Source organism: Trachypithecus francoisi, unplaced genomic scaffold (assembly GCF_009764315.1).
Source record: "Trachypithecus francoisi isolate TF-2019V2 unplaced genomic scaffold, Tfra_2.0 Lachesis_group17, whole genome shotgun sequence".
NCBI classification, from domain to species: Eukaryota; Metazoa; Chordata; class Mammalia; order Primates; family Cercopithecidae; genus Trachypithecus; species Trachypithecus francoisi.
Window position 1 is genome coordinate 96,395,188 of NW_022681462.1, and position 144,179 is coordinate 96,539,366.

Sequence of the window (144,179 nt, forward strand, 5' to 3'; positions counted from 1 at the left end):
GATCTGCAGTCGTATAAGGAGGTGAAATTTTGTCTAAAGATTTGGAGTCAGCAGAAAAGAATGCCAGTGAGGCTTGTGGGCCTGACCTCCTCCAGGCTCCTAAGGAAGTTCATTTAAAACAAAGTTCGAGTTCAGACTTCAGTTCCCCCTCATCTGAGGTCTATGAGGCAGCAGATTTGTTTGAGGGGGGAGTCCAATGACCCCCGCTTTGGATTCGATTGATTTGCTAGAGTGGCTCACAGAACTCAGGGAAACACTCTATAAAGGATATTACAAAGGAGGCAGATGAAGACATGCATAGGGCGAGGTATAGGAAACGGGGAGTGGAGCTTCCATGCCCTCCCCAGCTGCCACCCTCCAGGGACTTCCAGGTGTTCAGCTGTCCTGAAGCTCTCTGAACCCAATGCTCTTGGGTTTTCATGGAAGCTTCGCCACATCAGCATTCCTTCCTCCAGAATATAGGGCGGGACCTTCTCTCCAGTTTCTGATAAACCACTCAGGGACATATGCTATTGTTAGCAGTGGAGCTTGGCACCAAAGTATGTTAGCGGCGGTGAATCCTATGGGTCTGTAGCAACCTCCGTTCTTGCCTCCTAAGAAGAAAGAATTTGACTGAGGAACATAAGGCAGAAGGAGAGACTGAGGCAAGTTTTAGGGCAGGAGTGAAAGTTTAATCATAAAGCCTTAGAGCAGGAACAAAAGGAAGGAAAGTGTACTTGGAAGAGGCCCAGGCGGGTGACTTGAGACATCAAGTGCAGGGTTTGGCCTTTGACTTGGAGTTTTATATGGGGTTTTATATGTGGACTCGTGTGCCTTCTCCCCTGATTCTTCTCTTGAAGTGAGCTGCCCGCATGCACAGTGGACTGCCAGGACTTGGGAGGGGCCGCATGTGCAGTGTTTACTGGAGTTGTACGCATGCTTACTTGAGGCGTTCTCCCCTTACCAATGTCCCTAGCGGGCATTCTTCCCTTACAATGTCCCTAGAAGGTCATATATCAGTTAAACGCTGCCATTTTGCCTCTTAGTGCTCATGCTCAAGCCCACTTACCCAGCTCCTGAGATCTTATCAGAAGGCTGATCACCAGCTTCAGGTTTTTCTGTCTATTGAGAGACTGCCTTTCCTTGGTGCTGGCTGCAACCAATTATTCTTTCAGAGGGAGAGCTTAATAACTCCCTGACCATCACCTAATATTTGCAGGACATTCCTGGTGGGAGTCGGGGGAGCTCTCTCCCGCCCTGCTCATGTCCGACCAGCTACTTACTGTAACATTTAGATGTTATCTTTAGTTTCCATAGGGGAATCAAATATCTCTGACTATAACTTCCTTGCTTATTATTTTAAGCTACTATTACCTTCTTGCTTATCAAGCTATTTATAGGGAAAACTCTAACTTTTTCCTCCACTCTCACACCACCAAAACAACCATCGTCAACACAGAAGACTTCTGTGACGAAATGTGTGGGAGTTTTCCCCGCTCACCAAGCAGCAGATACCAACTGGGTGTCCTCCAATTCAGTCCCCATACTCTCTACCTGGAGATAGTGTCAGATCCCACAGGTTGGGCTCAGTCCCCAAGACTAACCCCCAACACAGAAACCAGTTGCAGGTGTGGGTCTTCCGAACTTGTTTCTCATCGACTGGCTTCAGGTTGAGGTGCCCACAACCCCCTCTTTGGATTCGATTGATTTGCTAGAGTAGCTCACAGAACTCAGGGAAACACACCATAAAGGATATTACAACGGAGACAGATGAAGACATACATAGGGCGAGGTATAGGAAACGGGGTGTGGAGCTTCCATGCCCTCCCCAGCTGCCACCCTCCAGGGACTTCCAGGTGTTCAGCTGTCCTGAAGTTCTCTGAACCCACTGCTCTTGAGTTGTTTTTTTTGTTGTTTTTTGTTTTTTGGGTTTTTTTTTTGAGACAGAGTCTCGCTCTGTCGCCCAGGCTGGAGTGCAGTGGCCGGATCTCAGCTCACTGCAAGCTCCGCCTCCCGGGTTCACGCCATTCTCCTGCCTCAGCCTCCGGAGTAGCTGGGACTACAGGCGCCCGCCACCTCGCCCGCCTTGTTTTCTGTATTTTTAGTAGAGACGGGGTTTCACCGTGTTAGCCAGGATGGTCTCGATCTCCTGACTTCGTGATCCACCCGTCTCGGCCTCCCAAAGTGCTGGGATTACAGGCTTGAGCCACCGCGCCCGGCCTGCTCTTGAGTTTTTATGGAAGCTTCGTCACATCAGCATTCCTTTCTCCAGAATATAGGGGCGGGACCTTCTCTATAGAGGGTCTTAAGACCCACAATTAGAAAGGTAGGGGATGATTAGAGTCCTGCCTTTGTACAGGTGAAAGGAATGCAGGAGAAAGCCAGAGAGATTCTGTTTCCTAAGGCCTAACAGCCAGCATTATAATAAAAGACTGTAACAACAGCCATGGGAGTTATGAACCAGGAACCATGGACAAAACCCAACATATATCATAACTCCACAAGTTACTTATTTGTTTCTCAAGGCTAGCTAGGCTTCTGAAATCATCCTTGAAGGAACTTAAGATTTTCCTTTATTTTCAAGCTTGGGGCAGTGGGGAAGGGGTGCACAGGCCCCTAAGAGGGGGTTCTTGCTCCATCTGCTAGGTTCTTCCTTTCCATATTCACAGCTACTTCTGGAATCAGAGGTCAATGGGACCTCTGGATCTGAAGAACTATGAAGCCTGAGGCAGATTCCCCAGTTGATGTCCAGTCTGCATATTAGATCATCTTCCTATGGCAACATTTTCACGGTCTCCTTTCCTCTCTAGAAATGTTCTGGCTCCACTTTCCCTCAGGTTACTCAACTTGATTTTCTAAGCTAGGTTCAGTACATTCTCTTCCTACTCAACTCCAGACCTCAACTCATGGTCACAAACCTGGGAAACTAACCAACATAACCTTGAACAAATATTTAACATCTTTGAGCTAAAGTTCTTACCCCCATAAAGTGAAGATGCTAAATATGATGACCTTATATTCTTGCTGAATCATTAGGATTCATCGTAGAAATCAGCAGCTAAGCTAAGACATAGATCCAATTGACAATCTGATCACCAGTAGTGCATCTGAATATATTGTTTTGGATATTTTGTTTTTACTAACTTTTTTGAAAGTGGAAAATTTTAAATACACATACAAGTAGAGAGAATGGTGTAATTAATGTACTAACTCCACCACCACTTCCATTTTTTCTTCGATTATTTGAAAGTAAATACCAAGCCATATCACCTATAATAATTAAATGTGTATAATTAAGATACAAGATCTTTTAAAAACATAACCACAATACTGTCATCACACCTAAAAATATTTACTTAATATTATCAATTATCCAATACTGCCTAACTCTCGGGGTATTTTTATTGCTACATTGAATGGAAATCTGCTTTGACAATAATGTGCCACCTGCACTGAAACAGATCTATGCCACACCAGAAAACTCAGTTAATTCTTCCACTTAGAGTGTAAATATCAATGTTTTAGAGTCTGTAGTCTTTCAACATCCCACTGCTAAAAAAGCAAAGGCCCCAGAGTTTCAAAGAAGCTGTATGATTCCCAGAATAACCCATTTAAAAGGGTTCCATGGCTATCTTTTGTTTGGTTTGTTGGTTCCTTTTTAAGAAACAAATATTTTCAGAAGTTATAGAGCCAAGACAAGACCAACAGAAGCAAGGGATACTAATTGAAATAATTTAAGGAGGCCTACTTGGTGCTAAAATTCTGTGATTTTAATGGAGATAGAGATTGTGGAAGAATAAAGCCAGTCCAAATTAGGGAAAAGAATGAATTAGAGGATGCTTTCTAAAACAAGTCATAAATTGGCTTTCCCAGGGGCTGAATCAAGCTGCAGACATGTCTTATTTGACTCAGTCACTTGATTCTTTCAATCATTCATACAGGAAATACTTCTTATGTTGTAAGTTCTAATGATACAGCAATGAATAAAATAAACCAAATGCCTGCCTCATGGAGCTTGCATTCTTATACAATTTGAATGTACAAGGTGGCTCATGAATGCCTTAGTGCTTTGCTTTCATTCTTCCTTTGTCTTTTAATTAAGGTGGTCTTTAGGGAAGGTATGCCTTCCCCAGCTGGGCCATGGGCCACATGACCACATAAACCTTTCTTGTTTTTCACCCTGGCCACCATATATATGTGAATGTGTGTGTATATATAATATATATGTGTATATATATACATATATATGCATTATACATACACACAGCATTTCAGTTTGTAGTACTCTACTGTAGAGTTATTTTGCCTTCAGATAGATAGAATAATAATACTATCAATTCATCATTAACAATTTTTAGAACTACTTTTCTATGCAACATGTAATGACTGAACCTCTAATTTATGTAAGATACTAGGCCTGAAATCAGTAATAAAGAGAGTACTAAGTCCTGCCCCATGATATCCTGGAGCTCTGGATCTAATGCGGAGACAGACCCATAAATACAGCTCACTAATTATGTTAGGCCGTTCTTGCATTGCTGTAAAGAAATACCTGAGGCTGGGTAATTGATAAAGTAAAGGTGTTTAATTGGCTCACCGTTCTGAAGGCTGTACAGGAGGTGTAAAGCCAGCATCTGCTCAGCTTCTAGGGAGGCCTCAGGGAGCTTCCAATCATGGTAGAAGATGAAGCAGGAGCAGGAATGTCACATGGTGAAAGAAGCAGCAAGAGAGAAAGAGTGCTGGGGAGGAGGTGCCACACACTTTTAAATGACCAGATCTCATGGGAACTCACTATCATAAAGACAGCACCAAGCCATGAGGAATCCGCCCCCATGATCCAAAGAAACACCTCCCACCAGGTTCCACCTCCAGCACTGAGGATTGCAATTCACGTGAGATTTGGGTGGGAACAAATCATAGCCAAACTATGTCACTAATGTCATGTGACAACCTCAGCATTAGAAGTGCAGAAAGTAATGGGAGAAGGTGGAGCTTAATGTTTCCTAATACATGGAGGAAAAGGGTCAAGGCAACTTACAAAAAGTACATGTGTCCCCCAGGGCAGCACAAGAGATGGGTATTATATTTATAGATTTATTATGAATAATTTAAAAGTGCACTTGACAAAAGTGAACTACCTTTCAGCAGACCTGTTTCTACAACTACATCATGTCCTCCCTTTTTCCATAAGATGGTGCAAATGTAATTTCTAGATCTACTTTACTTCAGATAATTACAAATGATAAATTAACAAGACCTAAACTTAAGATTTTTTTTCTTCAGGTCATTAATGCTCACTAGTGTCAAATGACTATTTCTTCAAAAGGATAAGGAGCATTGCAAATACTGTAGTATCATATGTATGCTGATAACCTTTAATTAGAGCCAAGGTACAATTTCTCCTCCTAAAGATGCTTTGGCTTTACTTTTTAGCAAATATAAAAGGATCTTTGGCTAGTCACCATGGCTCACGCCTGTAATTCCAGCACTTTGGAAGGCCGAGGCAGTCAGATCACGAGGTCAAGAGATGGAGACCCTCCTGGCCAACATGGTGAAACCCAGTCTCTACCAAAAATACAAAATTTAGCTGGGCATGGTGGCACATGCCTGTAGTCCCAGCTACTCGGGAGGCTGAGGCAGGAGAATCGCTTGAACCTAGGAGGCAGAGGCTGCAGTGAGCCGAGATCACACCACTTCACTCCAGTCTGGCGACAGAGCAAGACTGTCTCAACAAAGAAAAAAAGGGGGGTGGGGGGGGGGATTCTCACAGTAGAATGAGTATCACAAAACATTAGAGCTGAATAGATTCCTGAAGGGATAAGTTCAGTCTCCTGCTTCCAGATGAGACAATTCTTAAAGCATCCAGGAGAGCTGTAGATATTTGAGGACATTCCAGGACATCAGTCTCAACATCATCCTCCCTTGTGGCCTCTGCAGGGTTTAATCAGAGTTGATGATGAGATTCATCCTCCCGTTACTGACCACACACACTGGCTCCAATGCAACAACATGCATTCCTCTTCCACCCTCTCTAGAGAAAACAATATTGGACAGTATCTGTATTAGTCCATTCTCACACTGTTGTAAAGAACTACCTGAGATTGGGTAATTTATAAAGAAAGGAGGTTTAATTGGCTCACAGTTCTGTAGGTTATTCAGGAAACATGACTGGAGAGGCTTCAGGAAACTTACAATCATGTCAGAAGGGGAAAGGGAAGCAGGCACGTCCTACATGGCTGGAAGAGGAGGAAGAGAACAAAGGGGAAGATGCTACACGCTTTTACACAACCAGATTTTATGAGAACTCACTCACTATCGTGAGAACAGCAAGGGGGAAGTTCACCCCCATGATCAAATCACCTCCCACCAGGCCTCTCCTCCAACACTAGGAATTACAATTCGATGTGAGATTTGGGTGGGGACATGGAGCCAAACCATATCAGCATCCTCCCCAAGGAACACCTTACATGTTTGAAACCAGTTGTTTCCTATGGCCTTATGATGGAAAACATCTAAATGTAACTACGAACTTGAGTCTTAAATATTCCAGTTAGCTGGCTTTCAGTCCCTTTGCCTCTTGGACCATTATTCACCATGTGATCCCTACTCCCTAAGGGTTAGCAGAAATCCTCCCTTTTTCACCTAATGTAGCTCCCCTGTCACTTTTCCATGGATCTGCTGCAATACCTAAGCATTCTGTTTTGAAACAGGAAAGGGAATTTGGTCCTTTTATTCTAATAATTGCTTGATGAGTATTTGAACAACCTAGATATAAACTCACACTAACTAGGAAGTTAGACAATTTGACAAGGAGAAACATTTGTTCATCCTTTTTAGATAGATAATGCTGGTTGCTCAAAATGACTGCAAAGAAGTACGTCCATTAACTGGAAAACTCAAGCCTCCATCCATCGACCCAGTGAATCTTCAGTTTCTATGGTTCCACTCCTGCCATATCAGATACCCAACTCTTTCTCCCTAGCTTTACTCTCACTCTCCTAGGCTGCACTTTCCTTGCCTTGCACCTGCACAGTTGCCACAAAAGATCCCGCCTCTGCTTCATTCTCTCCACTGAAACTGGAGCAATCTGTCGGAAATCCAAATCTGACTACGCCATTCCCCCGTTTAAAATTAGTCCATTGTTCCATATGCAAACTTCTCAGCACCGCACGTGGGATTCTTCAAGATGCGGCCTATTTCCATTTTGGGTTCACCTCCCAACACCTCTGTGATTTAAACCCCAGAGAAGCCAACCTACTGAGGTCCTCCAAACCCACGCTGGGATTTACACATCCCTCCCTTTCCACACCCTCCGCAGGACCCCTGCATGCGTTTCTTCTCTCCACCTTCCTTGGGGTTTGGCCAGCCCTCTCCAACATAGGAAAACAGTAGAAGGTCACATTCTTTTACATTCTCACACTACAAAGCAAGATCCCCATCCTTCAGCCCCACCCACCCCCAGGTTCCCATTAACTCCCCTACTTCATGTGAGATGAGAAACAAGTGCTTCAAGTTTTTCTGCTCAGCTGCATTTCCAGCCCCCACACTTTTCCCTTAGGCAAGCAATACACGACCCAGATAACAGAATAAAAGAACAACACAGAGGATAAGTTGCAACTGTTAAAAGATCTGATAACGTTCAACGTCCACAAACTCAGATCCACCATCTCTCCATCCCATGCAGTGTGGCTTTCTGCAATCCTGGCATCCTCGTTGTACTTCCGGCCAGCCTCTCCCTCTGCAATTCCGGCCTGACCCTCTGTGATTCTGATGGGACACTTGCTCTGAGATCCTGGCCTCTCTCTCTGTGTGATCCTTGTCAGCCTTCATAGCACAGGGAGCAAGCTGCTTTTTCTCTCATGAAAGTTCTCGTGCCTAACTCTCATGTGATCTCAAAGAGGAAAGAGCTTTGTCTTCTCTGGTCCAACATTGCCCCCCAACACCCTAATTTCTTATCCCCAATTCCAGCAGGATTGACAATGGAAATATCTACTTTCTCTTTGGGGGAAACCCCATTGTCACCCACAAGAATGTGGTCCTGAATTATAGTCCAAAAAGGAAAATAAAATTTCATCAGAGCAAAACGTTTGAACTCCAGTACAATTGTGGTTACTTAGTCTTGAATACTGTGACCAGGACATCAACTGTGCAGCAGGAAAAACTCTGATTCTGTCCTTTTACATGGTCTCCAGCTAGAAGTAAATGGAAAGCAGCCATGCATGCTTTGCCTTTAGCCATATGGCTCCTGGTACTCAGGCTCCAATAAGCAAACGCATGAACAAAAACATGCAGAGGCTTACTCTCTCCAAGAGCAAATCAAAATTGACCTGAATTCTGATGCATACATTGAGGAGCTAGGTTTACAGTTTGCAAATTGTTTGTGATTTTAGGGAACTGTATTCTCTGCAAACTTCATTGCAACTTTTGGAATATTTATTTTCCCTGTGTTGGGATTCAAGATGATTTTAGTTTTCCCAAGAATAATAGGCGGCATTTGCTTTACAATTGTAGAACAGACAGATTCATCATGCTCAGGAGAAAACCTTCTCTCCCCCCAATAAAGCTGTGAGCACTCTGGTCTTTGGACATTCTCCAGCCCCTCCTCCTGCTGCTCTCTGGTTTGCTATCCTCCCACTTCAGCACCAAGGGCCTCCTTTTCATTGTTGAAGAAGGCTAAGAAGCTCAAGTGATTCTCAGCACTAGAGCTTCACACATGCTATTCCATCTGCCTAGAAAACGATCTCTCTCCACCCCACCCATTCATTCCTGAGTCTCCCAAACTCCTCCCATCCTTCAAGCACCTCCAGGTGACCTTCTGAGGACTCCTCTCCAGCATCCCCAAGCAATGTCAGGACCACCTCTGGCCTCTGCAATGTTTACATCAGAGCTGATAACAGGCTCAGTCTTCCTACTTAATAACTGCACACACTGGCTCTGATGTAAGACCATTCACTCCTCTTCCATCCTCCCTAGAGAGAGAAAATTGAACAGCATCCTCCCCCAGGAATTCTTTACATATTTGAAACCAGTTGTTTTCCTTGCACCATTCTTACACACGTCTGCGTTTCTTTATAGCACAGGCAACGCTTGTCTTTCCAAACAGATTCCTGAGCTCCAGGGCTGCAGGAACCACATTCTTCTCCTTTGCCTATCTTCAGTGCCTGGCCACGTTTGCTTAATTAATATCTTTGAATGAAACAAAGAATTAATCTGACCCCGATTTAAATTCTGAATTCTTTGGTAGATTAAACACACACACACACACACACACACACACACCACACACACACACACACACAAAGAGAGAGAGAGAGAGATTTGTAAGCTATGAAATGGCAGGTTTTACCTTCTTCTAAGTGTACATATACTAAGTACACGTGAGGATTCTTTTCAGCCACAGAGCATTCTGTTACACTTAATTCACAGCTGTAGTCTCCCTCTCAGTCTCCAGCCAAAAGGGACACAGATATTTCAATAAGTATTTCTGTCATTTTGGCTGCCTGCCTCTCTCCCCAGCAACCCACACACTCCCCCTACTCTACAGTCGAATCTCACCTGCGTTTGACCTCCTCCATGAAACCCCCTGTTCCATTCAACCACATGTGCCCTCATCCTGGCTTGGACTTAAATTCCATAAACATTTTCTTTAAGGATATCATCACACTCCACCATGCATTATCATCATCTAGATAATTATTTTTTCCTACTCATCAGCTTGTGAAGTTCTACTATGACACTTGAGACTGTGGGCAATGGATAGCTTGAGAGAGGCATGATGTCATGAAAAGACAACAGATCTGGAGTAGGACCAACTTCACTTCGTCTGAAACAGACTCACGGTGCGACCTTAAAAAATGCTGTGAGCCTGCGCAGAGCTAGACTTCTTCACCCATAAATTCAGACTTTTCTGATCTACCTTATGGGACTGTGAAGGTTAAATGCAACATTGGTTGCCATGTGCAGGGTCACCATGAGCTCAAACATGGCTCTTCTGCTATTCTTGTTAACATTGGCAGGCAGAAGGGGAAGGTCAGGAAGATTACTTCCTTTTTCCTGTTACTGGATGATAGTCATCTATGACATGACTTTTGCAAAGATTTCTCTACTTTGAAGATAAAGAAATTGTGTCCCCACACCACGATTTCCATTTTCAAAAACTGAAATTGTGGCTCAATTAGAATGTGATCATTACTACTTATACTCAAAAACTTATCGCTGCTACTAGTATAAAATAATAATTCCTCAAATTTGAACACCAGGCCACATCACAGTCTGCTGTTTATGGGGAACTTGACTCTATCCACCATTTAAGTAAGTGGTGCTTGAAACCATCTGCTAAGGACAGGGGGTCCTGTGATTTTTGCCTGAGACTCTCTTTCCATCATTCAGTCGGTAGGCCTAGGCCACTGGAAAAGCTACCAATGTTTGTTTGGAGATGACAAAAGATTTATTAACAACTTGTGATTACAACTTCTGTATCCTAATTGGAAATTCTCTGATTTTTTTTTTCTTGCAATAAATTTTCTAATCTGAACATACTGAAAATTTGTCTTTATATTTCCCAGATGGAAATAAGGCACAACCCTTATGCCTCTTTGTGTAACCATTAGACCCTTCTTGTCCTTTCCTCTATGCACCAAAAAGCTATTTCTGGGATCCTTTACTCACCCTTCTCTGTTCTCTCTGCTTGGAATTCCATTCCAGGTTCAACACAAATATATCTTTGATGTGAGGAGATACCTAATCTTTGCCTTGGCCATTTTAAATAGTTCTAAACCAATAGAATTAAAAATAAATTAATAAAAGAAATTATTCTATCATCAGATATATGTATATCTCATCTCATAAAATTGTATGTGTGTCTTACAATATTTAGTCCCTGTTTTATTAAAAATTTTTGTGGACCCAGCTTGCCTTCCTCATGTCACTAAAGTAATATATATTGAGTACCCACTATTCCTCCAAAATACTTACCAAGCACCTTCTAAGAGGTCTTTTAGTAGATATCCAGTAAATATTTTTAAATGAATGAATGTTTAGCTACACTATCCAATAAGGTAGCCACTAGCCACATTTAGCTACTCAAATTTAAATTAATTGACATCACATACAACAAAATATTCATCTTGTACCCCCGTTTCAAGTGCTCAGTAGTGACAAGTGGCTAGCGACTACAGTATCAGAAAGTGTTGTTATGGCACACTTCATCACAGCAGAAAGCTCTACTGGGCAGTTCTGAATTCAATACATGAATGAATAAATGTCTGAAAGAATGAATGAACAATCCATCAGGAGCCTCCCAAGCCACCCCCACTGCAACCTCTCTGACTTCAAGGATGGATTAAACTACATAATATTAACACTTCACCTAATTTGGAGATCAACTTCCACTTAGGGAAGTGTCACAGCTTGGATTATTTAAAAGGAGCTCAGGAAAGCAGTGAGCACATTCTACAGGCGTGGCTGCCGCTGTTCCACAGACCCATCAGCCACATTATGACAGGAGTGCTTTCCAGCTCCAATTTGTCTAATTCTCATCTGTTATATTAACAAAGAATGCCTGGCCAGAACATGTCACTCAGCTCCACAAAGAGCTATTTCCGTCTTCTCTTTTCTTCCAGAACTGCAAAGATTGATTTTAGGAACATAATCATTTTTGTGTATTTCTGCACACAGGCTGGCTGCAGCTGTTCCCAAATGCAACATCAATACATGTTTTATGAGTCAGTTTTTTGTGGGGGTTTTTTTGTTGTTGTTTTTTTTTTTTTTTTTTTTTTTTGGTAACGTGTGAAGCTAATCATCTTGAGTACGACACAAAAAGCATTTGCCTTGAAATCTCAAGCGCTGTGTCCCATCACTCAATCTTGCTGTGAGCACAGATTTCCTTGAAATGTTTCTCATTGGGACTGAATGTGTTGAATCTCAATTTTGTATTTCAGCTCCATTCTACAATACAGCAGGGTGAGAACGTGAGTAGCCTTCACAGTCAGGCTTCTGTCTTAGCCTGAGCCATTGAGACAACAAAACCTAAGACTTTATTTGGGATGTGCAAATCCATGATAGAGAGGAAGAAGCGAAGTAAAGGCAAAGAAATCTGGGATGCCAGGTGAAGTGATGCATTGCCTTGCTGCTCCTTCCCCACAAGCCTTGAAGTTACAACAGGCAGCCCTTGGCTTGTCCAGGAAAATGACAATGAATATCTCTGTCTTGGGGTAGCACATTGGAGAAAGGCAGGAGGGGGAATAGCCCAGCTAGCTCCTTCCTATTTCTTGTTTCCATTGATCCATTTGCCACTTGGAGAGTTAACACCCTCCGAATTCTAGGTTGCACTGGACCCCTGAGCAGTAGCTCATGATACTTCTGGTAGTGGATGAAGCACTGTGTGCACAGTTGACCCTGCACACAGTGCCTCATCCACTACTGGAAGAAGACAGGCATCTCCCTGAAGATGGGCTTGGTGTGCAGGGCTTGTGATACAGGCAGGCTGGGGACTTCCAGCTGTCTCATGGACCATCAGAGATTGTTGGTAAGCAGGTCTGGGAGGCGAGCTGTGCTTTAGAAGAAAGGGGACAGTCAGATGGTGAAGGGAACCCAAAGGGGCACAGGATTTCTTCATCCAGTACAGCTTCTCTGCTTGCATGCTTACAGGATTCATCTTCAGTCGTAGGAATTGTTATTTTTAAAAGGAAAACTATGTTCCTCTCCAGGCTTTTTAAAGTATGCTATCCTGATAGAAAAGGACTTACAGGTAAGCAAATCCTACTCCTCAAATGTGGCATCTATAAAAATTAATATTAAATAATTGGTGTATGATAGACTTGAGTTGAGATGTTAAATACCTCACTTACTAAAAGTAAGTGCCCCCTCCAGCCAACCAGGAAAAGGAGCTCAAATGTTCTAATGCTTCTGCTGCCTCTGTGTACAACAGATACATCATGTTTATGCAGTGATTAGTGAAGGAAGTGAGCATGGAGCAGTAGCACCAGTGCCTGAAAGGTGTTATTGGGCTTGCTCCTAAGGAGTCTGAGAGCCTCCCAGGAGCTGGGGTCCACTGAAACCTGGAGGCTCTTCATGCAGTATGCTGAGAACTCTAGATCATCTTCAGGTGGTGAGGCCCAGGGACTGTAGGGAGAGGAAATAATGGAGAATCTCACTTTCTAGAACCTGGGGTCAGGTGCCTCAGATAACTCTGAGGGTGAGAAAGATGATGCTCAGTGTGTGCAGGGAAAAGAGGTCTGCATTCAGATGGGGGTAGTGTAGGAGCATTATGCATTGTGGGGACAGCACCAGGGAACCCCACAAACTATGGGCTTCAGTAGTCTGAGGACAATTTAATGAAGGGCCAATGGTATCCATCATGTCAAAGTGGTAAGAGGAGCACTAAGGTTGTTTAACAGAACATGGATGTGATCACATTTGTTTTGTCATTCCAGTTGCTGTGTAGAACATGGAACGGGAGAGGATTTTCTAGAAGGAAAGAAACAAGTTTACAGGGAGTTGCTATGAATCAAGTGAGGAGTCATGAGGGTCTTCACATTTGAGAAGCTCAGCTTACTCATCTGTAAAATCATATTAATATGTGACTCAGAGTGAAGTTAAAAAATTAATTATTCAATGTCTTTACAGTTCCCAATCCACAGTAGTTTTGTTGACCAGACTTCAGTTGGCGCCTATGATGTGCTCCTCCTGGAGTCTTGTTGCCATAGCACTCACACACTTGACTGCAGGTGGGACGTTCTACTTGCTTCTAACCAATGGAATACGGCGAAAGGAACAGATTTCACTTCCTTCGCAATGTTGTATAATATTGTAATGACTATCACACCAAAAAACTCTCTTTCCTCTTGGTTTTGAGAAAACAAGCTGTCATATTGCGCACTGCCCTATGGACAGTTACATGGCAAAAATATTGAGGACAACTGGAAAGAAACTGAGGCCCTCAGTTCAGCAACCTGCAAGGATTTCAGTGCTACCAGTAACCATCTAAGCCTCTAAGTGGATCTTTCCCCAGTTGAGCCTCAGATGAGTACTCAGTTCTTGCTGACACCTAGTTTGCAACCTTAAAAAGGGCCCAACTAACTCATGCCCAGACTCCCACAGAAACTCTGAGATAATAAATGTCTGCGGCTTCCAGCTTCCAGATTTATGGTAATACTGTCACATGACACATAGCAGTAGATAGCAGTTTCCCCACAAACTTAGTTCCCTCACTTTGCACTACCTACCCTGTCACAGCACTGAAATGCTAAGTGTGAGCAATACTACTAAAACCATTCATTTCCTGCCTCTCTCTTTAAATATACTGATATGGTTTGGCTGTGTCCCTGCCCAAATCTCATCTTGAATTGTAGCTCCCACAATTCCCATGTGTCCTGGAAAGAACCCAGTGGGAGGTAATCAAATCCTGTGGGCGGGTCTTTTCTATGCTGTTCTCGGGATAATAAATAAGCCTCATGACATCTGATGTTCTAACAAAGTGAACTTCCCCTGTACAAGTTCTCTCTTTCCTGCCACCAGGTAAGATGTGACTTGCTCCTCCTTCTCTCCACCATGATTGTGAGGCCTCCCCAACCATGTGGAACTGTGAATCCATTAAACCTCTTTTCTTTATAATTCACCCAGTCTTGGGTATGTCTTTATCAGCAGCATGAAAATGGACTAATACACCTACCTATAGAAGATCTTTAACTTTAAGCTTCTTAAGAATTTTAAAAGGTGGGGGGAAAATTAGGGGAAGGGGGTAAAAAACACTAAATTTCATTTATACAATAAACTGCACAGTAGGCACTGGTCTACCCCTGAGTTATACCCAGTGACAAGCACCAGTATCCACTGCCTAGGCTGTGAGTAACTACTGAAGTACATCTGCTCTCCGTGTCTAGGTTTTACCTCATTTTTACTAGTGACCTTTGTCTCCAGCATTGTTGCTTTGGCAACTTCTCAGCCTCACTGATGTCCCAGTTCTTTTCTCAGGGCTGACACACAAACCACTTCCATTGCTCAGTTATATTTTTACTGCTATGCTGCAAGCATACAAAAATTGTTCAAGGAAGCTGGACTTCCTTGTGCATTCTCATCCAAATGCCTTCTGCTTGACTACTCTGTGTGTGTGTGTGTGTGTGTTGGGGGTAGGTAGGAGGCACATTACTGTCCTTCTTTTACCCTTGGCGAGAAGACAGGGTTCTGCCTGAATGACTTGCTTCTAGTACTGGATTTAATTTTTTTCCCTTATATCTCAATTTCAAATATCTCCTGAACTATGAAGGCTGGAAATAAATGCTCTTTTTCTGGCAACATCTCCCAGCTGGGAATAAGAAACCATTTCATGCTCACTAGACACAGTTTGTGCCTATGCTTTGTATATTCAAGATGAGGTGATATTTTCTAGGTTGCCAATTGTTTTCATTTTATACAACACAACCATTTAATTAGCTATAGTTTATCATGTCTACTTGGGAATGGAATAAGAATCAGAATTTCAAGTGAAGACTACAGCTGCCACCCTAGGAAAGATAAAGTATATCATAGTTACAATTAATCAAGGGTCTCATAAATTGCTGGGCATTTAGCAGGTCTTATTGCATTTGACTCTTACTGAACTCTACAAGATGGTTTCTCCAATAATCCCATTTTACAAATAAAAATGATATTTAGGCTTTTGTGAGCCTCCGCTGTAAAGGTAGAGCTGCCTCAAGTTGGCTTCAAATATCAAGCTCTTGCTCTGCAGAAAGAGGTGACTTGGACTCTCAAAGAGACATTGAGCCCCAGACAACCTGCATTCTCAATATGTTTTAGAGTTGTTTCTGTTATTCTTTCTTCCAATCCAAATGTACCACTTTCTCCTCATGCTGTTTAACTATCTAATCACACAAAAATGTTATGAAAATTGATGCCTATGTTTTTGCTTCAAGATATTTTAAAATCATCATGAAAATTGTTTTTTGGTAAATCTTTCTATGTTTATATGCAGGACTACACAAATGAAGGTGATAACCCATTTTCAGAATTAGTATGAGCAGCTCCTCTCACATGCCTCTACTGCCTGCTCTTTTCTTTATTCTTAGCCTTTCTTTGAGAAATTTAGATCAATTTAAACTCATAAAAGATAAAAATCAGTAATAAAAATGTTTACTACCTATAAATGTCTATCTTGGAATTAGTTCACTAAATGTTAATGAAATGGTACAACATTCTATTTCACAGAATATTTCTAATTTTTCATTAATGTCTTGTCTGACAAGATCCCTTCTGCCATTTTCAATTTGTATTTTAAAGCAAAAACCATGCATGTCCTGAAGTCACTGACTCATTTGATGAGAACAACAGGGTGTAATTTGCAAACAAGTGGAGACCTTGATGAATGGGCTAGCTGAACGTCATGAGACCTCTCGACCACTGCAATTTCTGTCCCATGGTTCCTAGGAGTCACAGAGTGCAGAGGGTAGGTCAATCCACGTCACTGTGACAGACAGGAGTGCCAATTGCCAATGCTTTTGAGTGCAAAAGAACAATGATGCATTCTCATTTTCTTGTGAAGGAGATCATGGGTGAGTGTATGTTGTGGCACGGAAACTGTGTCCTCCAAACAATTCAATCCTGCTCCATCTGGGAAATTCCCTTTATTAAAGCCAGTAGAATTAAAACATGTTCTATATAAAAGTTGCTTCAACCCCACTTAGGAACACCACAGAGCAGTAAGTGGCAGTGGAACTAGCTACCTTGCTCTGGAATAGAAGATTGCACACATCCTTGAATACCTGTCCCTAGCCAAGGTAGCAACATGGTTCTCAGGTACCTGTGATGGCTCCAGCCTGCATGATGTTGGAGAAAATATATTTATGGGACAAGATGCCAAAGATCACCTACCCATGACTAGGCTTGTTTCCTCATTGAAGAAATTGCAGCACGGAAAGGATGATTTCCAAGGTTGTACAGCCAGTTAAAGGCACAGTCAGATACAGGAAAAGCAGATCCCTGTTCTCGAGACTTGAATTAAAATACCCCAGATCTGGAAGAAAAGATTAAAGTAAGCTTTCAGCACTAATTCAAAGGTGGCTATATTTTGCCTATTATACATAATGTAGCAGTGAACCTAAGAGTGCAGATATCATACAAACATTTCTTTAAGATCCTGATTTCACGTCCATTAGCTATATACCCAGAAGTGGGATTTCTGGAATATATGGTAATTCTATTTTTATTTTTAAAGAACCTCCATACTGCTTTCCATAATGGCTGAACCGTTTTATGTTTCCACCAACAGTGAACAAGTTTTCCAATTTCTCCATATCCTTGCCAAGTGTCCTAGTCTGTTTTGTGCTCCTATAACAGAATATCTCAGGCTGAGTAATTAATAAAGAACAGAAATTTATGTCTCACAATTCTGGAGGCTGGAAAGCCCAAGATCAGGTGCCAGCCTCTTATGAGGGCCTTCTTTCTGCATCATCTTATGGTGGAAGGGCAAAGAGGTGGCGACAGAGAGAGAAAGAGGGGCCTGAGCTCATCCTTTTATAAGGAACCCACTCTCATGATAATGGTATTCAACATCTCTTAAAGGCCCCATCTCCCAACACCTTCACAATAGGTATCATGTTTTCAACACATGTTCTTTGAGGGACACATTTAAACCATAGCACCATCTTTTGGGTTTTTTTGTTTGTTTTTTGTTTTTTGTTCTTTTTTAGAATAGCCACCCTAACAGGTGTGAAATGCTATCTCATGATTTTGATTTGCATTTCCCTGAGGATTAGTGATGTCCAACAACAGATAATGAACAATGAAAATGTGATGTATACATACAATGGGATATTATTCAGCTTTGAAAAAGAAGGGAATCTTGTCATATGCAACAACATGGATGAACCTGGAAGATATTATGCCAGGTAAAATAAGCCAGGCACAGAAAGGCAAATACCATATAATTTCGACAGATATGAGGCATCCAAAACAGTCAAACTCACAGAAGCAGAGAGTAGCATGGTGGTCGCTAGGGACTTGGGGGGAAATGAGGAGTTGCTGTTCAATGGATATAAAGTTTCATTTATACAAGATAACTAAGTTCTAGAGATCTGCTATTAATATTGTGCCTGTAGTTAATAATACGATACTGTACACTTAAAAATGTGTTGAGAGTAAATCTCATGTTAAGTGTTCTTACAAAAACAAAAAAGACTCTGGTTATCAAGATAGACGTTAGTTTGTGCTAGAAACTTGTAATCCCTCTTCTGGTTGGAAAAAAATGGAAACATATGTTAATGATTTACGCAGGAGGAGGGCAGGGGGCAGTTGGTAACATTCTGTCCCTTTAGCTGTGTCAGAATTCCTGCAGAGCCCAAAGGGCTCACTTGATGTGGGTTGCTCTTTGCATTCTTGCTGGCAGAGCTGTCCCTGCACTCTGAGAGGCTGGAGGGTTGAGTGGAGGTGATGCCCAACTGCAGAAACCTGCTCTAAGGAAACACAGTAACATCTCCCAAGCCCTCTTCAACTTCAAGGATAATAACCATGAACCTCAGAGCAAATCCCCTGTATGGGTCCTTGCAGTGCCTCAGAGGAACTACTGCTGAGCACTAAGTGGAGTTAAGTGGGGAAGGGAAGGAAATGGAAGCTTTCCTGCGGTTTGCCAGTCACTCAGTTATATATATTCCTTTATGGGAAATGGCTCTAAACATGGAAAGGATGCCAAGGTTTGATGCCTGACATCATTTCCTGTTTTCTACCAGTTTTTGTTTTGCCTTGCTTTAAATCAGTCTGGATTTTGTTTTTCACTGTGCTTTGTCTTTCTTAGCCAACCAGGCAAGCTCAGTAATTAAAAGGCAGTAACAACTTGCAGATTCTTAAGTACTTTCACTGGCAGTATTTTGTGTGATTTTTATGACAATCATGTGAAGTATGCATTTTGTCCACAGTCAGATAAAGAAACAACAGCAGCTCAAAGATAAGAAGGTGAACGCGGCAGTGTACATTAATAGATTGTATTTGTTAACATAGTATTGAGGATTTTTAACGTAAGCAGCTGATCACAATTTTCTGTTCTTGGTTTGGTGCTGAAATTACATTGGCTCACAAAATAAGTTAGGAAACTTCTGTTTTGCTACTCTCAAATCAGTTGCTTTAGCATGGGAGTCACCCATTCCCTGAAGAGTTCATAAAATTCACCTGAAAACCAGGGAAGCCCTGGCATCACTTGCTAAGAAAACCTTTGATTGCATAATTACGGTAACCTAATTTGATTACCCAATTTAATTAGCAGTTACGAGTTTACTCAGTTTTCTTCTCTTTTAAAAATAAACATATGCTTTTTTCTAGAAAATTATCCGTTTCATTTAAGTTTTCAAATTTATTGGGATAAAGCTGTTCAGAATATTCTCCTATGGATTTGAATCTTTACTGTGTTGAGGAAATACGTTTTCTATTCCTACTTATTTTATGAATGCTTTTTGCTGTTTTGTTTCAAAACTCCTTTGATCCTGGTAAGAATCTTGCTATGTAGGTAAGTGACTGTTCTGAACTTGATCCCAGGTCTTAGAAGAATGTTTTCTAACTCCATGAAAGCAGAAATCATAGCTGCTTCGTTTCATATTCTAACTTCAGTGCCCAGCAAAATGCCTGGCACATAGTGGGCACACAATCAATTCCTTAAATTATATTGGACTGAAGTATTTCAAAAAGCGAGTTTTGAAGCAGATATTAGAAGAATTGGTTAGCAGAGAGGAACTTGAAGAATTTTTAAGGAAATGGTGTGTAAATAGCTTTAGAAAAAAGATGGAAAGACAAAATGAGCAAAACTGATGAAGGTATAAATCCAGAAATTCATCTGATTTGTCCCACATCAAATTCTAGGCTTAGCTTCTATTAGAAATTACATTACTTCAATACAGTGAGCAAGGGAAACAGTAAGAAGTTAACACCAGGAGCACAATGAAAGATTATGACGATTTTTTTTAAGTTCAACAATAAGTACCCTATTGTACTGTACACAATGGCACTGTACACAACAGCATTGTGATTGTAACTGAATAATTATGTCCATTTGTATCTAGTGAGACAAAATGAACAAATCTTGCCTTTTCCTTTTTTGAAAACATTTCAGAAATATTCTTGAAGCCCTGGGTTCCATTGCTGTCCCTCAGTGCTCAGGCTGGTTAAACATGATTCCAGTTGTCTTTTTCAGCCATTATTGTTAACTTTTATTTATTTTGTCAGTGGTGAGTGGCTAGTGTGGCTTCTACTTTTTTTTTTTTTTTTTGAGACAGAATCTTGCTCTGTCGCCCAGGCTGGAGTGCAGTGGTGTGATCTCAGCTCACTGCAAGCTCTGCCTCCTGAGTTCACACCATTCTCCTGCCTCAGCCTCCCAAGTAGCTGGGACTACAGGCGCCCACCACCACACCCAGCTAATTTTTTGTATCTTTAGTAGAGACAGGGTTTCAGTGTGTTAGCCAGGATGGTCTCCATCTCCTGACCTCGTGATTCGCCCGCCTTGGCCTCCCAAAGTGCTGGGATTACAGATGTGAGTCACCGCACCCCGCTGGCTTCAACTACTTTTCTAATGTGTTGCTAATGGTCACATTGGAATATTGCTTGCCACAGTTAAGGAAGAATATTTCCAGTGGACAAATCCAAGTATAACAAAAATAACCATACAATGATACACAGAGATTTAATATGGAAATTAGCAAGATTGGAAGAGTGATTTGGCAGAGGGCCACTTTTAAAACCCCAGAGTTATAGTAAATAGTCCTATTATTAAGAATACTTTTTCCATTTGTTTGTTTTATGCCCGACATTCTTTTATGAACTTATGGAAGACAAGACAGAATTCCCGCCTTGGTATCCACATGGAATCCAGGAAACCTGTGCACCTGCTGGTTTGATATACCCTTTGTCATCAATTCTTAGTTACTATGCATAGTCTACTCATATGATATTTGTTCATTGTGTACTTTATGTTACTTAAAATTCTTCAAATCACCCTAAGGTAAGAAAGTTTGGGTTTTATGCATAGTATTTGTAGAACTAAAATAAAGGGGAATTTGCACCCTAACCTAACATACTCCATGTAATAAACTACTTGGTCAATTTATGAAACAGGACTCGACTGAGATGCTACGCACAAAATAGATAACAAAATGTATCTATTCTACAACTAACAGATAAAAACTTTTTCATAGAAATCAACAACTAGAAGAAGCAAGGAATAAAGGTTGTCCTCATTGTGGTGACAATTTTATAGCACCAATTTTAATAATCTAGAAATGTATGGTTCTTTACAGTGATTTTAAACCTCTTTTCTATTCATATTCTTAACTGGTACAGAAAAACTGCTCTTGGGAAAATCATGAAATTATTCACACATTTTTATTTCACTAATTCTAATATAAATAATGATTGAACTTTCTGTAGATTAAATGCAAGTATGAGACAAAAAGAATGTGAAAAAAGGATTCTGAGACAAACTATATTTCATTAATATTTAATTGGTTGCAAATTTTGCTGTTTCAAAAAGTTTCTGCTCTCTGCTTCATTAAATAAGTTCTGTCATTGTTCAGTGTAATTATAGCTTTGGGGAAATTTTCTCAATAAAAGCTTAGAAGGAAAAAAAAGAAGCATACCAATTAATGATAAAAGCTTAGTTAATAGTTCTCAGCTTCCAGACCTTCTCAGAGTTCTAAGCAGTGTAAGTTTCTATGACCTATATGCATGGGTTAGATGAATGTTCATAATTGATTTAGACGAGAGAGGGTATCAGGAAAGCAGATTTTTCTCCACGTAACAGTTTTTCTATTTATCTGAGCATTTCCTGAATTTTAGAGTTTGCTCAGCTCTTTAATGTATACTGAGTCTGTGGAAAACATCTGCAGAGTCTCTACCCTTTCCAGTTCTCCAAATGTTTGTTCAAATCCCAATATAAGGCATTCTAGATCAATTTGAGAAATACTCCATTTTGATCTACTTAGATCAAACTTAGACCCAATTTTGTTTAGGCATTTGAATTCCTAATATTGTTGCTTCCTGTCTGTGTGGTTCCTGACCATGGATCAATGATCTGAATTATTTCCTGCAAAAAACCTAATGTATTTTCAAAGGTCAATTTTCCCTCTTCACCTTTTAGAATGTCTTTCTTCTGTGTTTTCTTAGACATTTATTCCAGAGCAATTAGCCACGACCTGAAGATGTACAAACTCATACAAACATCTTCCTACAGCTCGTACAAAGAGTCCTATGAGGTGCTACCAATTGTATCAGATTCCACACTTTAGGAATCAACTCAAATCTATATTATACCATCCGGCAGATGGGAAGAATTTAATAAATGTTTGTTAAATAAATGCCTCTCACTAGTTTGAGTGAAACAGATGGACCAAATCATTTATCATTTGTGATTTAGTATTGAGGAATAAACCCATGTAATTTCTTTGCAATACCCACTGAGCCACAAGAACATATTTAGCCCATGTTTATCACATAGACATTTTGTAGTCTTGATTAAATTTACTTAAATTCTCACAGCAAAGTTCTCAAATTGATAGCACTGTCACCATTTTAAAGATGAATATGTTAAGGCTTAGTAGGAATAACTGGTTTTCCCTGCCACTTTGCCCCAGCAAAGTAAAAAATCAAATAAGAGTGTCTACCCTTATTTCAAAGTACTTTTCATCATGAATGCATACCCCAAAATACTGCAACATCTTCTTTTATGATATAATAATGCTCTATTAGAGAAGATAGAGAGATCTCTCAAATACATTCAGGTCTATAAGTAGAGAGAAATTCCAAAAAGCTCAGACACCTAATGATTAAAATTTCCTACAGGATCTGGCTCTGCCACCCAAGCTGGAGCATAGCGGCACAATCTCAGCTCACCGCAGCCTCCACCTCCCAGGCTCAAGCCATCTTCCCACCTCAGCTTCCAGAGTAGCTGGGACTACAGGCATGTGCGACCATGCCTGGATATTTTTTGTATTTTTTTGGTAGAGATAGGATTTTTCCATGTTGTCCAGGCTGGTCTCCAACTCCTGGACTCAAGTGATCCACCTGCCTTGGCCTCCCAAAGTGCTGGGACTACAGCTGTGAGCCACCGCACCCGACCAAAAATTTCCCACCTTTATTGACCTCAAGCTTCTAAAAACATTTCACTACTAGTCTCCTCTTTTGCTTAAAACTCTGAAAGCTCCTATTAAAGGTCAAAATTGGAATCTGTCAGTAGGAGGAAATTAGATGTTTATCCCCCTCAACACCCAGAGTAGGTGGAAGTAAGCACAGCTGGAGGGTTGGGTTAGCCCACACATCTGACCAGACACAAGTTCCAGTAGAACCTTTACTGTCTTCCTGACACCATGTCACATACCTGTATGTAGTATGTATAGCTAGAAAAAAAAATCACACAAGGTATTGAGGGGCTCATAAATAAATGATCAATGATGAAACAATACCATGTGATTATTCTCTAAGACCAAATCTGGCTCTCCATCTATTTTTTAAAATAAAGTTTTATTGGAACACAGTGACTCCCATTCCATTACACCATTTTCTATGGCTGCTTTCACAGTACAACAGCAGAGTTGAATAATTGCTACAGAGATCATACGGCCTGCACGGTCTAAAATATTCACTAGCTGGCCCTTTATGGAAAATATCTGCCTTCCCCTGCCTTGGGCCATGTGCCTTACATCACAGCAACATCAGTTTCTTAACACTTTCAGAACTCCCATGTAACTCCAAGTGCAATATAATTCCAAGCCTTTTACAAACATTGCCCTCTAAATCACTTAAGATTAGGTTCAGTTGGAATCAACAAATCCCACAGTCATATATGTTGTAAAAAGATTGAAATTTATTTCTTCCTCGCATAAAATCTGAGAGGGGTAGTCTAGGTCATTTGCTCCGCTCCAGACACTTTCACAGCCTCAGGCATTTTTGAACTTTTCCCCTCTACCACTACCATCCTGGATGTGGTCCTCAACCTCACAGCATCCAAGATGGCGGCTGTGGCTCCAGCTGTCACTCCCAACAGAGTAGAGACGAATCAAGAAGAAAGGGACAACAGAGCCATAGCTGATATTAAGGTATTTCTTGAAGGTGGCTCCTCAACACTTCCACATTTATCCCATTGGCCAGAACTTAGTTATGGGGCTATCCGCCAGTCACACAGGAAGCTGGACGCCACAGCTTCTACACAAACCAAACTCAAGACAGCAGCATGGGCGGTAGGTGGCTATCAAAGATTCTTGCTCCCTTTGCATAGCATAGAGCTGTTGTTGGAAGGCCAAAAACAATCAAAGCCTAGCCAGGGACTTGATTCCCCAGCTTCTCTAGTAGCTAAAAGTAATCAATGGATTATGAACAGAGACGAGTGGCTACTTCTAAGCCAAGGGAATTCCGAGGAAGGTGCGCTCTCTCCTCTCTACTGTCCATTTCTTGACACTCCAGATAAACTTGGAAGCCAGATATTGAAGATAATGGAGTCACTGGATGGGAAAGAAAACTGGATCTCTGAATTACTAATTAAAGGAGAGTCTCCTACTAATTAGAAACACATTTTAGACTTCATGGGTGTTAAAAATGAACTTCTATTGTGTTGAGTCACTTATATTTTTAGGGTTTGTTGCACTTCCCACAGCACCTTATAATTACGGTTGCAATTTTATATTCAGTACTAATGAGAATACCATGTCAATTTCTCATGAAGTCTCTGTACCTCAATGTCTACTACACTACCTATTACAATAGTAGCTGCTAAATAAACACTGGGTAAATTATCACTGAGTAATAGAGGCATGCACAGATACTGTGGGAACACAGAGGAAATCCTATTTAATTCATCCTGGAAACATTTTATTTATTTTACAATGTAGGGCCATGTGTGTTAGAATATTACATTTTATGTAAAGCATAAATGTTCCATTGGATAAATTTTCTAGTTAATCTGAAACGTAACTTTTTGTTTGTTCTGTTCTATGTTGCAAATTCAAGTGGTCCTGTCTGTGCTGCCTTGATAGACACCTCATATATTCAAAAGAGGAGGCCCTCAGAAAACTTATGAAGAGTAACTTCAAGGAGAAAGATGAACTTACAGGCAATGTGGGGCTCCTGTTCAGAGCCCAAAATGGTGATTGCATGGAAAACAGAGATGCTTTCTTCAGGCTATCATTTTAAAATATCCACACCCTATTCCTATGACAGCCACAGCTTTTCCCACCAACATGGAAACCCAGAGTGTTGATAATTCCTAATGACAAGAGGAGTTTCCAAACAGAGTTTTTTATTCATAAGTGGAGTCGTTAGATGAAAACCTGGCTTGGCCCACTACCAGCTCACTTTTCTCTCACCTTTCTCTTTCAGTAAAATGTTCCTATCCTTGAACTTTACAATCTGAACATCCCCTAGCATTATCCCCAGCACGTTGCTGTATGTTTATGTGTGTTATTCATGTCTCTCCCGCTAAAATGTACATGTCTTGAGAATTTAGATTTCTTTCTTATTTACCCTTAATGTTCCCCAAGCTCTCGCACAGGACTTCATAGATAGTAGTAAATATGTGACTTATTCTGAATGTGGAAGGAACTATTTGGTCTTGAGTTGACAGGAAAACTGGAGGGGAAAAACTACATCTGCTAATGGGATAAGAAGAAAAACAAATTAACATTAAAATTCTTGAGGTAAAAAGTGAGTCTTGGAGTTGCAATATTCTGAAACGAGTTCTGGGCTGGAAAGCAGGAGGCTTAGACTCTGTTCCCAGTTTGGCCGCCAACTGAGGGACCACAGACAAAGCCTGTAGCTGATCTCTCTCTCTGTTTCACGGTCCCTGACCATAAAATGGTGGTGCTGGAGGAGGAGACTTCCCCGGAATCCTCATGATCCACAGCCCTCTTCTACAGAGAAAAAGGCCATGATTTCAAATAAGACAGGGCCATCCACCAGCCATGTATCTTCTGTCTTATTTCATTTAATCGTTGTGTTTTATTTCGGTAGAAGACGTGAGTTAGAGCCTCTAGGGAGAGTTGAACAATCTGAGATATCACACCCCAGTCCCCACGGGCAAGTGGGCAGCCTTTCATGATTCTGGACCTGCGACTGTCCATAGCCACGAAGGTGTGCGGAAAATAGCCCCTTGCAGGCCTGCCTGCCCCAGGAGGACGAGTGCTTGCCCATCAAGCACCATCAAATCCTTTTCCAAAAAGATGTTTTAAATGTGTTTTTTCAATTAACAAAAAAAGGTATATATTTATTACGTACAACATGATGTTTGGAAATATGTATTCATCCTGAAATAGCTAAATTAAGCTAATTAACATATTCGCTACCTCAAATACTTATCATTTTTTTGTAGTAAAAACACTTAAAATCTACTCTCTTAGCAATTTTCTAGCATGCAATACATAGTTATTAACTGTGGTCACCACGTTTTACAATAGATCTGCTGATCTTATTCCTCCTGTCTAACTGAAATGTTGTATCTTCAGCCAGCCTTTTCTTATTTTCAGTAATATTCTGCCTCACAAACAAAATATCTTGGCAAGTAACACCAGCTATCAATCTGGAACTCCTGGCCTAGACTCATGGAAGCAGTGGAGCTTGTCTGAGAAATGGAGGTGCAGGATCCTTCATCTTTCAAGAACGGCAAAGAAAAGCTTGCCAACAAGGGCGTGGACCCCTAAGACTAGAGAAAGCAGTATGGCTCTGGATTCTGCAAGGACAGGAGTCTACATCCTGTCTGGCTCTTTGTGAAGAGGCTACTTGAGAGGCCGAGCTAGACTTACAGTAACTGGAATTTTCCAGCTTCGATAGGAGACAGTGAGACAGCCATTGATGTTGCCTGAACCAGCGGCTTTATCTGCACTGCTGTAGAACAGCACAGGATCATTAAATTGCAGAGGGCAGGAAGAGCCTCACCAAAATGTCACACAATAGGTTGCTGCCCATGGCAGAAGTTTCATCAGGACTTCCAGAGCCCCAGAGTTTATGGAGAATCCAAGGGAGGAAGAGCGCTAGAGAGCCTGGTATTGGGTTTTAGACAATTCACCTCAGCCACCCACTCCACTGCAGCCAAATTGGTCTCCTTGCTGTCCCTTGAACACAACAGATGTGCTCCCACCTCAAGGCGTTTGCTCTGCTGTTTCTCCTGTTGGGAGTGCTTTCCGCAAGATTGCACTTGCTAATTCCCCACCTCCTTCAAGAGTTTGTTTCCATCACACTTTCCACACATGGCCCACCCCGAGGACCCTATTAAATACCTGCAGCAACTGCCTCATTCCCCTACCCTCTGCATTTCATTCCTACCCTCTTACCCAGGTCTACCTTTTCTTTTTAACACAGAGTTTACCACTTTCTAACATGCTATATAATTTAATTATAAATTGGGTTCCGTTTCTGATCTGATCAGTCCCTTCCCCTAGAAGGCGTGCTCCCTGGAGGTAGGAATCCTTGTTTGCTCACTAATAAATCTCAGGCATCTAGAACAGTGGCTGGCACAGGGTAGGCCTTCGAAGTACCTGTTGAATAAATGATGGAATGAATGGGCTTATTAGGAACCTCCATTGGTTTTAATTCACTTTGGAAAAATGAAAGCAATTTGATAGCACTTGCTGGCTGAACCTGAGGAGCAACTCATACAGAAATCAGGCAAATCCACAGCAGCCTGAAGCCTCTTAGGAATTATTTGGAGAAAAGAAAACTGTAGCTGGACTGTATCAGGTGTTCTTCGAGGATAACCCTTGAGTTCAAGAGTCTCATTTTCTCCACTTTACAGATTGGATAATTGAAGCTCAGCCTGTAATTAACATGCCCGCCTTAAGTATGAGCACTGTTTTAAGTAATTTACGTATTTGTATTAACTTATTCAATCCTCACGTCAATCATGAAGTAGAGAGCATTAGAATCCCCATTTCACAGATGAGGAAGTAGAGACATAAATAATATGACTTTTCCATGTTCACATGGACAGGGAGTGTCAAGCTGTCACTTCTAAACCCCTGCTGTTTCTATTATTCCACCCACTAACTGTTCAGCCAGGATCTTCCTAGGGAATTCCTTCAAAAAGTATATTTTTTTTTTGTTTGTTTTAGAAGGAGTCTCACTCTGTTGCACAAGCTGGAGCGCAGTGACATGATCACAGCTCGCTGTAACCTCAAATTTCTGGGCCCAAGCAATCCTCCTACCTCAGCCTCCAAAGTAGCTCAGACCACAGCTGTGCCCCATGCTCAGCTAATTTTTAAATTTTTTGTAGAGATGAGGTCTTGCTATGTTGCCCAGGCTGGTCTTGAATTCCTGGCATCAAGCAATCCTCCCACCTCAGCCTCCCAAAGTATCTTGATAGGTGTTATCCTGAAAATTCTATTAAAAAGTTTTGAACATGTTTATTTTTAATATTGTCAGTTTTTCCTTGTGTTTATTTTTCACAAAAACTTCAACATTTACACAAAATCCTCATTTTGATGTGTAATCTGACAATTCTGACTGTTCATATTTGCATATTCATATTATTTTTGCCATTTCCATTCCATGAGATCTGCTGGTCTGTGGGGTACCTCATTAAGTGCACCTGTAACTTCCCCCCAGTGAGCGAAGACTATGAAAGGGATAAATATCTATGATGGTTCCTCCTGGCAAAAGTGCAGGATTGGTTCAGCAGCTCTTCTGCCGATGGGAATGGATAGCAATAAAGCAGATCAAAAAGAACGAACTCTCTTCCCATCCTCTTCTAAGAAGATGGTTCCCTTCATCTTTCACCACAACGGTAACAAGCTCAGCTTCATCACAGGACCTGAGCAGTACTAACCTAAAACATACTGCATTTACTATGAGAGATCAGTGATGCCAACCCCTCTGAACAGTGGCTTCAGTCATTCTGTGGCCAAGGTGCTAGGAAATGACTAGAGAGATAAGATGAGGGATGAAGGATGAAGTCACTTTGGTCTGGCAACCAGATGGGGTCCCCAGACCCATGCTTCTCAAATCACATGTAGAGAGAGCAAGTTTGTCCTTAGTCCTTAGTCCTTAGAAGGCCAAAATTTGAAAAATATATTCCAAATGAATTACCAAAAGAAAGAAAAATAAATGAAATGAAATACAAAAGTCAGATTTGTATTATTATATTAGATTTATATTAATAGATTAGATTAATATTAGTATTAGATTATAAAATTGCTCTGTCAGTTTGCTATTAAAAGTTTCAAACAGCTACGCTTAATTTCTGTATTAATTGCTGTAACAAGCAGACCCATCAACCAAGCTCTGAGTAGCAATGCCCTGGACCAGGCTGGGCAGCCTGAGACCTTCTCTGGGTGGCAGTGGAAGGACTGGCTATGAAAGGCAAGTTCAACCTAAAGAGAAATAGAGAACCCAGAATGGAGGAAACACAAATGGTGTAACTCTGCCTAGTGATGAGGGCAAGAGGGAAGCAAATCCACGTAGTGCAAAGTAATATGCAACTAAGCAGATAGTAAAGAGAAGAAAGAGAAGGGATGAGCTGGTGGGAGCATCACAGCATCCCCCAAACTTCTGATCAGTACTGTAGCATCCACACAGCTAATTGGTTATACATGAGCTATGTGCTTGGCATCACTTGGAACATAGTTATACAGCCTATGAGCTCCTTAGACTGAGTTCCATGGGGAGAAGCAATGGCGTTTTCTTTCTTCCTTAAGAAGGAAGGTCAGGGTACTGGTTTTATGTCCTTGAATATGTCACCCAAGTTAACCTGCCCTGATTTAAGTAGGAATCTGGAAGAGTGAGACACTCATTTTGCAGAGAACAATCAGAATTGCATTTGACTTGATGATCCCATCCAGTGTGATTATAGGGTCTCTACAGGCATGGTGATTCCTAATGGATTTGTCTTAGAGATTTCTTTTCCACCATTGTTGCTGATGCTCTCAATGTGTAAACTGATCTGCTGCTAATGTGTTGGCCCCACTATTGTTCCTCTTCATGCCAACTCTAGCTAGTACAGTTGGTTAACAGGAACTGTTGAAGTGGCAGGAAAATGTTTCCACCCAGAAATGATAGGTTTGGGGGTTCTTTAGAATCTTGCCCTTCTCATTTTGTAGTCTCTGAAGGAAAATAAAGAACATACTTTCCCAGGGACTTCACCAGTAGACATTTGAGAGCTGCCAACCATGCACAATCTTTATTAGCCAGAATCACTGTGCTGAGGCAGAAGACAGAACCCACATGCTTCAGCTCTGTCCCATCATTGGATGTGCAGGCTGCCTCCTCTGCATCCTATAAAGTGTGGGCAGCCTTGCCTCCTGCTTTTCACTGGGAGTTGTATTCAAGGAGCCTGATTCTCAGCCCCAGCTTCTCATACTTCATACATTTCAACAAATGTAAAATTTGTCATTAAAAAAGAACTCCGCACATCCAAATAGGCAAGAACTCCAAAGCGAGCAGATCAAGTTTCACAGTTCATAAACAACTCCTGAATACAGTTGGCTAAGAGAATTGATATCCACATGACAAGGATTCTTCTCAAAGGCACTGTCCTCAATCCAGTCACCATAACAGATATGTGTATTGGCTATTGTCCATTCACTCGAAAACCTTCTGTCTGAAGAACCCCTCTTAATAACAGCTAAGTGTTGATTACTTGACCGATGATCAGGAAGTCAAGTCTTGAGCTCTATGAACTACCAGGTAGAAAAGAGTGAATTCAAAAATGTTCTAGAGCAGTGGTTCTCAACTGAGAGTGATATCCTCCTTCCTTCAACCCCCTCTCACTCTCCAGTGACATGTGGCAATGGCTGGAAACATTTCTTATTTTCATGACCAGGAGTAGGGGTTGCTACTGGCATTTAAAAGATAGAGGATACTGATGCTGCTAAACATCCCATGTTACACAGGACAGCTCCCACAACCAAGACTTATCCAGTCCATAATGCCAATGGTGAAACTGGAGAAACCCTTCTCTGGGGCTATACCATTAATGAACACATAATTAATCATTAGGATTCTGATTGATTTGATACATTTTTTAGTAGAACAGTTACCAGAGTTTTCCCAAAGATAAATGTACAGTTATAGGATGTGCGTTCATAAACAGAAAAATAGCACTAGTTTGGGAAATCAATTGTTGAGGCAATGGGTTATTCTCTTAGATCGAATGTACAATGATGTTCTCTTCATGGGCACATAGCTCTCTTTGGTAGTCACTGTTGGACTGGGAATCATTACCTTCCACTCCCTCCCAATTTGCTTCCAGCAGAGTCTCTGTCCTCTAGCATGATCCTGGCAAAAGATGACAACTCTGGCATTTGGAGCCCTTTTTAGAATAGCATGGGTTATCTTCCGCCTCCAAACATCCAGCCAAAGACTCCTCACATTTGAATGTGCAAATGAAATCCTGGAAGTGGGGGATGTTGGAAAAAATGCACGTTCTGTTTCAGTAGGTCCTGAATGTGCCCCAAGATTCTGTGTTTTTAACGAAATGCTCTCAGACAACACTGCTGGTCCATGGATTACTCTCTGAGCAGCAAGGTTCTAGGGCAGGCCCATGTTCTTGCTCATGGTCCTGTTTCCGTCTTGCCTTCATTATTCACACCCAGGGCTTACCTACCTAAAGAAGCTAGGAAGACCAACCACGTGGAGTGTGGGCAAGGTATGCATTTTGAAATCTGAAAAGCACATATTTAATCCTTGATCTTCCTCATAATTGTTTGGAGACCCTGGACAAATTAACCAGTCTTTCTAATATCAGCTTTCTCATCTTAATATGGATATAACGGTTATTTCACAAGAGAGTTGGCAAGGATTAAATGAGATCACAGACCCTTCGTCCGTTATCCAAAACACTTGCAGCCAGATGTATTATGAAATCCAGAATATTTTTAGATTTAAAAAAACTAATATGGTGTGTATGTAATATATTATGTAACAGGCTCAGAGGGGCCAGGGCAGCAGCCCATATAATCAAATAAATTAATATTTATGCAGCAAAATATATGAATACTATACCAACCGGAAGGAATAAGGACCATAAACAGCTGAAGTTCACATCAGATTTTCCTGCCAAATATGTTCAGATCAGGTATGAGTTACAAGAAAGTTTTTAGTTTTCAGAGCTTTTTGGATTTTAGAACTATGAGTAAAGGGACTGTGAACCTGTATTTGGCCTGTGAGTACACGAATCTTTCAGTTGAAAGAGTGTGACACACTCCTTTCCTCCTACATGTTAAAGGGTAAGAAAGCAAAGCCTCTGAGGCTAGGACTGGACATGCCACAGAACCAAATCCAGAGTATGAGATAACCAAATCAAGGGAGAGGCCCGTTCACTAGGGTCAGTTGGGATTCAAGATCAAAGCCATGCCAGCACCTGGAAGAGCTCTATATTGAATCCCGTCATCACTTTTTAAACCACACACACACACACACACACACACACACGCATCTGCATACACATGCACTCACATTCCTCAAACTATCAGAACCTGGGACATGGCTAAGTTCAGAAATTGGGGTCTGGCAGAAGGTGGAGGCAGAAAGCCAAATTGCTTCTGAGAAAAACACACCCTAATTCCCCCTTTAGCTCATAAAATTAGAGGAGAATTTCTCTATGGAAGGCATTCAACTTCTCTCTTGAAAATATACATAGGGAAATGTGCACCAGGCAGAGGTAGAAGTCATTTCACAACTCTTAATTTACATGGACAATTAGATGTTTATAGGTGTAGTACTTCTTATTCTTTTTTTTTTGGATGATGATGGTCATAATTACAGCTCTTGGTGCAAGATTTGGAAATGAAAATTGCATAGCATTAAAAAAAAAAAGGAAAAAGAAAACACTTGTCAATACAAGCTATGCCATTCTCTCATTTTTTAGGACAGTCTTCTAGCCAAATTGAAGTGTGGGACCACCTTCATCCTGCAGCTTCAGCAAAAGGGCATATATTCCCTGGGCACAGGCTGGAAAGAGAGGTCAGAGGGCAGGACCTACTACATGTCCTGAACAGTTGGGTAAAGGGTCAAGATCTGTTATGTGTAGCAGGTGATCGCCCTGGAATGTAATGTATTCTGCAATGATAATTGAAGTCTGAGATTGTTTTAGAGACTATTTTAGGGGAGGTAGTTAGAATTGCAGTTGTGAGCTTGGTCTCTGGAGACAGTCTGCCTGAGTTTGATGCTGAGCCCCTCTGCTTACTGATCATGTGGACTTGAGCCAGTTGTTATGACTCTGAGCGTCAGTTCCTCTACATGTGAAATAAGGATAATGAGAGGACCTGCTTCACAGGATTACTGTGAACATTGAATGAGTTAATGTGTGTCAGGTCTGAACAGAGCACATAATAGGCGCCTCTGTGTTAATTGCTGTTATCTTACAAGTCCAGCTTCCACTGCTCAACTGAATTGGATTGAAAGCCAGTCCCTGTCGACTGACCGTCCCTGGAGGACAGCAGCTCCTGCACACAGGGAGGGAGTTCGGGTCCACCTCTTTGACTACCCCATAACTCTGGGGTGGGCCTTATGGGAAGGAATTGTCTACCAAGCCCCAGGCATGATGCCGAGCTGTTGAATACGTCATCTCTCAAGGTAGACAGTTATCTCCATTTCCCAGATGAGGAAACTGGTGCTCAGTACATTTCAATGACTTGCCTAAGTCTGTACAACTAGTAAGAGGTAAAGCCACCCCTGGATACCACAACTACATAGTTTCAAATTCCATATTCTTTCCACCAAATGCACAGTCTTCAGAATTTCACACAGCCTCTAGAGTCCTCACCCAGAAAGTTTGAGGGCAGAGATAGAATCATCATCTTTTGCAGGAGGAGGGTAGAGCAAGTGAGGATATTAACTGCACTTCAATAAACCATTCATAACATAAAAATAACAAAGAAAAATCTCATGATCTGTTATCACTATCATGTCATTCAACCTAAGGCATGTCAATGGTACGATGTAGACAGGATAGAATATCCTGGAAGATATGGCACAGATGTTCAAATCAAATAGGTCCAGCTCTTTCAACAGTTCATTTTTCTCATGGGCAGCCCAGTCTGTGGCCTCACATTTGAGCCTCCCCTGGGATGGCTCCGCAGTGGAAGCCCATGAAGTGCAAACAACGACCCACTTGAGGCGACCACTTCAACTGCCACATGGTTCTAGGCTTCACAGAACCAGAGAGAAAAACACTCTTCCTATCAACAGCTAAAAAATTGTGCTTTGGGCCCCAAGGGAAGTGTGACTGGGGCCTGTGTGGTCTAGCAGAAGGTTTGCTTGGCTGCCTGAGGAAAGAGAGACACTCAGGCTCATCTTAGTTACAGGGAAAAACGTGCAATTTCCCCCATGTGTCCACAGCTGCTCTCCCGCCAGCTGGACAACACAGACTGGCCTCGCTCACTGAAAATGCTTCCAAACAAGTAACCTATAGCCTGCGCGGGACTGCGGCCCAGGACCCAGGAATCTGGCTGAGAATGAATGAGATACCTCTCAGCAGAGTTCCAAGTTGGAAAAAATTATTTAAAATGTGGCCACAATTTCTCTGCAGGAAAAAAAAAAAAAAAAGAGGACACATTCAGGGTCATTCTGAAATAGTCTTCGCAGAGACATCTGTTCCCGTTACAGCTTTGCTAAACCAAATACATACGTGATGCTTCTGGTTTTCCCGTCAAGCTGATCAAAGGGTGTTTGTGTGTAGAATAATACATTTTAGGAACGAATGCCAGGCATGTCTGCAATATTACATTAGAGGAGGGACAGGTTGGGGTGGTGTGGGGAGGGAGGGCACATGGCTGAGCTAATGGCCTTCCTGTAGTTGTTGCAGCCTGGAGAAGCCGAGGTGACTGTGGGGACTTGAATGAAACCGATAGCATCTCTGAGTCCAGGCTGGGAGATAACTCACCAGTGGAGACTCATTAGCACAGGGTCACCCAGGGACTGAGAGGTTCCTTTCAGAAAAAAAGAAGCACAGACATCCAGCATCCTTGTTGCATTTCAATAACTCTGTTTACACCAGGAGGAACTGGTTCCATGAGACCATGAAACTACATTCTCAAAAGAAAAGATGGATTGCATCTAATTAGGCATAGTTTTATTGATTTCTAATAAGATTTGGGGAATTTTTAAATTCTGGGTATCAAATTGACAGTTGGAGTTCTTTATTTCATTCACGTTTTTTCTTGTTCTGAAATGCTGCGTCACACTCGTGTACTCATGTGGGACCTGACTGTCAACATGTGAGCCTGCAGCCAGCCTACTGCACTGCTTACCTGGATAACATTGAAAGCTCTATGTGCATTTGTGGAAAACAAAATCGTGTTTGAATTAGATACATCAGTCAGAGAATCACGTCAATCATAAAAGACAAAACACTCTTTTTGAGGATGAAACTAGGTGTGCAGCTCACTTTCTCCAATAGAGCCACTGCCCAGACCTGTCCAGCCCTCACCATCTGGCATCTCTTTACAGCAGCTAACATTGGAGACCTCCCTCCTACAAACAACATCTCCCTTGGTTTTGGTGAGACTGTTCATATCTTGTTTTCCTATTGTTTATCAGATCATTCCTTCCAGACTTTTCTTCCAGGTTCCACTGTCTCTACCTCTCTTCTATGCTGCTGGCCACCCAGATTTTTGTCCCAACTTGCCCCAACTCTCTGCTGCACTTTCTCTGCATCCTGTTGGATCTTACTTGCTCTCCTGGCTTGGGTCCCCATCTCTACACTGATGCCTCTCCTGTCTCCCCTCTAGACTATCCTTCTTCTGAGCTCAGGTTCCAGAGAGCCAGCAGCCTCTGCACGATGGGACCCAGGGTCCCAGAGTGTGCGCCCCCTTTGCCTGTAACCCTCCTGCTGTCTGGCATCAGCCTCCTGGCCAAGTCATCCAAAACACTGGGAATGATTCTGGACCCGTTCTCTCCTTCATCTGCTGCAAGCTGAGCCTTGCGGTTTCTGTTTTCTCAGCATCAGATACCTTTTCCTTCTTCTTCATCCCCTTTGAGATGCTGACCATTGTTCTAGCCTGCCCTTCTCATGCCAAGACCACTGCCATCCTGGAAAATGGGCTGCGTGCCTCTAACCTCAGTCCCTGCCACACTTCCTTGAATACTTTATAAAATTCAAATCTGATTACTCTTACTTAACCCTCTTCAGGATCTTCCAGTGCCCAGGAGATCACTTCCATTCAGAGTAGTTCATCGTCCAAGACCCTAGTAATCTGGCCTCTGTGTTCTCACTCAACACCTCTCTTGAACGAATGCACAACAACTTACAATTCTCCCAAATTGCCGTGTTGTTTCATGCCTCTTTGCATGTCTTGAAACTGAAATACCACTAACCACCACCTTCAGTCTTTCTCTCTTGTCCACTTTTCAAGCCTCAGTTTCTCTTCCCTAAATCTCCACTCCTTTTCTGGGAGAATTATTCTCTTCCATGTCCCTACTGACTTCTATCTCCCACAATTGACTCTGTCAGGCCACACTGCACATGTGTACATGTCTGTGACTCTACCACCTGCTGGTGTGTCAGTTTGACTAAATCTCTCAGTTTGTCTTGCTTGCTTTCTTCATCTATAAAATGGGTATAGCAATACCTACCTCAGAGGTCTGTGCTCAGGATTAATTGAGTTAATATATTTAAATTCCTTAGCACAACATCTCCCAGAATAACAGGCACATATTAGGTTCTCAGTAAATGCATGATTGAACAGATAGAATAAGCAAATAGTTACCAGCTACTTTTGTCAGCCCATGTATTAGTTTTCTGGAGTTGCCATAATAAAGTACCACAGACTGGCGGCTTAAACAACACAAATGTATTTTTCTTACAGTTCTGGAGGCTGGAAGTTTGAAATCAAAGTGTTGGCAGGGCTGGCTTCCTCTAAGGCCTCTCTTCTTAGCTTGTAGATGGCGTCTTCCTGCTGCGTCTTCACATGGTCTTCCTTCTATTCATGTCTGGATTCCAAACTCCTCTTCTCGTAAGGGCATGGGTTTTATTGAATTAGTACCACCCCATGACCTTATTTTCCCTTAATTGCCTCTTCAAAGGCCCCATCTCCAAAAACAGTCACATTCTGAAGTATTCGGTGTTAGGACTTCAATGTATGAACTTTGGGGGAGAACGATTCAGCCTATAACAGTCCAGTCTCTCAATTTTTTACTGATGTTTTATTTTAATCCTTTGATAAGCAAGCAGAAGAGACTGCAATGTCCTGCTCTGGAAGGATGGACAGTGTAAACGTCACAGTATTGACATTAACATGCTCTGAGGCCTGTGTGAATGTCGTAGCTCCACTGGGTCTTGGTTTCCCGCTCTATAAAGAAAGGAGATGAACCTAGATGCTGACTTCATTCTCTCCCAGCTCTGAAGTTTGGGGATTATATGGATAACAAGTGCACACCCAAAAGGTAATTTACAAAATGTCTTCCTTCCGTGTACCTTTGGACCAAGGGTCTCCTATCTGTACATCTAGATCATTGTTGCCTCATGGATTCCTAGTGGGCGCAGCTCATCTATTTGCAGATTTTTTTTATTTCATCAAATACTAAATCTAACATTTTTATATTTCTCTAAAATGTTTCCTCTTTTTATGTGTTGCTGTGCATGCATTTTGCTATAAATTTTTAACTATAGTTTAAACCTAAAAGTATAAAACTCAGCCTGAATACAGAAATCAGAACAGTGGTAACCCTGAGGGGGTGCATACTGAGTAGGAAGGGGCCTGAGGATGATGACGATGTTCTATATCCAGGATGATGACGATGTTCTATATCGTGACTGAACAGTGGTTACAAACATACACACTGATATAAGAAATCCATCTAGCTCTGGACCTCAGAGATTTGTGTATTTTACTAGATGCAGTAATATCTCAACAAAAATAAAAAAATATCATAAGGATAAATTGCACTTGGTGATGGCCACCATGCAGAAATGCTGAACTATCACTTTTCTCTGAGCAGTTGGTCCTGTGATCATTTTGGGATGTGACTTTTGTACTGCCTGCAATTCAGGAAGGGATGCTGTGAGGAGACCAGAGGGTTAAGTCTTTTTCAGTACTCTTTCTATCCACATATTATCTCTAAAAAAAAAAATGAAGGAAAGAGGAAATTCTAAAAGAGCTGAGAAAGAGCTAGATGTGTTGGGTCTCAAATAACTCAGTATCCAGAAATGCTTGAGGGATTAGGACTCCAAGAAAGGAAGAAAGACATAAGCCACTCACTATCTCCAGAGATGAGGCTGTTAGAGACCCAGAGAGAGACCCACTTCCCCTTTGGAAGGAGTTTCCATGGAGATGAAATCCCACTCACATTTATGCCTGCGTTCTTGCCCAGCCTAGTCCTTATCCCAGTGATTAGTGGGCGCTGCGTGACTGGAGCATTCTCCCTCTGCTCCTTTAGTCCTTCAAAATGAAAAGAAAAAAAGATAGATTACATAGGTGATAGATAGATAAATAGAGATAGAGATAGACAAATAGATAGATAGATAGCTGTAGTAGTAGTGATTTATAGATTAGATAGACAGATGGACAGATATAGATAGATAGATAGATAGATAGATAGATAGATAGATAGTGGTAGATTATATAGATAGATGATAGATAAGTAGATGATAGAGTGATAGAGTGACAGAGATAGATGATAGACAGATATATTAACAGATAGTTATAGACAGAGAGATGGACAGGTAGAGATGGACAGAGATGATAGATAGACAAACAAAGTTATAGAGAAAGAGGGAAGGAGGGAAGCAAGGAAGGAAGGAAGGAAGGAAGGAAGGAGACGGAAGGAAAGGGAGGGATTGATTCACTAGTGATTAGAGCTCTGGAAGGAAAATATCTCCTTTGGTGTCTCTCCCTGATACTTGGTGTGATGGTACCAGCCCAGGGATAGCAATAAAGACTTCCCTTCAACATGTGAAGAATAAATCTTTCTTACTTACCAGCTTCACTCTCTCCAGGGATTTTGGATCTATTCATGCCTATGTGTGCTTGGAAAGTAGTACTAAATGCCAAATGATTTTTTTTCTATAATTATGCTTACATAGTATTTTTATTATATGCAATTGGAAAAATATCTTCATCATATTTTCTAACAGGCAAATAAATGTCTGAGTGGGCAATATCTAAATTTTTAATGTATTACCTGTTGTTTTCCTAAGTACTTAACCTTGGCCATGGTTCTGCAAAGTGTTCGCTCTCCAGAGGGGATGTTAGAACATCTTACGGAATGGATTCCTCTATTTATCCCACAGTAATAAAGACTTAAGTTCACACAAAAACCTGTGCACCTGTGTTTACAGTGGCTGTCTTCACAGAAATGGAGGGCTGCTTAATGGTTACTAGGGGTTAAGAAGGGGATAGGAATGGAAGAGAAATGAGTGTGGCTACAAAGGGGCAACAGAAGGGCTCTTTGTGATGATGGAAATGTTCTATGCTTTGCCTGCATCAATCTCAATGCCTTAGTTGTGATATTCTCCTATAGTTGTCCAAGATGTTACCACTGGGTAAAACTGAGTTAAGGGTACACCACAGGGTCTCTGTATCATTTCTTACAATTGCATGTGAATCAAAATTATCTCTAAATTTAAAAATTAATTTTAAAAACTAAAAAAAGGATGCTTCAGGTATGGAAGATAGGATCACAGGCATGGGAATGGGGTGCTGTGTAAGGAGGTTCACCTATTAAAGCCACCTCTTCAATTCTTCCTCTGACAGCAAAGGTGTGGGCTTGCTGCTGCTTGGGGTGGGGGAGGATATGGCAATGGGGGACCAAAAGCTCACCCTTGTCCAATGCCAGTGGATGGTGGGAAGGAGACAGGGAGAGAGAATACAAGCGCATGTCAAGCTGAAACTGCCTAGACATTCCCCTCTCAGTACTAGAGAGGGACAAGGAAAGTGACAGCACAAGAGGTCTCCTGCCCTCACCAACCCCAGCAGAATCGTATCAGCTTTCAGGCTCAGCGTGGCCAAAGAGAGGGGAATCCTGAGGTTCTCCTTTCTAAGCCACCTACTTTTCTTGAGTTTAATCAACTCCAAGGTTTGAGCAGAGCATCCAGCAGGACTGGTAGCTACCAGGAGCTTAGGGGATGTCACCCAGGGGCCAGAGCTCCAGCTCAAGAACCCCAGATCTTCCATCTGCCAAACACACACAACTTGATGAGGAGGACTGGGAAGGGCAGGGGGTTTCTGCTGGGGAACACATGGATGTGCTGCAGAGGTCGATGTACCCCCATTCCACAGGAGGTCAATGTACCCCCATTCCACAGGAGGTCGATGCACCCCATTCCACATGAGGCAGATGCACCCCCATTCCACAGGAGGTCAATGCACCCCCATTCCACAGGAGGTCGATGCACCCCCATTCCACAGGAGGTCAATGCACCCCTATTCCACAGGAGGCCGATGCACCCCCATTCCACAGGAGGGGGCACAGGAGCTCTGTACTCTCTGCCAGACCTTTCCTTAAGTATCCCCTTTATAATAAAACTGTAATCATAAAGTACAGGGCTTGCCTGAGTTCTGTGAGTTGTTCTAGCAAATTATCAAACCTGAGGGGGTCATGGGAACTGATGTGGTTTGGCTCTGTGTCCCCACCCAAATCTCATCTTTACTTGTAATCGCCATGTGTCTAGGGAGGGACCTGTGATCCCACATGTGGAGGGAGGGAGGTGATTGGATTGTGAGGGCAGCTTCCCCCATGCTGTTCTCATGACAGCAAGTGAGTTCTCATGAGATCTGATGGTTTTATAAGGGGCTTTTACCTCTTTCTCTCTCTCTCTCTCTCTCTCATCTGCCACCAGGTAGGATATGCCTGTTTCCCCTTCCACCCTAATTGTAGGTTTCCTGAGGCCTCCCCAGTCATGTAGAACTTGAGTCAATTAGACCTCTTTCCTTCATAAATTACCCAGTGTCTAGTATGTCTTTAGAGCAGTGTAAGAATGGACTAATACAGGAACCCTTGAATTTATAACCAGTCGGATAGAAGTGCAATGACCTGGGGACTCCCATAGTGTGGCTGGCGTCTTGTCAGGGCAGTCTTGTGGAGGCCTAAACCTTTAACATGTAGAGTTCTACATTAACTCCAGGTAGTTAGATCATCATTGAATTGCAAACCACCCAGTTGGCGGCGTGGAAACAGGATGGAACCCTGCCCCAAGCTCTAGATGTAGGAAGAGTCTTCTCAGCAGGTCGGGGGTCCCTCCTTTGTGTCCCACTGTGCCCTGCCTGACTTCTACCTTAGTGCCTCTGATGTGCTTGGGAATTCGTTTGTTTGCATGAATGTCTCTCCCACAAGACCCAGGCTACCCATGGGAAAGGACTAGAGGGCACTCAAGTCTCACGGAAGTTAAAGCCTTTTGAGGGAGTGTTTATGTTTAAGTGTTACATATAAGTGTTTTATAAAATCCTAAGACCGTGTGCCACATCACCAAGGCCCCTCTGGCCTTGGAAGAGACCAGGAGTGTGGTGAGGTACCCTGAAGCTCAAGCACCACTGGCCTCACAGCAAACCTGCTGTGGCCAGACCCCCATTTCATCCTCCCTGGCATCTGGCCTGCAGAGGACATTCTGAGCCCACGTAGCCATGAATGAAAGATTAAGTAATTCATCCACAAACACAGATCCAAGTAGGAGTAAGGCATTTCTTAACCTTAGACTTAAAAGATGATTTGATTCCTTCTGTTTAGATAACAAGGGCTTTTTTTTCCTTTGAGGTCTGACCTCACTTACTATTTTTGCCTGAGTCCCTGCAGTGAGACTTGGACGGACACACAGGCTGTGATGACGGGGTCTAAACACACAGGAGCCGGGGAAGCTGGTCATCTACTCTTTGCAACCAGTTTACAAAAATCCCCCAAGAAATTTGTGTTTTCATTTCAAAGTTAAACCACTAAAGAATCAAAGAAAGAGGGCTGAAATGCCAATTTAGGGCTCATTTTAAGTTTAGGGGGGTTGAAGGTCTCTGTTTCAGTGCCAAAAGCTCTCTCTTTGTGGAGAATCCAAGTCATTAGGTTGCCCCGGCATTTGCTGGGGTTTATAATAAAATAGTTAGAGGCTTTTTCACAGTCACCCAGCATTAGGAGACGTGTTGTGTGGCACGTCACACTTCTCATGCCACAAGGAATTCTAGAACCACTCCTCCCCTTCCTTCCGGCTGTCACTGCCCTGGTTTGGCCTCAGAAGCCAGTCTGAGATGAACAAAGAGGCACTGGACGTGAGATCACACTGACCTAAGTCCCACTCTGACCGGCTCTGACGCACCAGCTGCGTCACTGAAACTTCTCTGAGCCTCTACTTATTTTTAAGATCCCAGCACTCAGTAGCTTCCACTCTCCTGGCATCTCCCCACACCCGGGGTACCATTTCAAGCTTCCTTTGTATGAAACAGGAATCCCAATTTTTCATCTCAGGTAGCTGAAGAGTGACATCTGAAATGTCATTTGGAATCACTACCCTGGCTTCTATCTTCAGTGGCAGAGAAGACTATGCTACCGAGAGGATAAATATAAAAGGGTCTCTCTTGCCAGCCTGAAAACAGCCGGAAGGTGCAGTCATGTGCCATGAAGGGCTCGATGGAGGTGGCTGGGTCATGCCAGGGTATGCAATTAGGAGCTGGAAACCATACAAAGATAAACTCAAAAGGTCAGAAGGTAAAATCAAGAGATGAGGTACGAGATGGGAAACTATCTTCTGGTAGTCTTATGCCTCCCTAGGGAAGCATGAGACCCGTTTTGCCTCTAGGGAATCAGCAACTCATTACTGAATAACTAAAATGTTGTTGACGAACTCCTCAAGCCCCAGAAGGAAATGAGCTTATGTCCTTGCCTGTGTCTCCCTTTCATGCCTCTGAACCTCCTCCCCAGGCAGTTGATGAAATGGTCATTTGTGCAGGGGTCACTGTGAGTTCAGAGCAGCCTGCAGTTCTCCAATTCACAGCAATAAGAGCTGGATGTGTTTCAATTAGGTTCACAAGACGATGAAGTCATCCTGGATCCCAATCAGCTGATTAAAAATAATCACATTCCATTTTCAGAGAACTTGAGTATTTTGAGGATAGGAAAGAGTCTAATTATTTTTCTATATGATTGCCTTCTTCTAACTATTCCACAGTGGCAATGGAAACTAATGTTTTCCAGCACCTCCCATTGACTAGGCACCTTGCTAGTTGCTTTTCCTGTGTTACTTCCTCTTATCCTGACGTCAGACCTGGAAGGCAGAATCATCATCTCTATTTTAGAGATAAAGAGACTGCAATTTAACATGCAAAGCTTAAGGTGACTTCCCTACACCTGTACAGTCAGGACAATCTGGTTCTAATCTTGGAACTTAATCTGTTCAACTCCAAATGGGATCCAGCCAGGGCCTAAAGTTCACCTTCTTCTCTCTGGGCCCCCTGTGGTCTTCTTTCCTTCAGATCTGACTTTCCAGGAGACCATGTGAAGCAGTCAGGCAAAGCTTGTGCAGCTCTAGTCCAGTCTGAGAAGAGCAGAGGCTGAGTTGTGGCTGTCATCATGTTCAGGCCAGGCTGGTTCAGCTCGATCAATGTCAACGGGATTTCCCAAGTCGGAAGTGCCCTGGGCACCAGGTGAATTGACATGGGTCAGCTCTTCAGAAGATAGCTGTGCTCTCTCTTGCTCAGGGCCAGTATACTGCTATTACTGTGTTAATTTATAGCTGGCTGTATTTTCCTATCCACCTTGCAGTTTTAGAATATGTCCCTCAAAAGAAATAGACACAAGTTTTCTCAGATTCTCGGTAAAATCTCACCTTACGGTTTCAGCTTTCCAGGACAGCGCTGCTCACACCATTCCTTCTCCTGGAATGCCTGTTCAGTCATCTTCTTTCCACCTGACGTAGTCTTGTTCCTCAAGACTCAGGGCGGTGCTCCTTCCCCCAAAAAGCCTGACCTGATGCCCTCGGCTAGGTGTGACCTTTGTTTCTCTGACCTTTGACATCTGCCTCTCTGGTGGCATTTAGCACAGTGCCTTGGGGCCTTGGTTTACTCCTGGGGCCTGGGAGCTCCTTTCCGTCTTTCTCCATGTATCCCTCTGTTCCTTGAACATCCTGCCTGAGATAACATCTAAAGCAAGGGCTGTGCATGGAGGAAGACACATGTTACGCTCAATTGTTCAACTTCATGTGAGTCCCTTGGTTCTCTCACTCAGGATCTGCAACTGCCCGCCTCCTAGAGTGTTGTAAAGATGAATTTTGTTCTGTGTCTGTGTACCATATGCACAGTGACCACTCACTCCTGGCCAGTCACAGTGCCTAGAATACAGCAGGCCCCTGGGCACAATGAGCCATTGTTTCCCCAGACAAGGACCCTGTTTCAGCACTGCCAGTGGTCTCTGCTGCCCCCTGGGGCAGCCCTCTGAGGTCGTCAGGAGACGGTGCTAGACCGCCTGTGCAGGCAGCACCCAGGGCAGGCAGTTCACCCTCGGCTTTGGGTATTTGAGAAGTTTATTTTCTCCTTAAATCAGGATGCGCTAGAGGGTTAGAGGGTGAGAACCACACTAATCAAGCTCGTAGGAAACGGAAACAAAACAAAAGAGGTGCCTTATGCAAATTTCTCGCCTTCTACTGGAGGAGAGAATTCTAGCCCAAGGTTCCCCATAGAAACTGTTGGACTGTCCTTCTCTTGATAGTGAGCAATGTACTAAGCATCAGGAGCATTCTTAGGAAGGCCAGAGCTACAGCCATGGGCTGAGTGACCCATGGGTCTGTATCATCCAGAGATCGCTTATCACTAAGCCAACTTCTGTTGGCTCTGCAGGCAGCCTACCCTGGTGGGCATCTCTGGACCTTTTAACCAATGCTTACTAGTTTCCTAACATGCTTTATCAATTACCAATGTGACGGTCCTCTGAGCAATTGTTGATTGCAGACATACTTTAAGTTCAGAGGCAAGAGATTTCCCTATGCTTCATTTTAAATGACTAATAATTAACAAATGACTGATATTCACAGGTTCTTTTCCTATTCATAAAATGCCTTCACAGACATTGCATTTAACTGTCCTATCATACTGTGATGAGGGGAGTATTGTCCCATTTAACAAATAAAGAAATTAAAGCCAATCGCCTGCATTCACTCCAAAGCCACTAGCTCAGGAAGAATAAAACCAGGCTTCAAGTCCAAGTCCTTTGACTCCAAATACTGTGTTCTTTCTATTAATTATATTTATAAAATAGTCTTTGTTTTCATAGTGCTTTACCTGGTTCTCCAACAACCTGAGGCATTGCGCCCTGTCTGTTTCAGCATGTGAGTTCAAGGAGAGAGCAGAAGCTCCATGAAGCAGGGCTCTGTCTGTCTGTTGATTGCTCTAAGGGTCCCGAAAATAAGGATTGCTTAATAATTGTTTTGTGAATGAAAGGGTGAAAAGTACAGAGAGATAAATTACATGTCCCAAATTGCATAGCTAACAGGTGCTAAAGTTAGGAATTGAGCCTTGTTTTTCTGTGTGGGTGTTTTGATTTTGGTCTTTTTGAGATAGGGTCTCTGTCACCCAGGCTGGAGTGTAGACGTGTGATGGTTAATACTGAGTGTCAACTTGACTGGATTGAAGGATACAAAGTATATATCCTGGGTGTGCGTGTGAGGGTGTTGTCAAAAGAGATTAACATTGGAGTCAGTGGACTGGGAAAGGCAGATCCATCCTTAATCTGGGTGAGCACAGTCTAATCAGCTGCCAGTGAGGCTAGAATATAAGCAGGCAGAAAAATGTGAAAGGAGAGACTGGCCTAGCCTCCCAGCCTACATCTTTCTCCCATGTTGGAGGCTTCCTGCCCTTGAATATTAGACTCCAAGTTCTTCGGTTTGGGACTCAGACTGGTTTTCCTTGCTCCTCAGCTTGCAGAGGACCTATCGTGGGACTTTGTGATCATGTGTGTTAATAATAAATTTCCCTTTACATATCTATCCCATTAGTTCTGACCCTCTAGAGAACCCTAATACAGGTGGTGTGATCACAGCACACTACAGCCTCAACCTTCCATGCTCAAGCGATCTTCCTGCCTCAGTCTCAGCCTCAACCTCCCAAGTAGCTGGGACTATAGGCACATGCCACCAAGCCTAACTAATTTTCTTTCTTTTCTTTTCTTTTCTTTTTTTTTTTTTTTTTGTTTTTGGAGAGATGGAGTCTACACTGTGCTTCCAAGGCGGGTCTTGAACCCCTGAACTCAAGTGATCTTCCCACTTCTGCCTCTCAAAGTGCTGAGATTACAGGTGTGAGCCACCCTGCCTGGTTGAGCCTTGATTTCTTGATCTAAGTTGAATTATATTCCCAAATCAACATTCTGCTGTATAAACAGAATACTAGATCATTTCCCCTATTATTGGAAGCAACACTCAGCTTTACATATTATCTCAAGGGAAAAAAAGTCAGGAAATTAAAGCTGATTGCTGTTATGTGCACCGTAATTCCCAAGTCACCCCAAAGGAAGAGAGTATCTTTTTGTATAGACAACTAAATCAAATCTTACAGAAGTCATATAACTTGTCCAAAATTACAATGGAGGAACACATGTGGGTCAGGATACCTGATTAAAATATATTCATTGCAGCTACTGTGGTGAACAAGGTGAGAGGAGAATGTGCAAGAGACTAGAACGCTACTGTGTTTTGTGCCAGTGCTCATCTGTGGGTGACTTTACTTCTTTCATTTCCAAAAAAAAAAAAAATTATTACCAGATTGGGTAGTAGGACTAGCAACTACTAAGCTCTTAGAGAAGCATCACTAATGTGCAATGGTGGAAAGGATGGTGCGTAGCAAAAGTTTCAGAGGACCATGATAATTCAAGGCAAGGAGAATTCCCAAAGATGTGCAATCATTAGGGGAAGGCTTTGCAGAGACCACGAGATTCAAGGTCACCAAACTGGAATAATGAAAAGCTTCTGCTTCTACCACTTACTGCCTGTGACATGAATAAATAACTTAACCTCACTTATCCCCAGCAAAATGGGGATGATTAGAGTCTGCCTTACAAAGCAGTCTGCCTTACAGTAGAATAAATGAGATGATCTCAGAGAGCACTCAGCTCTGTACCCAGCACACCATCAGCACTCAGTCAATGCTATCTATAAGAATAATCACAGCAAGCACCACACCAATAGCATCCAGGTTCAGAGCTGAAGCTCTTTCTGCCACCTCTATTTCAAAAAAATACCGAAGGATCTTATGAGTCCTTTCTTAGCCACTTCAGAGAGGAGAAAACAGCCTCCTGCTCCGCATTGCTGCTACCTCTGTTGGTGTTAGGCTGTCTTCTGATACCTGCACATGGGCCTCTGTCCCATCTGAGGTCTTCCTGCTTGTCTCATACATCTCTCCATCCTCAGTGCCAGTGCAGGTTCTGGCACGTGTTAAATACTCAGCGGATGGTTGGCAAATATGCTAGGGATTCAGAGATAAGTAAGAAAATGGACCTTAATTTTATGGAATTCACAATGTAAATTTCAGATTATCTGAATAGCAATTTAGTCTATAAATATTCAGGGAGCACCTACCAATGTGCTAACCTGGGTGCTCATATTCCGGAGCTAAAATTCTGTTTGCTTTCTCAGAAAAAGAGTCTTAGCCAGTGGAAGGGCCAGACAAATAAACCTATAATTGCATCACATTACAGAGCTTTGAGCCCTCCAGGTACCCCAGTCTCCTGACAAATAGAGGAACCCAAATGATGGGCAAACCCTTAGGCCATCATTACATGAACCATTTCATCTATTTTCTAAAGCTGCCATCATTCTGCACAAGGAGAACAGAATCATTATTGAATATGACTGTAGCTAAGTCTCAGCTGGACCAAAGGAAGGCCTAGAAAAGCAGAGTGACCCAGCCTCCATGGGAGGAACAACAATGTTACAGGCCCATGCTAGCATGTGTGAGCGCAGGCATGTCAGGAGCGAAGCTGAGATCCAGGAGCAAGAGAAGGACAAACCCCTAGGGAGGTATCAGTGAGGGGCCAGCTCTTGAGAACAAGCATGCAAGCTTTAGTGTAGCAAGAAGCTAGGGCCCAATAGAGAAAGGGGAGCTTTCTGCTCAACAGTTTTCTGCTCCTGTGCAGAAAGCTCCTGTGCAGCTTTCTGCTCCTGTGCCTCTGGCTTGCAAGCTCAGTGCCCAGGGCCACCTGTCACACAGCAGGTTGCAGAGCACCCTAAATGAGGTGAAGTCTAAAGAACATGTTTTTGCAATTCTGAGATCTGTCGGGGACAGGGTGGTTCTGGTATTGAGTGGTTCAGACAGTGGAAGGTTGGCCGTGGGATAAAAGCAGTGATGTGTCACAAGAGAGGAGAGCACAGCATGATAGGGGGCAGCAAGGATGGACCCAGCGACTGCACGGCAGGAGGTGGCCGAGGGCAGGCAGGAGATGCAGTGGAGGAGGCACTGAAACTGAGAGGAAGAGGAATGAAGGACGGGAAAGAGAATCTTCTACAGGAAAATGGGAACCAGATGATCCGAGCCCCTGGGGTGCAAGCAAACATGGGCTATGACAGGCACATAGGCAGCCCCCTGCTGCAGTGTGGGGCTGTGAAGGGCACAGTGGAGAGCAGACCAGGACAGTCCCAAGCCTGGGGGTGGGTCTCGTGCTCGCTGCCAGTATTGGACTTTGTCCTGTGAACTGTGAGCATCCTAGCATTGATCATACATGATAGAGAGTTTCCTTTTCATCATGTATACTGTTGCCTTTCTTCCCTTTCCCCAAGAATGTAAGTGCTGAGAGTTTTGACCAAACCTGACACATAGTACATGTTTAATAAAATTTGCTGAATGAATATGTGCTACATGCTTAGCAATGTATCCAGTGTATAAATGTCAGCTATTATGAGCTATTCTTTCAAATATAGTAACCTGTTATTTGTGTTCTTCAATGCACGGTTGGTCTGTTTTTGGAAGAGTAATCGTAAATACATGACTGTTACGTCCCCATTCCACCTCAGATTTACTTTTCAGTGATTTTCATGAATGTCCTCCCCCTCCTTCCCTCTCCCCCACCCCATGCCACCACCCCCATTAATTCCTTCAGGACAAGAACTAATCCTTTGACTGGGTTCACGCCAATAGAAGAACCCCTGTACCAGGGCATGTGAGGATAACGAATCCATGGAAAGTCAACAGAAATATTTATCCCAAGTTTCCTGCATGTCAGGCTATGACAGCTTGCCTTCTGTCTCAAACACTATGTTCATGTCAATAAATCTGCTAAACTCCTCCACCAGCCTGCTCTCTCTTCCCAAGGCAGAGAAGCTGTGAAGAATGGGTGTTCTGTCTTAGAAAAAAAAAAACTGCACTACTCCCCAGGGTGCATTTGAAGTGCACCTTGGTAGAAAATTATGCCTTTGAAAACTTTGTCTAATTATACCTTAGTTGACAAAATTAGGCGCTGACCCCAAAGTGCTGCAATAGCTGCAGTTGTATAAACGGTGGGTTGGGCTGTGTCTGCCTGTGTGTGGTGTGGGTGGGGTGTGGTGTGGGTGGGGTGTGGTGTGGGTGTGTGTGGTGTGTGTGTCTGTGGTTTATATGTGTGTGTGAGTGTGTGTGGTATGTGGTGTGGTATGTGTGTGTGGTATGTGATAGATACGTGTATGTACATATATGTGTGGTGTATGTGTGTAGAAGGTGGTATGTGTGGTGGTATATGTATGGTGTGTGTGTGTTATGTGGTTTGTGTTTTTGTGTGTGGTTGGGAGTCGTGTGATATATGTGTGTTTGTGTTGTATGTGTGTGTGGTTGGGAGTGTATGGCATATGTGTTTGTGTTGTGTATGTGGTTTGTGTTTTTGTGTGTGGTTGGGAGTCGTGTGATATATGTGGTTTGTGTTGTATGGTGTGTGGTTGGAGTGTATGGCATATGTGTTTGTGTTGTGTATGTGGTTTGTGTTTTTGTGTGTGGTTGGGAGTGTGTGATATAGTGTGTTTGTGTTGTATGTGTGTGTGGTTGGGAGTGTATGGCATATGTGTGTTGTGTATGTGGTGTGTGTGTGTGTGTGTCGGGCAGGTGTGTGGCATATGTGTGTTTGTGTTGTGTGGTGTGTGTGTGTGTGTGTCGGGCAGGTGTGTGGCATATGTGTCTTTGTGTTGTGTGGTGTGTGTGTGTGTGTGTCGGGCAGGTGTGTGGCATGTGTCTTTGTGTTGTGTGGTGTGTGTGTGTGTCGGGCAGGTGTGTGGCATATGTGTCTTTGTGTTGTGGTGTGTGTGTGTCGGGCAGGTGTGTGGCATATGTGTCTTGTGTTGTGTGGTGTGTGTGTGTGTGTGTCGGGAGGTGTGTGGCATATGTGTCTTTGTGTTGTGTGGTGTGTGTGTGTGTGTGTCGGGCAGGGTGTGGCATATGTGGTTGTGTTGGTATGTGGTGTGTGTGTGTGTGTGTGTGTCGCGCAGGTGTGTGGCATATGTGTGTTTGTGTTGTGTGGTGTGTGTGTGTGTGTCGGGCAGGTGTGTGGCATATGTGTGTGTGTGTGTGGTGTGGTGTGTGTGTGTGTGTGTGTCGGGCAGGTTGTGGCATATGTGTCTTTGTGTTGTGTGGTGTGTGTGTGTTGTGTCGGGCAGTGTGTGGCATATGTGTCTTTGTGTTGTGTGGTGTGTGTGTGTGTGTGTCGGGCAGGTGTGTGGCATATGTGTCTTTGTGTTGTGTGGTGTGTGTGTGTGTGTGTCGGCAGGTGTGTGGCATATGTGTGTTTGTGTTGTGTGGTGTGTGTGTGTGTGTGTCGGGCAGGTGTGTGGCATATGTGTGTTGTGGTGTGTGTGTGTGTTGTGTGTGTGTGTGTGTCGGGCAGGTGTGTGGCATATGTGTGTTTGTGTTGTGTGGTGTGTGTGTGGTGTGTCGGCAGGTGTGTGGCATATGTGTTGTGTATGTGGTGTGTGTGTGTGTGTGTCGGGCAGGTGTGTGGCATATGTGTGTTGTGTATGTGGTGTGTGTGTGTGTGTGTCGGGCAGGTGTGTGGCATATGTGTCTTTGTGTTGTGTGGTGTGTGTGTGTGTGTGTCGGGCAGGTGTGTGGCATATGTGTCTTTGTGTTGTGTGGTTTGTGTGTGTGTGTGTGTCGGGCAGGTGTGTGGCATATGTGTTTGTGTTGTGTATGTGGTGTGTGTGTGTGTGTGTGTCGGGCAGGTGTGTGGCATATGTGTGTTTGTGTTGTGTGTGTGTGTGTGTGTGTGTGTCGGGCAGGTGTGTGGCATATGTGTCTTTGTGTTGTGTGGTTTGTGTGTGTGTGTGTCGGGCAGGTGTGTGGCATATGTGTTTGTGTTGTGTATGTGGTGTGTGTGTGTGTGTCGGCAGGTGTGTGGCATATGTGTCTTGTGTGTTGTGTGGTGTGTGTGTGTGTGTGTCGGGCAGGTGTGTGGCATATGTGTGTTTGTGTTGTGTGGTGTGTGTGTGTGTCGGGCAGGTGTGTGGCATATGTGTGTTGTGTATGTGGTGTGTGTGTGTGTGTCGGGCCGGTGTGTGGCATATGTGTGTTTGTGTTGTGTGGTGTGTGTGTGTGTGGTGTAGTACCTTTCCTTTGCAGAGGTCACAGCATAATGAAGGATCCCATTGTCTTCCTAGCTTTTGGCTGGGGGTCCCGCTGTCCCCCTGACACCTCCATATTTCAGAAGATGTATCATGGTGTGGAATAAGGCACAGGCTTTGAAATGCAGAAACTCCAAGTCAGATTCCAGCTTCATCCACAGCTGGGTGAGAAACAGGCATGTTTTTTCCCTTCTCTGAGTCTCATTGATCACATTTACAGCCTGGGGGGCAATACAAGTTAGAACATATTGTAAGGCTGAATGGGAAAATATGGGAAAAAAAACAAACCCTGATTTCAGTGTCCGGCATACAAAAGGACATCACACAGCAGGCTGAGGACTAGGCCTTGGCCCTGTTTCATCTGACGCACACTAGGTGCCCAGTATATAAGCTGTACTGAGGCAATGATGTGCACATGACTCTCACTCTCACTGGTGGTGATTATGGCCTTGAGGAAGGATGGCAGAGCTGAGAGGAGAGGAAAGAAAGAAGGCCAGGAAATCTTAGGTACTGTGTACTGTTTCCCAGTGTTAAGTACTGCTGTAAACTTCCACCTAAAAAGGACAAGACAATAAAGCTGGAGTTCCACCCTCTCCCAACAACAGATGAAAGTGCAGGTCCCTCATGGCACAAGGAGGTGCCCATTCCAATTGCAGCTGCCACATGCTGGCGTCCTGACATCCTCTCCTCAGCCACTCTACAAATGAACCTGAGGCAGTCCCCTCCCCTTGGGGACCTTGATTTCCCAAATTAAAGGAAGTTCCTGGATTGAATTGAGTGGTTTTCAAACCATGCTGCAGCAGCTCCTGCACAGAGAGTTTGAGAGCAGCTGGGAGATGGATGGGAGGAGAGCAGGCATGGGACATCTCTTGTCTGCAATGTAAGCAACTCCACATTTGTCTGTTTGGGGTTCTGAGCTCCTGCCTCCCACAGGAGACTTAATGTGAACAAAGGGCACCCTCCAAAGCTAAAATAAAAACCAAAGCAAACAGGCATGAGTACAACCACCATCATGATAAAATCATCTCCCCATAAAGCAACAATAAAGTTCGACAAATCTGCCTAAAACAGCCACTTCAGTCCTCTGGAAACCAACCCAAGTCATACAACAAATCTGAGAAGCAGTTTTTCAGAAAATTACCAAATTTTTTTTAAGAACAGCAGGTATCTGGGATGTTCTTTCCAGAGCTGCTCCCATCTCCACCCCCAACTCTGTCAATAATTCAACGACATGGGCAGAGGCAGAGGCTGTGAAAACAATAAGCTCTATCCATTACCACTTTCAGAGAGCTAATGTGATTTGAGGTGTTGTAGGTTCAAGTGGCAAACAACAGTGAGAGCAGGTGGCTCCACCATGCTGAGACTGAGGTCCTTTTGGGGCAAGCAGGGGACCAAGGGAATAGTCAAGGAATTAATGACTGGTAGACAAGTGAGGGATTTTATGAGGGGATGGGGTGAAGTGATGGTGATGGGCTTTGAGAAGCTGCCCGCGCATCCTGGGTTGACGACAGGGGACTCACATGCACAACAGAGACAGGAGCATAGTCCTGGTCTTCAGAACCCATGTGCTCTTTTGTACCCAGCAGACATGAGAGGTGAGCAAACCTAGCCAAAAATAAAAAATAAAAAATAAAAAAAAAGGAATACAAACTGGAAATCAAGGAAATAGAAACAGAAAAACAATAGAGAAAATCAGTGAAAACAAAAGTTGTGTTTTTGACAAGATCAACAAGATTGACAAGTCCTTAGCTAGACTGGAACAGAAAATAGAGAAGAGATACCAATTACAAAACCAGAAATAAAAGTGAGCACCTTTTTTATTATAAGGGTTATAAGGGAACATTATGAATAATTTTCTACCAACAAATTAAGAAACTTAAATGAACTGGACACTTTCCTAGAAAGACACAAATTATCCCAAAACTGACCCCAGAAGAAACTGAAAAATCTTAATATATCTATAACTAAATAAATTGAAACAATAATCATAAATTTTTCTATGTAGAAAATCCCAGACCCAGCTGAATTCACTGATGAATCATATATTTAAAAAACAAGTTAATATCAAACTGTCACAAATTTTCTAAACAATAGAGGAGGAAGAAATATTCCCCTAGATCATTCTATGAGACTACTGTTACCCTGATATCAAAGTCAGATGAAGACATTTCAAAAAAAGAACATTACAAACCAATATCCTTTACAAACATAGATGCAAAATCCTTAACAAAATATTAGAAAACGAAATCCAGCAACTTACAATAAGTGTTAAATACTATTACCAAGTGTGGTTTATCCCAGGAATATAAACATTTATAGCATAGCCTTTGACAAAATCTAACGTCTATTCATGATAAACAAAAAAACAAACAAAAAAAACTAAAATAAACAAAAAACTCTAAACCAGGTGGGTATAGAAGAAGAGTTCCTTAACTCGATGAAGGACATTTATAAGAAACCTACCGTTAATATTACATTGAGTAGTGAAGACTTTACGCTTTCCCTCTAATATCAATAACTGCAAGGATGTAAATTTTATCTCTTCTATTTAGCATTATATTGAAAGGAAGAAAAAAGAAGAAAGGAAAGAAGGAGGTAGGGAGGAAAGAAAGGAAGAAAGAAGGAAGAAAAAAGGAAACTAGGAAGAAAGAAAACTGGGGGAATAAAGGATTAGACAGGATGACAGAAAACTGTCTTTATTCACATGACACAATCTTATACGTAAAAAAATTCTGAAGAATGCACAACAATACTACTAGAACTAATAAATGAGCTTAGCAGTTTGGAGTATATGCTGGCAATAAACAATCCAAAAATGAAATCAAGAAAATAATGTAATTCATAATAGCACTAAAAAGAGTAAAATGTTTAGGAAAAAAAATTAACAAAAGGAGTCCGTAATTTTTACTCTGAAAACTACTACAAAATATTGCTAGAAGGAAATGAAAAGGCATCTCATGCTCATGGAGTTGAAGACTTAGTATTGTAAAGATGGTGCTTTTTACTAAATTGGTTTATAGATGCAACACAATCCCTATCAACATCCTAGCAGAATTTTTAGTAGAAATTGACAAGCTAACCTACATTTATATGAAAATACAAAGGATCTAGAAAAGTCAAATCAGTTTTGAAAACAAAAATAATAAAGTTAGAGAACATTATTTAATGCCAAAACTTACTATAACTCTATAGTAATCAAGACAGTGTGGAAGGATAGCTATATCAATTAATGAAATAGAATTGGTGTCTACAAAAACCCTTGTATTTATAGTCAACTGACTTTGAGTAAAGATTCCAAAGCAACTCAGCAGGGTAATCTTTTCAATGAACTGCAAATGATGCTGGGAAAATGGAAGATTCATATGAATAAAAAATAAAAATAAAAACAAAAATCCCCTAGACTCTTATCTCACACCATACACAAAAATTAACAAAAAATGGATCATATATTAAATATAACTTTTAGAAATGATAAGACTTCTAAAAGAACACATAGGGAAAATCTTTAGGATATTAGTTAGACAAAGAGTTGTTGGATGCAACACCAAATGCATGAGCCATAACTGAAAAAAGAAATGATAAATTGGACTCCACCAAAATTTAAAACATTTGTGCTTCAAAAGATACCATTAAGATAATGAAAGAAACATTGAAATAATACATTTGCATCCATGTATCTGATGAAGGACATGCATCAGAAATGTGAAAACTCTTATAACTCAAAAAGAGGATGCCCAAAAAGCCAAATACAAAGTGGGCAAAAGATTTAAACAGATATTTCAGCAAAGAAGGCATATAAATGACTAATAGACATCTGAAAAGGTGTTTATCATTAGTAATTTGGTAAATTCCACAATCACTGGAATAGCTGGAATTTTAGAAGTCAGACAATATCGAGTGTTGACAAAGATGTGGAGTGACTGGAAACCCCCACCGCCGTGTGCTCGTAGCTAGTGGGAACACAAAATGATACAGCTGCTTTAGAAAAACAGTTTGAACGTTTCTCAAAATGTTAAACACAAACTTACCATGAAACCCAACAGCTTACTTTTAGGAATATACCCAAGAGAAATAAAAATAATATATATCCATGCAAAGATTTGCACATGAATATAGCATCATTTCTTCATAGCCAAAATTGGAAACAATCTAATTGTCTGTCACACAATGGATGGGTAAGCAAAATGCATTTCAACTGTATACTTAAATACCACCCAGCATTGTAAAAGGACAAAATAGTGATAACCGGCTTCAATACAAATGAACCTTAAAATATTATGCCCAGAGTAAAGAAGCTAGAACAGACTATATACCATATTATTCCATTTCTATGACACATCCAGAAAAGACTAATTGATAGAGACCAAAAGCAGATCAGTTCTTGGCTGAAGCTGGGAGTGAGAATGGAGGTTGACTGCAAAGTCAAAGGGATTACAGAGGAGTAATGGAAAAGTTCTAAAACTAGATTTGGTTTGATGGTTGCACTACTCTGTAAATTTTCTAAAACTTGAATTGTACACTTACAATAGGTGAGTCTCACGGAATGTAAATTATAAATGAGCTATGTTTAAAAACAGATTAGAAACTCCGAATAAAGGCTGGACGCGGTGACTCATGCACTTTGGGAGGCTGAGGCAGGTGGATCATGAGGTCAGGAGATCGAGACCATTCTAGCTAACACAGTGAAACCCCATCTCTACTAAAAATACAAAATTTAGCTGAGTGTGGGGGCGGGCGCCTGTAGTCCCAGCTACTTAAGAGACTGAGGCAGAAGAATCGCTTGAACCCGGGAGGCGGAGGTTGCAGCGAGCTGAGATCATGCTACTGCACTCCAGTCTGGGCGACAGAGCGAGACTCCGTACCAAAAGCAAAACAAACAAACAAAACCAAACAACAAAAAAAAAGGAAAAAAAGAGACACTCTGAATAAAAGAGAACAAAATCCCCTTAAACACCTCATTGAATGTTCTTTGTGTCTCTCATGCTGCATGAGCTGAGACCTTGGATCTCAAGCTCGTTTCTGCCCACCCTTTGAGAACTGAAGCTCCCCGTGTCAGAGAGAACTCCGTGTCCAGCTTCCCCTGAACTATTCAGTTCCATTCACTAGGAAATGCTCATCTCTTTTTGCAACCCATAATGTATACATTTCAGAGACTATTCTTTCTTTCCTTCTACCAGGTATAAGCAAAGCCCATCCTCAGATGACCTGTATAATAACTAATATATAGTCTATTTAATAATGCTCTCAGTTGCATTTTTAAGCAGAAAGCCCACTTGTAGAAGAGTTCTCATTTTTTGTTATAAAATTTTCCAATTAGGTTGAGTGCATTTGACCCAATTTAAAAGAGAAGAAAATACTCTCTGGTATTTTCAGATAAGACATATTTTTTCTTGTCAGTAACAGAGCTGCTTTCTCCATTTCCAGAAACCTCTGGGCAAGGAAACATGTCAGCAGTAGAGGTAACTCAGAACTGTGTTTGAATTCAGGCTGACAAGATCTCCTTGAATACAGGTTCTGTAAGAATCCATAGTTTTGTGGAGTAGCACGACCTTCAGCTCTACTTGTTCTATCTACTAGACAATTCTACTTTCCAGGGTCATCTCTTCTGGGCATGGATTAAGGCACAAGTACATTTTAACCGCAGGGCCAAACATCCACTATATAAAACACACAGCAAAAGGCTGCAGGGTGATGCCAGGTTGAAGTGTATTTGCAGAGATCTTCAGGCTAATTTGACAATCACTTAGACATCAAAAGGATATTGTCTTCTTTTCAAATGAAGTTCTTGGCCTGCATGATGCCCAAGACCAGATCCTGCACTCTGACCCAAGTCAAAGAAAATAGAATCGAAAAATCAAAATGACTCCATTTAAATCATCATTGGCATGTAACATCTGTCCCCATGCACATTCTCCTGTCAAGGACACAGTCTTCAGGAGAACCCACCTGCCTCACTGCACTCTCCATCATTACTCTAAAAATTGGGAAATCCATGTCTAGTCTTACTCATCCAGTACATTCTCCCCACTGTTGCCTAAATAATCTTTCAAAAAATATAATCAATTTTCTGCTCATTATTCCTTGTAGGCTCTGTTTGCTTCTGGCATAAAGTTTAGACACCCAAGCCTAGCATGGACCCTATCATCTATATTTGTACTGAAACCTCTCGACTAGGTTCCGGTTTCCTTGTGCAGCCCATAGTCTAGGATCAAATGATTTGCCTGTCTCTAACTGAGCCACTCACACCCATGGGTCAGCCCAGCACTCAGCTGCATCCTGTGCTGGCTTCTCCTTCTGAGAATGTTTATTCTTTCTTCAAGCCTCAGCTGCAATGTAATCCGCTCTCGGAAAACTTTCCAAATTGCTCTCCACCCAGAGGTTAGTCACTTCCTTCTCTTTGTCCTGTGGAACCTCACAGATATATGTTTCAAAGCATTTCTGTCCCGATGCCATAGAATTGTTCGTAAGTCAGTGGCCTGGAAAGACCACAAACCCTTTCAGGACTGGCACTTTTTCATATTTATTTGGTGTCATCCTTTGGACAAAGTGGGAAACATAGGAAAGAATTAATAATAAATAACAAATTATGGAGGGGGAACGGAGAGAAGGAGGTATTTACTCAAAGGCTTGTAGCTTGGGGGAAAACAGTGGGAGGTAAGACAAGACACTGAGATAAAGAATGAGATGCAAAGAAGACGTTGGGGATGGAAAGAGTAAGTTTACTTGTAACGTGTGGTATACCAAGGGCCTGTGGGGCACTTGTTAAAACATTTGTGCTTCAGAAGATACCATTGTTGCTGTTAAGTGGACAGTAGGGTATGCTTCTGAATGTTCCTCAGCGTTGGAGGCTCAGGAGAAAGGCCAGGTTTGGAAGTGAAAGTTTTTAAAAATCAGCAGCCTTTGTAGGTAGCTACAGCCATGGATATCATGAAAGTCTGAAAAACTGTGGAGAGCTATAAAACCCTGCATAATCAGATATTTTAAAAGTAGACATCAAGAGAATGAGAAGACATGCCCCAGACTGGGAGAAAATATTTGCAAAAGACATATCCAATAAAAGACTGTTATCCAAAATATACAAAGAACTCCTAAAACTCAGCAATGAGAAAATGAACAATCTGACTGTTAAAATATGCAAAAGGCCTAAATAGACACTTCACAAAAGAAGGTATACAGATGGCAAATAAGCGTATGCGACATGCTTCATATCATGTAACATTAGGGAACTGCAGATTAAAGCAGCAGTGAGATACCATGACACAGCTATTCGTACACCAAGGAACAAAACACTGAGAGCAACAAGAGGAAAGACATGGAGCAGCAGGAGCTCACAACTGCTGCTGGTGGGAATGCAAAATGGTGCAGCCACTTTGGAAGACAGTTCAATAGTTTCTTACAAAACTAAACATATGAATATCATATGAACCAGTAATTGTGCTTCTTGGTATTTATCCAAATGAGTTGAACACTTAGGCCCACACCAAAACCTGCACACAGATGTTTATAGCAGATTTGTTCACAGTGTCCAAAACTTGGAAACAACCAAGATTTCCTTTAGTAAGTGAATGGACAAATAAACGACACTACATCCTGACAATACAACGTTGTTCAGCACTAGAAAGAAATGAGCTATTAACCAGCCTGGCCAACATGGTGAACCGCTGCAATCCTAGTCTCTGATAAAACAGACCTTAAACCAAAAGAGACAAAGAAGGCCATTACATAATGGTAAAGGGATCAATTCAACAAGAAGAGCTAACTCTCCTAAATATATATGCACCCAATACAGGAGCACCCAGATTCATAAAGCAAGTCCTTAGAGACTTACAAAGAGACTTAGACTCCCAAACAATAATAATGGGAGACTTCAACACCCCACTGTCAACATTAGACAGATCAATGAGACAGAAAATTAACAAGGATATCCAGCACTTGAACTCAGCTCTGCACCAAGTGGACCTAAGAGACGTCTACAGAACTCTCCACCCCAAATCAACAGAATATACATTCTTCTCAGCACCACATCGCACTTATTCCAAAATTGACCACATAGTTGGAAGTAAAGCACTCCTCAGCAAATGTAAAAGAACAGAAATTATAACAAACGGTCTCTCAGACCACAGTGCAATCAAACTAGAACTCAGGATTAAGAAACTCACTCAAAACCGCACAACTACATGGAAACTGAACAACCTGCTCCTGAATGACCACTGGGTACATATCGAAATGAAGGCAGAAATAAAGATTCTCTTTGAAACCAAAGAGTACAAAGACAAAACATACCAGAATTTCTGGGACACATTTAAAGCAGTGTGTAGAGGGAAATTTATACCACTAAATGCCCACAAGAGAAAGCAGGAAAGATCTAAAATTGACACCCTAACATCACAATTAAAAGAACTAGAGAAGCAAGAGCAAACACATTCAAAAGCTAGCAGACGGCAAGAAATAACTAAGATCAGAGCATAACTGAAAAGTTAGAGACACAAAAAAAAACCCTTCAAAAAATCAGTGAATCCAGGAGCTGGTTTTTTGAAAAGATCAACAAAATTGATAGACCGCTAGCAAGACTAATAAAGAAGAAAAGAGAGAAAAATCAAATGGACGCAATAAAAAATCATAAAGGGGATATTACCACTGATCCCACAGAAATACAAACTACCATCAGAGAATACTATAAACACCTCTATGCAAATAAACTAGAAAATCTAGAAGAAATGGATAAATTCCTGGACACATACACCCTCCAAAAACTAAACCAGGAAGAAGGTGAATCCATGAATAGACCAATAACAGGCTCTGAAATTCAGGCAATAATAGCCTACCAAAAAAAAAGTCCAGGACCAGACAGATTCACAGCCGAATTCTACCAGAGGTACAAGGAGGAGCTGGTAACATTCCTTCTGAAACTATTCCAATCAATACAAAAAGAAAAAGAAAACTCATTTCATGGGGCCAGCATCATCCTGATACCAAAGCCTGGCAGAGACACAACAAAAAAAGAGAATTTTAGATCAATATCCCTGATGAACATCAGTGCAAAAATCCTCAACAAAATACTGGCAAACTGAATCCAGCAGCACATCAAAAGGCTTATCCACCATAATCAAGTGGGCTTCATCCCTGGGATGCAAGGCTGGTTCAATATACACAAATCAATAAACGTAATCCAGCATATAAACAGAACCAAAGACAAAAACCACATGATTATCTCAATAGATGCAGAAAAGGCCTTTGAAAAAATTCAACAGCCCTTCATGCTAAAATCTCTCAATAAATTCGGTATTGATGGAACGTATCTCAAAATAATAAGAGCTATTTATGACAAACCCACAGCCAATATCATACTGAATGGGCAAAAACTGGAAGCATTCCCTTTGAAAACTGGCACAAGACAGGGATGCCCTCTCTCACTACTCCTATTCAACATAGTGGTGGAAGTTCTGGTTAGGGCAATCAGGCAGGAGAAAGAAATAAAGAGTATTCAATTAGGAAGAGAGGAAGTCAAATTGTCCCTGTTTGCAGATGACATGATTGTATATTTAGAAAACACCATCAGCTCAGCCCAAAATCTCCTTAAGCTGATAAGCAACTTCAGCAAAGTCTCAGGATACAAAATCAACATTCAACAATCACAAGAATTCTTATACACCAATAACAGACAAACAGAGAGCCAAATCATGAGTGAACTCCCATTCACAATTGCTTCAAAGAGAGTAAAATACTTAGGAATCCAAATTACAAGGGATGTGAAGGACCTCTTCAAGGAGAACTACAAACCACTGCTCATTGAAATAAAAGAGGGCACAAACAAGTGGAAGAACATTCCATGCTCATAGATAGGAAGAATCAATATTGTGAAAATGGCTATATTGCCCAAGGTAATTTATAGATTCAATGTCGTCCACATTAAGCTACCAATGACTTTTTTCACAGAATTGGAAAAAAACTACTTTAAGGTTCACATGGAACCAAAAAAGAGCCCTCATTGCCAAGACAATCCTAAGCCAAAAGAACAAAGCTGGAGGCATCATGCTACCTGACTTCAAACTATACTATAAGGCTACAGTAACCAAAACAGCATGGTACTGGTACCAAAACAGAGATATAGACCAATGGAACAGAACAGAGCCCTCAGAAATAATACCACACATCTACAACCATCTGATCTTTGACAAACCTGACAAAAACAAGAAATGGGGAAAGGATTCCCTATGTAATAAATGGTGCTGGGGAAACTGGCTAGTAATATGTAGAAAGCTGAAACTGGATCCCTTCCTTGCACCTTATACAAAAAATATTCAAGATCGATTAAAGACTTAAACGTTAGATCTAAAACCATAAAAACCCTAGAAGAAAACCTAGGCAATACCATTCAGGACATAGGCACGGGCAAGGACTTCATGTCTGAAACACCAAAAGCAAGGGCAACAAATGCCAAAATTGACAAATGGAATCTAATTAAACTGAGGAGCTTCTGCACAGCAAAGGAAATTACCATTAGAGTGAACAGGCAACCTACAAAATGGGAGAAAATTTTTGCAATCTACTCATCTGACAAAGGGCTAATATCCAGAATCTACAAAGAACTCAAACAAATTTACAAGAAAAGAAAAAAACCCATCAAATCGTGGGTGAAGGATATGAACAGACACTTCTCAAAAGAAGACATTTATGCAGCCAAGACACATGAAAAAATGCTCATCATCACTGGCCATCAGAGAAATGCAAATCAAAATCACAATGAGATACAATCTCATACCAGTTAGAATGGCAATCATTAAAAAGTCAGTAAACAACAGGTGCTAGAGAGGATGTGGAGAAATAGGAACACTTTTACACTGTTGGTGGGACTGTAAACTAGTTCAACCATTGTAGAAAACAGTGTGGTGATTCCTCAAGGATCTAGAACTAGAAATACCATTTGATCCAGCCATCCCATTACTGGGTATATATCCAAAGAATTATAAATCATGCTGCTATAAAGACACATGCACACGTATGTTTATTGTGGCAGTATTCACAGGAGCAAAGACTTGGAACCAACCCGAATGTCCATCAATGATAGACTGGATTAAGAAAATGTGGCACATATACACCATGGAATACTATGCAGCCATAAAAAAGGATGAGTTCATGTCCTCTGGAGGGACATGGATGAAGCTGGAAATCATCATTCTCAGCAAACTATCATAATAACAGAAAACCAAACACTGCATGTTCTCACTCACAGGTGAGAATCGAACAGTGAGATCACTTGGACACAGGAAGGAAGGGGAACATCACACACCGGGGCCTGTCGTGGGGTGGGGGAAGCGGAGAGGGATAGCATTAGGAGATATACCTAATGTAAATGACAAAAATGGGTGCAACACACCAAAATGGCACATGTATACATATGTAACAAACCTGCACATTGTGCACATGTACCCTAGAACTTAAAGCATAATTTAAAAAGAAAGAAATAAAGAAACCCAGCCTCTGCTAAAATATAAAAATTAGTCAGGCGCTTATAATCCCAGCTACTCAGGAGGCTGAAGCAGGAGAATTATTTGAGCCCAGGAGGCAGAGGTTGCAGTGAGCCGACACTGTGCCACTGCACTCCAGCCTGGCCGACAGAGTGAGACTCTGTCCCCAAACTATAAAATAAAATAAAATAAGCAATAAGCTATGAAGCCATAAAAAGACATGGAGGAAACTTAAATGTATATACTTAGAAAAACCAATTTGAAAGGCTATCTACTGCATGATTTCAACTATATGGCATTTGAGAAAAGGCAGAACTATGGAGACAGTAAACAAAATTAGTGCTACTAGGGATTTGCAGATTAACAGGGAGGGAGGGATAAATAGGTGAAATACAGAGGATATTTTGAGCAGTGAAACTATTCTGTAAGGTACTACAATGGATATGTTATTATATGTTTGTCAAAATCCAAAGAGTGTACAGCAACAAGTGTGAACCCAAACGATCAACTTTGGGTGATGATGATGTATCAGGGTAGGTTGTCAACTGTAACAAACGTGCCTCTGCTCAGAGATGTTGATGTGGAAGAGATTGTGCACAGTAGGAACTCTCCGTACTTTCTGTTCCATTTTGCTGTGAACCTAAAACAGCCCTAAACATAAAGTTTGTCAATGTTTTCTTAAAAGTAAACAGAAGAATAAAAGTCAACGAAGGACCAGGAAGGAAAATTCAGAGTGACACGTCTTCAAGATTTAAATGAAAATGTTTTCCTCTGATTTATTCTTTCCAGAAAATGCTCCTGCAGGCCAGGTGTGGTAGCTCACGCCTGTAATCCCAGCACTTTGGGAGGCCAGGTGGGCAGATCGTGTGAGCCCAGGAGTTCAAGACCAGCCTGGGAAATATAGTAAGCCTGTTGTCCCAGCTATTCAGGAGCCTGACGTGGGAGGATAACTTAGCAGGAGATTGAGGCTGCAGTGAGAGCTGTGATCATGTCACTGCACTGCAGCCTGGGCAACAGAGTGAGAACCTGTCTCAAAAAGAAAAATGAAACAAGGAAGGAAGGAAGGAAGGAAGGAAGGGAGGGAGGGAGGAGGGAGGGAGGGAGGAGGGAGGGAGGGAGGGAGGAGGGAGGGAGGGAGAGAAAATACCCCTGCAGAGTTCTGTCACATGAGGGAGGGACAGTCGCCGGTGTGTGTTTGGGGATATGGGAGTCTAATTGGTATTTACACAGGCTTTCAACCTCTCTGCCTATTTTTAGCTCCATCACAAACCCTACGTTGAGAAATATCTACTATCTCCAATGGTGAAGCCTTCCTCAGGTTCTGAACTGCAAACTGCTTTTCCTTTTTACTTTTCCCCATTTCTTCTATGGGATTAAGCTTTTTAAAGTCTGTAAATTCAATTATCACTTGTCCATCAGCTTTCTGGTTCCAAGTCTTTTGATACTTTCTCCCTTCCCGTTCTATTATTTTTTTTTTTTTTGCGATTAATGCCATTTTAATAGTGCTACAGGGAGAGTAGAGGTAAATGTATTCAAAATGCCATATTCAATGAGAAGCCAGTTGTTTTTCTGTTTTTCATAAGGCCAGATGGCCCTATCTCAAAAACTGAGATTTTTCCCTAAAAGTATAACATTTTAATTTTGAAATGACTATAGATACTCCTGAAGTTAGAGTTTGGTCATACCACATAGACTGGTTATTTCCAAGCAAGCACTTTACTAATGTTTCAGATATGCAGTGCATACTTGTTGATTGATATTAATTTATTACTGCCAATAATCAAAATGTTCTTGCCATATCCCCAGCAGACATACAAATCCATATCTAGATAGTAAGAAAACACTGCTGCTACTGTTAACAATAGCACTTACAATTTTTTAACAACTACTTTGCCAGCTACTGATTTAGCTGCTTTTCATGAATTATCTCATTTAATACTTAGAACATTTCTATTAGATAACTATTAATGCCTCTTAACAGATAAGAGAAGAAGTAATAAATAATTGCTTAAAGAAGACACCCCCTAATGAATGGCCATACACACACACACACACACACACACACAGCCACCTGGAGCCCAGCCCCTATTTTTCTCAGCTAAAACATCAGATTATAAATTAACAACAGATAAGACAACTTTCCTTTTACCATGTGAATGTCTTTTGTTATTATTACTGTTTTACGGATGCTTTCTAGGTGGTGGTCTGAGGAATGCTGCGTCCATCCTAAGGATGAGGCCAGTCCCCTAAGTGAACTCTAACCCAAAGGGCAGGTCACAGCAGGCTGTATTAATCACCTTAGTCTGGCCTCTAAGAAGAGCGCTGAAGGGGAGGCAGCATTTTGGAAACTAAAGTTTGTCATTCGTTAGGTGTCTGGGCAATGGATACTTAATCTGGCTGATGATAAGATACAAGATCGGTGGACCCACCCCAGATATTAAAATACACCAGGAGGGAAGGCAATGAACAATTTGCCTCATGCAGTTCACGTCCTGTTGGAATGAGACAACGAAAGATGAAGAGTTAGGCAAAGTAGCAGAAGTAAGTGTGGGCCCTTAGGTGCAATGATGTCGTTCTGTCCTGAGAAAGAAGTCACACAGGAGGTGGTGAGGTCGCCAGCTGTCAAATGTATTGTCCATGCAATGGTCAGAAACCAGTAACCAGTAAGCCAGACAAAATGTATTCTTTTTCCATTTTCTTGATTCATTTTTCCCCAGGCTCTGAACATGAATTTTGAAGACGTGGCGTGTTAGTGCCTCTGACTAGAATCAAAATATAATGGGGTGGGAGAGCGGGGTTCACCTGGGTCTCTGCCCAGCAGTGGGTGCTGCATTTAGAGGGTGGGGCCCCAGAGGGCCTGGGCTGAGACCCAGGATGGCAGAGTCAGGGCTGCCCAGTCACTATCTGCCCTGGAGCCAGACAATGTCCTTCTATAATTTAGTTCTATGTTTCTGGAGGATCCTATATTTTGCTTTAAAATGAGTGGCCCTATCCTTATATAGTGGTTCTTTGATTGAGTTATTCATGTTCCCTAATATATCTGGAGATGTGCCAGTGATATTGGAATTTGGGAAATTGATGTGGCCCATCTTCCTGGAATGTTGATTTTGTTTCATGGTAAACCCTTTTAAGAATTAATCTTCCAGCACTTTGGGAGGCCGAGACGGGCGGATCACGAGGTCAGGAGATCGAGACCATCCTGGCTAACACGGTGAAACCCCGTCTCTACTAAAAAATACAAAAAACTAGCCGGGCGAGGTGGCAGGTGCCTGTAGTCCCAGCTACTTGGGAGGCTGAGGCAGGAGAATGGCGTAAACCCGGAGGCGGAGCTTGCAGTGAGCTGAGATCCGGCCACTGCACTCCAGCCTGGGCTACAGAGCGAGACTCCGTCTCAAAAAAAAAAAAAAAAAAAAAAAAAAGAATTAATCTTATATTTTAAAAACTGGGTTGTATTGTGGGATAGAAGGCAAGATTCACTGCAGTATGTTTAAAGATGAAAGGAATCATTCTAAAAAGCATTTTCATAAGCAGAGAATGCTTGGAGCTCTGACCTGCAGCCACCCACTGTCTCCTGCCTTTAAGATAATGTTTCATTTATTCACATTTCCATTATCAAACATTTACAAGGTTCCTGATATATGCCAGGCACAGTTGGTAGTGAGAGCAATGAGATCCCCATTCTCATGGCGGTTACAGTCTAGAAAAAAGAGGACACACGGTGCTGATGCCTGAGGAGGGAACAAAGTCAGCAGGAGCCAGAGTGAGTTGAGGGGAGGCTACTTAATGAAAGTGACTTGGAAAGACTTCTGTGACAAGGCGCCATTTGAGGTAAAACCCACATGTTGACAAGGAACCAGCCATGTGAAGAGCTGGGAGCATTCTAGGCAAAGAGCAGAGCCAACCACAACCTCCCTGAGACAGAAAACAACTGGAGTGCCCAAAAGCAGACAGCAGAGCAGGAAATCCATATCTTAACAGGTGCATATGGGGAGAAGCAGGTGCAACAGAAGTTGCATCAGAATCACCTGGTGAGCACAGACAAAAATGCAGTTTCCCCGGTTCCACCCAGATTGACAGATTCAGAATCTAAGAGGCAAAAGCCCAGAATTCTACATTTTAAGATTCTCCAGGTCCTCCCCGACACACACACACACACATACAGTTTAAGAACACCATTTTAAATACACTTAAGCTGACACATTTTTGAAACACAGTCATGTGAGCTACCATGATTGCTTGGGAATTTCTTCCTGGATAAGCCTGTGATGTTGTCCAAGAGTGTGACAGGGCTGTCTTCCAAAACTCTATCATACATCCTTTCCTGGTGAACCCAAACCTCAGATATTCTTTATCTAGTGGAACTTTCCAGGAAACACCAAAAAGGTGATTCACCACAGGGGAAAAATGGGCCGTTGTTTCAGAAGAGCAGACCCCTATTGCACTCCTGGGTTGTGTGGCAGGCTGGACTTACTTTGGTTTTTCATACGAAATAAAGAAGCGCTGGGATTTGATTGGGCAACAGCTGTTCTCATGAATTAACTATCTCTGAATTTAGAAAATTGCTGTGTTCACCAGATTATCTTCCCAGCTGGTTAAATGAAGACAAACAGAGACAATTATTATAATTTTGTGCAGTTGTGGGGGGTATTCTGCAAAAGTTACAGTATTTCTATATTTTTTACATTAGAGATAAAAAGAGATGAATGACTTCAATTTTCTTGGAACTTCAATTACAGGGCTTGAATTGTCCCTGAGATAAGGGAGAGACGCTGAAAATTCTCAGTCCAGAGCCATCCTATTAAAGATGATCTCTGAGATCAGTAATGCAAACAGAACTGTGGAGCATGCCAGGAAACTCAGATTTACTCTTATTTGCAATTATTTTAGTAGTTACTTTTTGATAGTTACCAGCTTCTCAATAAGGGGAGTGTCCATGAGATCTGTCAGATACACAATTTGATGCTGACAGTGACCATGATTTCCAAAGGGAATCTGATGTTACTTGGGGTTTTAGCTGCATGTACCCCTCACCTGTCCTACAAGGAGAAGAGAAGGACAGGACTCAGTTGTTTCTACCAAGAAACAGAGGAAGGTAGTCTAACTGAAGCTCAAGACTACATCTTGGAATAGAGTAACTAATGTTTGTGCAGCACTTCCACAGTTTACATAACCGTGGAAGTTATATAAAACACAGTTTGGCTGGGCGCGGGGGCTCATGCCTGTAATCCCAGCACTTTAGGGATGCCAAGGCAGGCAGATCATGAGGTCAGGAGTTTGAGACCAGCCTGATCAACACGGTGAAACCCCGCCTCTACTAAAAATACAAAAATCAGCCGGGCATGGTGGTATGTGCCTGTAACACCAGCTACTAAGGAGACTGAGGCAGGAGAATTGCTTGAACCCAGGAAGCGGAGGTTGCGGTGCGCCAATGCACTCCAGCCTGGGCGACAGAGCGAGACTCCATCTCAAAAAAAAAAAAAAAAGGCAGTTTGTATGACTGAGTTTATCCTTTTGATTCTCACAATGACCCTGGGAGGCTACATCTGCACTGTCAAAGAAATGGAGACCCTGAGAGATTCAAGTTTACCCCCGAGGGTCTGCCTGAAAGTGACTATGTATTCTCAATCTAGATACTAGATTCTACCATATGTCACACTTCACTAAACTGCCAGGCTTTTCCACCTCCGTATCTGAAGAAAGGAAAAAAATTCACTTCATATAGACAGCCATGAGGTAAGAGGTAGGAAATTTGGGGTCTTATTATGGATCGCTTACTAATTTAGTATTTCACATACTGGTCCTAGTTTAGGAGAATAAGCAGACTTGGATGGAATGACTTGTCTAAAATTAATCAATTCTGTGTGGAAGGACATTCTAGAATATGCACATTATGCAATGTGTATATATTTATATATGTTTGTATACATGATGAAGTATCATCCACGGTTTCAGAGGATGTCCATAACAATCGTATCCAAGCCTCTAGGCTGGCCAGTTCAATGGATACAGCATCAGAATCTACCAGCTCTTCAAACAGTTTGGACCTGATAGATTCTCAAAGACATTTTTCTCAGCACTTTCCTTCTTTTCATTTATATGTTTTAAAACTATACTTTTGCACTAGCTTGATTCACCCACAAGGTAATCAGGAGAACAGAAACTTCCACTTTTGTTCCACAGCCAAGTTATCGCTGTGAATCAAGTGCACAGAAAGGCTCAGCTGATGAATGTTTCACAGGGATGCTTTGTTCCCATGGGTGGACACCACGTGCGACATTGTCCAATAGGGCCCCAGAGGCTTTGGGATCATGGGTGTGAGTGCACCTCCAAAATCAGTATCGCTTTGCACTTGTGATGTACGTGTGTACTCCCCTCAGTTGGGGGAATTCTACTTCTGAGAACCACAAGAAAGAAGTCTTCGCATGAAGAAATCTAAGAACTCATGGGTAAAATCGACCTGGGGAATAGTCGTTGGAAGTGAATCTATAAAAGCGTTCAGAAATACTATGTGGTCCTTAAAATAAAATGATATATACATAGACATTGAAGATAATATGAATGGCATCTTAGACTTCTCAGTTCAGTAAAATTTAATTCAGAATAATTGCATTACACTCTTGCCTATATCTATATCTGTATATGCCATTTAACAAATCTGCATGATTTTCTTTTGGTGTCTACTATTTCATCGGAACATTCAGTGCTTTTCTGAAGAGAGAGGGGGATTTCTTATCATGCTTTCTAAAAACAGTTCAAACTCAAATACTGAATAATTTTATTCTGAATCATTTAACTCATGGCCTCAAAGTTTAGAAACACAGTAGTATTAAAAAGTTTACATTAAATCATGAAGGCCAGGTATGGTGGCTCATGCCTGTAATCCCAGAATTTTAGGAGGCTGAGGTGGGCAGATCACCTGAGGTCAGGAGTTTGAAACCAGCCTGGCCAACATGGTGAAACTCCATCTCTAGTAAAAATACAAAATTTAGCCAGGCATGGTAGTGAGCACCTGTAATCCCAGCTGCTTAGGAGGCCGAGGCAGAAGAATTGCTTGAACCCAGGAGGTGGAGTTTGCAGTGAGCCAAGATCATGCTACTGCATTCCAGCCTGGATGGATGACAGAGGGAGACTGAGTCCCCTGTCCCCCCAAAAAAAGATGAATCATAGGTCTCCAAGGTTAGAGAATAAGTGGCTCCCATATCTATGCTTGCACAATAAGTACTGTTGGGCTTCATAAGGAATAGAAATCATTTCTGATTGCAATAATTTTAAAAAATGCTTATTACCTTACAATGCAATTACTCCATGTTTGAGGTGGCATTTGAGTTCTCCATGAAAACTAAGTAGTATTTTTTTAAACTAGTATGGGGAAAGGGAAGGGTTTGAGTAAAGGGAAATCCTCCAGGCAGGGTTGCAGAGGGGTTGGGGAGGAAGGCTACAAGGTGTACGCAAGCTCAAGGAAGAGGCAAATTCAAGAGGCCATGGTGGGAGGTGAGACTGAAGACTGTTGCAGAAGCTCTTACCACTGTACTTTTCTGAGACAGTGGGTAGACTTTGAACAGGAGGCTGCATTGTTGAAGCGATCCCCTCTGACTGTTGCTAGAGTCCCCAGGCATGTGCTGGGCCATGCACTGGGCCATAGGTCATGACCTTGGCATTGGCATGACACTGACCCCTTCTGTCGTATGAGAGGAAATAGGTTTGGTCTTTGTCCCTGATTGCTGTACAGAGCTCCTAAAACACTTGGAAGTTCCTGAGTGACAGGTGTGTCCTTGGCTATTCATGAGTCCCTTTTGATCATACCTGAGTTTATGCTTATGAGATGACTGAGGTTGGGGCCCCAAGACAGCCTCTGGATGGGACTGGTCACCAGAAAGACCAAGTGATTAGAGAGTTGGAATTTTCGACCCCACCCACTGACCTCTGGGGGCTGGGGTGAGCTGGAGATGAAACTCTATAAAAGCTCTTGAACGATGAGCTTCCAGGCTGCTGAACACGTGGAGGTGCACAGAAGCGTCCCCCAACCCTCTGCACCTCTCCCCTCAGGCTGTTCATCTGTATGCTTTGTAGTATGTTTCATAATAAACGCATAAACACAAGTAAACTTTCCTTGAGTTCTGTGAGCCATCCTAGCAAATTGTCAAACCTGAGGAGAGGGTCAGTGATGGGAATATCTGATTTACAGCCAGTCAGTCAAACGCACGGGAGGACCAGACTTGCCACTGGCATGGGAAGGGTCTATGGTCTTGCAGGACTGAGGCTTACCTTGCAGGATCTGATACTAACTCCAGGTAAATGGAGTTAGAATTCAATTTTAAATAGTAGGACACCCAGATGGCCTCAGAGAATCGGTCAGTGTGAGGGAGAAAACCATAATGCAGTGTCAGAAGTACCCTGTGAGAGCGGAAAGAGACTGTTTTCACAGATCTCCTCAGGCCTCTGCATTGCAGGAGAGGAACCAGAAACTGCATTTCCCAGGTCCCCTTTCTCCTGCTGGTTCTGGGTTCCAGACGGCGGGGAATGCAACTGCAGAGAGGCCCGGAAAGTTGAGAGAAGACAGTGCCCCCAGAAAGTGTGTGGAAGGAGTGGTCCACAGAGGGGCTAAGCACACTTCCCAGGAGGCCCATCTTCATTGCTGCAGGTTGCAGGCCTTGGTGTGGACTCCCTGACTGGTCCTCCCAGCCGTCCAGTGGTTCTATAAGCCACTGCTTCCCAGTATGAACACCCTTTCTTCCTTGGAAAGCACAAGGTATCTCTGTTTCCTGACTGACAGTTTGGATGGGGAGAGACTGGCGGGAAGAAGAAGGTTTAAGAGGCATGCATTAGTCTGGTGTGCAGCACTGGGCTCAAAACCAGAATCGAATCTCATTTTAAGCATCTCATATATTCACCCTTGATTGCTCAGTCACTCTGCCCTCCTGGTCACCCTTGGAGACAGCAAATTTCACCTTAGTCAAGGTAGGAGTGGGAGGTGGCTCACTCCCAATTACATCTACAAGCCAAATTTCCCCTTTTTCCTTTCCCTCACTTGGCTTTGCCAGGCTGGTATCTGTATTTCAGCCCTTAACTTCATTGGATAACATTTCTATTCAAATCCAGAAGGTACACAGCTTCCATGAGGACAATTCTGATCCACTTTGATGGTTGACCACTTTTTAAGGTCAGGATTTCAGTGAAGTTTGAGAGAGAGAATTCAACTAGTCCAGTGTATAAGAACCTCTCGTCAGTAAAGCTGACACAGTTCTCTCCTCAAATGTATCCTTGTTCCATCTCTACTGACTCACTTAGAGCAAAATGACAAGCTTTCATGCCAGAAGAAAGAGGCAGAAATCTGCAGTCACAGAGTGTGGGGTAGGGAGCAAGGGAAACAGCATTCCATAATTAATCTATTAAGTGGTATTGCAGACGTCCTCCCGTTCTCTGGCCCCTTGCATCAGGAGGGTTTGGTATAATAGCCCCAGTTTACTCAGAACTCTGGCTCACAGTGAAGAAACACCTGGCCCAAGAGCATGCAGCTGGCTGGAAAGTGGCAAGGCTTCAGGAGAATTTCTCTCAGATTCCAAACTCCCCAAGGATCTTACTCCCTCCATTTACCAAGGGGTCCTGAACCCCTGAATCCAACTGACAAGTAAGTTCTTAGGCCAGTATTCAACACGGAGCACACCCAAGAGAGCAGATGCTGACAGGTGTGGGGCAGCAGGTAGAGACAGGTGTGCACTCCAGACTTGAGGTGGGACATATTTTAACCAAAAGCCTTCTATGCTTCTAAACATAAGAGGAGAACTGGAAGTAAATCTTGAGTGGGGTACTTCATAATGAGTTCACTTGGCTCTCCTGAATCCAATATTGAGGAGTTCTGCTGAATGAAATTCACTAAGAAAGGCTAGAAACAGGCTCATTATTTTTATTACCCTTTTAAAGGCTTCATTTAAATCCCAGGATTGTAAAATACGTCCCATGTCCTGAAATTGTAAATTGAATCAAGACCAAGAAACTGGCCCAGAAAATGTGCCTGAGCTGCTGAAAAGGGTGATGCTTGCGGATGCGATTTCCATATGCTCCTGATGTTTCTATCTCAAGGCCAAGCCCCTGTATCACAGCTCTACTCACAGTGCAGGCATTCCTCAGCCAGGGCACCATGTGTCCTGAGGCTGAGAAAGTAAAGCTGGGAGGTCTGCAGAGCCACCTGCTCATTGTGCTCTCATCGGAGCTGGGGAGTGGCCCTCCATGGAACAGAAAGTCCAAGTGACTTCTTACAATGGGCAAAGGAAAGCCTTGCTTCACCTTTGTTTCCCTTGAGGACTTTCCATCACCTTCAGAATGAAGCTCAGGCTCTGCAACTTGGCATTGGGCATCCTTTGTGCTGTGACCCTGCCTTCTTCTCCAGCCACATCTCCTGACCCCCACTTCTCCTCTCTGTGCCCCCCATAAACCCTGGAACCTCTTCATTGCCCACTGCTTTTCCCTTTTCAAGCTTAAAAAGCTCCACAAACTATTAACATATGACCTTCTCAATCCCAATCAAACAATATCCTCATGCAAAGCTCACCTCGGCAATGACAATTTCTGAAACTCCCCAGAGAGAATGCATTTCCCCACCCATGTATTTCCCTTGCAGCCAATGAATATCTCATGTAAAATGGTGGTGCATTCCCTTATAATCATTTCTTCCCATGTGATCCTGCAGATCAAGACCATGTACAACTCACTTTAATATTTGCTGGCCTGTCAGTGTGTTTGAAACATGTTAGGTACACGATATGTGATTTTTAAATAATGTTATCCATTAATGATGTCCCTTAAATGATGCATTTAGTGCTTTAAAGAGATTCCTGGATCTGGGATTCCAGGGCAGGACAAGGGAATGTAGTCTTCATCTTCCCTAACTCCTCCTTAGCCTCTTGTTTGTCCAGTGAGAAGGAAGCTCGCTGGGTCCTATTACCTTTGATGGTGAAGACTTCCCACCAACAGACCCCAGGATAGCCACTGCCAGATGTAGCCCTTGTTGAACTCGTTTGTAAATCTCATTGAGTCAGGAGGTCTTTAGAGTTTGTGGTTCAAGTTCCCCATGCCATTGATTTGACAAAGGATGTTTTCTAGACAGCCACCCCTGGAATCTTCAGAACTTAACCCTAGACATTGGGTAGCACCTAGAAGCCCTGATATCAGAAGATGAAGTTTAAACAGGAGACACTTGAAGCCTAGGGTGAAGATCGAAAAAGCAAAGATATGATTTCCATAGGAATAACTGTAGCTTGTAAGGAGCCCAGCAGAAAATGGTCCTAGGATATGGCTGGAAATTAGAGAAGAAACAAAGAAAGATAAAAAGCAATGCATCTGTGACAGACTGGATTAAGAAAATGTGGCACATATACACCATGGAATATTATGCAGCCATAAAAAAGGGATGAGTTTGCGTCCTTTGTAGGGACATGGATGCAGCTGGAAACCATCATTCTTAGCAAACTATCACAAGAAGAGAAAACCAAACACCGCATGTTCTCACTCATAGGTGGGAACTGAACAATGAGATCACTTGGACTGGGGAAGGGGAACATCACACACTGGAGCCTATCAGGGGGAGGGGGGAGGAGGGAGGGATTGCATTGGGGAGTTATACATGATATAAACGTTATGCACATGTACCCTAGAACTTAAAGTATAAAAAAAAAAAAAAAAAAAAAAGCAATGCAAACCCCACGTCTGCACAAAGAGGTATTTCTCTTTGCTGGCATGTCTCAGAAGGATCAAACATGTAATTAGGAACAAAATCTGTTCCCCCTGTCTTTGCCACTACCTATCTAATTGCTAATTAGCTGGACTATGTGCTGTTAGAAGAAAGATATGAATAATGCTTAGAGGCTTTCAGACAAGGATAACGGTCATAGCAATAGAGGAAACCAAGTCCATTGGTTTGTAGAAAATGATGCTTGATTTCTGAGACATACTTATGTCTATGATATTTAACCACCAAACATTTCTTCACTGGAGCCACCTCACTTCTAAATACCTTTATCCGATAAGATGCATGATTTCCCTTTAGAAAAATCTATTTTCCTAGATTCCACTTTTAAACTAGATTGTAATCCTCATTTTCTTTGTCAAGACACTGAAGCTCTCGAGGTTAAGAGGAAACCTTGAGCCTCTGGAGACAGGAGTTTTTCCTGCATTGACAATGGCCCTGATTAGAATCCTGCTGCTCGCTGCTGTGGAATCTCTCTTCTTGTTTATTGCATGGACCATGATGAACAGCTCCTTTGTCTGGCTTTCCCAACTACACTGACCCCTTTTGGGGCAGAAACTGGGTGTCCCCAACTCCCAGCCCTAGGTCTAACACTGGTCAGTAAATGAGTGACTTTGCTGATGGACCTCAACTCCCAAAAAATGCTGCCTCTTGGGGACAGGGAATATTTGCACCCTCCCTGAGAATTACACAGGAAGTGCATCTTTCAGTAAGATTGCATTTACTGCTTCTTCAAAAATTAAATAACACCACCTTATTTTTTCATCATTACTTTGTAAAAAAAAAAAAAAAAAGGAAACAGACTCGAAAATTGTCTGTTCTTCATTGAATCAAGGTATTAGCATATGCAGGCTTATGTCATCAGTTTTCATCTGGTGGTCACAGAGCAAAGTCCCTGCAAAATGACTCTTCCCTTTCATAGATAATTTTAGATTTTAATTCATTTTTTTCTCTCCAGTAGATAAAGTGCTAGTGCACTTAGCCTTAAATAACATGAGGACATCAAATTACAATCCAGTGTCTTGAAAAAGGGCGCTACCTATGCGTTGATGGAGACATAAAGACTTCAAAACAATTGCAGGGAACTCTAGAGACAGAATGAGACAGAATGTATGTTAAGAGGCAGTATTGGCCGGACGCGGTGGCTCAAGCCTGTAATCCCAGCACTTTGGGAGGCCGAGACGGGCGGATCACGAGGTCAGGAGATCGAGACCATCCTGGCGAACACGGTGAAACCCCGTCTCTACTAAAAAAATACAAAAAACTAGCCGGGCAAGGTGGCGGGTGCCTGTAGTCCCAGCTACTCGGGAGGCTGAGGCAGGAGAATGGCGTGAACCTGGGAGGCAGAGCTTGCAGTGAGCTGAGATCTAGCCACTGCACTCCAGCCCAGGCGACAGAGTGAGACTCCGTCTCAAAAAAAAAAAAAAAAGAGGCAGTATCTCGCCTGCTTCATCAGTTTTTCTATACTCTGAAAAAAGATGACATCACCATATCTAATCATATTTGTAATGTCCAATGTATTCTATTATAAGCTTAAAAATTGCATATTAAATATTACTGATCAGATAAAAATTTGAGCATATTACTAATGTTTTAGCTTATTTCTCAAAAAGATATAAACAGTATTTCCAGGACGTCTAGAGATATATGGGGATGAGCATATGTAGGGATGCATAAGGACACAGCATTGTGTGAATGTATCTTTATGGGAGGCTGCATTTTGTTGGAAGATGCTTTTTAAAGGACAAATATCTGGCACCAATCACAAATTCTGGATCGTGGTTCTCCATCTGGTTGGATTTTGAGAGCTTGGAGAATTGAGGCCCCACTGGGCTTGTGGAAAATGCAAGAATGTCAATGGCCATGGTGGTTCTCCTTTCAGCACCATCTCCCCAACCCCCTTCACAGACACACACGGACACACACACACACACACATGCATGCACACAGTCTAACCCAGCTTTGTCCACAGGCTTCGAGAGTGCTTTGATGATTGTCTAATTTGACTCCATCTGTACAATGAATGTGGCTAAACAAAAAAGAAACCTCAGAAGATTCTTTCAAGCTAAACCAATTAGATCCAGACAGGTAAAATGAAGTTATAAATCCAGGGATTCTGAAAATACTCCAAAAGACATTTGTGGCTGCTGTGAATCAGTGGCACAGTGGAAAACACCAGAGTAAGAATGTCTGCCCAGTGTGCCACAGCTTTGAGCAGTAGCACACTGCCAGAGCCCCAAGCAGCAGGCCAGAGGCCCAAACACAGAGTACCCTGGGGAAAGGGAAGGAACACACTTCCCAGCTCCCCAGGTGCTAGGAAAGTACCTCCATAAAGACACCAGGACCTTCCTACTTACCACTGCTCTATGCTTAGGTATTCATCCATACATGTGAGTGAATAAAGGTGTTTGGTCAAGTGCTGTGCCACGTACCAGGAATTCAGACATAAACCACATACTGCCTTTGCTGTTTGGTGTCATTGCAGGGTAAATAATGATAAGAATAGCCACATTCATTGAAGCTGCTATGCTATGCTACGCTCCCAAAATTCATTATCTCAAAATCTCAAAACAACACTGCAAGGACAGATTATTTTCCCTCGTTTTTATGCCAAAGAAACGAAAGCATGGGAGGTTAAGAAACTCATCACAGAGCTCGAAATGGCAGGACAAGATTTGAACACAGGTCTACCTGCACCTTACCTAAGTTTACTAACCTATTTCACACATAGCCTATTTCTCCAGGTGTTAACAATAGCATCTGCATTTCATAGACTTTGTTCCCAACTCTAGAGGGACATCCTCAGCTCCCTGCAATGCCCACCTCACCCTGGTGTTATTTCTCAAGGTCCCCAGAGAGTGTCTTGGAAACACTCCAGGATACACTGTACATATCTCATGACATACGTCCTTTTTCTCCTTCCTCCCCCAACCTGCCCCAGTGTCACCTTTTCCAGGCACCACCATGAGGGTGACGCACATGCTAGCTTCCCATAGGGGCCATGGGAGGGCCAGGCACCTCCAGGTCCAGCCCTCTGTACATCCAAGCTGACCAGCAGGGCTCAAGCAAGACGAAGGCCTTCCTCATCCCATCAGCCTCACACTTTGCAGTCAGGGCACCAGGACAGAGCTCCTTCTGTCCAACATGGTGGTAATGATATCAGTTTTCTGCTTGAGGTCAATCCAAGTGACACGTACCATATTATATCCTGAGTAGCTCTTCCCTTAGGCTCTGTTAACTAAACCTTGCTCCCTAACTAACTTCCTTTTCTCATAGGTTGTGCTTTCTTCAGAAAGCTGAGGCCCCATGCATGTGCCAGATGTGCCAAGTGAAGCCCAGTGGTGGAAAGATGTCCAGGAGACCCAGACTGGGCTCCCTCACTACACACACACACACATACACACACACAGAAGCACACAGCCTTCCCAAATAAAAATCTCTTCTGTGCAAAGTAAAAACTGCATATCTTTCCCAGAACAGAAGCTATAGTTTGTGTGCAACCCATGCTTAAGTCATGCAAACAGTTTTTACCTTGAGACTGACCATGTAAATGGAATATGCTTTCCAGGAAAGGCTGCCTATCCTAAGCTTTGTCTGAAAGCTCCAGCCACGGGAAATACAAAGGAGAAGACTAGGAGGATGGATGATGTGGTGCTCAAGCCATGTTAAGGATCCTAATGCAATCTCCCCTTTAAGAAGAGGGGACGGGGGTTGCTTCCAAGGTGGCCAAACATTAACCACTCCAGTCTACAGCTCCCAGCGAGATCGATGTAGAAGACAGTGATTACTGCATTTCCAACTGAGGTACATGGTTCATCTCACTGGCACAGGTTGGACAGTGGGTGCAGCCCATGGAGGGCAAGCTGAAGCAGGGCAGGGCATTGCCTCACCCGGGAAGCAAAAGGGGTCTGAGGATTTCCCTCTCCTAGCCAAGGGAAGCCATGAGTGACTGTACCTGGAGAAGCGGTACACTCCTGTCCAAATACTGTACTTTTCACACCGTCTTTGCAACCACCAGACCAGGAGATTCCTGTGCCTGGCTTGGTGGGTCCCATGCTCACGAAGCCTTGCTCACTGCTAGCACAGCAGTCTGAGATCAACCCGGGATGCTGAAGTTTGAGGGAGGGAGGGGAGTCTACCATTGCTGAGGCTTGATTAGGTGGTTCTATGCTCACAGCATAAACAAAGCAGCAGAGAAGCTCCAGTTGGGCAGAGCCCACCACAGCTCAACAAGTCCTAGTGCCTCTCTAGATTCTACCTCTAGGGGCAGGGCATATCTGAACAAAAGGCAGCAGACAGCTTCTCCAGACTTAAACATCCCTGCCTGACAGCTCTGAAGACAGCAGTGGTTCTCCCAGGATGGCATTCAAGCTCCAATAACAGACAGACTGCCTCCTCAAGTAGGTCCCTGACCCCCATGTAGCCTGACTGGGAGACACCTCCCAGCAGGGGCCAACAGACACCTCATACAGGTAGGTGCACCTCTGGGATGAAGCTTCCAGAGGAAGGATCAGGCAGCAATATTTGTTATTCTGCAGCCTCCCCTGGTGATACCCAGGCAAACAGAGTCTGGAGCAGACCTCCAGCAAACTCCAACAGACATGCAGCTGAGGGACCAATCTGTTAGAAGGAAAACTAACAGAGAGAAAAGGAATAGCATCAACATCAACAAAAAGGATATCCACATGAAAAGCCCATCTGTAGGCCACCAACATCAAAGACCAAAGGTAGATAAAGCCACAATGATGGGGAGAAACCAGAGCAGAAAGGCTGAAAATTCCAAAAACCAGAACGCTTCTTCTCCTCTAAAGGAACACAACTCCTCGCCAGCAAAGGAGCAAAACTGGATGGAGAATGACTTTGACACGTTGACAGAGGTAGGCTTCAGAAGGTTGGTAATAACAAACTTCTCTGAACTAAAGGAGCATGTTCTAACCCATCACAAGAAAGCTAAAAACCTTGAAAAAAGGTTAGATGAATGACCGACTAGAATAACCAGTGTAGAGAAGACATTAAATGACCTGATGCAGCTGAAAACCACAGTATGAGAACTGCGTGAAGCATACACAAGCTTCAATAGCTGATTTGATCAAGCAGAAGAAAGGATATCAGTGATTGAAGATCAAATTAATGAAATAAAACAAGAAGACAAGATTAGAGAAAAAAGAGTGAAGAGAAATGAACAAAGCCTCCAAGAAATATGGGACTATGTGAAAAGACCAAATCTACATTTGATTGGTGTACCTGAAAGTGACAGGGAGAATGGAACCAAGTTAGAAAACACTCTTCAGGATATTATCCAGGAGAACTTCCCCAACCTAGCAAGGCAGGCCAACATTTAAATTCAGGAAATACAGAGAACACCACAAAGATGCTCCTCAAGAAGAGCAACCCCAAGACACATAGCTGTGAGATTCAACAAGGTTGAAATGAAGGAAAAAGTGTTAAGGGCAGCCAGAGAGAAAGGTCAGGTTACACACAAAGGAAAGGCCATCAGACTAACACAGGATCTCTCAGCAGAAACCCTACAAGCCAGAAGACAGTGGGGGCCCATATTCAACACTCTTAAAGAAAAGAATTTTCAACCCAGAATTTCATATCCAGCCAAACTAAGCTTCATAAGTGAAAGAGAAATAAAATTCTTTACAGACAAGCAAATGCTGAGAGATTTGGTCACCACAAGGCCTGCCTTACAAGAGCTCCTGAAGGAAGCACTAAACATGGTACCAGCCACCGCAAAAACATGCCAAATTGTAAAGACCATTGATGCTATGAAGAAACTACATCAATTAATGGATGAAATAATCAGCTAGCATCATAAAGACAGGATCAAATTCACACATAACAATATTAGCCTTAAATGCAAATGGGTTAAATGTCCCAGTTAAAAGACACAGACTGGCAAATTGGATAAAGAGTCAAGACCCGGCCGGGCGCGGTGGCTCAAGCCTGTAATCCCAGCACTTTGGGAGGCCGAGACGGGCGGATCACGAGGTCAGGAGATCGAGACCATCCTGGCTAACACGGTGAAACCCCGTCTCTACTAAAAAATACAAAAAAACTAGCCGGGCGAGGTGGCGGGCGCCTGTAGTCCCAGCTACTCGGGAGGCTGAGGCAGGAGAATGGCGTGAACCCGGGAGGCGGAGCTTGTAGTGAGCTGAGATCCGGCCACTGCACTCCAGCCTGGGCGACAGAGCGAGACTCCGTCTCAAAAAAAAAAAAAAAAAAAAAGAGTCAAGACCCATCAGTGTGCTGTATTCAGGAGACCCACCTCACAGGCAGAGACACACATAGGCTCAAAATAAAGAGATGGAGGAAGATCTACCGAGAAAATGAAAAGCAAAAAAAAAAAGCAGAGGTTGCAAACCTGATCTCTGATAAAACAGACTTTAAACCAATAAAGATCAAAAGAGACAAAGAAGGCCATTACATAATGGTAAAGGGACCAATTCAACAAGAAGAGATAACGATCCTAAATATATATGCAACCAATACAGGAGCACCCAGATTCATAAAGCAACTTCTTAGAGACCTACAAAGAGACTTAGACTCCCACACAATAATAAGGAGAGACTTTAACATCCCACTGTCAATATTAGACAGATCCATGAGACAGAAAATTAACAAAGATATCCAGGACTTGAACTCAACTCTGCACCAAGCAGACCTAATAGATATCTACAGAGCTCTCCACCTCAAATCAACAGAATATAGATTCTTCTCAGCACCGCATCACACTTATTCTAAAATTGACCACATAATTGGAAGTAAAACATTCCTTAGCAAATGTAAAAGAACAGAAATCACAACAAACTGTCTCTCAGACCACAGTGCAAACAAATTAGAACTCAGGATTCAGAAACTCACTCAAAACTGCACAAGTACATGGAAACTGAACAACCTGCTCCTGAATGACTACTGGGTAAATAACGAAATGAAGGCAGAAATAAAGATTCTCTTTGAAACCAAAGAGAGTAAAGACACAACATACCAGAATCTCTGGGACACATTTAAAGCAGTGTGTAGAGGGAAATTTACACCACTAAATGCCCACAAGAGAAAGCAGGAGAGATCTAAAATTGACACCCTAACATCACAATTAAAAGAACTAGAGAAGCAAGATCAAACAAATTCAAAAGCTAGCAGAAGACAAGAAATAACTAAGATCAGAGCAGAACTGAAAGAGATAGAGACACAAAAAATCCTTCAAAAAATCAATGAATCCAGGAGCTGGTTTTTTGAAAAGATCAACAAAATTGATAGACCGCTAGCAAGACTAATAAAGAAGAAAAGAGAGAAGAATCAAATAAACACAATAAAAAATGATAAAGGGGATATCACCACTGATCCCACAGAAATACAAACTACCATCAGAGAATACTATAAACACCTCTATGCAAATAAACTAGAAAATCTAGAAGAAATGGATAAATTCCTGGACACATACACCCTCCCAAGACTAAACCAGGAAGAAATTGAATCTCTGAATAGATCAATAACGGTTCTAAAACTGAGGCAATAATTAATAGCCTACCAAAAAAAAAGTCCAGGACCAGATGGATTCACAGCCAAATTCTACCAGAGGTACAAAGAGGAGCTGGTACCATTCCTTCTGAAAGTATTCCGATCAATAGATAAAGAGGGAATCCTCCCTAACTCATTTTATGAGGCCAGCATGATCCTGATACCAAAGGCTGGCAGAGACACAACAAAAAAAAAAAGAGAATTTTAGGCCAATATCCTTGATGGACATCGATGCAAAATTCCTCAATAAAATACTGGCAAACTGAATCCAGCGGCACATCAAAAGCTTATCTACCATGATCAAGTAGGCTTCATCCCTGGGATGCAAGGCTGGTTCAACATACACAAATCAATAAACGTAATCCATCACATAAACAGAACCAATGACAAAAACTACATGATTATCTCAATAGATGCAGAAAACGCCTTCAACAAAACTCAACAGCCTTTCATGCTAAGAACTCTCAATAAACTGGGTATTAATGGAATGTGTCTCAAAATAATAAGAGCTATTTATGACAAACCCACAGCCAATATTATACTGAATAGGCAAAAACTGGAAGCATTCCTTTTGAAAACTGGCACAAGACAAGGATGCCCTCTCTTACCACTCCTGTTCAACATAGCATTGGAAGTTATGGCCAGGGCAATCAGGCAAAAGCAATGAAGGGTATTCAAAAAAGAAGAGAGGAAGTCAAATAGTCTCTATTTGCAGATGACATGATTGTATATTTAGAAAACCCCATCATCTCAGCCCCAAATCTCCTTAAGCTGATAAGCAACTTCAGTAAAGTCTCTGGATACAAAATTAACGTGCAAAAATCACAAGCATTCCTATACACTAATAACAGAGAGCCAAATCATGATTGAACTCCCATTCACAGTTGCTACTAAGAGAACAATACTTAGGAATACAACTTACAAGGGATGTGAAGGACCTCTTCGAGGAGAACGACAAACCACTGCTCAAGGAAATAAGAGAAAATACAAACAAATGGAAAAACACTCCATGCTCATGGATAGGAAGAATCAATATCGTGAAAATGGCCTTACTGCCCAAAGTAATTTATAGATTCAATGCTTTACCCATCAAGTTACCATTGACTTTCTTCACAGAACTGGAAAAAACGACTTTAAACTTCATATGGAACCAAAAAAGAGCCCACATAGCCAAGACAATCCTGGGCAAGAAGAACAAATCTGGAGGCATCACGCTACCTGACTTCAAACTTTACTACAAGGCTACAGTAATCACAACAGCATGGTACTGGTACCAAAACAGATATATAGACAAATGGAACAGAACGGAGGCCTCAGAAATAACACCACACATCTACCACCATCTGATCTTTGACAAACCTGACACACACAACCAATGGGAAAAGGATTCCCTATTTAATAAATGGTGTTGGGAAAACTGACTAGCCATATGCAGAAAACTGAAACTGGACCCCTTCCTTACACCTTATACAAAAATCAACTCAAGATGGATCAAAGACTTATACCTAAGACCTAGGACCATAAAAATCCTAGAAGAAAACCTGGGAAATACCATTCAGGACATAGGGATGGACAAGGACTTCATACCTAAAACACCAGAAACAATGGCAACAAAAGCCAAAATTGACAAATGGGATCTAAGTAAACTAAAAAGCTTTTGTGCAGCAAAAGAAACTATCATCAGAGTGAACAGGCAACCTACCGAATGGGAGATTTTGCAATCAATCCATCTGACAAAGGGCTAATATCCAGAATCTGCAAAGAACTTAAACAAATTCACAAGAAAAAAGCAAACAATCCCATCAAAAATGGGCAAATGATATGAACAAACACTTCTCAAATGATGACATTTATGCAGCCAACAGACATATAAAAAATGCTCATCATCACCAGTCATTAGAGAAATGCAAATGAAAACCACAATGAGATACCATCTCTCGCCATTTAGAATGGCAATCATTAAAAAGTCAGGAAACAACAGATGCTAGAGAGGTTGTGGAAAAATAGGAACACTTTTACACTGTTGGTGGGACTGTAAACTAGTTCAACCATTGTGGAAGACAGTGTGGCAATTCCTTAAGGATCTAGAACAAAAGTATCATTTGATCCAGCAATCCCATTACTGAGAATATACCCAAAGGATTATAAATCATTCTACAATAAAGACACATGCACAAGTATGTTTATTGCAGTACTATTCACAATAGTAAAGACTTGGAACCAACCCAAATGTCCATCAGTGATAGACTGGATTAAGAAAATGTGGCACATATACACCATGGAATACTATGCAGCCATAAAAAAAGGATGAGTTCATATACTTTGCAGGGACATGAATGAAGCTGGAAACCATCATTCTCAGCAAACTATCACAAGATCAGAAAACCAGACACCACATGTTCTCACTCATAAGTGGGAGTTGATCAATGAGAACACATGGACATGGGGAGGGGAACATCACACACCAGGGCCTATGCGATGTGGGGGACTAGGGGAGGGATAGCATTAGGAGAAATACCTAATGCAGGTGATGGGCTGATGGGTGCAGCAAACCACCATGGCATGTGGATACGTATGTAACAAAACTGCACATTCTGCACATGTAACCCAGAACTTAAAATATTTGTTTTTTAAAAAAAGAGGAGACAATGATGGACAGTGACAAGGGAAGATGGAGAGAGGGAGGGAGGATGGCCTCCCTCTACCATGAGCCCATGTCCCCAAGGGAACCAATATATTTCCTCATTTCTCCCAGGCCAAGCAGCCAGATGATGCCAGTGCTATGGGGTCTGCAGAGAGCAGGAAGCCTGAGCATCAGGGCAGAGGCAGTCCAGTCATGGGAGAGAGTTTCACAGCAGCACAAGGCACATGGGGGCTGCCTGGCAGCCTGAGCCCCTCTGACTTCCCAGAGCCCAGGCCTGCCCTGGCAGCTTGGCGTTCTTTCTCCTGCCAGCCTGGATCACCTGTCCCTTCAATGTATTTCACTGTTGACATAAATGTGTGAATGTATTCCTTCATTCCATATTCTACACATATGTGTTGAATATCTAGTCTGTGCCAGGCACTCTTCTGGGCACTTGGGAAGGACATGAAATAAACCAAGCAAACATCTCTACCTCTTTAAGTCTCTATGTTCCTGGAGAGAGACAGGCAACAGGTATAATAAGTGGGCAAGCTATTGCTAAGGTAGAAACCGGGAAGTGTTCTAGAGGAAAGTAACATAGGAAAGCGTGTAGGGAGTGCGGTGACCTGGGGAAGCAGCATACCCAAGAGTCCGAAGAAAGACCTCCCTGTTAAAGTGGCGTGGAAGCAAAGATCTGGAAAGGGGAGGGCAGGTCAGGTCCCGCAGTGGGAGCATGTGTAGGACAGTCAAGGGCTGGCAAGAGAGTTGGGGTAGCCACACAGGAATCAGTGAAAGGGGGAAATCGAAGAGGCCAGAAAGGTAGGAGACAGTCGGGGCCCTCAGGGCCATGGGGCATTGAAAGGGCTCTGGGTGTGGCCTTGGCAAGGGGGTCATCACAAGGTCTGAGCAGGGAAAAGGCATGATCTGACTTATTTTTTATCATCATGGCAACTGCGTGGAGAGTGGATGAAAAGGCAGCACTGCAGAAGCAGGGCCATCAGTTTCCTGCAGTGATCAAGTAAGAGATGAGGAGAGCTTGGCCTGGCTGTAGCCACAATGGTATTGAGAACTGCTCAGGTGCTGGGAATATCTTAAAGATAGAGACAGCTAGATTAGCCAGTAGGTTGCATGAAGAATATGAGTTATAAACTGGAGGTAAAGTTGACTACAAGTGTATTACCCTAAGTATCTCAAAGGAGGGAATGGCCATTTCCTAGGATGGGGAAAATCATGAAAGATTAGGGGAGACGATCAGGTATTCCACTGCATGCACATTAGGCTTGAGATGACTAACACAAGTGAAATAACAAGGCAGTGGATAGATGAATCTGAATCCAAAGGCCAGGAGAGAGATCTACACTAGACACATGAATTTGGGAAGTACCGGTGCCTAGATGGTATCTAATTCCATGAGACTTAATGAGAACTTCTTGGGACTGAGTGTAGAGAGCAAGAGAAGAGGTCCAAAGATTGGGCCCTGGGGTCCCAACCAGAAAAGATCAGGGAGATGGGGAGAAACTAGTAAGGAAGACTAAGAAAGCCAGGAGAGTCTTCCAGAAGGAAGTGAGCAGAGAATGAACCCAAGTGCAGAAATTATTTCAAAGAACAGGAAAGTGATCAATTGCTCAAAGTTGCTGGGAGGCCAAGTGGGATGAAGGCTCAGAACGGACCTTCTGATGTAGCAGCATAGCCATGTCAGGTGCCTGGACAAGAGTAGCTTCAGGGGAGTAGGGGTGGAGGAAAGCCTGATTCGAGCAACATGCCAGGGCTGAGATGTTTGTCTTATGTCTTCTTCCTGAGCACAAAAGAGGCCCATATTTACTTCACCCAGTCAGTTTCATAAGTCAGGAACACACCCAGAGTTTATTCCTGGACACATAGTTCTTATATGACCTCTTTGCTTTCTCAGCACAATCCTTAACTCTGTCTCTCCACCCACTCCTTCCCTCCCTCCTTCCCTTTCTCCCTCACTCCGTCTTCCTCTCCCCTTTATGACAGATACAGTCAGGTTATCAGGCTTGACTGGGAAGGCTACATTCTTCATCTGATCTTTGCTCTGAGTCTCTCTATTCAATCGAGAAGTGTCCGGTGAAGTTTTCACCCAAAGCCTTATTAAATTTTCTGTCTTATTTAAAGACTGAAGCAGGCTTTGCCAAGCCTATCACGTATATCTAGACTCTATTTGCTTTTGTATTTGTTGACAAATTGTCCAGTTAATATTGAGCACATCTTTTATATCTAATGTCTTGCACATGCAGACAATAAGGGCCTCCACACACCACAGTCCACACGTTCTGTTTCCCACCTTACCTTTGAGCTACGATCTTAGTAAACAGGGACAGTTACCAAATATATTGCTGCTATATAACACAGATCTCTAGCTCTCCAGAATGCTGCATCTATTCTTTTTCTCACCTCTCAAACTCCCCAGTGTCACGTATTTTAGTTTTTTACACAAAAACTAATAGCAATTTCTGTATTAGTCAAGATAAATAATGCTAGCAGCTACAACAAAAAACTTTTAAATCTCAATGATTTAGTCTAATCAAAGTTTATCAATCCCATTTTCTTCTCTGACGCACACTGGAATACATTTTTCAGGATCCTTTGTAGTTATGTTAGGGCTCTGTGACCTGGATTTCAGACCTAAGAATGTAAGCAGAAATGCTACGTGCCAACTCCAGGCAGGCCTGACCACATAAACCCCTGTGCGTCCTGCTTATGCTCTGCACCCGTATGGGCACTGCAAAGGAGGCAGAAAGTGGAGGATGAAGGTGTCAGACCAGAGAAGAATGATGCTCTGGGTCATCCCCTGGAGGAGAAACAACAAGAAGACCCAGTCAGCTCACAGCCGATGAGGATGGAAAGGAAAATAAATGACTCTTGTTTATACCACTCAAATAATTCTTGCAGAAACTATCCTGCAAGGACATGTGTTTTCAAAATATATCTATACGGAGGGAAATGGAGGCAGTGAATGAGGACAATTGATTTTGTGAGGATATTTGGTATAAATGAGGGAGCTAAATGGGACAATAAAGGGAAAAGAAAAGAGGGTGTGTGGGTGTGTGGGTGTGTGTGTGTGTGTGTGTGTGTGTATGTGTGTTGAAAAGATGTATATTTGCATCCTCATGGGAAAGAGCAGGTACAGAAGGAAAAGTGATGGTGAGGTCAGAGAGCAACCAATCAGCCAATGGCAGGAGCAACATTCTTTGGTAGGAAGAGGACATGGAATGTAATACACACCACTCAGGAACAGCACTTGCTGGGAGCACAGACAATTCATCTCCACGGCAGGAGAGGAAGCAGTGCATAAGGACACAGGTTCAGGCTGGTGAGTAGATGGGTTGGTGGTAATTTGCAGAGGTTTGCCTCTGAAAACTTCAATTTTCTCAGGGAGATCACCAGTGCAGATTGCAGATGCCAGAGGGGGTGTCAGAGATTTGAGGAAAGAGACGAAGGTGAGTAATAAAACTGCTGCATAGGAGCATGGGACAGAGAATGCACTAGAAGATTACCAAATGTTTGCTGCATTGCTGTAAGCGTCCACTTGAAATTAATGATCATGAATTACAGTAAGACCAGAATGTTTTTCTCCAGCAGAGTCCAGATTCTAGCTGGTTAAAATGACAGGCTATGGAATTTCAGTTGCGTGAATAGAGCCATGATGATATATGGGAGAGGGACGGTGGGAAAAAAATAATAGAATTAGTAGATTGCAGGATTCTGTGAGGTTAAATGATTGTTGGAATCAAGGGTACTAAGAGAAAGAAGTCCAAAGGCTGGCAAAGGACAGAAAGAAGGAGGCTTAACATGGGAGATCATGGAGAAGTTGCCGTTATCACTGATAGTGATGAAATTGTACATATGATTGTGGGAATCAATATTTACGTGGAGGAGAAAAAGAAGAGGAGGCCAAGGGATTTGAAGGCCCCAGGGATAAAAGGATCTAAATGGATGCTGAGACCACTCACCCTGGCAATGTTTCACCTATTAATAGTGAGTCAGGAGCTAAAAACAGTGTGAGAGTGACCTAGTAGTCAGCAAATGACTTTAAGAAGGAAAAGTGTTGGGTGGTACAAACTGGGACCATGGATACAGAACTGGTGGGAGAGTTAAAATACTGGAAGGAAAAGAAAAAAAGGTTGGGAGTCTCCCAGAAAAGGCAAGAACACCCCCCTCACCACATGTGAGCCCATTTTGGGAGGGAGACAGTGTCCTTCTGGGAGAGCCAAGTTTCAGGGAATCAAAGGTAAAGGGAACCTTCAGGAAAGAGAGATGCTAGAGGTGTTTTGTGCTGATGACCAACCATATGAAGAGATCACAGGGAAAGAGTTACAGGAATTGGAAAAGATTTGATGAAAAACAGAAAGTTGTATTACAGATATTTGTGGGGGTCAGAGTCTGGGGCTGAGAGCTGACCTAAGGCACTTGAGGTGACTGATCCAATGATTCAAGCAGGGCAAAAGGAGTGTTGGAAGTGGTGAGGGGTAGCAGATGCTGTAGAAATAAAGGGTTGCAAGTTTATCAGGAAGCTCTCGAAGTTCCAGGCTCCCACCAGCATTCTGCCACAAACCCCAAAGCAGGCAGAAAACCCTCTTATTGAAGCATGCTAAACTCTCATTTAATGCCTTAAATGAATGAGTGAATGAATCAATCAATCAATGAACCCAAGATTTTCATTCTAATGAAAAGGACAACCTAGGCTCTGAAGGGGTGGAGTCCCTTGTTCCAGGACACAAGGTAGGAGAAGACATAACCCTTGGGTTGAATGGTAACACTCAGACTAACCAGCTCTGTCACCTTAAGTGATTTTCTCATCCAGGAGCCTCAGTTTTCTAATTTGCAATTTTTTAAAATTTTAACAAGTAGATATTAAAGGCACCCGCTTCATCAGTTGTTGAAGAAAATAGGTTAATAAAGTCTTAAAACTGTGCCTAGCATTTAGTAGACACTCTTCATGTGTTAGCCATGATTATTAACTGTGAGTCCTGCTCAATGTCTTCATATCTAAACCTTTTAACCCACGTGTCCCCAAGTCTTCCAGCATTCTGAGCTCAACCTTTCCTACTAGATCCACTTTAAATGGCCTAAGTCCCCATTCCACATACACCAGAAAACCCAGTCTCTTCCAGATTTCCAAGGGCTTGGTTTCTCCTCCCCACCCTGGCTCCAGGTTCCTGCTTCTTATAACTCCCAGGATTTGCTAGTTTTCTCACTCCCTGAGGTTGCTGGCCTTCTTCCATCACCTCAGCCCCTTTGGTGTGCAACTCAAACTCTCTCTTTTATTCCTCAGAATAACCCTGATACCAGGCTTTCCTGGAAACCAGACACTTACTGAATATTGATAGTGAACCATGGCACCACATGCATGGCACACACACAATTCATTCACCTATTTTCTTCATTAACCCTGACTTTCTTCCGCCATCCTTGCCAAGAATTACAGTTTCTAGTTTTAAATTGATGGGATTCCTTTCATTACCAAGACCTTTTTTTCCCTCTTCTTTTATTTCACTATTTCCTTTGCACTACTCTGCATTCTCTACACGCATACACACACACACACGTGTAATTTCCACCTTCTCTATGCAATGCATCAGGAAGACTCCAAATCCTCGCAAATTCCTGTTACTTAATTACGCACATCAATTTCCACTCTCAACTCCAACCCTATTCCAGATTCTAGCCCTAACTTTGTGGTCTACTCTTCTAAATAGGAAGGCTTGACTGACTCTTTTTAAATTACTTTGTTTTGCTTTTTAGCACATTCCAGATGAAGTCCCTAGACACGGCTCCCTTCCCAACAAGAATTTATTCACGTGTTAGATGCTTTATAAAGCACTATCCAGAATACCCTCCTCTGAAGTCAGTAAGAAATTGTATCAAAGGCCCGAGGGACAGGACCCCTGAAGGGAGTAGAACATAGTCGCACAAGTGCCAAGACACTGGCGTTCATCTTCGAGAGTTCCATGCTGGATTACAGTAAAAGTTCTTGGAAGGAAAGAGGCCCAAAAAACATGACACACAAAAGTTTTAATAAAGGTCAGCAGCAGGCCATCGGCCAGCCCCCATGCCTGATGTGAGTTTACCCCACAGTGAAGGGACATAGGCAGACTGAAGCCACACAGACCTTCCTGTGACCTGCAAAACATGAACGGGAAGTGCACATTTGTAGAAAGAAATACAGCCACTTTGCTCACTGCACTACTTAGTTCTGGAAGTTCATGTTTTACTCCACCTAAGAGAAAGAGGGAAATTAGAAAGAAGGAAAATGAGAAATGTGTTGTTTTCTTTTAAGAAAGAGAAAAGGGAAAAAGTGAGTCTATAATTGGAAACAAGATCTTCTGTTCCCCTGCTCTGTCTCTTTAAGGGTGAATTTCAGACTCTGCTTTGCTTCAGGTGACAGCACAGGAAGTATCAGTGAGCTTGGCTCCTTTTTAAGTCTTAGAGAAAACACCCAATCCTGATTGTGAAAATTCAAGCAGAATTTCATTTACTCTTCGCCATGAATGATTCCACTTAAAGCAGGAAATAAACTCTGATATCAAAAATGTAAATCAAACCTGAATGCATGAAGTCAGTCTTCATTTTCCTCTCTTTTATCAAACTACCACTCCTTTTATTGAAAATATACAGTTGGCTACATCTACCTGCTTTCAAACACAATCTCCATCTTCATTCAGGCTACTATTAAGTTATACTGCTATAACTAAGTACTGCGAACTGAGTGGCTTATGAACCACAAAAATTCATTTCTTACAGTTCCAAGGCTGGAAGTCCCAGATCAGGTGCCAGCATGGTCAGGTTCAGGCAAGGGTCCTTTTCCAGATTGTAGGTTTCTGACTTCTTGCTGTGTCCCCACATGATGAAAAGAGAGGTGCTTGCTGTCTGGCCTTTTCCTATAAGGGCACTAATCCCATTCATGAGGGCTCCACCCTCATGACCTAATCACTTCCCAGAGGCTCCACCTCCAAATACTATCACATTGGGGAATCAATTTCAAAATATGAATTTTAGGGGTTAACAGTTCATAACAGACTCTGTCCTTGACATGAGATCACATAGCCATGGCAAAGGTTCCCCCAACCACCACACTTCCTGCACCCACTGAAAATGCAGTGTTATACAGCAACACTCCCTCTTGGTTGGATTTCACCTTTCTGAAGTCAACTACATCTTTTCATTCTAGCTTATAATTGACCAAAAGTAAAGGGGGAGAAGAAAAAGAAAAGAAAGCTCTTATATGACTACTCTGAGTTTTGTTACCTAGACGTGTCTTCAAAGACATGACTTTTTTCCCTGAATGTTCTAAAAATGGATGCTATGTATCTGCTAAAAATATGGTAATGAACAAGTATGCTTTGAATCACATAATAGCAAGTGTCATTTTCCTGTAAGATAGAGTATCAGTCATGAGCACTAATGCCCAGAGAGAGAGTTAAGCTGCTGACCCTAAAGGGAGAGCCACGCACAGCTGTGCATGGGAGTGGCCAGAGCAAGTGGCGGAGACAGAGCAGACAGTGTAAGAGAGCTGCTGCTGAGAGAGCTGCTGAATAAAGCCGTATTTCACCTACCTATGCCCTGCCCCAAGTGTTCTTTCAGCTATCTGCCATTCAGCCACCCACTCCCTTTGGACCTCAGCCTGGGCTGGAGCCTGACCCTGAATCTAACACCAAGCCTTATCTTTTCTTCGTGAAACACCCTGAGACAGAATCCTTGTCTCAAGTCACTATAGCAAAAAAAATGGGTCCTTTTCTGCCCTCAAAGAAGGGAGTGCCTGTTCCGCATCTCTTTACTCATTTAGCAAACACTTACAATGATTTAGATACTGAAGTGGGAAGAGTGAATGTGTTTCTAGGTGCTGTCAGTCTCACTGGTTACAGAATATGCTTGGCTTTGTGGTTCCCCCAAAACTCCGGGCCTCACACTGAACTGAACTTTGTCAATAGCTCAGTGAAGCAGAATGCAGATCATGGCTGTGCTCATTCCAGCACGCTGGTTCCCCCTCCCCTGGGCTCCAGCGGGACTGAGTCAGGTGTCCTTCCTTTTTTGCATTATCTACCAAATATGTGTCTTCACCTTGCCACTCAGAGTGTGACACAGGAACCAACAACATCACATCATCTAAAAGTTTTTTTAAAAATGTAAATTCTCAGGCCTCTCTGAGCCAGAATCTGCACTTAAAAGATCCCCAGGCAATTCAAAGGGACAGTAAAGTTGCAAAAGTACAGGTTCTCCAATGCGGCTTCACAATGGCCTCATCTGGAGAACCATAAAAAATGCACCAGGGTCCTACTTCAGAGACTGATTTATTCTGTAAAGGATGCAGCTTGGACACTGGAATGTTTTAAAGCTCCCCAGATCATTCTACTGTGTAGCTAATTTTCAGATCACCTGCAGTAGACAGGACTCACCTGTGTGGAGAAGCACCTGGTGTTATTTCAGAATAGGCAGAGGTGGGAGTGAGAATAAGGGAGGGTGGGGGTGGAGGACCTGGGAAGGAAGGCATCGTCAAGACAAGGTCTGAGATGGCCTCTAATTAACCTCCAATTAGACAGCCTCTCACGTAAGCCCTCACTTTACAAGAAGCCAAAGTCAAGAAAAGGTTGATTACTTGCCACAGTCATAAAGCAGGTGAGAATCAAAATAGAAAGCTGTCCAGGTGGGGGGATTGGAGAATGCCAGAAGCAAGAACTCTCGGCCTCCTACATGACTGGTATCTCTGCTATTCTCCTCCCCACCCCCTTTCTGTGGGGCTAGCAATGTCCACAGGTGCTTCCACTCTGTTAACTCTACTAATTCCCTTTGTGCAAACCATAGAGGCTTTCATAGTTGCTACGACTCACCTGTACATTTGGCTCTGAGCTTCCTGATGATCTATCCAAAAACCAAGATATAGTCGGTCTTGTTACCACAAAGTAAAAAGTGTCCCATCTCCTCAGAGGAAGCGAAATCTTTCCTGGCTCTTGCTCCAAGCTTCATCTAGAAGGAACCTGGAGCAATGACCTAATGCACACTACCTCAAAGACATCCCACACAGTAATAGTTTTCATAAAGCCATTATGTATAATATCCCTGGATGTAAGCCAAGGAAATAATATTAAAATGTATGAAAATTCTGCTGGGGACTAAGAACATATGGTCCAAGTGCACAGCTTGATGCAGGAATAAAAATTAGCACAACTAGAGGAAGGGATAAACAGCATGCCCTTCAAACAAGTCCTCATAAATATCACTTCCATTATCCAGGCTTTTGATAAAGCAGTCAAGGATTAAGGTTTAATTCACTGCCTCAAATGCCATTGCTTTATGTCATGGATTGAAGGAAAAGCCCAAACAAGAAAATAGTAGGGTTTCCATTCATTTGTGAAAACTCATAACTCTATCCAAGACATTTAGGAGAATAAAGGATCATCTGTGTTGTGCAAAATGGGGTCAAATGTCTACCCAAAAGGAAAATCCAAGAGTTTTCTCAAAAGAGTTTGTCTCTATTACAACACATAATATACAAATGATTGATCAAGTCTTGAAATTCTTTTTTTTTTTTTTTTTTTTTTTTTTTTTAAGACAGTCTCACTCACCCAGGCTGGAGTGCAGTGGTGACATCTTGGTTCACTGCAACCTCTGCCTCCCAGGTTTGAGCGGTTCTCTCACCTCAGCCTCCCAAGTAGCTGGGATTACAGGCATGCACCACCATACCTGGCCAAGTCTTGAAATTCTGTACACCATGCATGGTATATAGAATGTACCTACATGTCTCCATGGTCCCTGTTTCTAAATGTCATGAGAGTCCTGGGGCAACACTTGGTCAGAGGGCTGGGCATAAGGGAAATTCCTTATGAAATGAGAACATCAAATAAATCTTGAGGGATGAAGCAGCTGTCAATAAGTCAAAATGTGCAGGGACGATCTGAACTGGAGAGTAGCCTGAGCTTTAGAGGTGGACATTGCTGAATTGTTGGAAGGAGAGTGAGAAATGGATGGGCAGCCTGCCTGGGTGAGGGGAAAGGCTTGTATGGGGGAGTTGTGGAACATGCAGGTCAATTCTCTTCACTCCAATAACAGTCATCCCTCATTCGAGAGCTCAACTTATAGAAGGGCCCATCATTCGGTGGTTCAAGCTATAAAACATCATCATCTTCAACTCCCTTCTCTTCATCATTCACATCTATTGGCACCATATCAGTTCTACCAATGGAATATCTTTCAAATCTATTTCTTCCAGCCACCTCTACTTCTCTTAGCTCAGATCTTGTCATCTAGGTTGCATGCCATAAATCATGACCACCAAAATCTGCCTTTAGAAACTGTGATGGTTAATACTGGGTGTCAACTTGATTCGATTGACACATACAAAATATTGATCCTGGGTGTGTCTGTGAGGATGTTGCCAAAAGAGATTAACATTTGAGTCAGTGGGCTTGGGAAGGCAGATCCACCCTTAATCTGGTGGGCACCATCTAATCAGCTACCAGAGAATATAAGACAGGCAGAAAAACGTGAAAAGGAGAGACTGGCCTAGCCTCCCAGCCTATGTCTTTCTCCCATTCTAGATGCTTCCTGCCCTCAAGTTCTTCAATTTTGGGACTCAGACTGGCTCTCCTTGCTCCTCATCTTGCAGACAGCCTATTGCAGGACCTTGTGATCATGTAAGTTAATACTTAATAAACTCCCATATATACATATATATGGGAATATATATATGTCCTATTAGCTCTGTCTCTCTAAAGAACCCTGCCTAACATAGCAAGGTATGTGAGCAACTCATACATTCCAGAAATACTTATTGAGCAACTACCAGGCATCAAGTATTGTACTAGGAATTGAGAATAAATTGTTTAAAAAACACTAGTGGCCGGGCGCGGTGGCTCAAGCCTGTAATCCCAGCACTTTGGGAGGCCAAGACGGGCGGATCACGAGGTCAGAAGATCGAGACCATCCTGGCTAACACGGTGAAACCCCGTCTCTACTAAAAAATACAAAAAACTAGCCGGGCGAGGTGACGGGCGCCTGTAGTCCCAGCTGCTCGGGAGGCTGAGGCAGGAGAATGGCATGAACCCGGGAGGCAGAGCTTGCAGTGAGCTGAGATCCGGCCACTGCACTCCAGCCTGGGCAACAGAGGGAGACTCCGTCTCAAAAAAAAAACACACTAGTGTAAAATGTGATAAGTGCTGTCAAGGACAAGAAATGGACACTGCAAAATAGACTGGTAGGACAGAAGGGTGGTGTCAGGCAGTCCTTTCTGAGCAGTAACATAAGTTCTGAGGCCTGAGATCCACACAAGAGCATGAGAAGACCATCCATGACAGAGAAAATAACATGTGTGACTATCCTAAGGTGGGGAAGAACTGTCAGAGTGAAGAGTGAGGGAGGACAAGGGGCATTTGGTGGTGGGAGGAGGCTGGCGTGATGGAATGACCCAGAACAATCAGTAAGGCAAGACCTTGCAGACTACAAGAAGGGGTTTGAAAGTTATTTACCTAGAAGTCACTCAGTTACTTTAATAAAAGTGGCATGGTGACCTGATCAGAATTGCAATTTCAAAGATACCACTGTCTGCTGTGCAAGCAGACAAAACCAGGAGAGCTGTAAATGGAAGCAAGAAAATTCACTGGGGGATGATTGCAGCTAAGCAAGAGATGATGGTGGTTTCAAGTATGAAGGAGGAGCAGCACCTGGGAGAGGTGGATAAATAGGGGTAGACTTGGGAGGGAGATGGACAGGACCTAGGGATAAGTTGGGTGAAACAAGATGAGAAAACATGAATCAAAATGATCCCCAGCTTTCTGGGGAGCGATTGAATGATAATGCCCATGGAGGAAGGCTGTGGGCAGACGAGACAAGCCAACATGTTGACTCCAATAAGACACAGGGGGACCATCCGCTGCTGAAGCAGTGTTGGGGTTGCCTCTTAATTAGTTCATGACAATGTCCAGTGTCTAAGTTCCTGCACCATCTCATCCCAGCCTCGCCTCTTAGCACCACCCACTCCTGCCTCAAACCTACTGTTTAAACTCCAGGGATACTCTGGACCACGTAGCCCTCCTGTGCTCGTGGACAAACCTTTCCTTTTCTTGAACTACCCTCTCTCTTCTTGGGCATCTGGTAAAATCTACTCATCCTTCAGCACCCAAGTCAAGTGTCACCCACTGTGATGTCTTCCAGACTGTCCCCAACTGGAATAGTGCCCCTCCTCTGCCTCTACAGCACCACACAGCGAGTTCCATCATAAGATGGCCACTTTGTGCTAGGATTACTTGATCATATCTGAACCCCTCAAAGCTGCAACCATCTGTGATTACATATGATCCATTTCATGCCCTGCACAGTGCCTGATGGTTTTGGGTATCAAAAAATATGTTGTTGAAGTAAATTGAATATGAAAAGAGCATAGAAACATTACAATGCAGTCTCCTCCCATCCATTTTTTCTTCCTAAACTCTGGGCCTTGGCTGAACCTGGGCCTGCCCCTGACTCATTCTTTTCTGCCCTTCATGTCGATCTGATGAAGATCCAACTCCTCCTTCTGAACTAACAAGACCAGTTCCTTCTCTCTGTCACATATGCAGCGTGACTGGCAATTCAGAACGCAATTAGGTGCTTCCAAAGTAACTGCGACTTCACTGATGTCACATGTAACCGTCTGTGGTTAGCTCTTCCAGGGGGAAGGTCTAGATTTAATGTGTGTTGTGTGTTTCTGAAAGTCAGTGTCCTTTATAACTGATGATGAGGTGTGGACCTCCATTTCCCCATGTGTAAATCGGGGTCATGCTTGGTGATCCCTACGGGCTTCCCAACTCTAGCTTTTATGACTCCTTGATGACTAATGAAATTGAAGAAGATGAGGTGACATCTCTGCATGCTCACTAGAGTGAAAATTGGGCACTGCTCATGGCCTTAGGGCATTAGTCATATCATAAGCAGTATTTATGCATATTTTTAAATCCCTGGATAATACATGCAGGGAGGAAAAATATATATTTATTGAATGCCAGAAGCTATTCTAAGCATTTGAAAGAGAAGCTTGGGGGAAAACTTGCCCCAAAATGCAGCATGCTTTGTATGCCTTGGGTCTGGATCTGGAGAGCACACCACCAGAACTACCATCTGCATCTTGTGGGGATGTCCGATCCTGGGGGAGGCCGGGGGAGCCTGAGTCCTGCATTTCACGTTTATTTGTGCTGCTTTGGTGATTTCACTGCACACATGACTCAGACTCAAATAGCACTAGGAGTTGGGGAATTTTTTTGTAATTAGAGGAAGAGGATTCCAAAATAGAATCATAGCTGAAGATGGAAGAGGTAATTATCCTTTTTGAAATCATCTGTGAATCCAGGCAAGAGGAACACTTTTTTGACTTTTTGAAAGTCTCTTTATTGGAAAAATAACAAGCATCCCCAAATAGAAAGATTGATCTAGGCTATAAGAGGCCAGATGAAGGCACCAGGTCCCTAATTGGGAAAAAATAGTGGTTCTGAAGTGGCAGCAGCAAGACCTGACCAGCAGTTAGATGTGGGCAGTGTGGGAAATGGAAGACCTTAGAATGACTCGTATGTTTCTGTCTCATTTCCTGAGGTAGGGAATGAGGAGAAAGAATTTAAAAAGAAGATGATGAGTCCCTTTCCGGCATTTAAGAACTCTGTGGAAAATGGCAGGGAAGGTGCCCTATAGGCAGTTGGCTATGTGAACAAAGACAATGCTGGATCTCTGAACGCAGCAGGCCTGGTGTGGGGTAGAAGTTGAAGCCCTGGGGGTGGACAGAAGTGAGCTGGGCTCATTCACATCCTAGACCACTGGCAGCATCCACACTGCAAGAGCACAGTGCACCATGCTCCTCCGGACAGGTGATGGTCAGGAGCTCCATCAGAGGAGGACACTTCATGGAATGCAAGAAAACCGACCAAAACTAGGAAAACGTCTAACATTCCTCTTCCCAATTCCATTGAGATGTCATTGAAGAAGCATATCTCCTCTCAGAAGCTCAGTTTCCCTATCTGTGAGAGGAGACAAAGAGCCCTCTGAGCCAGAACTTTCAAGGACTGAAGGGCTCATAGCCTGTGTGATTGGGAGGATGGGAAAACATATTAGGAAAAAAATGGTTCACCCTCAGAGATGACAGCTATGTTGTTCGCATTCATTCCTTTAATGTGCATTTATTAAGTGCCTACTCTGGGATAGGCCACAGGCAGATGAGACTGGGAATACTGAATCAAGGGGCAAGAGACCAGGGCACCCACTCAGCATCAACCACATGCTCTGAGGTGTAAGCCAGTTACCAAGAGAGTGTCTCAGAGAGAAGCTGATGCTGGCCTGAGATTTCGTTTTTCTTTAAAAAAAAATCACAGAATGACAGTTTATAATTGTATTAATGTATGGGGTACACAGCACTGTCAGGATTCATGAAATAAATATGGAATAATTAAATCAAGCTAGTTAATATATCCATTACCCCCAAATACTTAACATTTTTGTGGTGAAAACATTTGAAATTTACTCTCAGCAATCTGGGCTTCTAGGATTGTGGACATCAGCTTCAAAAAGTGAGTAAGTGCTCACTGTGTGAAGCTGTGTAGACAGAGGTCTTAGGTTGGGAGCACAGAGTTGATATGACACAAATGTGGATCATGTTTGGAGTGCATTGAATACTCCTATGTAATTGCATCGTAAGACGTAGCGGTGACTGGTAGTAAGTGAGCCTGAAAATGCAGGTGACAATCAGGCTGCGGAAGGCTTCAGATGCCATACCAACCCTGGTCAGACATTACTTAATTTCCTAATTCCAGCCACTGGCTGGGAGGATACTATTGTCTTCTTATAAATAACATCTCCTCTAGGGCACCCCTTTTCCCTATATCTAGTTGATTCTTATTTGTTTTAGGCCATAGTTCCCAATGATAGATGCACATAATAAACTCCTAGGAACTCGAGGAAAAACAATAGTAGTAATGATAGCTTGGTTCCATCCCAGAACAATTATATTCAAATATTTTTTCTAGATCCTAGGCATCAGTGTTCTTTTTAAAATCTCTCCAGGTAAATATGAGGTGCAGCCAGGGATGAGAAATAATGCTTTATATTCACTTTCACATGTCCATGGTGGAAATGCCCACCAACTAGTCCCCAGCTGTGAGGTTGTCTCTGTAAGATTCTTAATGGTCATAGAGCCAAAGCAATTGTACTATTCAAGAAGCACATTTGAAAAACATTAGGAGAAACCTAAAACATTTGGCCAGGCATGGTGGCTCACGTGTGTAATCCCAGCACTTTGGGAAGCCAAGACCGGTGGACCATTTGATCGAGACTAGCCTGGCCAACATGGTGAAACCTTCTCTCTGCTGAAAAAAAATATACAAAAATTAGCCAGGCATGATGGCACACGTGCCTATAGTCCCAGCTACTCAAGAGGCTGAAGCAGGAGAACTGCATGAACCCAGGAGGCAGAGGTTGCAGTGAGCCGAGATGGCACCACTCCACTCCAGCCTAGGCAACAGTGAGAGATTCCACCTCAAAAAAAAGGAAACCTAAAACATATGACTTTAGTAGATTCCTCCTCAGCAATCCTAGCGTTTAAGTTCACACTCCCCTTAACTTTTGTTCACACAAAGCAAATCCAAGCAGCAATCTACAAAGCTGAGCCCTTCCTGCCCTTCTGTCTGGATAGATGCCCTGGATCACTCACCTGTATCCTGTGCCCATCCCAAAAACTCACATGAACGATCCCCTACTGAGGAAAGGCCAGCTGGGACCTTGGAAAGGCCTTGGTAGGCCTACCTACCATTTACTGATCTACCATTGAAATGTTTTAGAGTATAGAATTTTTCTGACACTTTTCCTTTTGACATTTATTAAGACTGCAATGAGATGATCACATACCTTGTGAAAAGCTTCAATATGTATTGGAGCTTTTGCTTTTCCTGCCTCAGATATGACCTACAGCACCTTTGAGATAGAATCTTTAAATGCTATAAAGATCTCATTGCAATTGATATAGGATAGCCATATCCATGGAAGACACCACTTACATATCTAATAAACATGACTTTCCTTGTTTGGTCAAGTCCTTCAATGACCCAGAACCTAGAAGAAAAGCATGTAACCAAAAGCACCCCAGCAGAACAGAAGCACGTATCTTTGATGAGAGCACTGAGGAAGGAGTCATACAATTCTAGTCTCTGCCATATATTGACGTAGCTGTGACCTTGCACAAGCCATTCCCTTTCCTGGACCTCAGTTTCCCTATTGAGTTAGATTTGATAGTCTCAAAAACCTTTTTCCAATTCTAAATTATATTTTTATCAATGAACAACTTTTGACTATGGAGGAGGAAAAGTACTTTACTTGGTTGCAGTCACAGCTGTCACTAGCTGGTGATGTTGAGTAAGTCTCAGCCTCTTTTTTTTTTTTGAAAATGGGGAGGTAACCATTTACTGAGCAGAGCTCAGATATAAAGCAGAGTGTCTGAAACTTCTAGGGGCTCAATAAAGCAAAAAGTAAAACCAGCCTTCATTTATTGAGTGCCACTAGGTACTGGATGCTTTATATGCATTATTTGGTTAATCAACAACTTAAATTTCTCTGAAACTAAAGAAATGAATGAAATACTTTTTAAATCCTCATAATATAGCAATTTTACAAATGAGGAAAGGTGATTGGGAGGATTTGAATTCTCAGCAACACACAAATAAGCAAAAGTGGGCTAAGGTCTTGAACTAGAGACGCCCCAATTCCCAAACACTGTCTGATGGCAGAGACCTTCCTAAGACTGAGTGCCAGCTCCCTGCAACATGTAACAGAGTCCCTTAGTCCCCACGTGCCTCCCCCGGCCCCACCCTCTTCCACCTGTGTTTCTTAGCAAGTTACTCCAAAGAGTAAATTAATTGAGAATTAGGAAAGCACCTTGTAAACTGTGAAGCACACACACAAAAGTGAACAGCTATTAATATGACTTCTCACATGCTGAAAAAAAACTTACATTATCACAAAGAATCCTCGTTAAACCTTCAATACGTAAGAATTCCTTTCTTAAGTCAGAGTTTCAATGAAACTCTCTTTTAGACCTGTGTGGTGAAGTGAGGAGGAGGGGGTGGACGAGGGAGACAGCACAGCACCTGTGCCCCTCCGTGACCACCTCCAAGACTGGGCGCTTTGCATAGCACCTCCTGGAGGCCTCACCACCACCTGATGTGGAAGCTGGCAGTGAGGCCACCTTGCAGTTCACAAAGCACAGGCATTGTCCCAAACTGCACAACTACTAAGTAGCAGAGTTGGGTCCTAAACCAACTTGTGGTTGAAGTTTGTCATCATGTAATGGGGTCTCTAAAGCCCTCCTGAAACATCCACTGGATTCAGTCAACACAAGACTCTGTAAAGCACTGGCTTCCTTGGTGTTGTTTTGAGAGAGCAAAATCTTAGTATGTTCATATGTGCAGCCATTGCATCCATTAAAATGTGATTTCAGGCTGGGCACGATGGCTCACACCTGTAATCCCAGCACTTTGGGAGGCCCAGGCGGGCAGATCACGAGATCAGGAGATCGAAACCATCCTGGCTCACACAGTGAAACCCCGTCTCTACTGAAAATACAAAAAATTAGCCGGGCTTGGTGGCGGGCACCTATAGTCCCAGCTGCTCAGGAGGCTGAGGCAGAAGAATAGTGTCAACCCGGAAGGTGGAGCTTGCAGTGAGCCGAGATGGTGCCACTGCACTCCAGCCTGGGGGAAAGAGCGAGACTCCATCTCAAAAAAAAAAAAAAAAAGTGATTTCAGCATTTACTTCCAGCAAAAGAACCCCAGAAAACTTGCTCCATTCAGTCCAGGGAAGGGTCTTCCCTGAAATCCAGGTACCTCTGAACTCCTAAGGATTTCCATCCTAGGAACCCTTTTCCCAAGGAGCTTGTAAGTGACACAGCCATTATGGAAATGGCTTAGGCACTTGGGTTCATGACACCACAACTGCAGTAAATGGCAGTGGTTACTCTCCCCATTAGAGGAAAGGTCCAGCACTACTAAACAACCCCAAGTCCATTAAGAGGAAATGTAGGTCATCTCTGATTTCAACAGTGTGATCCTCAGTGGTAAAATAGTGAAATGAACCGCTTCAAAGAAATGCATTTCCTATCCACAACCTTACCCATAACTAAAAGACAAGATGAGACCTGTCTTTGCAAAAAAATGTAAACATTTTTTGACGCTCATTCTGTTCATTGCTATTCCAGATACTGGGAGAGTAGCAAAGAGGCATGAACTTGCTCCCTGCCCTGAAGGAGCTCCTTCTTAGTGGATTGGGTGGAGGTAGAGCACAGGCAGCACTTCCTTATGGGCAGAGCATAAAGAGTGGGTGGGAGCAAACGAAAAGTGCAAAAAAGGGTAAAGAAGTAGAAGCTAATCATGGGAAACCTTCTGATAGATAGCAAAGTCCTGGGCTTGATCCCCAAGGCATATTCAGAAGCTAAGGTAGGGCTTTCTGCCAAGACCTCCCTGAGCATGTCTTTATTCTGCATTCACTGTACTCTCATACATATATGAATGATACGTATGAGCCACGTGGCTTCTAGCTGGGTTCATGTTTCATCAGATCCTTAAAGGATTCCCCATATTTATGGGTGTATCTCACTCATGCATGAAGATCTTCATGGTGCAAAGGTGTCCAGCAAGCCCCAAAGTGTCCCAGGGCTGTAAGTACCTGCTCATCTCTCATTTAAGGGTCACCCAACCTCGTCTTCTGAATGTCAGGGAGTCTTCTTCTTGCCTATACCAAGGCTTGGTCTTGGCTTAGCTGGGTTTGCAGGTGAAACTTCTCCAATACAGCAGCTAATCAGAGTAGAAGTCATCGAATCTGAGAATCACAGGACTGCAAGGCCAGTGGCCACTGGGCTTCCCTTTATGTGCTGCTGATGGGTTCCTCCTAGAGGCTCCTCCACGAGGTCCAGCTCTACCAGGAGCTGACATTTGCTTTGTGCTTCCCATCTTGGGAGAAGGGAGCTTGTATGGATGTAGGAACAGTCTCTCAACTCTTGACAAGCTCAAATGTTGGACAATTGTTGTTAATACTGAGTAGAAATCCATCTGCCAGCAATCTGAGTTTGTTGGTCTGAGTTTTAAGGGTCGTACACAACGTGCTGACTTCCTCTTCAACATGACATATTTATTTATCTGATTATCCCTAGAACTGTGAGGTCCTCAAGGGTGGAGATGTCTGATTCATGTTGGAACCTCCAGAATCAGCACAATGCCTAATCTATAACAAGTACTCAATAAATGTTGGCTAATTGATGATATGCAAATGATACATGAGATTAATAAATATATTCCTGATAAATTATGCTATGTGAATGTAAAAACATTTGTAAGAAGCATTTATGTCTGATAACATCTTATCATCCTCACCTTTCATGACTGTTTATTGGCTATACATCGAAAATTCTCAATGATAAAATTCTTTCATCTTTCAGCTAAGAACTTCTACTATAAGTAGCCCCAATTCAGACTGAAATTTTCCATTTGAGAGGGAGAAGACAAGATATTCTCAGAGCCCATTTTCCTTCACAACATAGGTCAGTGTCTCAAATTAGTACTTTCTCACCTGGGAAGAAAACTAGGCTCTGAGGAAATGGAATAGAGGGCAAAGCCATTTGCCCAGATAAATGGAGGTGAGAGATGCCCAAAGGAGATGACCTTCCTTCATTACCTCTTTGTCACACCTTTCCTGTGTTCCCCAGAGAACAGGTTTCTCCCTTCTCTGTGCCAACACATTATCTTTCAGCTACTCCCCTCCGCACGGCCACCTTTCCTGCCACACGCTAATGATCTGCCATAAGTCAGTCTCCTACAGCAGAGGAGTGAGCTCCTTAAGTGCAGGGAACTGTGTGTGTCTGGTTTATCTTTGTGTCCTTAGCCCAGCTCAGGGCCTGGCATACTAAATAGCAAACTAGATTCTTCCTGTGCATGCATTTAGAATTAATTTATGCCCTGCCAAAAGCAGCCAACCATGGCTGTGTGTCTGCCCTTCGGAAGTGAGAATGCTTTGCCAGGTGCTCCTGAGGGAAGGTTCCTATTTCTTTGTAATATTTCTACAAATGAAGAAATTTTCATTCCTAATAAGTACATCCCCATTGACTGCCAAGGCTTGCAGTTTTGTTCTCTCCTTGTGCAAACTGCATACCCACTACTTCAGAGGGCCTGGAAGACATCAGCTCAACCATTTGCACATATTAAGCAAAGCCATGCAAATCACATCATGCCACTTTGCTTCTTTGACCCTCCCACTTGGCATAACATCCAAACTCCTGACTGGGGTCTACAAGGCCCAGCACGATCTGTCCCAGTGTCCTTTCCAGCTTCATCTCCTGCCACCCTGGCCTTCTGCTCATGAAGCCCCAGGCACGTTTAGCCTCTGCTGGTTCCTAGAACATGCCAAGCTTCGTCTTGCCTCAAAGGCTTGTTGCTTTGCTGGTCCCTCAGCTGAGAATCTCTCTCCCTGGCATTTCCAGTGGCCAACTCTTCTCACCTGTCAAATGGGAGATTAAATATCACCTTTCCAGAAAGGCCTTCCCCCACGCCACCTCATTCTTTCTAAAGTAGAATCTGCCTTGTTGTTCTCTAGAGCAAGGTCTAGAGCATTGTCATTTCTTTTGCAGTGCCAATTTCAATAGGAATTGCTGTGTATAGTCGTGGACTCATTACTTGCTGTCCTGTGATGATGTGAACCATGTCTGCCTGACATTCTATCACCTCCAGCACCATATATCATAACAGAATAATGCAAGAAAGTAATTTCTGAGTGCTTGCCATGGGTCCGGCACTTTCCTGTGCACTTTACAGGCATTGCCTCTTGGGGGATATTTACCATCCCCACTTTACAAATGAGAAAACAGGGCATCAGCGACTTGCCTAAAGTCACACAGTAAGGGTCATACTCAGGATCTGAATCCCTATTGTCTGACTTCAGCATCAATGATAATATGATTACAACCCAATGCCATACAGTATTCAATAAATATAGTTCAATAAATCAATATTAAAAGCAATAATGGCAGCCCTTATAATTTCCATGATTGTGCATTGCTAGAAGACTGGAATCATGTCAGGTATTCCTCTGGCGTTTTCCAGCACCCATCACAACGCTGCAATGGAATAACTGAATTGAAGTTTGCAGAAAGCAGGACTGCAGTAACAATGTGACCCATGGCAGTTGTCCTGAGTATAACGATTTAAGATTTAAACATGGATCAAATCGCATAGTGTGCAGCATATGGAGTATTTCAAGATTATTAGGCCAACTCCTCTTTTTACGGACTCTTGTTTGCTCTCAAGACCATGACCTTGCTTAGCCTGGCACGCTTGGGCCTCCATAACCTGCCCTTGCCCCATCTCCAACTTTTTCCCCACTTCAGCTCCCCTAGCAGCCCTGGTGTCAACAGCCTATTGACTTTGTCTTGTCAAGAAGCTTGGGCTTTAACTTTTCAGGTGGAGAAGCTACTGAGGAGTTGTATTTGGCGGTGTGGCATGATTAGATCAGGTAAATTTAGGTGGAATACTGCAGATTAGATTGGAACTCATAGGCTGGGCCACCATCGGGGTGCACAGCACTTATAGGTATATGATAAATCATTGTGAAAGGAAGAAAACAGAGGAGGAATTGCCCTTGGAAGAAGCCAGCTGAGTGATGATGAGTAATTAGCTGAAGAACATGGTCTTTGGTTTCTGGTTACAAATATAAGAGCATCTTAAAGGCGGTAGATTAAAAATTAATAGTTTGGAGGATGTTCTTCAGGTTGTACAATTTCTCTGTTACCTACTCAGCACGTCACCAGGCAAAACCAGAGGAAAACAAGACAGAGCTCCCAATGTCAAGGAATTCACAGGACAGAGCTGACCTAAGAAAACCCGTGGCCCAGTTAGGAGGAAAAGGAGAAGGTAAGGGAAACACAGCCCTGCCCTGGTGACGAAGAGCTCTGAGTTCCAATCGTGCCTGGGACTCCTTCATAAGCTGCCTGGGGTTTACCAGTGGAAAGCCACAAAGCCAACTGAACCTGAACCTCAGACTCCAAACCTGTGCTCTTTACGACAGGAACAAATCAGCCTCCCTTAGCCTCCCCCATCACCCGCCTCACAGGACTGTGCGAGAGCCAGAAAAGTCTCTAAAGAGCTATGCGTCTGAAGAAGTTATCATGCACATAAGTATTTCTGTGCAAACGTCGAGGCTTAGAAATGACCCACCTGCAGCTCCCGGGGCAGAACCCTTTGGCAACTTCACATTTTACTTCTCATGTGTTCTCATTATTTAAATCAATCCTTTGAGAGGCTCATGCAGCAAATGGGCTGTATTTAGTGTGCCCAGAAACTCTAGTGTCATCCCCCACCCTCCTTTTCCCTTTTCCTCTCTGTTGCTCTTCCTGTTTGTGCAAACCACCTAAAATGATTTCTATGCTTTACCAGAAATAGAATGTTAAACACTATTTTATTCATTACCAATAATAGCCTGTTTTTTGGTTTTGTTTTGTGTGTGTGTGTGTGTTTTGTTTTGTTTTTTGTCTCACTATGAAACCAACATGTATTCAAAAACAGTGTCATGGGCGTTTGTTGTCTCTCACGTAAAATAATTCCTAAGGCTCCCTCTGGCTCTGACACTGTGTGCTTTTTCCTATTCTAAACATGCCTATGGAGTTCATTACCCCTACCATGGTTTGCCCTGTTTTAAGAGTCCTGCTCTGAACAGAGAGCAGCATTCTCAATGACCGTGTTCAATTCTTTCACTGTTTTTTGGTTTGCACGTACACTAAGGGAAGTGAGGAGGAGGGTTATAGTATGGTTCCTGCCCTTGAGATACAGGGATAACGAGATCTCTCATAGACCCGCAGATGTTCGTATCATTTCAGATCCCAGAACAGGCATCCTCCCTTCACTCCACGTCACAGGGATATATATATATGTTCCCAGGTACCACCGCACTGTTAAGAGGTCGCTCTGATTATAGATCTTACAGAACTCATATTTCATCCACAGAATGTAGAGCTTTTATAGTTTCTAATGTCCAGGCAGAGAAAAGGATATTTAAGGACTCTGAAATAACATGGCAGGAAATTGAGATTCACTTACTGCATATAAAGTGATCGAAAAATCCCCTCTTTCACTATCTCTTTTCCTCTTGGGTCTGTGGTTCACAAACTGCAGAGCATAAATCGTGACGCAAACCATGCTGGAATATCAATAAACCCACATCGACCGAGGCAGGAACTCAGCTTGCAGTGTGGGGACTTTTTTTTTTTTTTTTTTTTAGACGTTGGTTGGCAGCCAGGTTGATGAAAGGAGAAACCAAAGAGAATAACAGCTTTGCAGCAGCAAAAAAGAGAGTTAGAATTCAGGAAATATAAGCCATGTGCCTCTCTGTAAATTCATGAGGAATGAAATCTCACTGGTGGGTTGGGAAACAGTGTAAATAATAAAAACACCAACACTCTGCCAGAGAAAGGCTACAAACCCCAAGTCTGTGTAGTCTCCAAATGTCATGGGTTGAATTGTGTCCGTCCCTACCCACCCCTACCCCTAGCAACATCCATATGTTGAGGTCCTAAAGCTCGGCATGTCAGAATGTGATCACCTTTGGAAATAGAGTCTTTACAGAGGTAAACAAGCAAAAGCAAAGTCATTAGCGTGGGTCCTCATCCCATCTATGGGACTGGTGTCCTCATACAAAGGTGAAATTTGGACACAGACATGCAAAGCCTGAAGCTGATGCACGCACACAAGCCCACACTGGTGTGAGCATGGCTGGGGCCCCACGGGGGGATAGACATGGACCAGGGGCAAGAGTGATAAACTAGAAACAGCTTGAGTTGCTGGAAAACCAAGTGTGTTGTAGACAAGAGCTCAGCATGAAACCAGACCTGCCGGCAGGCCCCAGATTATGGAGAGCTTTTAGGTCCAGCTTGATTAAGTGATTTATTTAAGACCACTGGCTGGTGAGTAGCAGAGATAAGACTTAGGTCTTCTTTCTCCCAATCCAGCACTAACCCTACTAAGTCATAATAATGGCTAACATGTATTAGTAGTGATAATAAGACATTGAGCACATTAAACCATTCAATCTTTACAAGCACCCAATAAAATAGATATTATCATTCCTAATTCCACTTTTCCAATAAAAACTCTGAGACTTAAATGGGAAGTTTAAGTATTGCTCAAAGACACACAGCTGGTAAGTGAGTATCAGTTTTCTTTCTGGTTTTGTTTTGTTTTTTTTTTTCAGACAGAAGTTTCACTTTTTTTGCCCAGGCTGGAGTACAATGGTATGATCTCAGCTCACTGCAACCTCCACCTCCTGGGTTCAAGCGATTCTCCTGCCTCAGCCTCTTGAGTAGCTGGGACTACAGGCATGTGTCACCATGTCCAGCTAATTTTTTTGTATTATTAGTAGACACAGGGTTTCACCATGTTGGCCAGGCTAGTCTTGAACTCCTGACCTCAGGTGCCACCGGCCTTGGCATCCTAAGGTGCTGGGATTACAGATGTGAGCCACTGCACCTGGCCGAATATCAGTTTTCTTAACCATTGTCACTGTCTTATGGTTCTTCTGTGTTGTCTTCTGTGGCATGATTATGTACAGGAAAAAAAGCACAGCTTATATAATGCATTTGAGATGGGAAATTTCAAGTACGTGTGATTGTGCAAGTTATAAGGTTATATTTATTGAAAAGAGTACCATTTTATCCATTTATTTCTCAATATGGTAAAATTTGACATGAATTTCAGGGATACTTAATATTTGTCTTCCTTTTCTCGTGCTTTGCCTATCTACGTCTCATGGTGGTGTCCTGGGGAGCATTTTGGTCAAATACAATTAATGTGCTGATGCATTTATCCTTGAGAGTCTCAAATATATCTACTGCGAGACCATCTAGAAGAAGAGTGTCTTATGAAGAAAATGTGATTTAAGAAAAGGAAAATGAACCCTCAACCCTTATCTGGACTAATAAGCAATTATTTGTCAGAAAAGTTAGGGTTGGGCAGGAGAATTATCCCGAATGCTACCATGAGCTCTAACTCCCTGCAGTTAGTTCTACATCAGTGTTTTGATGGAATGAGTGAAAATACTATGTTGGAATAACGACTTCCAAAGAATTGAGGAAAATTAAAGTCCACCAATCTCTGATTTTAGCACAGTGCTGAGTGTGTGTGTGTGTGTGTGTGTTCCACACTTGATGCTGTGTTAGGGAGAGAACACAAGACAGGAGGCTGCTTTCTTGATGCAGAGCCAGGCTGAGAAAAGTAAATACCAGAATGTGTACGATGTCAGATGGGCAGAGGCCCAGCAGAGAATGGAGCAAAGAAACTACAAGGACAGCAACCTCAAGGCTAGGGAGTTCAGCATGCAAAGAAGATCGACCTGGCATTGGTGCTTAAGGTACGTTCACTAGTGCTGAGTTTGAAGTCAGGGGGATCAGAGGCTGTGGTGGTCCCCTAAGAGTATGTAGATTACGTGTTGGCCAGGGCCAGTGCTGGATCTCCACAAAAGGCAGGGCTGCAGAAAGTGGCAGAAGACTTCAGAGGCAGCAGTGTCCTCATGGTTAAAGGCTCCCACATTCAAATCCACACTTGAGCTTGGGCAATTACACCACCTTATAGGCCTCAGCTTCCTCGTCTATAAGTTTATGATAAATCATAGTCTTGATTTGATGGGGATTTGTGAACAGCAAGTAAAATAATTTCTATAAAACACTTAGCACAGCCCCTGCCCTAGAGTTAATGCACGACAGATATTAGCAATGATGATTATTATTTGAAGAGCTGACATCTGAGCTGGGCTGTGAAAGACGAGTATTTTGCTAGGTGGAAAAGGGTGGGGGAGGACATTCCAAGGAGCGAGATTAACATTGGAATCGATTTTCCAGGCCAGGAAGAAAAATACCTCTTTTGTGAAAAGTTCCTTTTTAGCCTGACTGTTGGAAAAAGCAAGCCAAGAATTTCATATGGGAAATGGGATCTGAAACTCCACCTTTCATTCTGAAATCTAGGAGATATAAGTTTGCATTTTATTATTCCCAGTGGGTTGGTCTTTTTTTCTTAACCTCCATTTCCACTTCCCCTCAAAGTACTTTGCTAAAGCATTTTGCTCTCACACCAAGAAACAAATAAGTTGTTTTGGAGCATATAGGGATGTTGGTAAATGAAAACACAAAAGTTTTTAAGTTGATCAGCGCCATCGGTCATTGGTTGGTCAAACATCTATTGGGTTTTTCCTCCATGCCAGACACTATTCTCAGTTAGAGGATATAAAGGTACTTACATCATTATCCCTGCCTTTGGGGGGCTCTGACTAATGAGGAAGAAGAGGAGGTAACCAAACAATTATGATTTCAAAGGACAGAGGAAACAGCAAGGTGCCCAGCAAAGACCAGCACAGCATGGAGGGCCAAGGGGAATGTCACATGATAGCTAAAATCAAAATTAACCTCTTTAAATTCCTCTCTGGAAAGAACGTTGGAGTTCAGCTGACTATATAAGACGGAGGCTGTTCTCCAAGTCCCACCTGGTGAATATGATGAAGTGTGCATGACTCGGCCCCATATATAAGCTCTAGAAAGCTTCTATCCCATTGATAACCACATTTGTTAGAGGAACCTTTCCTCCCACTGGTGTTTCACACTTTCAATTTCCTCCTTCTGAAAGAAAAGGTTTAATCAGGGTTGAATTAAATTAGAAATGTTAATGCTGGGATAATTACCTCTGCTTTCAGAAGAATTATCTTTAATAACGCATTTCATTCATCAGCCCTGAATGCGGTTTTGAACCTACCCCCTCCTGATGTGGCGGAAGCAGGCTGGAGCTGGGTTTCCAGGGCAGACTGTGGCTTTCAGGCTTTATCAGGCATCGAGGGCTCGTGTCCCACATGGAAGGCAGCGTCCAGTCACTGCTCATTTAGTGTCAGCATGCAATGTACAGTCACACAGCTGCGTGGGGATTCTTGGAACTCAATGAAGATGACTCACAGGGCTGGGGGTAGGAAGGACAGCCCCTTGGGGTGCTGGGGAAGCCTGAGGGAAGCAAGTTTAGTCAGGCCCCCTGGGCTGTCTCCCTGAGAACAAGTCACTGGAGACAACATTTTTCTTTTCTTTTTTACTTTTTGAGATGGAGTTTTGCTCGTCGCCCAGGCTGGAGTGCAATGGCGCAATCTCGGCTCACTGCAACCTCGGCCTCCTGGGATCAAGCCATTCTCCTGCCTCAGCCTCCCGAGTAGCTGGGATTACAGGCATGCACCAACATGCCTGGCTGATTTTTGTATTTTTAGTAGGGATGGGGTTTTGCCATGTTGGTCAGGCTAGTCTCGAACTCCTGACCTCAGGTGATCCACTCACCTCGGCCTCCCGAAGTGCTGGGGTTACAGGTATGAGCCACTGCACCGGGCCGGAGACAACATGTTTCTATCCCAGTCTTGCTGGCTCTTCCAGGGAGGAAGCCGGGATGTAGCCGGTACAAGCCCTCGAGGCAGAACAAGACAGACTTCTGCCCCCCACCCCACCAGCTCTGACATTTTCTATGTGTACCTTGCCTAAAGTCTCTAAAGCCATAGGTTTCCCACTGTAAAATGGGTTAGGAAAACCTGCCCTATAGAGTTGTAATGATAATAAATATAGAAACACTTCCTTAACTGCCAGAAAAACTATAAGTAAAATCATAAATGCCTAGCCTAAGTCACTATGAGGTCCTTTCTATCTCACTGATAGATTGTGAGCAGGACACACGCTCACATTTTTGGGTGCTCCGTGTCCTAACACAGCAGGGGTGTTAGGTGAACGAGTGACGAATAGTTGTGTTGCAGGAATATCTACGTAGGAGGCTCCAGTGTCTCATCTATGGCCTGTGGTATATCATTTTTATTTTCACTCCCAGCACCAGAGAACCGGCACCTGAGAAAGGCAGAGAATAGAACTCAGCATTACCGACTTGGAGTCAGGAGCTCCAGATCTGCAACTCATTTCACCTCCTTGGACCTCAACTCCTGCTTTCTACAGGGGGAAGTTTGGGCTTGTGAAGATATTAGATACCTTCCAGCTCTACTCGCTCTAAGGAAGAAAGCCAGTATCTATTGAATGCCTACTATGTGCCCAAACCTGGGCAATGCTATGGGGCATTAGGTGACAATTCAGTGGACATGAAGCCTCTCGCCCATCCCTGATTCAGGTGCCCAGTGCAGAATCACCCTTGGGGGCTCACCTGTACACTGTGGAATGGGATGTTGGGCTGGTGGGAAGGCAAGAGGCGTGGCTGGTGGCTGGAAATATGCATGGCAGTGCCCTAAGTTGCGGGGTGGTGCCTCCAGGAGCCTGTAGTATCGTCTGTCTTCTCTGACACCACAAGTATCCAGGAGTCAGAGGGAGTGTAATGTTAAATAGCAAATAATAAACACCATGACAGACCAAGAGAGACAGTGGAAAAAACAAAAAGCTTTATATTCTAGTGCCTTTACTAACACTTTTTTCTCTTGTTTTTGAACAAGGGTCCCCGCATTTTCATTTTGCAACAAGCCCTGCAAACTAGGTAGTCATCTGGGCCTGCCGAAGACTGCATAACGTGAATCCAATCATGAGAAAAGATCAGACAAACCCAGCTGAAGGACTTTCAATCAAACCTCTCTCCTGCGAACTTCCAAGTATGAAAGTGTGGGAGGTGAAGGAAAGACTTAAGAACTGTTCCCAATTGAAGAAGATAGAGCTAAACACGGCAGGTATTTCTGAACTGAATCCATCTGCAATAAATGATACATTGGGAAAAACTGGTAAAACCTGAATGGTGTCTGAAGTTTAGACGATACCAATACATCAACGCTAATTTTTTTGATGGCTAGATTGTATTTCTATAAGAGAATGCCTTGGCTTATAGAAAACACAGTAAAATATTCCAAGAGCATTGGGCATCATTATTTGGCTCTTTCAAATATTGATAAATTACTTTACAATGTTTTAGAGAAAAATTGTTTTGTGTTATATCTGAAACTTCTGTAACATTGAAATTGTTTCAAAAAAAGTTTTAAGAAAAAAGATCAAGCCATTTAAAAAAAAAAAAAAGGAATGGCAAGCAAATTGAAACAAATGTGCAGAGCAGAGAGGTGACATGGTGTGCCTAAAATTACTGTTGTCAGGGTCAGGAGCTGGGGTGTCTACACGAGCCTCCTCTGTTCGAAGCCCTGGATTCTCTATCCCCTCCTGCTCCCTTGTTCAGAACCCAAGGACTATGCTTCAAACTCCTTGTTTTGGCAGGCTGGCTAGAAATGGTTTGTTTCTGTGCTTACTGACCTTGTCTGACTTTCCAGACAACGCTCTGGATGATTTTTCTCTTGACTTTACAGGCTTAAATTTACCAGGTGCTTGAGAATCAAGTTTTGACCACTGAACACCATGACCTGGTCGAGTTCTTATCAGTCTGTTTTTAGAAAGTGATGGAGAAGCTGTAACAGAGTCCAATATGCTTGGCCAAGCGTGCTAAGCAAGAAAATAAAATGACACAAATAAAATGTAAAGGGCTCTGGACTCAAGACATATGGAATGAGATAGATAGATAATTATAATTCTTTAAAGTAAATAGTGAAGCAGTATAGGCCCTGATGCGGAAGCATAAAGGAATTCATAATCATGCATCAGAAGCCTTTTCAGACCAGATGGTCTTTGCGATTTTTGAAAACTGAATAGGTAACCTTACATCAATTAAAATATAATCACCTATAAAAGTTCTTAGTTGTACCAAAAGCAGATTTTGCTGTGTGCTAGAAAAGTTTATAGTGTGCAGTTCATATATACATACATACATTTGGCACATCATTAGCAGTGTCACTGAGACATACGACACCTTACAATGTGGCCCCTGCCTTCCATAAGCTCGTATTCTAAGGAGGAATGCAGAGAATTAAGTCAATTGAACAAGAGAATGGAGTGATGTACCTAGGAAAGATGCATGGACAGAATGCAGATACAGAAAAGGAAACGGACCCCAACCAAGGAGATCAAGATACAATTTCCTTCTAAACACATAGGAACATGGACAATCTGCTAACTTAGTATTTTACTGAATTACAATACACTGTCAGATAATATAATAGAAGTTGTACTCACACAGACCTGGGTTCCCATCACAGCTCCTGGATGGTTTTAACCAAAATAGTTAACCTATTTTAGCCTCAGTTTCCTCATCTAAAAACTAAGAAAAACTAGACGTAACTCCTAAGAGAGTAGATCTTAAATGTTCTTACGCGCGCGCGCGCACACACACACACACACACACACACACAAAGAGTGATAAGTATGTGAGATGATGGATATGTTAATCAGCTTGGTTTAATCAGTTCGCAGGGTATCCATGTATTAAAACATCACACTGAACAATATATACCATTCTGATTGGTCAATTATACCTTAATAAAGCTGGGGAAAAAATAAACTTACCTTATGAAATTAATTGAGATCGTAGATGTGAGGTGCAATTAATTAGAAAATAGTCAATTTTAGCATTACTTTTATTACCATTATTTATAATTTGTCTACCCATGAATTTTATTCAACATGAGAAGAAATGCTAGCTCACGGGTCACTGCACAGTGTGCTGTGTCATCATGGCCACAGGAAAGGAAGGGTCATATAGGGCCTGCAGGATCCTGAGGGACATCTCGGTAGCACCCTTTCTCTGGAGCAAGATTACAGATATGATCAAAGTAAAGGGGTTGGACACAGCATCCAAGAAGCACCCAAAGGAATCCTTATCTGAGCAAAGTGAATCTTTGCTGTCATGCCACCTGACACAGAAAGCCTTCAATAAATTCTTAGCAAGTAGATGAATGAATGGATACATGAACAAATGAGTGCATGCATGGAGAAGGATACGAACAACTCTTTTCCTTTCGCATGCGTTTCCCAAACTGAACAAACCAGACACTGGGAAATCTTTATGATTCTTCGTTCAGATTTACCAGCACATACGAAGTCCTGCTGTGCCCAGCCCCGGGCTCCCATGTGCTTCATCCTTGTTTACTTTCTCAACAACCCTTTGGATTAGGATGGTGGTGTGACCATTTTATGAGTTTGGAAATGGAAATCCAGGAAGGTTCGTGTCTTATCCAAGAATTATCCTGCTGGTTTGCCAGAGTCTGAATCCAGCGATCACATTCCTTATTTAATGATCCAGTTCTTATGATGGCTGGGAATATAAAGTCTTTCCACCAAAATGTGCCTCTTTCACTTTCGGTTTTCTCACTTAAAGCTCAACTCTCTACCAGTCACTCATTCTAGAAACCTAGGCACCAACTGAGGCTCCATGTTTTCCCCCATTGCCTGTATTCCCAACAAATTACCAAGATGCCCGGTTCACCTTCCTAAAAATCCCAGATTTCCCACCATCCTCAGTCCTTCATACTAGTCTCCTGGTACAGCCCACTGGCTTCTATGATCTTGTCTAACTCAACAGCTTTCTGCGGGGTAGAGCCCTCCAGCCTCTGTCATCTCAAACCCATCCTCATAAACAGGCACAAGGCACAAGGGTCATTAGAGAACACGTGGGTGACACCTCACCCTCCTGCTTTCCACTCTTCAGCCACTCCTCTTTTCTCATGAGAAAACCACGCCTGGCATATGAAGCCCATCAGTGTTTGAGTCCTTCCAGTTTGTCCATCTTCATCCCCTATCATTGCTCTGCCCCCACCATCACACCTTAATCTCAACACTTTGGGAGGCCGAGGCAGGGGGGTCACTTGAAGCCAGGAGTTCAAGACCTGCCTGAGCCTCACAGTGAGGCCCCAAGTCTACAAAAAACTAATAATAAAAATTTAGCCCAGCGTAGTGGTGGAAACCTGTCATCCCAGCTACTTCGGAGGCCAAAATGGGAGAATCATTTGGGCCCCAGAGTTTGAGGCAGCAACATGTTATGGTCATCCCACTGCATACCAGCCTGGGTGACAGAGTGAGACACTGTCTCTGAAAAAAAAAAGAAAAATAATTTTTCTAACTGCCTTACATCTACTAACTCCTTCAATCTCATAACACAGCTATGGGGGTTACTGTATTAGATGTGAAATCTGTGAGAGAAGAACCAATGTGACCACGTCTTACACAACCATTTATTTCCAATGCCCAGCATAGAGCCTGGATTATCAAAGGTACATACTCAGTGAACCATTTGCTGGATGGATGGGGATGTAGGGATGGATGGATGGATAGATACAATACAGGATAAAGACATCTAATGCTAATAATAAAAATAATGTAAAGTTAGCTGTTCCAGCAACAATGGGCCCAACCAGTAAGAACTCCATATGCTTCCTCTCTCCCAATTTAAAATCTCTAAAATCAATCGTATTTTCAACATGCTGGTTGCAGATACAAACATACTCCAGAAGAGAAAAATGACAAACCGATGTGAGTGAATGTGAGATACCATTTGCTCTCTCCTTTCCCCAAACCCTTGTGAAGTCCTGCCAAGCAACCCAATGAGAAGACCAAAGTCACAAGGTCTCTCTCTGTGTCCAGCCATTTGCATTCAACTGAGACCAAGCAAAGCTGACTTGCCATATAGAATTGCTGTTTCTTGAATCCTTCAGCTATTGAGCTGATTTGCATTTTCCCTTCAACATGAACTGATTTTAAGTGGGAGAAAAATCAACTTCTGTTTTGCACTCTAATGGGAGGATAAAAGTTATACAACCATGAATTCCACTGATTAGAGATTCCTGCTCATTTTCTGCTGCCTGCTAGCCATTTGGTAGCATTTTAATTTAACTTTCCACTTGCATATTCTCCATTAATATTTATGAAATGATTACTAGCTTCGGCTTACTCTGTAAAAACTGGATTTGAAGCATTCGGCAAAATACATTTGCTAGTAGTTGTGAACAAATAATGCCATAACAAGCTGTTAGGAGGCTTTTATTACTTAATGTAGGTTTTTTTTTTTTTTTTCCCCTGAAGCTAAGATAATTAAAAAGCAGTGTGGGCCTAATCAGCAGGTAGAGATTCCAATAATTACACTAAGCACTGTATATTACAGGAATCCTGAGAACAAGTCCAATTTCTGGCTTTGAGTAGAAACTGTGGAGTCTTTAATCCCATTAGATAAAGTCTGGTTCCCACGACTTAGGTTAACATCATAATAATAACCAGGATGTGTGATGATCATCATAGCTGGAAAAGTTCTTTTCCTCATATGTTTCTATTCCATCCTCACAGCAACTCCATGAGATGGGTATTACGATCATTTCTACTTTGCAAATTTGAGGTCTTAGAGTAAGAAAGCCTAGGAAAGATCATTGATTTAATAGACACAGTCTGAATGACTATCCTGCTCCAGATCCTGTGCCCAGTTCTTGCATCTGGAGGGCACACATTAAAGTCCTTGCCACCCGGGAGCTCATAATCTGTGCAGAGTAAATAGATCTGTGCACTCAAGTAAATAGATCATTGCAGTATAGCGAGGGACAGAAATGACCACCGTGGAGGTCTGTGCAAGGCACAGCATAAAACCAAAATGAGCTCATCAAAACGGCAAAAGGAAGCCAGAAGGAGGGTATTAGAAAGTTTAGAAAGTTCCCACTCTCCCAAAGGAAAATAGAGAGGCTGAAAGCTAAGCACAACTAGCAAATATAGTGTAGGGGCATAGAGCATCGTGACCTACTCAAGGCCTGCTATGCTGCAGCAGTGAGGTGGGAGGGCTGCTTGGAGACAGAGGCCTGGACTGGATCACAGAGGCTGTGTGCTGGATTCACATTTTATTTTTCAGGTGAAAAAGCGTTGCCAAAAAGGTTTTAAGTAGGGCACTAAGGTGACAAGACATGTGGGCCAGATAAGCTGTTGAGCAACAAGGAATGACTAAATCAGAGAGTGGGCACCCAGAGGCAAGCAGATCAGGTAGAAGTTCAGGAAAGCAGTGACAAAGGTTTGACCTTGGCCATGGGGCAGTAACAGTGGGGATGAAAATCAGGCTGCAGGAAGTGGCAAAACCCATTATTGAACCAAATGCCATGCTCTGCATACCATACCACACTATCTTTAAAGACAAGCTTTAGAAACTATCTCTACAAGCACAAAGAAACTAAGAGGGTAGCGCCCAAGAATGATGAGCCCCCTCCATTGGAAATGGAAGTTGAATGTATTGCTTACTATATGTGTATATACATATATTACATATACACATATATACATGTATAGGTACACACAATAAATATGTACACATTAATATATAATATATATAGTAACAAGGCAGAGTTACATACTAATATATACACACTAACATAACACATATATACATATATACATATATATGTACACACAATATATATACACTAATATATATATGCACACTAATATATAACACACATACATGTAGTAATAAGGCACAATATATACACACTAATATACACACGTACTTATATACATGTATACATACACAATTATATATACACACTAATATACACACACTATATATAATCTATACTATATATAACTATATACGTACTATATACTACATATGTAGTATATATACTATATATAGTATGTGTATATTAGTATGTTTATATACTAGTGTATATATATAGTATATATAGTAATAAGGCTGAGTTACACACTAATATATATATACACAAATATACACACACATATATACATATGTACACACAATAAGATATATACACTAATATACATACACACTAATAATACATACACACACTAATATATAGTAATAAAGCAGAGTTACACACTAATTTATATACATTAATATACACACACACAATATCCACACACTCTACTATCTCTCTATATATTTATTTAGATGGTAGTAAGGCAGTATGACATTGATCAGGCTCAGTATCAACAGTATTCTGAGCCAGGCTGGCTTATGGCAAAATCAGAGAAAGTGAGCAGTTTGGCCTTCTTGCTTGCTTCCTCCCTGTCCAAATGATAGCGTTTTCAGGGTTAGTGGCTTAAAATGTCACTTCACTCCAAGGTGTACTGTCATGAAGAATGTTTGAATACTCTGGTCCAAGAGAATGAATCTTCACAGTGGAAATCCTGGAGTTTGAAGAGATATTGGGGAGATCTGGGGCCATACCAGGGAGCTTTGGCCATGCACTCTCTTTCTGGCTTGTACTCATTTCCACTTCCATGGTGGAATTTGAGGGCTTCCAGGACAGGCTCTGTTTATTTTCATGAGCACAGTTTTTCCTCCTCCTACCTTAGAGGTGCCTATCTTTGTATTAGGGCCTCTAGAGGTTTGCAAGTAAAATATAATTCTCCTTGAGAGACAAATTCATGCAGTCATTATCCACTATTATGAAAGAGTAATGATTAAACTGCTTTGTAAGGAGACAGTTGGTTAAAAGGAAATATAACATTGAACTAACCTGCAGGCTTCATAGGTGACAAAGGGGCAAGAACTTATGCAAAGAAAGGAGTTACTAGTTAAGTTTTCAAGCACTGTTGCGGTGGTGCTGTTTGAAAAAAGATATGCTGTCTTATATATGCAGAAGCATATATACACGCACATTCCCGCTCACGCACAAACATGCACACACGAAGCACTGCTGGGAGGAAGGTGCTGGATGACTAACCCGTCTGTCGATGCCTTTCTAACAGAGAAAGCTGTCCTGTGGTGAACACATTTGTCAAACCCAAATCAAAACTCATGTTCTAAAAGAAACGGCTTTTTCCTTTTAGTTTTCTTCAGCAAAATGAATATGCTAATAACATCAGAGGCTCATGATCTTCTTGTACCCGATGCCCAGAGGAACAGTGATTTCTGCCTCCCCACTCTCCCTCCTCTCACTCTCAACATCACTCGCCTCCTATTTAGCAGAAATGATTGTGGCTCTTTGGTATAAATGCCTGTTCTCCCCTCCTCTTCAAAATATGTCTCTACCCGACTCCGTCTTCTTTTAAACACGATGAAATGGGATAACAAAAACTGCCTAAGCTCTAGAGTCTGACACATTGGAGACTGAATTCCAGCCCTGGCAATTATAAAATCTGTGACCCAGGGCAAGTTCTTTCTCATTTTTGAGCCTTGGCTCTCTCATCTGTAAAATGTCAGTAACAGCACCTCCCATGAAGCATAGTAAGTGCTCAATAAATATTCACTTCCATTCTCTCCCTTTCTATTTTCAAAACCTTGAAAGTCTTAATACCTTTGTCTCTAATTCCAATGTTCTTTCTAAAATGGCTGTAGCTCTTTTTTGCTGCTTTTTTCATCAGTGACACTGAGCACACTTCGAGATCCAATTTCAACCTGACTACAGTTGGGCAGATGCATGCATTTCTCTAATACAAGCAAATACAACGTTGTCATTACATATGCAATTTCAGATTAAAATACGGCATTTCACAAGAGGCAAAAATTTATTTTATTTAGTTGTGTGTATGTTTCAAAAGCTCTGTTTCTACATTTCTGTAGTTTCTCTGAAATCAATAAGGCAAAACCCATTATTTTCAATGCTCATTTTGGAGCTTATGAAAGAGAAATGAGTATATTAATGTTGTGACTTAAAATATTCACAGGAAGGAAGGAAGCGCAGATCATTTTTCATTTATGCATTTTGGAACAGTGTGCCTGAAGTGGTAATATATTTATGAGCTGCTTTGAGAATGAACGCAAATTATTAACTGGGCAGCACACAAAAGAATTGATTAATGGAAGAACTGTTTTCTGTGTCTCCGATGCCACCCATCACCTTGCAAACACTGAACTAAATACTTTTGCCTTAGAGGCAATTTAACTAACAATGAGAGTAAACTAGTAGAAAATACTTTGCATTTTACTAATTAGAAAATGCACTGGTTCCTCTCCTCGCCCCTCCTTCTTTCCCAAGCTAACATTTCTTTATTATTCAGATATCTAGTTCTCATCTCCTCCAAGAATCTTCACTGATCTTTGCAGCTGGGTTAAATGCTGCTGCTGTCTCAGCTATGAAGCTCTGTGCTGGCTGTCCCTACCCTGCTTGCTGCATTGCATCCCACTTCTCCATTTCTTCATTTGCCGCCCTGGTTGTTAATTGTGAGCTCCATGAGTGTGGGAACTATTAATTTTATCCGAGAATCCACAGCACCTAGCTCGCTGTCTGGTCAACGCAGACATTCACCAAACTTTTGTTAAGCAAATGAATAAATGGATGAGTCAATGAATGAATCAAAGAATGAATGGAAGAGCCCCTTTAACCAAGCATTGCAGTGACAGGTACACAGGAGTCATTTATAGAACTGGTGACATTGTTCTCTCTGTTCTCTAACAGAGAGCTAGCTAGGAAGCGATGCTCAACTACAGAGAGCTTAGAAATTCTATTGAGATTATGTTGAGTACTATACGCCTGTCATGTCTGTATTAGCAGCTACTAGAATGTACTCCTTGCCTTAAATTTCCCCCCCTTTTTTTTTCTTTTTTGTGAGACGGAGTCTCACTCTGTCGCCAGGCTGGAATGCTGTGGTGCAATCTCGGCTCACTGCAACCTCCGCCTCCTGAGTTCAAGCAATTTTCCTGTCTCAGCTTCCCAAGTAGCTGGGACTATGCGCCACCATGCCCAGCTAATTTTTGTATTTTTAGTAGAGACGGGGTTTCACCATGTTGGCCAGGATGGTCTTGATCTCCTGACCTCGTAATCCACCCACCTCAGCCTCCCAAAGTGCGGGGATTACAGGCGTCAACCACTGCACCCGGTCATTTATTTTGTATTTTAAAGTAAGATTGGAATAGGATTCAACCATTACAGTAATAATGGTAATAATAATACCATATTGTAATCATCCTGTACATTTGTTTCAGTAAAGCTTTCTATTTACGCATTATTTTAAAATAGGTCATCTTGTGTAATTTCCCCCATTTTCCGAGAAGAAACAGAGCTCTGAGAGATTACGGAACTTTCCCTGGATAATAGGCCTGTGGCCTCCTAGGGTCTGTAAGACACCAGTGTCTATACTGGCCTAATACCCCTTGGAAGCTGTCTGTGCTGTTTGTGATTATTACCAGACTGAGTTCTGTGGTAAGATCGACATGTTTTTCTGAAAGCTGATGATAATTAAAGAGTAAATTTGTCAGAAATAAATTGACCAAAATGACAAGTGTTCTCAGTCAAAACTTTCTTCACATAATGTTAATTTTTGAACACAATGATCCAGTATTCAAGCTTTGTATGAATCTTTTTAAGCATTGGCATCTGTGCCTCAGCATTTATTTTACTTTCAAAACAATTGTGTGTATCTTTTATGTTGCTATAGAATTTGTTTTTCATACTTTTTCTTTTCTAATTCTAATTTACCTTCAACTTCAATGATGCTAGCTTCCACTTTTCTAAAAATGTTATGACACATCTAATTTTCATGTAAAAGAAAAAAGTTTCAAAAATAAAAGCTGAGAATCGCAACTTCCAATGATGATGATTTCTTGGCAACTCTACATTGATTTTTTTAATCTATGTTAAAGTAGTTTGTCCATTTTCTAAGTTCTTTTACTAAAATGTGTTTTAATTTTACATGTATTTCAGATAGCTATTCCTATTTTACTTCTTTTGAATTGGTTTTCACCATGTTAGACTCTGAATTTATTTTATTTTAAATTACTCTTATGTAATATAAGCATAATTTTTGCCAATATAATGACATTATATTGCCATCATTTGATAGAAATTCTGAAGTCTGAATTAAAGCTCTTGTAAAAGTTATGTTCCATGCAGATTTAAGACAAACCATAGCCTTAGAAAAATAAACCAAAATGAATGTTCCCAATGAAAGCATGTAAAGATTCACCAATCATTAAAAAGAACATGAGAAACATAAGGAGAGCTCGAAGACAGGTAAAAGTATACATAATTACTCAATGGTGCGCCAAGTTACCAATGCATAAAAATTTTGGTTTTGTTCAATTTGTTCTTTAAAGTCATAGTGCAGGGTTTATTGGTTAAACATATGAATTCATATCCTAATGAATGAGCATTCATGATGCTGTGATTTTAGTGACAGATTATTAGGTAACTCCTTAATTACACTGATAGGCTTTGTTTATTTGTTCCTTTTTGACAAGGAGGAGTTTTCACCCTAAAAGACATGTCAATAACCCTGGTCAAGAAATGAGACTGGCCTTAGGATCGAAAGATGGAAGAACTTCTTCATTCACTGCCAAGACAAAAAAATGACGGGAAAGGGCTATATGTGAAAAGGCTGGAAGCCCTTCTGACTCAGCCACACCTGCAGTGTGTGTGGCCACCAATGCCATGTGATCATTTGTGAATATGTAAACCAGAATTGCTGTGGAGCTATAGAGGTGAGATGGAGATGTCACATGGGAACAATCATCACTAAAGCAAGTCCCTAGGACCCAGAGATACTGCCTTCTCCCCCTGCACCTTCTGCTAAACCATTGAGGGTAGCAGTTGCCCTTGCCATTGAAGCACTGAGTATTGGGGCCACCAGATTTGTGTAGATATGTGTCCAGGCAATCAAAGATATCAGACAACGCAGGCACTGGCTTCAGACAAGCCAATGGTGACAGCAACAACAGTTAAAGAGAATGGGCTCCTTCAAGGACCTTTTCCCTATATTCTCTCTCGGCACTCAGCCAGCCAAGACGAATTCTATGGATGTAGTAAGAATGTCTGGGGTGCCTAAAATGGAACTGTCACAAAGAGAGATTGGGGTTCTCTGGGACAAGAGAAAGATACTCATGGTTGTCAAGGTGGGGGCTTGGAGATTTGATTTTTATATTAAAATAAATGTGTGCTTCTTTTGCACCCCAAATTAGTGAAGCAAGTTTTTTATTTTTTACATTTATTCAACAAACCATCACATGCTGATTTTTATTATGTGATATTCAAAAGACATAAGAATTAAAAGTTGATGTCCATAATGGACTTGTCATTTAACAGGAGAAAATCTTTCTTAAACCTAGGTCTAACTACTTCCCTAATTTACTTACCCCTAATGTAGGTATAGTAAAATTAATTGTAACTCAATGAGTAAAAGAAAATAATCTCAAAAAAACTTTGCAACCCTTTGGTAGTTTTGATAATGAATATTGCAGTAAATTCATTTTGGCAAATAGTTATTCATATAAAGAACTGTGAATGCCACCAGGGACAGGGTGATTTATAGAGATATGGATAAAATTTATTTTACACCTTAAATAACAATAATAATGGTCATTATACAGACTAACATGTTGAATACACAGTAGTGTCTTTATTCTTTACATCCATTCTATGAAGTAGATATTATTATTACCTCCACTCTCCAGATAATGATTTCAGTCTAATGATTGACATGTATCCAATTAATGGGAATACAAGGTGGGAAAAAAATAAGGACTAAACATACATATAAATAATGTAGTTAAGGAAAGGGAGAAACAATTCCGAGGGGAAGGGTAAACCCAGGATGTAATAGAATAGTTATATTTCAGTTGAAATAGGAGAATGAGAATAAACTTCACCAGCCATAAATAGTTCAGTGTAAAGCCACCTTGCAACAACCACACCAATATCAAGTCACCCCAGTATCAAATAATCAGTAAAGATTTGTCTACTTGCACAGAGCAAACTTCTCATGCAGACTTGGTAAGCTCCAGCAGGAGCAGCATGTAATAAAACGATTTCTCATTGAGCCTGTGGTTTTTGTCCACTTTCTATTTACACATTGTGTTTACAGGTCCTACAAAGGACAGAAGACAGTGTTTTCTTTGAGCTCCTGGACAAATCCACGGCTAGCCCTGGAGAGAACGTCAGGAATGGGGTCTAGGAAGTTCAGCTAAACTGGGAAGGTGGTTTCCCAACGCATAAAAAAAACAAATCACATGCGATAAGAATGGTTGATACGGGGCCGGGCGTGGTGGCTCACGTCTGTAATCCCAGCACTTTGGGTGGCTGAGACGGGCGGATCACGAGGTCAGGAGATGGAGACCATCCTGGCTAACACGGTGAAACTCCATCTCTACTAAAGATACAAAGAAAATTAGCCAGGCGCAGTGACGGGCGCCTGTAGTACCAGCTACTCGGGAGACTGAGGCAGGAGAATGGCGTGAACCCAGGAGGCAGAGCTTGCAGTGAGCCCAGATGGCGCCACTGCACTCCAGCCTGGGCAAGAAAAAAATAATAATGGTTGATGGGGAAAAAATTCTAGTCAGAGTCAGTGTCAAACATCAGGCTTGGGGGTAAAACAAGACAACATGAGAAAATACAGACTGCAAATCTCAAGGTAGTGAAGATATAGAGAAAAAGGTATGGACAGAAAAACTGTGAATGAGACAGAGATGGAGACTCTCACTTAGGTAGAACAGTTCTGAGTGTTGGGTCTTATCTCTACTCAGGCTACATTTAGGGATGAAAGGGAGCCAAGACCAGAGTGTAGTTTATTCCCAGCCGTGGAGCAAGGCATGACTACCCGAGGACTTTCAGAATGAAAGCCCAGTCTCAACACAGAACAAATCGAGAACTGAGTGGTTTAGTTTGGAATCTACATCACCAAATTCAGATAAAATAAGTCCAAAAATAAAGTCAAGATCAGATAGATAAAAAGTAAAAACATAAGGGTGAGAAGGATAATAGAGCCCATATCTAGAGTATTGGTCAAGCTGGCCAGTAACACACTGCATTGGGGGTAACCAGACCCTGCAGTTTAGGAGAACAGGAGGTGCCATTCCAGATGTAATGGTATCAGGGAAATGGGCATCAGGCCCAGCGGCTTTCTCATAAGGCTAACAATTTAGTTGTATCACATGCAGCTAATCTCCTCTATGTATATAGTAATTTATAATTTTCCATGCATATTCTTTACTGGCGTATCACTTATTTGAAACCAACTTGTGGGGAGAAGAGAGTGGGTATGATTAGTTCCATATACCCACTATGACTGTGGCAAGCTTTTGGAGATGTTCCAACCCATAACATTATTTAGATTGTTTTCTTTTCTTCACAAATGTAAAGACCTTCCATTGCTAAGAAAAGTAAATATGTCAGTCTGCTCTGTGCTCACCACCCTCACTATGTAATATAAAATTTTCAAAGTAAAATTACTGATTTATTTCTGCTTCTTACTCACCAGAAGAATTATTACGCTGGTGTCATATAGATGGCCAGCAGGGTGTCAGAATTCTCTCTCAGAATGTTAACATTCTTTTTCTGCCTACTTCCCCAATATTACTTTCCAGCTTTTGAAAGCTCCTGGCTTTCTGAACTCACAGTACCAAACCATGAATGATAGATGAAAAGAAAAATTCTATCCTTTCTAACTAATAAACTGGAGGATTTCAGACAATGCTCCCAATTTCTCAGACGAAAGGAGATTCCAATTATTTGCAGGAATACAATAACATAAAAAACAGCAACACTTGTATGGAAAACAAAATTATTTTCATGGGGCAGAGGAAGGAAAAAATAAAAGAGAAGCATTAGAAAGAGAGGTAATTTATGTTGCAAAGGGTATAATTTTTTTCCTTTCATGTTTTAATGCTTCTGTCTACACGGCAATCTGAAAATAAAAATTGTTGACATACACGCCCCTCACCTGTCCTACTCAAATTTATCTTCTTTGCCTACTGCGTGATGTTTTAATAATTGGGCCTACTTTATTGTCCATTGTGTTCATTTTAATTCAGCCAGTGTCATGATGGAATTGTGACTATTTCTTAATCAAAGCAAACAGCACACAACTCAATCCATCCAGACTTTCACCAACCATGCTGGCTCCATGAGACTGTTCAGCTCTGGCCACACTGAGCTACCCACCTCCCCGTGGCTTTGATCCTGGGCTTGGTGAGGCAGCCAGGGCAGGAGCCTGAAGGGACCAGACTGCTGGAAACCACTGCTGATTCCCTCTCTTCCCCACAGAGACACATTTCAGAGTTTTAATTCCTATTTTGCCATTTAGCAGCTTTATAATCATAGGCAAGTTACTTAAACTCCATGAGTCTATTATTTTCTAATCAATAAGTTGAAAGCAGCAATGTCAGCTAAAGTCTCCTATTAAAGACTAGTTGTAACATATGCAAAGCATATAGTGTCTGGAACATAATGCATTAAGTAACTGTTAACTATTAACTCTGTTTTAATATGAGAAATTAGAGATTCAGTCCTCCTTGATTAAAGACATGAGTTCTTGTTTCAGCTATTATTATAAGTGCCTATTCTTGGTTATTACACTTAATTTTGTCTATAAAATAAGTGTTATAACTCCAGCATCTGAAAATGAAGTAATAAGTTAGCCAATGGTAAAAAAAAAAAAAAAAAAAAAAAAAAAAAGACAGCATATTCTCTCGTTTCCTTTTTGATTAATATTGTCAATCAAAATTATATCATTAATGGAAAATGACATGCAGATCAGCTTGTATTGTCTTAGAAACAGCATTCAAGCTCAAAGGAGAGAGTCCTGGACTTGGAGCCAGGCACATTTGACCTTGAATGACAAGATTATCCCTTAATTGTTGTTTTGCACTTAGGCAAGTCAGTTAGGCTCCTTTTTTCAGCTTGATTCAGAAAAGTATCCACTGAGATCATAGGATTGTTTTAAAGGCTAGAGATGCTGTGATAACAGTATAACCTCTAAGAGTTAACCGTTTCCTCATCTGGTAAATGAGTACAATAAAAGCCAGCATCAACTCTTGCCTGACAACCAGACACATTTAACTGTTCTGTTCTCGCTCTTGTCCTGTTCCTCCCCCTGCCCCACTGCCCATCTTTTCTCCCCACAAAATGATGCAATCTGCTAAAATATGTAAATTGCAAATCAGCACACTTCCTTGCTCAGCCCTCACTAGTGGCCTCCTAACACAAGCAGAGTCAAATCTGTGAAGCTCCAGGCATGGCCCCGAAGCCCTGGGGCCTGCCCTGCCCACTTTCCCACCACACATCCGCTCACTGTCCCCTCTGCTCGGTGGCTCCAGACACACTGGCCGTCCCTTCTTCAAATGTGCTGAGCTCTTTTCTACCCAGGACTTCTGCATGTGCTGCTTTCTGTGCCTTTTCCCTTGAACTATGGAGCCTTTGATCCTTCCCCTTAGTAAGGCCATCCCTCCAATGCCACCTCTCAGAGAGACTTTCTCTCGCCTTTCCATCTAAAACAGTCACTCACTCATTCTGTCCATCTCCTCATCACCCACTTTGCTCTCACCTTATTTAACGTTCATTCCTAACAGTCACCATTGCCCATAACTATTTCACGTATCTGTATATTTATTTGGGGTGTTTTTCCCATCATAATGTAATCTTCCTGGGGCAGGATCTTGATGCTGTGCTCACGATATTATTCTTAGTACACAGACCAGTGCCAGCACATAATGGGGGATCAACATATATTTGTTGCCTGTCTGAATAAACAAATGGCTCCAAGTCCATATGATGATTAAATGAGACACGATAGGTAGCGAGAGCTGAGTGCTTGGTCTCAAGTGGATACTCAAAAAATGAACTAGAGCCGGGCGTGGTGGCTAAAGCCTGTAATCCCAGCACTTTGGGAGGCCGAGATGGGCGGATCACGAGGTCAGGAGATCGAGACCATCCTGGCTAACACGGTGAAACCCCGTCTCTACTAAAACATACAAAAAACTAGCCGGGCGAGGTGGCGGGCACCTGTAGTCCCAGCCACTCAGGAGGCTGAGGCAGGAGAATGGCGTGAACCCAGGAGGCAGAGCTTGCAGTGAGCTGAGATCCGGCCACTGCACTCCATCCCCGGCGACAGAGTGAGACTCCGTCTCAAAAGAAAAAAAAAAAAAAAAAAGAACTAGAAGGACAAGATTCTTGTACTGATTCAAACATACCAAGATCCTACTCACAGGATTTATGGACACCCCGATTGTCTTGTTATCATAACAGATCCTCACTGTGATTTTGCAAGCACAGTAAAGGAGAATGGGAGTCCTTTATGGCAGAGAAAATGAGAATGAAAGTGTTCATTCAAGAACAAAGCAAAACCTGCAAGGGCCCGGGATGGGGATGCACACATCTGAGGCTAGGGACAAGGAGGAAGTTGAAACCCAGGCCAAGAAATGACCATGATATCACAACAGGCTTGCCTGGGAAGAGAGAGGTCTTAACCGGAAAGAAAGGGTTAGGGAGAAACTCCTTGGGGAGATGAACATCAAGGCTTTGAGGATACTGGAGGCTCAGCCCTGTATGTGAAATGTCTCAAAAAGACAGGAAATTCTTTTTTCTTTTTGAAGACTCTCCATCTCCTCATTTTCTTACATCAGTGGTCTGTTGATCCTCCTACCTAAATGTGGGCCCCCTCCCTAGGGTCCTTGTCACAGCTCTGCCTCAGGTGTTTATTATCGCTCATTTGGACAATTGCAATTACAACTCATTATTGACCATCTCAGACTTGCTCTGCATGGCTATAATTTACATTATATTTAAATTTATCTTCATGATTGATTTTATCTTTTTATATTTTTAATTGTATTATTTTCTGAAGGAGAAAATACTAGGGTTTGAGTAGAATGACATTAAGTTTAAAAATCTGCAGCAAAAGTTCTCAAAAATTGTCATGAGGGGGGCATTGCAAAGGGAATCCACATACGCTACTGATGTTCAATTGCCTTCTCTAAAGTCTTACTAGAGGGCAATTGAGCAATATGTGTCAAAACCTAAAATAACCTAGCAATTCCACGTAGGGGAATTTTTGCCTAAGTCAGTGTAATGGTTAGCTTTATGAGTCAACTTGTCTGGGCTAAGGGATGACCAGATAGCTGGTAAAACATTATTTCTGGGTGTATCTGTGAGGGTGTTTGCAGAAGAGATTAGCATTTGAATCAATAAACACAGTAAACAAGATCCACCTTCACCCATGTGAGTGGACATCCTCTAATCTGTTGAGAATCTACATAGAATGGAAAGGAGGAGGAAAGGCGGATTTGTTTTGAGCCGGGACATCCACCTTCTCCTGCCTTCAGATATCAGCACTACTCACCCTCTGGTATTTGGACTTGAACTGAGCTACACGACCAGCTTCCCTAGTTTTCCAGCTTGTGGATGGCAGATCACGGGACTTCTCAGCCTCCAAAGTTGCATGAGCCAATGTCTCACAGTAAACCTCTTTCTATCTATCGATCCTATTGTTTCTGTTCCTCTGGCCAACCCTGACTAATGCAGAAAGTAACTGAATAATTATTCAAATGAATATATAAGGCACATTCATTGTATCATGATCTTTTAATAGTGAAAAACTAGAAACATCCAAATTGGCTATCATGTGATATAAATAAGTTATAGTACATTTAAGGAATATATTATATATACAGTAAAAAGATAAGATGCATTGAAACATACACACATATGGATATAGAGTTATAGATACTGTTAAAGAAAAACTTTAGGCAAATTAAATGTAACAGAGTTTAACTGAGTGGAGTATGATTCATGAATCACGCAGCCCACTGAACCAGAATAGGTTCAGAGAGACTCAGGTGCTGCAGTGGGGCTGAAGAAAATTTATGGGCAGGAAAAGGCAAGAGACATACAGAAAACAGAAGTGAGGTATAGCCACAGCTGGATTGGTTACAGCTTGGTATCCGGCTTATCTGAGCACTGTGTGAACTCTTGGCCACCTTTGAGCAGCCAAAATACAGTGATTGGTACAACAGTAGGTTACAGACTGTTTACATGCCTAGTTAGGTTACAGTGGAACATACACAGGTTCACTATGTATGGAGAAACCTTTAGCCAGAACTTAAAATATGTAAGGAGGCAGCTTTAGGTTAAACTTAGTTTAACAACATAAATCTAGAACTATATATATATATATAAGCCAGGTACCGTGGCTCACAGCTACAATCCTAACACTTAGGGAGGACGAGGCGAGCCAATTGCCTGAGTTCAGGAGTTCGAGACCAACCTGGGCAACACAGTGAAACCCCATCTCTGCTAAATTACAAAAAATTAGCTGGGCGTGGCAATGTGTGCCTGTAGTCCCAGCTACTCAAGAGGCTGAGGCATGAGAATTGCTTGAACCCGGGAGGCGGAGGTTGCAGTGAGCTGAGATCACACTACTGAACTCCAGCCTCAGCAACAGAGCAAGACTCCATCTCAAAAAAAAAAAAAAAAATTAAGTATATATAAGTATATGGATATATGGATACATAGAAGGATACATTTTAAAAAATGAGAAGATTTTTCTCACATATTGTGAATTGTAAGAGTTAGGTCACAGACTAGTATATATAGCTCCACTTTTATTGAAAATATAGTATTCACATATATGTGAAAGAGATCAAATGAAGAGACTAAAAGGCAGAAATAAAGGCCACAGGCAAACAGCCCGGGCGGCGCCCTGAGCCTAGTTAAAGATCGACCCCGACCTAACCGATTAAGGTTATCTATAGACTCCAGACATTGTAAGGACAAACGTTGTGAAAGTCTCTGTCCTGCTCTAATTACCAGTGTCTGCCACATATCTTAGTCCTGCGCCCAGTACAAACAATCCTCTATTTTGTCCCAACTTCCTGAGCCCAACGCAAATACATCCCCCTCCCCACACATCTCAGAAACACCACCTAGAGAGCCCCTGATAAGGTCACAACCGTTTGTAGTTTTACTAAATGCACGGGAACAAATAGAAACTGTTAATTGTATTAACCAAATGACCAGTTGTGATGCTGCAACCAAAAGAATTCCTTTGTACCTCTGTAACCTTACATATCCTGTATGCATCGGGTTATAAAAAGCGGGCAAATGCATCATTCGAGGCCCTCTTGTGTGTTATAGAACGGAGGGACCAAGTTCGAACTTGCATTAAAGATCCTTGCCGCTTGGCTTTGACTCTGGACTCTGGTGGTCTTCTTCGGGGAACAAACGGTCTGGGCATAACATATGTACTTATTAACCACACTAAAATGTTTAAAAGCTAAAAGTATATTTGCCAAAGTTACCAATAGTTCTCTCAGAAAAGTAGATTAAGATAATTTATTTTGTTTTCTATATACTTCTGTCTTGTTTGATATCTTAAAGGTTAACTGATACACTTTAATAATAAGGTGAATTATAAAGAGATTTCTGTCTGGGAAAGAATAACTTTCATGTGCTACTTTTTATTCTTTATGGTATATACTTATCATAGTTCTGTCTCTATTTTGTAAAATGTACCCATGAAAATATGAGGATATTCTGTGTTCATGCTTGCAATCCATCCAGTTTTGGGGTTTTTTTTCAGACAGAGTCTCACTCTGTGGCCCAGGCTAGAGTGCAGTGGTGCTATCTCAGCTCACTGCAACCTCCACCTCCCGGGTTCAAACTGTCCTCCTGCCTCAGCCTCACATGTAGCTGGGATTACAGACAATGGATATAAAAATGCTTCCTAAACTATTATGTGTCCTAAGGATTAAAGCTAGCATTAATAGCATGGATATTGACAATACATATTAATTGCTGATTCTTTTCGTATTACATTAATAATATCAATTAGTACTATTTGTAAGAATCATAGGGTGTTCATAGAACTTAGAATCATGGTGTAATCAATAACCTACCAAGCTTTAGAGTCAAGGCTCTCAAAAAATATACTTTGATATCTGAAGCCTACATATCATCTGAACCTTTATCAGGTGCCTTTGAGGGTCCACGTTTTTCTAGGAAACGCTGTGCCTTGGAAGGTCCTGTATACAGGACTGATAAATGCTCACCTGGCTGGAGTGGGTGTGTTACCGGAAAGGGGTCCTGATTCAGACTCCAAGAGATGGTCTTGGATCTCACACAAGAAAGAATTTCGGGGCAGTCCATAAAGTAAAAGCAAGTTTATTAAGAAAGTAAAGAATAAAGAATGGCTACTCCATAGGCAGAGCAGCAGCTTGGGCTGCTGGACTAAAAATACCTATAGTTATTTCTTGATTATATGCTGGACAGGGGATGGATTATTCATGAGTTTTCCAGGAAAGGAGTGGGTAATTCCCAGAATTGAGGGTTCCTCCCCCTTTTAGACCATATAGGGTAACTTCCTGATGTTGCCAAGGCATTTGTAAACTGTGATAGTGCTGGTGGGAGTGTCTCTTAGCATGCTAATGCGTTATGATTAGCATGCAATGAACAGTGAGGACGACCAGAGGTCACTTTCCTCGCCATCTTGGTTCTGGTGGGATTTGGCCGGCTTCTTTACCACATGCTATTTTGTCAGCAAGGTCTTTATGACCTGTCTCTTGTGCCAATCTCCTGTCTCATCCTGTGACTTAGAATGCCAAACCTCCTGGGAATGCAGCCCAGCAGGTCTCAGCCGTATTTTACCCAGCCCCTATTCAAGATGGTGTCACTCTGGTTCAAAGACCTCTGACATTTTGACTGGCACACAAGAGCGTCTCTTTCGCTCCCCCTGACATTTCTCTCTCACTGATGGAATCCTGCACTGTGAGGCGATTGGGCCCTGACACTGGGCAGAGCCAGGATGCTTGTCCCCGGTGCACACAATCTGTGTCCTTTCTTCTTGCCTTATTTCTACCTTTTAAAAGAACAAGGAGTCTAATAAAATAATGTATGTGAAGCACTTTGTAATGCAAAAAGAGCTAGTACTGATGTTGGCTTTTCTTCAGGGTTTTTATTTTCATCATTTATGTTAAAAACTATATTGGGAGCTGGCTGGCCCACCATCTGTGGATGCACCTTCTGTAGAGCACGCTGTGCGTGCGATCACTGTGCTCTGGGTCACTTCTCATGCTGTACTGGGAGCAGTTGTTAAATAGGACTTCCGAAGCTGCAAAGCAAGCATTGTGACCCCTTATCATCATTATGTGAACTTGGCATTATCCTCTTGCCAAAAACATCTGCCTGAAAGATTGCTGCAGGAAGCAACTGGTAAAAAGTAAGATTCTAGCTTAGCCTGTCATTCACTTTGCTCGAATTAAATCCATTTGCATTTCTAAAATGTATTAGTTCTATTCAAAGCCTGCCATAGAAATGGAAATGGCCTTGGGGAACAGCCTGTTCCTAATCAGTGATCCTGGAAGATGAGGCAGTGGCTGACTTTGAAACCCAACCTAGCTTTCTCTGCAGGAAACCCCAGATGCAAGTTTCCAAAGGTAATCAGATATAAATGCCACTTTCCTTCTGAGTGCCACTAATTACCCAGGGTCCTGGCACTCGGAGCTGTCAGAGCTGATTCAAGAGCCAGAGAAGAGAATTTCCTCTAGAGGATATGAGACAAAAGTTGCAAAACAATAACTGCAAACCAAAAAGCCATTCTTTTTATTTATTTACATATTTATTCTTATTTATTTATTTATTTATTTATTATTTGAGATAGAGTCGCACTCTGTTGCCCAGGCGGAGTGCAATGGCATGATCTCGGCTCACTGCAACCTCCACCTCCTGGGTCCCAGCAATTCTGCCTCAGATTCTTGAGTAGCTGAGATTACAGATGTGCACTACCACACCCAGCTAATTTTTGTATTTTTAGTAGAGATGGGGTTTCACCTTGTTGGCCAAGCTGATCTTGAACTCCCAATCTCAGGTGATCTACCAGCCTCAGCCTCCCAAAGTGCTGGGATTACAGGCGTGAGCCACCGCTCCTGGCCCAAAAAGCCATTCTTAAATCTTTGGTGAACTTCTTTTGGATAGGAAAGGCAGAAGTAAAGCCACTGGTTAAAAGTTGAAAGAGTTCTAGGCCGGGCGCGGTGGCTCAAGCCTATAATCTCAGCACTTTGGGAGGCCGAGGCGGGTGGATCACGAGGTCAGGAGATGGAGATCATCCTGGCTAACACGGTGAAACTCCGTCTCTACTAAAAATACAAAAAACTAGCCGGGCGAGGTGGTGGGCGCCTGTAGTCCCAGCTACTCGGAGGCTGAGGCGGGAGAATGGCGGGAACCCGGGAGGCGAAGCTTGCAGTGAGCCGAGATCAGGCCACTGCACTCCAGCCCGGGCGACAGAGCGAGACTCCTCCTCAAAAAAAAAAAAAAAAAAAAAAGTTGAAAGGGTTCTAAAATCCTGGTTCTATAAAGGAAGGGATTAATGAGCAGTTAAACTCAGAAAAACAATCCGTAGGAGAAAAACAAAAACTAAAAGTGATTTATTTATTTACTTATTTATTTATTTAGGTCAATTTCATTCGTGAAGAGACCACCAAACAGGCTTTGTGTGAGCAACAAGGCTGTTTATTTCACCTGGGTACAGGCAGGCTGAGTCCGAAAAGAGAGTCAGCAAAGAGAGAAAGGGGTGGGGCTGTTTTATAGGATTTGGGTAAGTAAAGGAAAATTACAGTCAAAGGGGGTTGTTGTCTGGCGGGCAGGGGTGGGGGGGTCACAAGGTGCTCAGTAGGGGAGCTTTTGAGCCGGGATGAGCCAGGAAAAGGAATTTCACAAGGTAATGTCATCAGTTAAGGCAGGAACAGGCTATTTGCACTTCTTTTGTGGTGGAATGTCATCACTTAAGGCAGGAACCCGCCCTGTGGATGTGTACGTGCAGGTCACAGGGTATATGATGGCTTAGCTTAGAGGCCTGACAGTTAAGGTCTCATTCTGTCACCCAGGCTGGAGTGCAGTGGTGTCATCTCAGCTCACTGCAGCCTTGACCTCCCAGGCTCAGGTGATCCTCCCACCTGAGGATCATGCCAGGCCAATTTTATGTATATTTTCGTAGAGACGGGGTCTCACCACGTTGCCCAGGCTGGTCTCAAACTCCTGGGCTCAAGTGATCTGCCTGCCTCAGCCTCCCAAAGTGCTAGGATTACAGGCGAGCCACCACAACCCACCTAGTTTTTTATTTTTTAAAGAGTCACTAAAAATTGTAACTGAGAACTGGTATGTTCGAAAACCAGCAATGATGATCCATGAGTGTGTCATCTGTCCTTCACACGAGTCTACAAGCAGTGCCAGCCCAGCACTATCCCAGACATTAGTTGTCACTCTGAGGTCAGACAAGTGCCCCACATGATTTATTGGTATTTGGGGGAGTTCCCAAACTTTCATCATGTTTCCCAGAACCAGATTCTTCTGGGGTTAGAACTAGGCTCACATTTATAATTACGAACATGGATTCATCATGTAACACTCCAAAAAGTCCAAACACCCATAATGGATATTCATTTGCACCTTGCAAAACATCACCAGACGCTGCATCCACCAAGGTACTTGAGTAGTGAGTGAGCCTAGCACGTGTCCACATGGCTCTGTGATTTGCCACCGTTACTGGGTACATGACAGATTTTGTGAAAGATAAAATGCTTCTGAGTGAAAAACAGCTCTCACATGAAAAAAAAATGCATGAATAAAATTTAAAATATTTTTCTTAGAAAGGTATGCACAGGAAATACCTGCCTATTGATTGAAATGTGATTGTGGGATGACATCTTCAATCTATTCTACCTTTTTTTTTTTAACTGGTGAATTTTGAGATTCACAGAAGTTCTCAGGCCTGGCCCCCTGTAACTGCTGAGGACCTGCTGTATTTGCCTGCCTCAATTCCCACCTGCCCTTTTGGGAATTCCAGGCCCTCAAAGTTTCTTCTAACTATTTCAGGGAGCCTACAGGAGATACCACGTATGTTTATTCAATAACTAATTATTGTGCCCCAACTGCTGTACACTGTGTCCAAAAATGGGAATACCATGGTATTGTAATAGAAGTGGCCTCTGCTGGTATGGAGTGCTCCTATAAAATCATCATTTATTTCCCTCCTATTCCAATCCCCAGATAGACTAGGCTTCAGATTCTCCAGAAATCTCAGACATTGCTGGGGATCATGAAAAATGAAATCATTATTGTGTTTGGTTCCTGTGGCTGCTGAAACATATTACTACAATCTCTGTGGCTTAAAACAACACAAATCTGTCAAATTACGGTTGTGTAGGTTGTGTGCAGATATTTGGAATGAGTCTTGTGGAGCTAACACCAAGGTGTCAGCAGAACTGCTTTCCTTTTGGAGGCTGCAGCTGAAAACCCATTCCTTGCCTCTTCCCTCTTCTAGAAGCAAATCACTGAAAGCTTTGCCTTCATCAGCACACTCCTTCCCTGAATCCGGCTCTGTCACTTCTCTCTTATAGGACCCTTGCGATTACCTCGGGCCCACCAGAGGATCCAGGGTAAACTATCCACCTCAAGATCATCAGCTTAATCACTGCTCCGAAGTCCCTTTCGCATGGACGGTGACATCGGCGCCAGTTCTGGGATCAGGTTATGGCCATCTTTGAGGAGGCTTTATACTGTCTGCCACAATTCCTATCGCTGCCAAAGCTGCTGACAAATGCTACGGTGAACCCCTGTGCACAAGATAACAGTACCATTTGATGTCACTGGGAAAAAAAATGCTTTCACAATTTCTTTATTCTTTTAAAAGTATGTTCAATCAAGTTTAGCCTAAAGCTGCTTCCTTACATATTTTCAGTTGGGCCTAAAAGTTTCTCTGTACATCGCGAACTATAACCTAGATAGAGTTGTAAATAGACTGTAGCCTACTCTTGTGCCAGTCACTGAGTTTTGGCCAAAGGTGGCAAGTTGTTCAAACTGTGTTCATATAAGACAGATGCCAAACAGTAACCAATTGGGCTGTTTCTGTACCTCACTTTCAATTTCTATACATTATTTTCCTTTCTCTGCCTATAAATCCTCTTCCACATGGCTGTGCTGGAGTCTCTGAGCCTACTCTGGCTCAGAGGCTGCCAGATTCACAATTCTTTGCACAATTAAACTTTTTAAAATTTAATTCGGCTAACTTTTTTCTTTTAACAAGTGTTTATTACACACCTATTGAGTGCCAGCATTATTCGCAGAGCTGGGCTTAGTGATCAACGGCAAGATAATGTTCCTGCCCTCCAAAAAACCTGTATTTCTCATTTGGGGGAAACTGGCAGTAATTATGCAAAATGTAACCAATATAATTTAAATATTGACAAGACCTCTGAAGAAATAGAAGAGAGTGATATGGCATGTGACTGGAGAGGTGCTGGCCACAGGAAACCTTTCTGAGGAGGTGAGTTGGAGCTGAGACCTAGACATGTGTGGAAGCAGCTAGGAAGAGAGCCCGAGGAGCCCTCCAGACGGGGGAGCAGCTGACGCAAAACCTGTGGGTAGGAATGAACCTTGCACACTGGGGAAAGCCAGTGTGGCCACGGGTAGGAAAGTCGGGAGAGTGGAGCTAGATGGAGAGTGGTGATACAGGTTGAAGCCAGATTGCAGAAAGCCTTTGTAGGCATGGTAGAAGACTTTGGCTTTGTCCTGGGAGCAATGGAATGCCAAGAGAGGTGTTTTTTTGTTTTGTTTCGTTTTGTATTGTTTTTAAGTGACCTAATCTAAATTGCTAAATGAACTCTTTCTTTATCTTATGGAGAATGAACTTTTTGGGAAGCAGAGATATGGGTTTGAAGATAAGTTCAGTAATCTAGGCAAGAGATAATGGTAGTTTATTGTATAATGGAAGTTATACAATAATATTTATATATATATCGGACTCAGGATATATTTTTGAATTTTTTTATCCTTCTGGTGGATGAAGATGCAAAAAAAAAAAAAAGACTCAAAGAAATTCTCAAGAAGGTATGTAGATTTGCTTAGGAAGAATGGGAAAACAGGAACACAAATGGATTACAAAGGTTGGTGGGGGCAGCAGAAGTGAAGCTCCATTTGGAGTAAGTCGAGTCTGATGGCTATTACACTTGGAAGAGGAGATTCAGATCCACAGTTGGAGATCTGAGTCTGAAGCTTAGAGGAATGGCCAGGGAGAGAAATATAAATGAGGAGTCATCAGAGATACAGAGACACCCACATCATCTTCTGTGGGTGACTCTCTTTCTAGGCACTCTGCTGCTATCACCAGTGTAGTCAGTTCTCTGAAACCCAGATACTGCAAAGACAGCTGGACTCTGGGAAAGAGGAGAAGCAGACCTGGGCACAGAGAGTTATCCATGTCCTGGAATCCACAAAGCCAATTTCAGCCTGAACGACACTCCACTGATCTCTGGCCCATCCCAAGTCCCTGTGTGGGAATGGGGGCTCAACAAGGAAGGAGCCACCAGGAAAAGATGCCACAGTCTAAAGGAGAAACTATACTCTGGTGTCCTTGGGGGCAGGCGTCAGCAGCAGCCTGAGTGTGCTTGTGCCAGACCACTTTAAAAATATTTAATTATTTGCCAGTATATTAAACTTCAGAGGGTTTTTTCCTTCTTGAAAATTATGAAAAGGCATAATAATCCAAAGCCCACATTTCCTCTTGGCAACCATCAGTTGCGGCTGACACAGCTACTCTCTAGTCACCACCGTTCTCACTCAGAAGGGCATGAAGCCCTGCACCTTAAATAAATGAAAAGGCAGATTATGCAGAAGAAGAAAAAAATCACTGTTCCTGCCATTGGGCCAACAGAATCCCCAGTCAAATGCTGCCACCCCAAAACATTGTTGTAGTCCACTGAGCAAAGGAATAAGAGCCACTTGCTATAAAGGTCCAGTCCTCCATGAAGGATCCTTGTCACCCATCAAGATTTAGGGACATGGGCTTGAAAAGGTCATGAAAAAAGTCAGCTCTCACTTCTCCCACAATTTTCTAGTACAAGATTTTTCTTTGCAGAAACATAACTTACATGATACCTAGAGAGCAGCTTCTAAGGTACCTTCTCTCAATTACCCAAAGCCACCCTACCTCACAAAAAAAAAAAAAAAAAGCCTGCAAATACAGAAAAAAAGTTGAAAACTCAAAGCACACCAAACAATAAACCTGACAGGGAGCTGAAAGTTACGGTCTGGAATTTTTTCCTAGAAAGAACAGATTTTTAAGAAAAAAAAAAAAAAAAGTAGCCAGGGCTCAGCAAGTAGTAGACTCCCATTTCTCTAAATGATGGTGCCCTTTCACAAATCCCCAATATCATCCACTGGCCCAGAGACCCCAGGCTTATCCTAACCATGTATAGCCTGTCTCCCATCTTAACCTATCAGTTGGTGATCTGAGTATTGATCTCTTTCTTTAAGCAAGGCCATGACCATCTTCAATCTCCACATCAAATTTAGAAAGTAAAAAACAACAGGACATGAAAGTTATATAGAGTAGTGCTGGCGCATGTTATCTCAGAGGCCAGTCCCATCAAAGATAACCCAGTTGTTAGGCAGGAGTTCCTTGCTTTTTGAATATCTGGTTAAAATTGATTCAACCTCCCATTCTATTTCTGTGCATCGTAAGGGTACTCATATTCTCAAGAGCATCCTTTTTGTCCTGGCTCAGCAGGTGATGTCTTGGCAGTGCTTCAACTCAGATCCAAAATGCCTCATCTTCCTTGATTCACCAACAAAAATTATTCCTTCAAAGGACTAGTGAATACAGCAGAATTTGCTTGAGATGACCTGGCTGGAGGCACAGAGAACAAAGGAGAGTTTACATAGCAAAACTACACTGAATCAACCAGGTAAGGCTAAGCTAACAAATGACCCCCAAATCTTACTGATTTCCAATAATAAAGTTGTACTGTTCATTCACCCTCCACGCACATCACAGTCGGCTCTGGCTCTGTTCCCATTTTCTTCTTCATGGACCAAAGCCGGCAGAGCATTTGTTACCTGGAAGAGGGCCAGTTATCACAGAAGAGGGAATCACTCACTCACAAACTCTTAAAGCTTTTGCTTGGAAAACCATGCACATCAATTTCACTCATGATTGATTGACCAAAGCAAGTCATATGACAGAAACTGAGTACTAAGAGTGTGGAAATGTATAATCCTCCCACAGACGTTGGTACCAAATATAGATGAACAGTAATACAATCTACCACATCAGCATTTTAAAATGCAGGAGTAGATATCATCATCTTAAAATACTTTGGCAAGACCCTAGGAGGCTCAGTAGTAGTCATCACCTCTCTACTGCCTCTTTCCTGCCCTCCAGAGCAATACAATTCTTCCCCTTGTCTCATGCAAAACTCCTTAAATTTTAGCTGTTGTCAATACACAAACCCTCTACCCCAACCCCTTATCTAAGAATTTTGTTCAAGCAAGGAATGTTGGTGTCAATTGCAAAAATAATGTTTCCTCTGTCTGACTACACAAGAAAATTCTAAGTAGGAGTGGTAAAAGTAGAACCCTGAATGCTGAAATGGCAATTTTGCATCATAATTTGTGCCAATTCCAAATACCAGAAAAGCCACAGTAGGCTTAGGGAAAAGCTGCCATTTTGGAAGGGCAGAGGAGTGCCAAGAGAAAGCTTTCTAGAAGCTGGGCATTGGGTTCAGACCCACTCATGCCCATCTACCTTCAGCTCTAGCTCTAGCTCAAAAAAGATTCTAATAAAGCCTGTGAATAGAGAGCAGAGCCCAGGGCACTCTGCTGGCAAAGACCTATTCAAGATACATCTCATCTTTGTTTTGTTTGTGAGCTTGGTAAAAGAAAAAAGCATCTTTTAGTGGGCTTATTGGCTCTTTGCATAGCTTTCTTCTAAAGTGCATGTTCAAGTGATTTGTCCAATAAGAAAAAAGTCAAATAACTCTAATTTTTACAAGGGGCAAGCAATTTGATCAGGAACTTTGCAAAAGTGCATGCCCAAGTGTCTAATGGACAAATGAAAAGATACCAACACTTATCTTTTAATAAATTAACTAAAATAAACAACAAAATTACTATAATATAAAGTTTTAGTGAGGATGTACTGTAACTGAAAATCTGAAATATTGAGAATATAAATTATTATGAACACAGTCAATAACTAGTTGGTTGTATCTACTAAACCTAAATATAGACCTACTCTATGAACCACCCTGCTTACTCATAGTTTCATACCCAAGGGAAATGAGTACATTTTCCCACAAAAATAAACAAACAAGATTATTTACAGCAGGTTTATTCATAATTGCCAAAAGCTGAAAACAACCCCACTGACCATCAACAGAAGAATGAATACATAAATTATGGTATAGTCAAATAATGGACTACTTCTACCAATTAAAAAAATAACCAAACACTGATACACACATAATTTGGATGAATCTTTAAAACATAGTATGTGCAAAATAAGCCAGACAGAAAAAGTGTGTACCACATCTATATGCAGTTCAAGAGTAAGAAAACCTAATTGACAGTGATTGAAGTCAAAATATGATTATTCTGAGGTGGAGTACTGATGATAAAGGCGCAGAAAAGAACCTTTATGGGCTCTGAAAATATTCTCTATCTTAATCTGTATGGTGATTACACAGATGTATATAAAATTTTTCCAAACTCTACATAAGGTGATTGTTCTTCACATGCTTGCAGTCTGTGTGATACACCTTTATGCTTCTTATTTCACCAAAAAAAAAAAAAAAAAGGAACTTTTCCAACTCCCATGAGAAAACAAATTTTTCCATTTCAAAAATAATCTCGAAACTGTGAGGTTTAAAAAAAAAAATTCAGGGTGCATCTCGAAAGACTGGTAAAAATTGATCAGGTAAAAAAGGAAATCAAGTTTCAAAGACTGGGAAGTAAGACAAAATAAGAACCATTGAGAAGATTATAATCAGTGTGGAACCAACAGGAAATACATGTGAAATATTCTAGATTATTAACGTCTTGAGAAACTTGCTCTTGGATTTCCAGAAAAATAGGAATCATTATGAAAATGCAAAGTCATCTGAAAGGCCTACTTCAATGATTCATTTACATGAATTAGTTTTTCACTCTGGAAAATAAACAAAGAAACTGGTGCTCTCTTCTTTCTGAAGATGGAATCCAGTAGTTCCCAAAGGTCTGGCTTGAATTATTAGCATCTACATCCTCATCCCAGATGCACGGGCAGAGGATTAATAAAAACACAAGTCAAATTGTTTTCTCTGCAACCATCAGCAGCATTCTTCATTTGTAAGAATAAAGTCTGGGGTCCCCTTATTATCATTCTTCTCGTCCTCCTCAATTATGCCTGCACAGAATGCCTGTGGGATATAGACTAGTGACTAAAAGTGTCCTATTCATTACCATGAATGTCAGCCTTTCAACGCAGACCAAGAAGCCCTGAAATGTGCAGGGGACAGGCATTCCTCAGCTAATAGTAGGCTGTTGTTTCAATTAACTAAAGCAGCACCTTGGCCTCCTAAGCAGTGACTGACAGGGGCAGGCTTAGGAATGCTTATCTCATGGAAACAGACTTGATGTTATCAGGTCTGGCTTTAAAACATCTCTGTGTAACATCTCTCATCTTTTGGTGGCCAGAGAAGTAGGTCAGAAGGGGAGGCCCGGGTAAGCCACAGAGGCAGAAGTGGGGCCGTGCCTCGCATGCACCATCACGTCATCTCCATGACACGGACATTTTCCCCTCTGGTCTGGTCCCTTCCCATCACTGGCTACAACATGAGGGCCCACCTTGTGGTTTCAGCCTATTTAGAAAGGACAGCTGCATCACTGCAACTGCCTGCTTGAGTCAAAGATACTGTGGGTCTTTATCTCCCAGCTGCAAAAGCTGATAAGAATGCAGAGGTGATGTGAGAATTTGTAGCTGATTATAGGAATTTTTGACCTATAAATGGAGAGAGAGAGAGAGAGAGAGAGAGGACAGAATGATTGCTGATTGCT

General features: G+C 42.3%; 1 long non-coding RNA gene across 1 annotated transcript; it reads right to left on the reverse strand.

Moving 5' to 3' along the window:
- Positions 1-36,693: 36,693 nt before the first annotated feature.
- Positions 36,694-101,820, reverse strand: LOC117063036. The gene is made up of 3 exons (XR_004428685.1): positions 101,731-101,820; positions 38,212-38,303; positions 36,694-37,214 (listed from the first exon to the last, which is right to left on the reverse strand). It is a non-coding gene; the product is annotated as an uncharacterized LOC117063036 (long non-coding RNA).
- Between the last annotated feature and the right edge of the window lie 42,359 nt (positions 101,821-144,179).